Source organism: Notolabrus celidotus, chromosome 2 (genome assembly GCF_009762535.1).
Source record: "Notolabrus celidotus isolate fNotCel1 chromosome 2, fNotCel1.pri, whole genome shotgun sequence".
NCBI lineage: Eukaryota > Metazoa > Chordata > Actinopteri > Labriformes > Labridae > Notolabrus > Notolabrus celidotus.
This window is the reverse complement of record NC_048273.1, coordinates 7,503,179-7,629,550: the sequence shown is the minus strand read 5'-3', so window position 1 is coordinate 7,629,550 and position 126,372 is coordinate 7,503,179. Positions and strand designations below refer to the sequence as shown.

General features: G+C 42.6%; 1 protein-coding gene across 2 annotated transcripts; it reads left to right on the top strand.

Annotated features, from left to right (window-relative positions):
* The first annotated feature begins 17,417 nt into the window (after positions 1-17,417).
* On the top strand, positions 17,418-98,175 carry prdm5 (PR domain containing 5). Of its 2 annotated transcripts, none has more exons than XM_034701931.1 (16): positions 17,418-17,671; positions 19,787-19,870; positions 22,622-22,744; positions 35,196-35,334; positions 35,483-35,660; positions 37,281-37,373; positions 37,470-37,591; positions 38,270-38,349; positions 42,920-43,004; positions 43,094-43,251; positions 43,684-43,777; positions 53,544-53,704; positions 58,478-58,571; positions 77,163-77,248; positions 89,105-89,209; positions 94,966-98,175. In XM_034701931.1, exons 1-16 carry the CDS (start codon positions 17,573-17,575, stop codon positions 95,128-95,130), a joined length of 1,866 nt encoding a protein of 621 aa, XP_034557822.1. In that variant the 5' UTR covers positions 17,418-17,572; the 3' UTR covers positions 95,131-98,175. The 2 variants fall into 2 exon arrangements, with proteins under 2 accessions (XP_034557822.1, XP_034557814.1); XM_034701923.1 differs by having other exon boundaries at positions 17,427-17,671; positions 35,196-35,364.
* Positions 98,176-126,372: the final 28,197 nt, after the last annotated feature.

Below are 126,372 nucleotides of genomic sequence, written 5' to 3'. Positions count from 1 at the left end.
CCAGTTCAATTCATCATTTGTGGAAGAGAGAATGATTAATCTCTACATTAGGATGAAGTGAAGTGCTACTTTAAGGAGAATAATAAGATAATACGCTGATGAAAAAGAAGGATTGGAGGATTTTTGAAATCCCACCATTTCAAAGAGAAACCACAGGCGACACTAAACAGGCCGTCATCTCTTCAGCAATCTTCCTGTTCACCTACCTTCATTTAAACACATGCAATTAAGAAATCAGGCTCCAAATGTGGTAGATTGGATGGCTGGCAATACTATTTAACCACCAGACAGAGTTAACCACAAATAAGAGTAGAGAAAAGCCAGACACACATCAGTGCATGTATCCACACGTTCCAATTAACAGCCGTCTCAGGTGAATGGAAATGCTCTCTCTGTTGTGGCCAAGAAAAGCAGCTGTTTGCCATGTTTCCATCCCGACCCTGATTCTGGGTAGCTGCACTCCGATTCATCGCCACAACTCACTGTCAATCAAGCGCTCCTGGACAGAGGACATGCAGGGGGGTGGGGCTCCACCTGGCTTCCATTAACCTGCTGTTGCCCCTGAAATAATGTGGAGAAGCTTCCAGAGAGCTGTGGGAGCGTCATGGATATCCCTGTAAATGTCCACTCATAAAGCTGACCATGGCTCTGCTCACATGTTAGCTTGCATGTGTGAATAAGATCTGCTGTGAAGTGGCTTCTTTAAAGAATCCTGGTCAAACCCAAAGAGGTCCGGCGTTGGGAAAAGTGCACACACGCTTCTTTTTTTTGCCAACATGCTTCAGGGAATCTCCTCACAAACACTCAGCAAACATACACACAGAGAAACCTCTATCCCTGAGCTAACCATCTGCAGGGCTGTCCGTGTTTATCTTCTGCGTGGTAATGAGCGCAGGGCTTTGATGTATGAGGTTTGTATATATGTGCGTACACGGAGCAGGCTGAGGAGTGCAGACAGACGTGTAGTGCTCAGCGGCAGCAGCACACAGAAGACCTGGCTCTGATTCCTGGTTTGGTTGGTTTGTCTTGCCAACAGAATAGATTCAGACTGATGTGAGCCGTCAGTTAAAAGCAGATTAGGCTAAAGAAACAACCTCATAATAGTGGCGTTTTGGCATCTCAACTTAAGAAAGCAAAACTCAAAATCAGACCGGCTACAGGGCACAGACAGAGGAGCGTACAGGAGCAGAATCAAACCAATCATAAATGCTCAGGCTAAAATTAGCTTCAAACATTCTCACATTCAGTGTTGTGTCTAGTTAAAAAAAAAACATTCACCTTCTGCATAAAGTTGCCTGTCTTATCATATTAGCTCATTTGTATACACATCACCTGCTGCATAATTAGTTTAGTTAGTTTATTCCATGCACAACACAACTGCAGAGCCAGAGTTAGCTAAAGGTGCTAATTTACAGTAGTTATGTTCAATACCACCAATTTCCTTTCCGATCCGATACTGAGTAAAATTCAGGCTGGTATCAGCAATACCGATCTGATACCAATACTTTGTGCCAATACACCCAATGTGTCTGGTAAATCTAAAAAAAGTAGTGTATTGCTGAATAATTTATTTATTTATGTTTTTATTTAATTTAAACTCATAAGTATATCAAGGTAGCGCTCTCATTTACAATATAGTCAAGCTAATACAACAGAAAAACCAAACAGAGGATACACTCATGCAAAATATGTGAAAATTGTGTTTTAAACACACACAAAAAAAGAAAAGAAGTAAAACAATAAAACCAATAAAATTAATTATTGTTTAACTATTAAGAACTAGAACTAGTAGTTCTCACCAACCGCGTATCATTTAGACAAGATCTCAATGGTTTAGTTACTTTCCACTGTGTTCCTGTTAATGATATACATTGCCTCAAATGACTGAAGTATCAAAGGTATCAATATTCTGGGGCGCTGGTGGCCTAGCGGTCTAAGCGCCCCACATACAGAGGCTACAGTCCTCGTCGCTGGGGTCACCGGTTCGATTCCCGGCCGGTTGACCATTTCCAGCATGTCTTCCCCCACTCTCTACTCCCCATACTTCCTGTCTCTCTTCAGCTGTCGTATCAAATGAAGGCAAAAAGGCCAAAAATATAACTTAAAAAAAAAAAAAAGTATGAATATTTTGATTTGAGAATCGATTTCAGAGCATAAAGATCTGGTATCGATATTTCAGTATCGATCCGCACATCACTAATTTACAGTACAATCTAAAAAGACAAAATTCAAACAGCTAAAAAACAATACAAACTTCACAACAGTGAGTCACATTAACACATATATCTATAAGACTGATGTAATACAAAGGTTAAATCAGTGATCACATGACTGTTCTACCTTGAGCCCAAGCGGCAACCTCCAACCGCAAGAATTGAAGCCAATGCTGAAGTGCTAAAAACTGCAGTTCATCGAATGTCCACTTGAGGCAGGCTCCAGAAGTACCGGAAACCACTTAGACACATCAATTCAAAAAAGCCGATCTTTGCTGCAAAAATGTTTACAGCCTGGTACAAAAGACGAGTGTAGTCTGGATAGCTTATTCCTCGATCGGCACACACTGTACGTGGGGGGTGAATTTTTTCAAAACGCTGCAATTTCAAAGATATTAAGATTACAAGTTTTCCATTACGAGAGGCACAGCTGACTTGATTGACAGGCGGGAACACTGCAGCTGTTGCCAAGGAGGCTCAAAGCCCGCCTCTTTACGTCACACTAGCTCGACAGATGTTTGGTTGAGTTCAACATTTCCAATATGGCTGACGCCGACGATTGGCCTCAAAACAAGGCTTCAGAAACAGATGCGTGACGTCACGGATACTATGTCCATTATTCATACAGTCTATGCTTGAGCCATGATTTCTGTTCCGTTTTAAAAACACTGAGGCTTAAGCAGTCTCTGATAAAGATCACAATTGAGTTCCACCCATGAACTATATAAAATATGGACATAGTATCCGTGACGTCACCCATCTGTTTCTGAAGAGCTGTCTTGAGACCAATCGGCGGCGGCAGCCATATTGTTGCCGTGGAGCCAGTGTGACGTAAAGAGGCGGAGTTTGAGCCTCCTAGCCAACAGCTGCAGTGTACCTGCAGGCAGCTGTGCCTCTCATTGGAAGACTCGTAATCTCAATATCTTTGAAATTGCCACGTTAGAAAAAAATTCACCCCCCTCACAGTGAGAGCACATCGAGAAATGAGCTATCCAGACTACACTCGTCTTTTGTACCAGGCTGTAAACATGTTAATTTCTGCTATAAAGATCAGCTTTTTCCCATTCATGTGTATGTGACTTCCTGTACTTCCTGAGCCAGCCTCAAGCGGATTCTCAATGAACTGAAGTTTTTAACACTTCCACATTGGACTCATATTTTTAGGAGGTTGCCGCTTGGTTCCACCTTTCTTCAACTTGGACAATGCTTCCTAATAAAAACTAAATAAATACTTTTTTTTATGTAACACCTTTCATGCAAAGATGCACCCTAAAGTGCTTCACAAAACAAAAACACACAATAACAATTTAAACCAAATATAAATATGGATACAAGAGAGATTTAAAATGAACCAACTGAAAAAAAGCTAGCAATAAGTCAAGAGTTTTGATAAACAACAAACATTAGGATGAAATTTAGGATAAAACAAGGTAAACACCAATGCAAAGTTAAGGTTAACAGGCGTGTCTTTCATTTCCTGTCAAAATTTCCACAAGTCAGCTATTCTTAGATCCAAAGGAAGGCTTTTCCACAATTTAGGACCTTCACATCTAAGAGCCGCCCCAGCTGAATTCGTGTACGACACTCTGGGGACTTCCAAAAGAAGGGCAGTGGAAGATGCAAGGGTTTGAGTGGAGACATTAAATGACAGGCAGACATCGATATATGAAGTTCTAAAATGATGTGAGGCCTCGTAGATGAATAAAGAGACTTTAAAAACAATTCTAAAACAAACAGGTATTCGAATGTGAATAGTTCTGCAGCCTCTAACAGTGTAAAGTGTAAATGCAAGAAACCTAAGGGAGCATTTCTTTCCACCTTAACCTCCACTGTCATACAAATATTCTAGTCTTCAGACAGAGGAAGACAGGATAGAGTGAGATAAGAAAGAATGAAGTCCATGATCCTACACCGTGACCTCCAGGAGCAGGCAGATCTTTGTATTGGGTCTCTCCAGGATGCATGTTTTTGTTTTAAGCATGCAGAAGACCAAACATTTGACATCAGACTTGGTACCAAAAACTTGTCCCATCATCCATGATTCTCTTGGAGCTTTGACATCAGTGATAATGACAGTAAATACTGATTTAAGTTTAACTTGGGCCTTGCAGATTTTTGTCTTTCTTGCATAACAAGCATTCAGAGGTCCATCTTTTCCAAAACAGCTCTGCAAAATACTGTACTTGCTCAATTAACACATGCTCTAAGCGCTGTTTCCCTGAACCTCACTGCTCAGCATTAGAAAACAGTAACGTCACATATGTGAGGAAACTTTTAACATGAGCAGCATTCCCACCACCAGTGAGCCTTTTACAGTGTGAGGCTTCAGGATTTGGCATTTGTGTGCGTGTTGTGTGAATCCACTCTCCGCTCAGCTTAGAGCAGAGTGACACTTTTGGACAGAGACTGTGAAAAAGGAGGAGAGGCTCGAACAGAATCCAAACAGAGACAGACGGCAAACACACGGACACGCTGGGAGGGCTTTGAGAGGAACTGAGAGGGCAGAGAAAAGCAGAGAGGCAACAGTGTGAGTGAAAACCTTTAGGACTGAATGAAGTAATGAATGAAAGAGGGATCCTGCCATAAAGGGAACTAATACCATAGGGTCCTATATGTAGTATTTTATTTGTGAATGTCAGTCTGTTAATATATTGATTTCACTAAAATGTGAGGGACAAATGGTTCTTTGATCAGTAGACCCTTTCACACACACTGGAAAAAAAATGCCCCTCAAAATACAAGAAAAAAAAACTTATTTCAAGCTACTTTTACTTTGAAATAAGCAAAAAAATCTGCAAATAGAACAAGTGAAAATTTGCTTGGTAAGATGTCTTAAAATAAGACATAATATTTAGAAAACTGTGATCTTAAAATTGCAGGGAAAACTTATTTTAGGCAATATTTAACCAGTATTTTAAAGCTTAGTGTCTCAGAATAAGACAGGAATGATAACAATTTGTATTTTTTCACTCAAAAAAAGATTTTTGCACTAATACATTTCATGCTAACTTCTTCATTTGAGATATATTCACCTTAATTTGAGTTGTATTATAGCGGCACTTCTCTAGGTTTAAGACCATCTTGTACTTGAAATAAGATAAAGTTTAATTTGAGCATTTTGAGATATAATGTCTTCTCATAGTGAGCTGGATATACTAATATTCAGTCATGTTGTTTTTTAGGATAAGCCAGCTATGCTCTAAAGTAGGTGTTTCATTGTGTGCATGTAGTTTGAGGATGTATATTTGTATCTGATTTAGAAGAAACAGTGCCTGAAAACTGAAACCCACCCTTAAAAACAACAACTTTTCTTTCTTTCTTTCTTTCATCAATGGAGCTGTTTTCTGATAGATTCTCCAATAAAATGCATTTCCTTAAATCAAGTAAAGGGTTTGTCTTAAATCAAGATTATCTTCCGTCTTCTACAAATAAGATCTCAGCTTGAAAAATGTCTGAAATGTAAAATAAACCTTGTTTCTTCTAAATTACAACTCAAAACAAGATCAATTCAAGATTGTTTGACTTAACAAGATATTTAAGATGTCTTAAAACAAGTCCCTCTATCTTGCTCAAATGTTACTTGTTAAGTAAATGTATCTGAAATCAAGTGGGAGAAGACATTTTGACTAAAAATTTAGACAATTTCACTTGGTAAGATTTTGAGTTTTTGCAGTGCGCTAGTCACATACACATGAATGGGAAAAAGCTGATCTTTACAGCAGAAATAAACATGTTTACAGCCTGGTGCAAAAGACGAGTGTAGTCTGGATAGCTCATTTCTCGATGTGCTCTCGCTGTGAGGGGGGTGAATTTTTTTCCTAACGTAGCAATTTTGAAGATATTGAGATTACGAGTCTTCCAATGAGAGGCACAGCTGCCTGCGGGAATGCTGCAGCTGTTGGCTAGGAGGCTCAGACTCCGCCTCTTTACGTCACACTGGCTCGACAGCAGCAACATGGCTGCCGCCGATGTCGAAGAGGCATTGACCTCCACGCTGCTCCAAGTCAACCAACGACTCGTTTTGTTGGTTAGTTAGCAGGCTTAAGTTAGTTGCCGTCTTTGAGCTGGCTTCCCACAATGCATAGTGCGACCAGTATGCATGTGTTTGTTTTCCTATGCTGTAAGAAAAGGAGGACTTGCCGTCACAAAGTAAGGTCAGCTCTTTGATTGTGGAAAAATGCAACAATTCATCAACTGAGTTTTTGCAGTGTACATGCAGAAAATTTTGGAGTGATGAAATAACATCTTAAACCATCCAGCAGGAGCTTGCAGATGGGTGTTGGAGCTGTGGTGGGACTGAAAGTTTAAGCATAGCACTGATACTGGGAAGCAGTGGCAATGACAGAGCGAGGGAGTGACAGACTGTCAGATTGGAAGGATGTTTGTAAGGTGATAGTGAGTATGATGCATGTTCAATGAGAAAACAATGCAAGCTAACTTACATGATGCATGTTTTTGAGTGTGTTGGAGCCAGAGCACGCAGCAGAGGTAACATGTAGGATCCACATGTTACATATACTGTAGAGTCTTTAGAATAAATGATTCAGCCTCTCTCTGGTGCCACTGTCTTAGACTTCTCCAAAGTAAACAGAGCAAAATGAAATGATGACGCTTTGAAAAGCTCACATACGCAAGCAGAGAGGGAGCCCCCACTGTGAGGAAAAGAGGACAAGACCATGATGGAAATGATTCCACTTCATCTGCTCCAACATAGATCATTGTTGAGGCTCAGGTCCAAACCTACATAGCTGTGATTTAGCACAGGGCCAGGCAGGAATCAGAGGCTCGCTTCCAAACCCACCCTGACCAAAAACCCATTCCCAGGAAGGGTGGAGAGGGACCAGTGGCCCCCGGGCATTACCCGTCCCAGCCGATCTCCATTAGGATAACTCCTGTAAAGTGGAAAAAACAATGAGTGGCTCCTGAAAACGTTTTGTATTTAATCTCACTTTGTATTTAACTGCAAGGTCAGGAATATGAACAAAGCTGTGCACATGAAAAGCATTCAGGTAGCCTTGGATAAGGATCCTGAGTGCGTCTGCACTTGAATGTGATCCTCAGTGTCGTGTGCACATGTAAAGCTTTGTGTTTGTGCATTTGTGTACTCACTGCCATCTCGCTCTCTGCAGTGGGGGTGGTCCCCGAGCTCTCTTGTGCTCATGAAATCACTCCTAAGTGCCTGTAATTTCTCATGCTTCATCAGTACTGTAATTTCAAAAGGCTCCCTCTGAAGACCCTCCTTCAGCGGCGACCCGGGGTTGTCAAACGAAAACATCATTTATCCAGTGACCTCGGAGCTTCAGGAAATGGTTTGCTGGCTATTCAACGACAGCCTTGAAATAGGGAGCTGTGGTGAGGGACTGCGGGGGTTTGTGAAACATGAAACAAAAGGTGGTCTGGCCCCTAAATCTGCAGTATCAGGTTAGAGAGATTTCAGAAAAATGCACACATCCATTTGGAAAAATCTTGTATGGAACCATTTGTATGTTTGCCAAACCGAGGTTTTCCTCCAGTGAAAATATTTACTCAGAAAAAAAAGAAACCCTGAGAGTATTTATTTCAATGCACTCCATTCCTTCACCGTGTCCTCAATGTGGTTTCTGTAGTTTTTGGCCTTCAGAGACTGAACTGGCAGTTCAGCTGCTGAGTGGCTCCGTTCCATGGTGGGGTACTTTCAGGTTCAAAGTCTCGCTCCTCGGGGATCGAGGATCTAGATTTCTTTAGTTGGTTTAGAATCGTTTATCACAGTGGAGTTCTTGTTCCTCAGTGCTTCATTGTCTGCATGTACAGGTTTCTCCGTTTGTAGACCTTGTCACCACATAAGAGCCGCTTTCACTCAGAGTGGCATGTTTTAGTCAAACATGGTAAGACCTGGAAGCCTGTGAGATATCTTCAATAGCAGGGTACACACTACAAGATAATCTGATCAACAAATCCACCGGTTTGATGGTTTTTCCATCAGATTGTCTTGGATTGGAGGTTCGTGGAGAATGATTTTCCGCCCTCTGATCTGCTTGGAAAAAGATCCTGGCAGAACTGATTTTGAATTTAAAATATTAAACAATTAATCAATCAATTCAATATTCACAACCGGATATCTGTTGTGTGTGGTGGAACCTTGAGGTCAGCACTCTCTGAATTTTAACGGGGAGTGAAACAATAGCCCATCTGGAAGCAAGCTGACTGAGGAAAAGAAGCACAACCAACGAAGCCACGATGACACTTGTAAACACGAGGGGTGAAGTTAGAAGGACATCAAAAACGTATTGATTTAAAGCTGGGGTTGGTAATCAGATTTAGATACACTTTTTGTTATACTGGTTAAAATGATCTTTATGTCCTGATGGCAATCAATACATAATGTGTTCTTAAAAAAGAGATAAAAAAAGCTGCTATCTACAGCCGGAGTAAACCTGGGAAAACACCAACCAATCACTGTTTTTGGGTCCCAAAATTTTAAACCAATGCCGTTCTGCCCGCCTCCTGCGCGTACATTTCCCCGGCGTTCACTCTGAGTCCCCGTCTCCTGCCTCTACTTCCCCTGACTCTACTGACTGCCCCTCTCACTCGACCTCGGGCCTGTCCCCTCTGACCCGATGAGGTGCTTTGCTCAGGACTGTAGTCCGGATCAGAGTCTAAAAAGCTCTCACCATGGGGGCTCTGACAAGCAAAAGAATTAATGACATTTAGTAAGTCCTACAGAAAATGCATATGTCCTGTAGCATCTGTCCGGACGCTGTAGTGATGACGAGCTGATTCGTGAACACGTTGAGCTTTACTAACCAGTCACTGTCGGCCGTGATCACGCCAACCAACAAAACAACAATCAATGTTTGAATGAAGAACTTCTCCTCTTGTCTCTCCTCTCTTAAGAACATCTACACTGAACACGTTTAACAAACAGTAGAGTTGTTACAGTATTATATATGTGTTATAACTTTTCTCCTGATATCGTGTCACCAGTACAACTGGATAATGCTAGCATGACAGTTGTGAGTACTAACAGCAGCCATGTTTGTTTGTGTTTTTAACTTTCACTATGATAATGTTTTGGTGAGGACCGGTTTTGAATCACGATCATATGGTCGCAAATCAGCGGCGCTCGTGCATGTGAGCGGGGGGGCGTCGTTTTGGAGGAGCTCCGAGGGGAAGGGGGGAGGAGTTAGACGGAGTCCTGAAGACATGCTACATTCAAATTCATGCTTGTTTACCGAGACTACCAACCCCAGCTTGAAGGCATTAATATGAGTGCGAATTCAACGTGTCGGAGATACCACGATCAAAGTGACAAGGAAAGGCGTTGGAAGAGAAAATGCAACCACAATGGAAGCACCAGATAGCTAAGCAGCTAGCAATGTTTAGCATGACAACATCCCATCATCCACCATGTTTGTTTACTCTAAAGTCACGTCAGACTTTGAGAGATTTTGTGAGATTTCCAGTTCAGAGAGTGAGGACTCTGGTTGTTGGTGCACAGACTTTCAGATTGACCTCTCCATGACTATAATCATTTCTGTGATCCTCAGAGTAAACTCCTCTAACTATTTTTCATTAAAACAACAACTTCACAGTAATTTTGATGGTACACTGATTTTTAATTGGAAGAATAATGACTTTTTTTATTCCCAACACTCCCCAAACATCTACTCTTAAACTTTGTAAACCTGGATTGAGTCAGGTTGGGTTGATCCATCTCCTGGAAGAGGTTTCGAAATGGCTTTCTGGCAGAAATCCCTGAAGAGGAACACCTTTCGGTTCAGTTCAGTATTCCCAGAGCAGACATCATGAGTTATGAAAAGAGGTTTCAGAGGATGTTGAAAGAAAATAAATGAACTGATAGAGGGAGCATGAGAAGAAGCCTAGAAGAGAATGATTCTAGGACTGTATTTTTCTTGATTTTGAGGGTGGATCCTACTGTCTCATGTTTTTGATGTTTGAACTTTTAGCATGTCATCATGCTAAAGAGGATGTTAAATAATAACATTAAAGCAGCACCATTGACATGTTAGCATATTGGCATAATAATGTTATCTTTTGATTCATAGCATCACAGTGCTGCCTGAAACCCCATCTGGCTTCTGTCATGGCTTTTGGCTCTTTGATTTGTTTAGAATATGAAATGAAGATAATCTAGAAGTGCTTGAAACTGCAGTTCCTCAAGTGGCCACTTGAGGCTGGCTGCAGAAACACTGGAAACCACATACACACCCATTCAAAGAATGTGATCTTTACAGCAGAAATAAACATGTTTACAGCCTGGTTCAAAACCTGGTTTTGGTCTGAATAGCTGAAATCTTTTTCTGCTCACACTGTACGGGGACAAATCATTTTATAATTCATTATTTAAAAAAAAAAAAATAATAATAATAATTTTCCCCTGGGCGTGGCTTAATTCTGTCATGGCTTAAAGGTGACATATCATGCAAAATCAACTTTTTAATGGTTCTCTACCTGAAATATGTGTCCCTGGCATGTCTACAAACCCCCCGGAAATGAAAAAAAGTCCATTCTGCCCCTGTTCTGATTTCTCCACCTTTATGTGTTCTGAAACGAGCCGTTTGAGTTTTCAGTGTTTTTCATACGTCACAACAATATCCGGTCTGTAACGGAGGTCAGAGCTCTGAGCTTGTTCAGCCCATAGACTGTATAAAATACAACTCAACTCCTCCTCTGTTTTTCATTCCCTGCACACGTGTGCTAACAAGGATCTTAGGAGGGAGGCATGCTAGTTGTAGGCTGTCTTAATAAACACAAAGGTCGGTTTTACTCCCCACGTCTGCAGATTTGAAGATCTAGTGGATGATTTCTATTTTTCATGGAAAAGTGCTAGCGCTAGTTAGCATAGCCACATAGCTACATTTTCGTAGCTGTGTACCAAGACACACGTCGACATGCTGACAAATAAAACAACAAGAAACACAAAATCTGTGACCAATCGTTCAGAAAGGTCCTGCTGCAGGTGCCTCCCCATCAGGATCAGATTCTGGAACAAATTCAGAGGGTTGAAGTAACGCGGGTCTGTGAGCAGCCAACATGTAAACATTAGATCAACATGCTGGAGAGCCGAGGCCACATCCACTTCCTGAGGGGGCGTGGTCAGAGAGCTCATTCTCATTTAAAGGTACAGACACAGAAAACAGCCTGTTCTGAGCAGGGCTTAAAAAGAGGGGTTTACAGGCAGACCAAAATCTGATTTCAAAGTGTTTTTTTGAGCAATACACTTTAAAGACATGTTTTGGGGACCTATTAGACCAATATATTTTGATGAAAAAGAGCATAATATGTCACCTTTAAAGTTCCACACCATTTGGCGAGTGCTGCTTTAGGGGGCTACTAGCTATCACCTAGGTGTCACATTGGCGAATTCAGCTAATTTTGCTTAACATGCAAACTGTTGTCAGACACTCCCTGATTCTCTTAGAACTACGCTCACTGTGAGACTTACACTGTTTCGTTAAGATCGTTTCAATATGGCCCTTTTACTTTGATAACTTCTGGTTACTTGCTTATGTTTGCTTATTGCCAAATTTATTTTAATGCTGCTAATCTTACTGTTTTGTTTTTAACTATGTAAACCAATTTAAATTGCTCTCTGTATGAATGGTGCTTTATTAATAACCTTGCTTACCCCTCACTCCTCTCAAGCTTCGGCCTCTTTCCTAAACATCCTCTTCTTCTACCTTTGGCTTCGAACGAAGACAGAAATGGTCAACATGCAAAACTCAGCTGCACAGTGGAAGCTCCAAAACCATTCCTAACCATTTAACATTTTTCTCAACAGTCTGTGGTTTAAACTCATCCGGCTTCAAATGTTTTTTATCACACAGTGAACCAGATTACAGTCACAGCAGTCTTCTTCTGCAGATTCAGTGCATGAAATCCAGAACCTGGAGGTAAAACTCTTTTTTGGTCTGTTTCCGTTTGTAGTCCGAGTTTTATAATCCACTTCTATTTCCAGTCTACATGGAGAGTAAACAGGGGAAACACATGATGTAATCCTCCAAACTAGAAACTATCATCTGATGACAATTCAGCCTTTGATTAATCTCTATAAACAAACATTTGCACTTAGAGGAAGTTCAGTTTATAATTCGCCCTTAGACATTGTCTCTGAACTCCAGCTCCGGTCTAGTTTCTCAAATTACCAGTCAGACTGTAAACAATGACGAACTCATGGAAATGGGATTTCTGGTCCAGAATAACAGCTGCTTACATCAGAGGTCCAAATAAAACCTCAGTGTTCCCAGAGGCTGTAGGTTGTGATGTGACGTACAATGGGTGGTTTGTTCTGAGGTTGCATCACTATCAAAAACACTACAGATAATCAGCTCAGACTGCAGGGCTGTTAAGGTCCTAGATCAAACATGCCTTGTCCTCATTTGTTTCTTAGTGGGATTATCATCCTGCATGCTCACATCTTGTAATAGGGTCCTTGCATTAGCAGAGTACTTCTGTGTGTGTGTGTGTGTGTCTTTTGTGCAGGTGTTGGAGCTCAGAGCTGCCGGGGATAACCCTGGGATCTGAGTGAAAGCTGAGTGAAAGTTAATGGGATGGAGGGTCCTCAGAGGGCACGCAGGAAAAAAGGGGTCGTGACATTTAATCGTCCTGCCCTGACAGGCCGAGGCACTGACAGCGGGGTCAAGGGGGGCAGAAATGGACCAAGAAGGACAAGGGTGGGGCAGATGCACACAAAGGCCCTCTTCAGTGCATGTGATCAGAGCTGTCACCCAATAAGTCACTCTGTAACCCTCTCTGATGGCCTCACTCTCTGAAGTACACCTGGAACATGACCCCTGGACGCTGATGACACCATCTCAAACACAAAGTGATCTGGGGGGCGAAAAAAATCCCCATTGAAGGACGTGTTTGCCTCGGTTTTGAGGTTGAAATCCCTCAAAAAGAGCAGTCTGTGAAGTCTGACTAAGACACTCGAGCACGACAGCTCATTGACTCTGAAGTAAACACGAACATCATGATCCTGTCTCTGCTCTAATTGTCAACCAATGCTGGTTGTCTGCACCAATCGTGAAGCAGTTTGGTGCACAAAACAGGAAGCCGTTGGCATAAACATGAGCTGTAAACACAGTAAACAACACCGACATAACACTGACACTCTAACGCTGATTAAAGGGGAAAGACATTTGCTAAAGAGGTGTTCAAAAACAGAATATACACAAACAGTCAGTGATTAGAGGTGATGCTAATCTGTCTGTGCAGAGAGAAAGTTAACAAATGGAGGAGAGTGTGGATTGAACGACATAATGTAGTTTATGTCAGCTTGATAGTTTCAGCATTTCCTCTCATTATTTGTCTTCCAGTACGGATGAAACCACATCTTCTGCTGAGCAGTTCAGAAAAGAAAGGAGGCTTCACTTTTTCAACTTTTGTTTTGAATCATCAAGTCTTACAGCATCATCTCCTCTGCCTGAACATAAACCATGCAACTTTAATCTGAGAATAAATAAAGAAACCTTTTACCTTAAAGTGCCCACACAGTTTTGCTTTTTACACTTCTATGAAAAGGGAGTTGTTAAAGATTGAGAGGGACCACAGAGTCCGGATATATCATCTTATTTTGAGATAGTGAGATAGTGAGATAGTGAGCCTTGAGAAGAGGAAATGCAGCACACTGCTCTTACTCAGCATCCCCACAATGTTTTGGTGGCTCTGGCCTTTATTCAAATTTGGCCTCAAACTATTCCTGCAAATGTGATCTTAAGTCATCTAATCCTCACCTCCTGCATGTGCATATGTGAAAAAAGATGTCAAAAAAAATCCCTTGATCGTCTCAAAACTGTACAGAACTCAGCTGCCTGGGTTTTAACCAGAACCAAAAAATAAGACCACATCTCTCCGGTTTTAGCTTCCTTGAACTGGCTATATTTTAGAATTGATTTTAAGATTTAACTGATTACTTTTAAAGCTCTGCATGGACTTACTCTGTGCTTTATAGCAGACCTTTTAGTACCTTACAAGCTGACGCGTGCATTGAGATCCTCGGGCAGAGGTTTATTGTGCATTCAAAATACAAAAATGAAAACTAGAGGCGACAGGGTGTTTGGAGTGAGGGGTCCGACACTCTGGAACCATCTAACCGAGGAGATCAGGTCTGCTGAGTCAGTGAGCTCTTTTAAATCTCTTCTGAACACATACTTGTATTGAAGAGCCTTTTCTGATTTTATCTGAATTTAATTTAATTTAATTCAATTTACTTTTAACAGTCTTAAGCAATATATTTTAAAAGAATTGTATTCCTTTAGAGTTCTTTAGGGGATTTTTTTAATGTCTTTTAAAATATGTTTTATTTCTTTATCCTGACTTGTGTGTTTTCATGAACTACCTGTTTTATTTTGCTGCCCATGTGAAGCACTTTGTAACTTGGTTTTAGAACAGTGCTCTACAAATAAAATTATTATTATTATTACTATTATATTGTTGGGACATGAGATCTTGTTGGGAGTATGTCTAAGTCATCAACAGTGACTTCTGCAAAATCCTGAATCACAGTCCACATGCATGCAAAATAAAGTCTACAGGTACAAGAAAAGGGACCCTGCTACAGACATCCAGTCATACCTCGTGTGAACCTGCTTCATGACACAGCTGGATGTGTGAACACATTCTTTAAAAGATATTACCAAACTAAGAACTTTGTCTGCCACTGCTGCAAGGTATAAGTTAAACAAGATGTAATTCTTATTTCAAATATTACATGAATCACTTTTTAAGATTGGAGTTCTTGCAGCGCCCTGTTCTAATCCTCCCCCTGATTTATGTTTCAGCCTGGAGGGTCTGGGTCAGTTGGTTACTGAGCACCAGGCCTCAGACCAGACGATCCATCTGTCCCTGCAGCAGCGGCCTTTGATTGTTGGTAAATTGTGGTCTCTGTCCTGCTGAGCTGACTCTTTAAAGCATAAAGGGTCAGTCAGGCTGCTGGTCGGCTGCTTGTTGATACTGTGTGGTTTGTGCTTTATAGGACAGATAGAATTCAGCCAAAACACACAGCCCGGATGAATGTTTGAGGTTTGAGAGGTTGATGGTGGAGGAGGGAAACTATAGCAGGTCATGTGTGGTGCATGAATGATTTGTTTCTAATTCAGTTTCTGCAACTGTTTTCTGTTGAATGGCCGACAAGCATGAACAGTTGCACTTAATAGTCTAATTTTGCAAGACAACTTAGGAATGTAAAATTACAACAAAAGCATACAAAATATCTGCAAAGACACAAAGAGAGAGAAACAAGTTGCCAGCATGAACTTTTTCAGTTCATTTTCTGCTGCTTACCACTGGAACATAGAGCCTTCAGGTCTACAATGTCATATTGGTGTGCCGAATGTGGCTAAGGTTAGAATAAAAGCCGATCTTTACAGCAGAAATAAACATGTTTACAACCTGGTTAAAAAAAGTGTAGTCTGGATATCTCATTTCTTGATCAGCACACACTGTATGAAGGGTGAATTTTTTCATAACCCTGCAGTTTCGAAGATATTAAGAGTACTATTTTTCCATAATTAGACGCACACCTGACTTGATTGACAGACGGGAACACTGTAGCTGTTGCCTTGGAGGCTCAAAGCCCGCCTCTTTACCTCACACTAGCTCGACAGCAGTTATGTTGAGTTCAGCATTTCCAATATGGCTCCCACTGATGATTGGCTTCAAGACAGCGCCTCAGAAACAGATGGGAGACATCACATTATATGCTGGCATTACCAGACAAACTTAATCTCCAATTCTATATCAAAATACAGCAAAATCATGCCATCTGTCACCTGTGCGAGTTTGCATCTGGGTAGTAGTCATAGACTGTATAAAATATGGACGTAGTATCCGTGACGTCACCCATCTGTTCCTGAGCGCTGCTTTGAAGCCAATTGACGGCGGCAGCCATGTTGGAAATGAGGAACATAACCAGGCAGAGTGTGATGTAAAGGGGCGGAGTTTGAGGCTCCTAGCCAACAGCTATGTGTTCCCGACCGGGAGTCAAGTTGGTCATGTCCTTAGCTAGCCCTATGAAGCTAATCTCTCTATCGGCACACAGGGCCAAGCCGTTTTTTGAACCAGGCTGTAAACATGTTTATTAATGCTGCAAAGATCGTCTTTTTCCCATTCAAGTCTATGTGGTTTCCGGTGTTTCTGCAGCCAGCCTCAAGCAGATTCTCCATGTATTGCAGTTTATAACACTTCCACATGGGCTTCATCGTTTGAGACCGGAGGTTGCCGCTTGATAGTAGTGCATTAAAATATTATGGAAGTAGCTATAAGCCCAAGTGGCTGTGTTACAGCTTATACACACAACATTTTGAGCCTACAATTATAAAATATGAATAATTCGCTTAACCAACTACTTATTAGTGCGACTAGCAAGGGTGATGAGAATAATCATTTTGTTGACCCTGTATAATACTCTTATAAAGAGACACAAAGCCACTTTAAAAACATGCAAAGACACTGAATAGACTATAAATAGGCAGGCAACTAGACATACTGTAATACTGTAATGGAATTCAGAGTAAAAAATATGCACAATGAATTCAAACATCACCCATTATGGTCATTTTTGTCACTGTGCTTATGATATACGTCAGTGCTCCTATCTTAATCAGAAAATGCAGCGTGTGTGTAGAACTCATATACTAAGTGATGGTTTAACATACATTATAGCAGATGTATTGTCCTCACAGAGCTGTTTGCACCATGTTCACTCTGATGCAGCATGTGTGTAGAACTCATATACTAAGTGATGGTTTAACATGCATTATAACAGATGTATTGTCCTCATAGAGCTGTTTGCACCATGTTCACTCTGATACAGCGTGTGTGTAGAGCCCATATACTAAGTGATAGTTTAACATGCATTATAACAGATGTATTGTCCTCATAGAGCTGTTTGCACCGTGTTCACTCTGATGCAGCGTGTGTGTAGAGCCCATATACTAAGTGATAGTTTAACATGCATTATAACAGATGTATTGTCCTCACAGAGCTGTTTGCACCGTGTTCACTCTGATGCAGCGTGTGTGTGTGTGTAGAACTCATATACTAAGTGATAGTTTAACATGCATTATAACAGATGCATTGTCCTCACAGAGCTGTTTGCACCATGTTCCCTCTGTGTGTGCAGCCTCTGAATGAATCACAGTCTGCAGAGCTGCACGCAGCAAAGGTAGCCTCTGGTTACAAACTTTGGACCAATCAGAGCGCAGCGTTTCCTTCCTGCAGCAGGAGCAACAGGAGTTCAACCTGGAGCGTTTCAAGAGGAAACTTTCTGCTCCAAATTCAAACATGACATGATGATCCACTTCCTCTGACACTTCTGATATCCAACGTGTTGTCATTGGAGGAGACATTCCCCTGTAATGACAATGTTGGGTATGTACGTGCCAGACAGATTCTGCCTGAAGTCGTCAAAGGTCCAGGATGGGATCGGGCTGTACACGGCGAGGAGGGTGAAAAAGGTTTGTAGTTCCCGTCCGGGATACTTTGTAACCGACTGTACGCGTTTTCTGCTACTTTCTAGAAACTTCTGAGCGGTGTAGGAAAGTTTTTCTGTTCGCCTTATTCCTGATAGTCGCTGTCAAAGTCTCGCACTCCAACCAGGCTGCTCTGACGTGAAGTGCCACGTAGATACATGTCTCCAGTTGTTCTCCTGCACTACATTACACTGTTGGAAAGAGGGTCCAGAGCCTGTTTTAGAGCAGACACAGTCTGCAATGAATGCACAAACTCTCTGCTTGAATCGTCATTTTGTAAAAGTGCTAAAAGTTTCCCTCCACGGTCAGTGATAACAGAGGAAGTTATTCATGTAGCAGAGGATGAATGCCCTCATGTAACAGCAGAGATGCGTTCACGTTCAGGAGGATTATTTCAATCTGTGCAGCTGTAGTAAAACAGTATGAACATGAATACAACACACATGTTGACCACGCCCCCCCTGCAGTTTTTTGGCACTTTGAGATGGTCATAAAGGAAAAAAGAGTCCAACACTGAGTGATGCATTCACATGTCATACCATAAATGAAACCTCTGATGAACACTAAACCATAACAGTGTCATACCTGTCAGATAAATACTCTCTGTAAATATACATGTAGATATACAATGCAAGAATTCTCCAAGCAGAATTCCATATTTCTATTTTTTTGTATTATTTAAAGCTGGGGTTGGTAATCAGATTTAGATACACTTTTTGTCATACTGGTTAAAATGATCTTTATGTCCTGATGGCAATCAATACATGATGTGTTCCTAAAAAAGAGTGGAAAAAAACTGCTATCTACAGCCGGTGTAAACCTGGGAAAACACTAACCAATCACCGTTTTTTGGCTCCCCAAATTTTAAACCAATCAAATCCCGTCCAGCCGTTCTGCCCTCCTCCTGCGCGTACATTTCCCCGGCGTGCACTCCTCTGAGTCCCCGTCTCCTGCCTCTACTTCCCCTGACTCTATTTACTGCCCCTCTCGCTCGTCCTCGGGCCTGTCCCCTCTGACCTGATGAGGTGCTTTGCTTAGGACTGTAGTCCAGATCAGAATCTAAAAAGCTCTCACCAACAAGCAGAATAATTAATGATGTTCAGTAAGTCCTACAGAAAATATATATGTATTGTAGCGTCCGTCCGTCCGCTGTAGGGATGACGAGCCGATTCGTGAACACGTTGAGCTTTAATAACCGGTCACTGTCGGCCGTGATCACGCCAACCAACAAAGCAACAATCAATGTTTGAATGAATGAAAAACTTCTCTCCTCTCTCTCACTTGCACACTCTACACCTCTCCTGATGCCTTCACTGACCGTCAACACTGTAGGAATTAAGAACATCTACACTGAACACGTTTAACAAACAGTAGAGCTGTTACAGTGTTATATATGTGTTATAACTTTTCTCCTGATATCATGTCACAGATACAACTGGATAATGCTAGCATGATAGTTGTGAGTGCTAACAGCAGCCATGTTTGTTTGTGTTTTTAACTTTCACTATGATAATGTTTTGGTGAGGACCGGTTTTGAATCAGTCACGATCATATGGAGCGGCGCTCGTGCATGTGAGCGGGGGGGGGGGTGTCGTTTTGGAGGAGTTCCCGAAGGAGGAGGGGAGGGGTTAGACGGAGTCATGAGGAAAAGCTACATTCAAATTCATGCTGGTTTTCCGAGACTACCAACCCCAGCTTTAACTACTATTTTTTTTAATGTAAAAACTACCTCTGCTACTCACCACTGCACTATCATCATATTATTTTAGCCTGTACATATTAGTCATGCCTATTTGTTGTTCTTTTGTATTTATAGCTGATGTTATTATATTTTTATTTTTATTTGTAGGTCTTATTCTTATGCCTTGTACAAAGAGAGCACAGTTTACCAAAGTCAAATTCCTTGTGTGTTCAAGCATACCTGGCCAATAAAGCTGATTCTGATTCTGATAAAGTAGGCGTGCACCCTCACTTACACTGTGAGCATGATAGTTTAGGCAGCCCTGCTATGTTGTGTAAAGTTGTAATATTCTGCAGTAAATCCACGCTGTTGTAAAATGGCATCATGTTTGACCAATGATTCCTGTGTTTGTTTTCAAGGGAGAAAAGTTTGGCCCCTTCGCAGGAGAGAGGAAGCTGCCAAATGAGCTGGATGAAAGCTCGGACACCAGGCTCATGTGGGAGGTGAATTTCTCATATTTTACTACTTTTTTTTTTGCATCCAAGAATTTCAACAAACAACTGCTTTCCGTCACATCTTGACACAATCATTGAGGATTTTATGTGAGCAGGGAATGTAGTATCTTTGAACCTGAGATTTACATGTTTGTGCATGTTTAATTGCTCGTAGCTCGTAAAGTTAGATCACCTTAGCCGGCAATTAAAGAGCTGTAATGGCTGCATTCTTTAAAAGTGATTGTTTTTTGGCACATCTTCAGACTGAGAGCCGAACTGATCCTCACTGAGGTAGACCTTTTAGTAGAAGAGTAAGGTGGTTCTTTTGAAACCAGGAACATGCATCACTGTCCTCTTTCTCCAGATCCTTACAGAACACAGGAGTTGAATGTAGACATATATATTTTTATTATTTTTTTTTTCTTCAAAAAGTAGGTAGAAATCACAGTGTAGTTTAGTACAATGGTTTTTGTTTTTCTTAAAGCTGGGGTTGGTAGTCAGATTTAGATACACTTTTTGTTATACTGGTTAAAATGATCTTTATGTCCCGATGGCAATCAATACATAATGTGTTCTTAAAAAAGAGCCAAGAAAAGCTGCTATCTACAGCCGGAGTAAACCTGGGAAAACACCAACCAATCACCGTTTTTTGGGTCCCAAAATTTTAAACCAATCAAATCCCGTCCTGCCGTTCTGCCCGCCTCCTGCGCGTACATTTCCCCGGCGTTCACTCCCCGTCTCCTGCCTCTGCTTCCCCTGACTCTACTGACTGCCCCTCTCGCTCAACCTCAGGCCTGTCCCCTCTGACCCGATGAGGTGCTTTGCTCAGGACTGTAGTCCGGATCAGAGTCTAAAAAGCTCTCACCACGGGGGCTCTGACAAGCAAAAGAATTAATGACATTTAGTAAGTCCTACAGAAAATGTATATGTATTGTAACGTCTGTCCGGACGCTGTAGGGATGACGAGCCGATAGTAGGCTGACTTTGTAATTGTCTTAATGTGGCTGCTGAGATTAAGGTCTGAGTCTAAGACTACACCAAGGTTTCTGGCTTGTTTTGAACATTTCATCTTTGCAGATTGGAGCTGAGCAGTAACCTTTAACCTTTCCTCCTTGGTTCCAAAAACAACCATTTCAGTTTTTCCTTTGTTTAACTGAAGAAAGTTCTGACAAAACAAAAACATCAACATCATTGCCAGGCTTTGTAATATTCACAGTTTGAGACAAGTTCAACAGTCATAAGTTTTGTACAGCATGTTTTCAGACTTATGCTTCATTATCATAGAACAAAGTGAGATAGAGGCTGGTAATGTTTACAACAGTAAGAAGGGGAGCAGCCACCACAAACAATCCTCTAATCCAAAAAGTATAGTGTCCATTATTCCCACCTTGTAATGTACACATATTTTCTTAACTTAGCAGGAAAGTCATTTTTTCCATCTAATGAATTTATTTTATGATTTCAAACCAATTTTGTACTGTGGGTGAATCTGACTGTAACCATTTGCGGGTGATTGCTTTTTTAGCAGTGATACTTAATATTTCCAAGAGACATTTTTGTGTTTTAAATGGTTACTCAATGTTTGAGTAAAACACACAACCAAGTGAGACAGCAGCAGACCACTAACTCCCATGTTCTGTGACATTTTAAAGCCCTGTTTTTTGTCAATGAGCCTGGATGCTTTAAAGAGAGAAACGTACAAAAACATCTTACCCTTCAACAACACAGGTGTATTTCTGCAGCAGTCCTCTCTGCAATGTTGATGGACAGATTTAACAGCACTTTGAGGACGAAGGATGTTCTTTGAGAAGGTGCAGGGATTATTCTGCAGCAACTATGGTACAAATCTTGTGGAGCAATTTTAAACAGATGTGCACTGCAAGTCATTTTAATTTATTTAATTGCTAGGGTCAAAAAATACCTGAATTCCTGATTAAGATGCACATACAACAACATGATTACACCAGCCATACACCCGTCTTGCAGTAAGATACAACATGCATCCTTTATCACAGGCCAGCTGTAAAAGGAAGACAAAGCTGCTGCAGTTGAGTCCAAATATAGGTACGTTTAGACCAAGAGTTCCAGGGTCTTTTAGCCCCCAGAACTACTTTCCCCAGAACTAAAGGGTTCCTGTGCCCCCATTGTTGTCTGCGTTTCGGCAGTGGGCTGAAGTCCCGGGTAGATTGTGCAAATCAGGCCAGTGGCGTATGGAGAAAAAATAAATGTAAATACAATTTTGAAATCTTAATAAAAAGCTAAACTAGTATGCATTCCCAGGAACTCCCTCTGTGTTTCAACAATTGTGTAAACTCCACAAACACTGTAACGGTCAACCAGAAGTCCCAGGACCTTTGAAAAGTACTACCCCCCCAAGCAGGGGCTTTTCAGGGGGGAGATTATCTACCCCTGAGTTAAATTTAGACCCTGGTTCCTCCGGTCAAAACGCACGTAGTTCAGGGGTAAAGTCCCTAGTTCTGGGGTGAAGTCCCTGCGGTGGAAAAACGCCATCTGTTCCCATTCGTTCTGTTATTCAAAACATTGAATTAAATGGCAGATACATGCACAAAGATGGACTCAAATGGACCGTCATCTCAGGTTTGGAAACCATTGTAGAGTTATCTGCAGCTGTCACATTGTGAAGTATGCGCCTGTGCACATGATGAGGTGTTCATATGTAAGAACAACTCTCTTGGATGCACTGACAACAAACCACCTCTTCTTACGTCTCATGCAGCGTGTTGTATGTCTTTCTTCCAGGTGCGTGGCAGTAAAGGAGACGTGCTGTATATTCTGGATGCAAGTAACCCACGCCATGCCAACTGGCTGCGGTTCGTCCATCAGGCGCCGTCACAGGAGCAGAAGAACCTGGCAGCCATTCAGGTACATTTCCTCTCTGCGAACAATGAATCCCTCAGACGTACTTACAAGGACAGACGAGAAACACTCTTTAAGGCATTTTAAAGTCAAAACACATCCGTCAAGGCTAGCTTATAATCTCTTCTTTCAAAGCACGGCTGTAAAGTGACCACTAAGAGAGATTTTGTTTGAATTGGCTGCAGATAGAAGATGTTTGAGTCCAGTTACTCGGAGTAGACGGACTGTTTTCAGCTTGAAATCCTTCAAAGTAGATCTGAAGGTTTATTTTTGACAGGAGGTCAAAGGGGCAGCGTTTTATTGTGCTTGTTCTGAAAGACATCCCAGATGTCCACATGAATTGAGTTTTACATACGACAAAGATAAGTTTGAATATGATGAGAAAAGGCTGGGACATGGGGACAAATGTGGAGAGCTTTTAACTGAACTTTAGAGGGAATTTACATCAAGAATCATAAACACAATCATGTGCAATAACCTTTAAAATGTAAAACAAAGTCTTGTTCAAGGGAGCTTGATGCATGCTTAATAAGATCAGATAAGATAAGATACTCCTTTATTAGTCCCACAACGGGGAAATTCATGGAGTTACAGCAGCAAACAAGAAGGTGTACAGAACAAGAATTTCAACAAGAATATATATAGATTAGAAAAGTCCATCAGAGACGACAGCTTGGCCATAATTCTCCTGTCAGCCTCCACCTCCACAGGGTCCAGGACTGAGCTGGCCTTCTTCCCCAGTTAGTTCAGTCTTACTCTCCTGTATCCTGTCCGCCCACAGCAGGTGAAATCCTTCCAATGTGGCGTTCGTGTCTGGTGTTAGCTCTGTTAGCATGATGCTACTCTGCCAGTATTCCCTATGGTGCTGGGTTAGCTCGTCCACCTTATCGTAGATAGATCTTACATTCCCCATAACGGTGGGTGGAAGGACATGTCAATGTCATCTTTCTGAGCTTGCACCTCAATACCAGCACGTCGTACTTGCCTCCTTCTCCTCAGCTCACAGGGAACATCGGGCCTAGCATCGTTTAGCATCGACATGCTACGGGCTGCTAACAGCTGATCTCATATGTAAACAATGTTACCATGGTTACACTCAGGATCTCTGGACTCACACAGGAACAAAAATAGTGAAAACACCACTGCAAACGTAGCCAGTTTGGTGTCCATGGCCAACAAATGAGTCATTAAAAGTCATGACAGGCTCCAAATGGGGGTGGCAGTAGCTCAGTCCATAGGGACCTGGCTTGGGAACCGAAGGGTCGCCGGCTCGAGTCCCAGCATGGACGAAGTTTGGCAAGTGGACTGGTGGCTGGAGAGGTGCTGGTTCACCTGCCTGAGCACTGCCGATGTGCCCTTGAGCAAGGCACCGAACCCTTCTAAGTCTCTAGAGACAAAATTGAGATTCTCACTTCAGACTCATTCAAGTTTCAAATTGTTCTCATTCGTTTCTCATTAGTTTCTCTTAAAATTCACTAGGAGAAATAGTTGAGACCATAACATGAGTCTTATTTGAGAATGCTCGGGGTGCGCTGGTTGACGGCAGTATCCTCACTCTGACATCTCTCCCTAAACATGTTCACTGCATGTGTGTGCATTTGTATGTGTATACCAAAAAACTGTATGTGTAGCATGTCCAAAATAGCACGAGTGAAAAAATTGAATTTCCCCCCTGGGGATTAATAAAGTACCTTAATAAAGTACCTTTCTAAATAGAAAGATAACTAAACAGATATGAAAAAAGAGTCAAAAAAAGAACAACGAAAAGAGAGCTGCTGCAACAAGCAGCCACTCGAGCGGCGCTAAGCATGGGAACATCACAAAAAGCAAGAGACACAACTTTCTTTGTTGACAGAATCTGCAAAGTTTTGCAAAATGAAGTAGGTCTGCACGATGGGAGGGAAATCTGCAATCGGCATTAATATTCATCAGCATGCAAACACATTATTACAAGCAACACATAAACAAACATTGACATTTTTGTGCCTCTAAAATAAAACAGTCCTCTTAGTCTCTCTGCTGATCAGCATGTTTTATACCTGTGCCTGTTTTGAATGTCACCTCATGAATCCAACCCAACCCAAACAGCTGAAGGCTGTCTCTTTTTCACCACAAGATCTTTATCAAACACTTTTCTCCCACTCTTTCTGTCTTCCTCATTCTAGCTTACCTGCAGTTACAACCAAATTCACACCTAACCTGTTTCATGTCATTATGATGGTGCAGTGCAAAGCATGTAAAGACAAGGAGGAGACAGCATTTAAATAATCTAAAATAACGATGCCACTTTTCAGCAACAAAACAAAACAAATGTACAAAGTCAGCCGACAGGGTAAAAGCCATGTACGTTTTTTTTTTTCAGTTTACAAATAGTTCATAACGAGTACGGTCATGTTCAGAACATGATTTATTGATAAATGGAAGATTACAGCTCTGTGTCTGTTCTCCTGTTACCTGTTTGTTCTTGTAGGGGTCAGCAGCCTGTTGCACCAGCTGTGCGTAAGTTGTGTCCTAAGTTAGGGTGTAAACCCAGAGGAAAATTTTACTTCTCAAGGCTTTCTCTTCTAAGTCTCCGGAGACAAAATTGAGATTCTCACTTCAGCCTCATTCAAGTTTCAAATTGTTCTCATTCGTTTCTAAAATTCACTAGGAGAAATAGTTGAGACCATGACATGAGTCTTATTTGAGACTTAAATGAGAGATCTCATTAATGGCTCATTTTCTTCTCTTTTTTTAAAATATATTTTTGGCCTTTTTGCCTTTATTTGACAGGACAGCTGAAGAGAGACAGGAAATGTGGAGAGTAGTGAGCGGGGGCAGACATGCAGGAAATAGTCAACTGGTCGGGAATTGAACCGGCGACCCCTGCGACGAGGACTGTAGCCTCTGTATGTGGGGCGCTTAGACCGCTAGGCCACCAGTGCCCAAAAGAATCCACCCCTTTAATTGTAATAATCTGGCTAAATCTGGTCAGCCCTTTTGCGGCCCATATGTTAAATAAATGGTCTGTCATACCTGGTATGAAATCTCTATCTGTAATTTCTCTCAAATCCACTAAATCTTTGTGAAGTTGTTTTGTTCCAAACAGACTTGTAAAGGAAGGACCATATTGTGAAGTCAAAGAAGAGATCATTTGACATCCAAATAGCTGATCTTGCAAGTGGTTCAAATGTTTTAATGATAATTGTAAGTTTGTGGACAATTACATTGAAATCTTAATTTTGCAGGGCACTATAAATGTTCATGAAAAGATGAGCTCAGGCTCTTTCTTTGCTCCATCTGAGCTCAACTTGAGACACAAAAACTGAGTCTGACAAAAACAAATGGATGAGGTTAGATTGAGAGAGCTCCCTGATTTCTCCACCTGAGCTCAAAAGGAGTCACAACCAAGCGGCAACCTCCGGTCTAAAAATATGAGTCAATGCGGAAGTGTTAAAAACTGCAGTTCATCGATGATCCGCTTGAGGCTGGCTCCGGAAGTACCAGAAGTCACATACACATGAATGGGAAAAAGACGATCTTTGCAGCATTAATAAACATGTTTACAGCCTGGTACAAAAGATGAGTGTAGTCTGAATAACTCATGTCTCGATGTCCTCTCACTGTGAGGGGGGTGAATTCTTTTCCAATTCGGAAATTTCGAAGATATTGAGATTACTAGTCTTCCAATGAGAGGCTCAGCTGCCTGCAGGAACACTGCAGTTGTTGGCTAGGAGGCTCAAAGCCCGCCCCTTTACGTCACACTGGCTCGACAGAAGCAATATGGCTACCACTGCTGATTGGCTTTAAAAGATCTCCTTTGGAACTGAAAGGGAGACTAAGCTGAGACTTTTTGCAACTTTTTTCTGGAGGCAAGAATGAGAAACAGGAGACACAAGCTATAGTCTCATTTTGCTTTCAAACAGATCTCATTGTTGTCTAGGAGACATAAATGAAACACTTTTGAGATCTCCTATGGGAAGTCCTCACTATACCATACGTTGAAACTAGGGATGTAAATTTCATTTTATTTTTTTTTCGTGATCAATCTTTGGATCAAATTTGATTCCCCCTGAATCAAATTTTCCTTCTCGACACAGTGTATATAACTGACAGTATTGAATATCTACAGATCATATTGAGGTGCTCAAAACGTTATGATTAGGGTTAGGGTTAGGGTTAGGGTTGTGATTAGGGTTAGGGTTAGGGTTAAGGTTAGAGTTGTGATTAGGGTTAGGGTTGTGATTAGGTTTAGGGTTGTGATTAGGGTTAGGGTTAGGGTTGTGATTAGGGTTAGGGTTAGGGTTGTGATTAGGGTTAGGGTTAGGGTTAGGGTTATAATTAGGGTTAGGGTTATGATTAGGGTTACGGTTAAGGTTGAAATTAGGGTTAGGGTTAGGGTTAGGGTTAGGGTTGTGATTAGGGTTAGGGTTAGGGTTAGGGTTGTGATTAGGGTTAGGGTTAGGGTTGTGATTAGGGTTAGGGTTAGGGTTGTGATTAGGGTTAGGGTTAGGGTTAGGGTTGTGATTAGGGTTAGGGTTAGGGTTAGGGTTGTGATTAGGGTTAGGGTTAGGGTTGTGATTAGGGTTAGGGTTAGGGTTGTGATTAGGGTTAGGGTTAGGGTTGTGATTAGGGTTAGGGTTAGGGTTATGATTAGGGTTAGGGTTAGGGTTGTGATTAGGGTTAGGGTTAGGGTTAGGGTTGTGATTAGGGTTAGGGTTAGGGTTGTGATTAGGGTTAGGGTTAGGGTTGTGATTAGGGTTAGGGTTGTGATTAGGGTTAGGGTTAGGGTTAGGGTTGTGATTAGGGTTAGGGTTAGGATTAGGGTTAGGGTTAGGGTTAGGGTTTTTAGGGTTAGGGTTAGGGTTGTGATTAGGGTTAGGGTTAGGGTTAGGGTTGTGACTAGGGTTAGGGTTAGGGTTGTGATTAGGGTTAGGGTTAGGGTTAGGGTTGTGATTAGGGTTAGGGTTGTGATTAGGGTTAGGGTTATGATTAGGGTTAGGGTTAGGGTTGTGATTAGGGTTAGGGTTAGGGTTGTGATTAGGGTTAGGGTTAGGGTTGTGATTAGGGTTAGGGTTAGGGTTAGGGTTGTGATTAGGGTTAGGGTTAGGGTTGTGATTAGGGTTAGGGTTGTGATTAGGGTTAGGGTTAGGGTTAGGGTTGTGATTAGGGTTAGGGTTAGGGTTAGGGTCATTAGGGTTAGGGTTAGGGTCATTAGGGTTAGGGTTAGGGTTAGGGTTAGGGTTGTGATTAGGGTTAGGGTTAGGGTTGTGACTAGGGTTAGGGTTAGGGTTAGGGTTGTGATTAGGGTTAGGGTTGTGATTAGGGTTAGGGTTAGGGTTAGGGTTGTGATTAGGGTTAGGGTTAGGATTGTGATTAGGGTTAGGGTTAGGGTTGTGATTAGGGTTAGGGTTAGGGTTGTGATTAGGGTTAGGGTTAGGGTTAGGGTTGTGATTAGGGTTAGGGTTAGGGTTGTGATTAGGGTTAGGGTTGTGATTAGGGTTAGGGTTAGGGTTAGGGTTGTGATTAGGGTTAGGGTTAGGGTTAGGATTAGGGTTAGGGTTAGGGTCATTAGGGTTAGGGTTAGGGTTAGGGTTAGGGTTGTGATTAGGGTTAGGGTTAGGGTTGTGATTAGGGTTAGGGTTAGGGTTGTGATTAGGGTTAGGGTTAGGGTTAGGGTTGTGATTAGGGTTAGGGTTAGGGTTGTGATTAGGGTTAGGGTTGTGATTAGGGTTAGGGTTAGGGTTAGGGTTGTGATTAGGGTTAGGGTTAGGGTTAGGATTAGGGTTAGGGTTAGGGTCATTAGGGTTAGGGTTAGGGTTAGGGTTAGGGTTGTGATTAGGGTTAGGGTTAGGGTTGTGACTAGGGTTAGGGTTAGGGTTAGGGTTGTGATTAGGGTTAGGGTTGTGATTAGGGTTAGGGTTAGGGTTAGGGTTGTGATTAGGGTTAGGGTTAGGATTAGGGTTAGGGTTGTGATTAGGGTTAGGGTTAGGGTTATTCGGGTTAGGGTTAGGGTTGTGATTAGGGTTAGGGTTAGGGTTAGGGTTGTGATTAGGGTTAGGGTTAGGGTTGTGATTAGGGTTAGGGTTGTGATTAGGGTTAGGGTTAGGGTTAGGGTTGTGGTTAGGGTTAGGGTTATTAGGGTTAGGGTTAGGGTTATTAGGGTTAGGGTTGTGATTAGGGTTAGGGTTAGGGTTAGGGTTATTAGGGTTAGGGTTAGGGTTATTAGGGTTAGGGTTAGGGTTAGGGTTAGGGTTAGGGTTGTGATTAGGATTAGGGTTAGGGTTAGGGTTAGGGTTAGGGTTGTGATTAGGGTTAGGGTTAGGGTTGTGACTAGGGTTAGGGTTAGGGTTAGGGTTAGGGTTAGGGTTAAGGTTGTGATTAGGGTTAGGGTTAGGGTTGGGGTTAGGGTTGTGATTAGGGTTAGGGTTAGGGTTAGGGTTGTGACTAGGGTTAGGGTTAGGGTTAGGGTTGTGATTAGGGTTAGGGTTGTGATTAGGGTTAGGGTTAGGGTTAGGGTTGTGATTAGGGTTAGGGTTAGGGTTAGGGTTGTGATTAGGGTTAGGGTTAGGGTTAGGGTTAGGGTTGTGATTAGGGTTAGGGTTAGGGTTAGGGTTAGGGTTGTGACTAGGGTTAGGGTTAGGATTAGGGTTAAGTTTAGAACCAGAACTAAACTTAAGCATACAGAACCAGAACCGAACCAGAACCGAACCGGAACCCTACCAGAACTGAACCGAATGGAACCGGAACCGGATCAGAACTGAACCAGACCCGAATCAGAACCATAACAGAACCGAACCGGAACCGAACCGGACCAGAACCGAAACAGAACCGTACCAGAACCGAACCAGAACCGAACCAGACTTGAACCAGTACCGAACCAGAACCGAACCAGAACTGAACCGGAACCCTACCAGAACTTAACCGAATCGAACCGGAACCGGATCAGAACTGAACCAGACCCGAATCAGAACCATAACAGAACTGAACCAGAACCGAACCGGAACCGAACCGAAACAGAACCGTACCAGAACCGAACCAGAACCGAACCAGAACCGAACCAGAACCGAACTGGAACCGAACCAAAACAGAACCGTACCAGAACCGAACCAGACTTGAACCAGTACCGAACCAGAACCGAACCAGAACCATACCAGAACTGAACCAGAACCGAACCGAAACAGAACCGAAACAGAACCGAACCAGAACCGAACCAGACCCGAACCAGAACCGAACAGAACTGAACCAGAAACGAACCAGAATCAAACCAGAACCATATCGGAATGTAACAGAACCGAAATAGAACCGTACCAGACTTGAACCAGAATCGAACCAGAACAGAACCAGAACCATACCAGAACAGAACCAGAATCGAACCAGAACCGAACCAGAACCAAACTCAAGCAAACAGAACCAGAACCAACTCAGGTAAACAGAACCAGAACCAAACTGGAGCAAACATTATTAATGTCCTCAGGTTGGCATTGAGAAAAATCAGATGCCTCAGTTTGGATGGGCTGATCAGATTTCTCCTCTCAGTGAGTATTTGTCCTGTCTTCAAGAAGACTCTCTCTGAAGGAACAAATGAAGCCACGATACACAGCCTCCCCTCCATCACCTGTACCCTATATCCTCACATGTGATTGGCCGCATGGCCGCCATGCTGACCAATCAAAACAAAGTTCTGCTGTGAGCAGAGCTGGGGGACTGTGAGAGTTAAGCAGGGAAATGAAATAACTGGGAGCCGGCTCTCTCTCAATGCGAGCCGGCTCTTCTGATTCACTATAAAGCATCAGCTCTCAGAGCCGCAGCTTTTGATCATGACACATCACTAATGTGCTTAATCTGTGTTACAATTATGAGGGGGCCTTGGACATTTTTCTCACCTGTAAGGGGTCCCTGGCTCCAAAAAGTTTGAGAACCCCTGCTCTAGCTAGTAGGAGTGCAAACTCCCTATAGTGAAAACAAACGGAACAAAAAGAGCGACACAGCTGCACAGAAACTCAGAAACACAGAAATGATTTCATTGATAGCCATAGACTACATGTCTTTCAATGTAGACTTCCACTGAGAGGAACATATAAGACTATTTAGGAACTAAATTAGTAACTAAATTTAGACTGTCATACCAGCTTGATCATCAATGAAAATGTCCTGGAAATGTCCTGGAAAATGATCTCTGGAAAAGAGTGGGAACCTTGAACAAATAGGCATGACTAATATGTACAAGCTACTGGCGTGGCGTGGCATGACTTGACGTGAAGTGACGTGACGTGACGTGACGTGCTGATGGAATTGATCAATTGGACGTGACGTGGCGTGATGTGGCGTGGCGAGACGTGACGTGGCGTGGCGGGACGTGGCGTGGCATGGCGGGACGTGGCGTGGCGTGAAGTGACGTGGCGTGGCGGGACGTGGCGTGGCGTGGCAGGACGTGGCGTGGCGGGGCGGGACGTGGCGTGGCGGGACGTGGCGTGGCGTGACGTGGCTTGGCGTGGCGTGACGTGACGTGGCGTAGCGTGACGTGACGTGACATGGGGTGACGTGACGTGGCGTGGCGTGGCGTGGCGTGGCGTGGCGTGATGTGACGTGACGTGCTGTGCTGGGAAATTAATCATTAAGAAGAATCGATAACATTTGAGGTGTACAATTCTGATGGAATCGATCAATTGGAACCGGTTCTAAGTTGGATCCAGATTTTGATTCCCACCCCTACTATGCGGTCAGGTGTCAGCCGGGAGCGCAAACGGGTCATAACTAGTCCGCAGGCAGAGAAAAAGAGCGCACGGAGGTCTCAGTCTTGAGTCCTGTGGTTTTTGTTTTCTCTGGTCAACGTGTAATTTTGATCCTCTTCGTCAGTTTGTTGTTTCCAAAACCCTTAAAGTTCATGTTTTAAAGTCATGACAGCAAAATGAGCATCAACAACAGTAGCTGGGCCCACGAGTGTAGAGAAATGTGAAGAATTTCAAAACACTAACTCTTGCACACATTTCCTAAACACAACCTCAGCGGAGTGTATCTGGGTAACTTCACCTCCTGCCCTCCTGTTTAAAAGATAAAAGAGACTGATCTCATGATGGAAGAAAAATGAAGTTGGAGTGAAGAAGAGGAGATGAACAGTTCAGGTCTGAGGTCCAAGTTCCTGCCGTTAATACCCGAGTGCTCGCAGTGATTGGTCGTTCAGAGGTCGTCCATGTGTGTTAGAGCTCTGTGTTTCATCAGCAGTGACATTTATTGTGCAGCTTTCCTCTTCTTAATCATTATTTATGTATATTTAGAATCCCACAGTTAAAACAAAATGACGCTTTGATTTTATTAGCGTGACCTTTAAGGACGGGAGAGTTAATGACGACATTTTTTAGGGTTTGAGGTTTTGACCTGTGGCCTCAATCAGGCTGAACAGACTGTTGTCTGGGTGTAATGAGTTCAACAGTCAGGCAGGCTCGATGTACGCAGAGTGCAGCTCCATACATGGGCAAAACTGAATTCTGGGAAGGATGCTTTTCTCATTTACTTCATTACTCTCGAATGTTTCAGGTAGAGCGGTGCCAGTGTTTCATGGCATTGTTAATTGTGTGGTTACTGCTTTAAACCACGTTGTAGGCCTGTCCTGTCCTCGGTCTTGCAGTTATTTCACAGTATAACCATTAGGGATGGACATTTCAAACCAAAATACTATTCGATTATCATTGACATCTATTCGTCGATTATTCAAATAATCCCCCCCCCCACACACACACATACACACACACACACACACACACACACTAGGGCTATCAACGAATATTCTAAATTTGAATATATGTTACAATGTCATTTAGCAGACGCTTTTATCCAAAGTGACGTACATACGAGAACAAGAACAACACAAGCAAAGATCTAGACAAGAGGAAACAAGATCAGTACGAGTAACAAAGTGCTTCAAGTCAATTTGGGTGCAGGTACTGCCAAGCAGTGTAAAGGCACAAAATTAAATAAGGAAAAAAAAAAATCCCCTTAATAGAATAAGGAACATCTACAATGAAGCAACCAAACAATTTAAGACCTTCCATTATCATCATCAACAATTAACCTCACCACAATAATTACCAAAGTACCAAGTGCTGGGTCACTCCAGAGCTGAACACAGATTCCCAGAGTAGAGCAGGACAGTGTGAGTCTACTGTAGCTGGAGGACATGATCTGCCTCTGGGGACAACAGTGGAGAACAGTCTAGCTAAGTGCATAGTGCTTCCTAAAGAGCTGGGTCTTTAGCTGTCTAATATATATTTGAATATAAAAAAAAAAACGGAGATTCGATTGTAAAAATTTATATTCGACTGTGGAACAAAAACAGATCGGCGGCTGCTTTGCGAGTGGGCGCCCAGCATGACGATGGGACAGGTCAGGTCACAGGAGTCGCACATGCACAGCATGAAGCAGACGGCAGAGAGAAATCTTTCCATCCCCGGATCCTCAGTGCGCTCTGAACACGTCTTTTCCTCCGCTGGGAACATAGTGAATAAAAAGAGATCGGCACTGGCCTCTTCACATGTGGACTGTCTTGTGTTTTTGGCAAATAACCTGTCAGGCCTAAGACCCTACATTGACAGTGGACTAAAAGAGCCCAACAATCAGGGACACTGGGATAAAATGCAGTTTTTCCTCTTTTTTTTTATACAAGTGCCAAGAATGTAAGTGGACTACTTTTTCATTTTTAACTTTAAAGGTGACATATTACGCTCTTTTTCATCAAAATATATTGGTCTAAGTGGTCCCCAAAACATGTCTTTAAAGTTTATTGCTCAAAAAAACACTTTGAAATCAGATTTTGGTCTGCCTGTAAACCCCTCTTTTTCAGCCCTGCTCAGAACAGGCTGTTTTCTGTGTCTGTGCCTTTAAATGAGAATGAGCTCTCTGACCACGCCCCCTCAGGAAGTGGATGTTGCCTCGGCTCTCCATCACGTTGATCTAATGTTTACATGTTGGCTGCATAGACATGGCTGCTCACAGACCCGCGTTACTTCAACCCCCTGAATCTGATCCAGAATCTGATCCTGATGGAGAGGCGCCTGCAGCAGGACCTTTCTGAACGATTGGTCACAGATTTTGTGTTTCTTGTTGTTTTATTAATCAGTATGTCGACGTGTGTCTTGGTACACAGCTACAGCGACGAACATGTAGCTATGTATAGCTATATAGCTAGCACTTTTCCATGAAAAATAAAAATCATCCACTAGATCTTCAAATCTGCAGACGTGGGGAGTAAAACCAACCTTTGTGTTTATTAAGACAGCCTACAACTAGCATGCCTCCCTCCTAAGCTCCTTGTTAGCACACATGTGTGCAGGGAATGTAAAACGTATAATGATTTCTGGAAAAGAGTGGGAACCCTGTTTGTATTTGGAGCCTGTCATGACTTTTAATGACTCATTAAAACTGGCTACGTTTGCAGTGGTGTTTTTGCTGTTTTTGAGCCTGTGTGTGTCCGTAGATCCTACGTGCAACCATGGTCGCATTGTTTACATACCATCCAGCTGTTAGCAGCCCATAGCATGTCGATGCTAAACATTGCTAGGCCCGATGTTCCCTGCGAGCTGAGGAGAAGGAGGCAAGGACGACGTGCTGGTGCAAGCTCAGAAAAGACGACATCGACCTGTCCTTCCACCCACTGTTATTGGGAATGTAGAGTAGCATCATGCTAACAGAGCTAACACCGAACACAAACGCCACATTGGAAGGATTTCACCTGCTGTGGGCGGACAGGATACAGGAGAGCAAGACTGAACTAACTGGGGAAGAAGGCCACCTCAGTCCTGGACCCTGTGGAGGTGGTGGCTGACAGGAGGATTATGGCCAAGCTGTTGTCTCTGATGGACATTTTATATATATTCTTGTTGAAAATCTTTTTTTTTAATTTTAAACTTTGTTTATTGATTTTCACATAGCAAAACAGTCACATCCAAAATTAGAAATTGGTACATTTTCCTTTTTTTGGAACAAGGAAACACACAGATGACATACGAAATACAAAACAACAAATAACCCCCCACCCTGACACATACTCCCCCAGATTAGCTATATAGAAATCCAAAAATGGAAAACATATGTTGAAATTCTTGTACTGTACACCTTCTTGTTTGCTGCTGTAACTCCATGAATTCCCCCGTTGTGGGACGAATAAAGGAGCATCTTATCTTATCTTGCTGTCTGGCTGAATCCAAGTAAATGCAGAAGATAGACAGTAAGGAAATCTCTTAATGGATCCCGACGTAAATTCAGGCATCCGGTAGCTTACAGTGCACAAAACATGGCACATCTGGGAAATCTAAGTACAACAACGGTGCCAAAAATACTGCAGCATTTCTGTGAAACCTGTACAGATTTTCAACTCTTCTGCAATCTCTAAAATGTCTGCTGTCACCAGTAACGTCAGCGCTTACACAGGTTCATTGAAAGACAAATAACATGTCATCTCTACCATGTTCTTGTCTCGCAGGATGGAGAGAACATCTTTTACCTGGCTGTGGACGACATAGAGACGGACACAGAGCTCCTGATTGGCTACCTGGACAGTGATATGGAGGAAGAGGAGGAGGAGGAAGAGGAGGAAGACGACAAAGATGAAGATGAAAACAGTAAAGATGCCAAGCACCTTGTTAAGATGGGTACAGAGGCGTTAGATTTCCTTACATGTGATTATTTGTTAACTTGCGGACCACATGTTTAAACCCTGCTGATGTGTTCGTGTGTGTTCATGTGTGTGTGTGTGTCACATCTCCACAGAACTGGTAATAAAGAAGGAGGACCACCCCTGCTTGCTGTGTGAGAGCAGCTTTCCCAGCGAGGAAATCCTGGCGGCCCACCTTCAGAGTCTGCACCAGAGGCCCAGCACGGAGGAGAAGGAGTTCAAATGCAGGAACTGTGGCAAGAAGTTCCCCGTCAAACAGGCTCTGCAGCGGCAGTGAGTCTCTGCTCCTTCACTTAACTGAGCTTTTATTTCACGCTCCAGCGTTCTCACCGGCAGCCTGCAGGTCGCTAAGAGGTCTGACTTCAATATGCCAGACATTTAGGGGTTTGATTCATGTAACATACAGAGTGTTAGACAGAAAATGCATCGATGTATTCAGAGTGACGAGTAGGATGTTGTTTCCTCAAAGGTGAGGAGTTTTAACTGATTATGAAACAGTCTGAAAGCAATGGTGATGCCTTTTTATTGTTTGCAAAAGCAAGACAGACTTTTTTTGACTAATTCTTTAGTAGTGTTTATTAATGTTAATGTCTCAAACTACTGCTGGGGGAAGATTAAAGGAGGAATAATTTACAGCTCAGAAAAGAAACAACATTTTTTTTTTTTTTACAGATTCCACATCAAGTATCCCCCGAGTGATATCATTTAGTGTTTTGAATTATTCTTATTTTATTACCTTTAATGATCATTTTTTTAATTTGCTAAGTAAACTGTCATAGTCTCCTATCTCTTGCTGAAAACTGCTATAACAAAAATATTTCCCCTAATGAGGGATCAGTAAAGTCTATCTTATCTTAATCTGAGGGGAACTTAAAGCTGGGGTTGGTAGTCAGATTTAGATACACTTTTTGTTATACTGGTTAAAATGATCTTTATGTCCTGCCGATGGCAATCAATACATAATGTGTTCTTAAAAAAGAGCGAAGAAAAGCTGCTATCTACAGCCGGAGTAAACCTGGGAAAACACCAACCAATCACCGTTTTTGGGTCCCAAAATTTTAAACCAATCAAATCCTGTCCTGCTGTTCTGCCCGCCTCCTGCGCGTACATTTCCCCAGCGTGCACTCTGAGTCCCCGTCCCCTGCCTCTGCTTCCCCTTACTCTACTGACTGCCCCTCTCGCTCGACCTCAGGCCTGTCCCCTCTGACCCGATGAGGTGCTTTGCTCAGGACTGTAGTCCGGATCAGAGTCTGAAAAGCTCTCACCACGGGGGCTCTGACAAGCAAAAGAATTTATGACATTCAGTAACTCCTACAAAAAATGTAGATGTATTGTAGGGATGACGAGCCGATTCGTGAACACGTTGATCTTTAATAACCGGTCACTGTCGGCCGTGATCACGCCAACCAACAAAGCAACAATCAATGCTTGAATGAATGAAGAACTTCTCTTGTCTCTCCTCTCTCCTGCTCACACACTCTACACCTCTGCTGATGCCTTCACTGACTGTCAACACTGTAGGAATTAAGAACATCTACACTGAACACGTTTAACAAACAGTAGAGCTGTTACAGTATTATATATGTGTTATAACTTTTCTCCTGATATCGTGTCACCAGTACAACTGGATAATGCTAGCATGACAGTTGTGAGTACTAACAGCAGCCATGTTTGTTTGTGTTTTTAACTTTCACTATGATAATGTTTTGGTGAGGACCGGTTTTGAATCAGTCACGAGACTACCAACCCCAGCTTTAAGTCAGAACTCTTCAAATAGATTTATCCTGAGTACCTGACCTCCACAGTTTGATATTACTCTTCTTTGCTCTTCACTCTGTTGTGTTTTGTTTCCCATTTGGTGCTTATTTTGCTTTAATTTGAATTCTCTTTCAGTGTTTTGCATTGTTCTGAGTCACTGGATCCATCAGCTGACTCCAAGGCGCACCAGTGCTCGCTCTGCCACAACACATTCAGCTCTGAATCCAGGTACCCACTGAGAGAGTATAACCTGTATTAGATATAGTGCGATATACAATGCAGCACGTGTCATTTATTTCTTCTTGCCTCTTCATGTGTGTGCAGCTTTGAGCAGCATAAAGAGGCCTGCAAAGGAGACGCCAGGTTCATCTGTAAAGCAGAGAGCTGCGGCAAAAGATTCAAGAGCAAAGACGCTCTGAAGAAGCACAAAGGAAACGTCCACACAGGTACACACATCTGTCTCTCCCTGCAGCACTCCCACACTGACATGGGTAAAACTTTCCTCTTTTCAAGATGTCATATTATGAAGATGGTTGTCCATTAGCAGCATCAGCACTAAAGGAAGTGCGGGAACAGTACTTGACCTCGATCAGTTAAAATCTCTGCAATGTGGAGACACATCTCTAATTACTTGCGCTCCATAATTGCTGACCTGTGTGTTCTGGGGCGGCTCACTCCTTCAGATAATTGGACTTCCAAAGCTATTTATGATGGGATGTAGGGCAGCGGGGATCTGTGCAGCTGTACACGTGAATCAAGTATCAACCCGAGATTAAGACATTCATCTCAGAGGCTGACGGAGCCAAGAGCCTGGGTTTTATATTTTACAAATGTGGTCAGGACAAGAAGGGTGTGTGTGTGTGTGTGTGTGTGTGTGTGGGCGACGGGAAGTGGATCAGACTTTCAGATGTGGGGCATGGGATTGAGACAGGGATAAAGGGAGGGTCTTGAAATGGCAGGGTGGTGGGCCTGTAATGAGGAGAATTCATTTCCAGTTTCTCCTTTTAGGTTTTTTTTTTTAACTGTGTGAGGATTTTCTTCAAACTGTCGCCATGATTGCACACTTTTGTAATTCCCGTTGATCTGTTTGGTCATTCTTCATCCACTTTTCTTTGCTTTCCTAGGGAGTGCACGCCGGAAACTCACGTGCAACATATGTAACAGGAAATGCTCCTCCTCTCTGAATCTGCAGCAGCACAGGAAGGTGAGGTTCTGCAGCTCAAATTATCCCCAACCAGATACTTTGCATTGGATCTGAGAGGATTTACAAAAGCTTTAGCAGTTTTGCATGATCCATTTTTACAGTGATGTCTCTTTTTCCCTCCGTACAGTGGAATCCATCACAGTCTCAGAGTTTCTCACATCTTAATGTCGTGTTCGTCTCGTCTTCCTGAGCCTCTGAGTTCACTGTCTGTGGTGTTTCTGTCTCCATGCGAGGGTGTCTTTATGATGAAGTTGTTACAAATGTATTCTGAGTGACAAAGAGCAGAGGGTGGATTCTTTTTCACAAGCTCATCTCACTGGTCTTGTGAAACTTAAGAGGCTGCGTCGGCAGACAATTAGGTCTTAACCTTGGCGTCAGGAGCCTCCCTCTTACTGATGGCTCACAGATTGAAGTGGCTTCTTTAAACACTACATGAAAGTGTTTGTACATTAATAAATATTTGTTGTGGTACTGTGTAGTGCTATTATTAGCTGTTGACTACTTATAAAGAGTGGTTGTAGCCACCATGATGCCACCACATAGTATTTGACCACCGTTTTGAAGGCCCTTGGTTGGCATGTTGCCTTGTTTTGACCTCATTTAGACAAAAGTGTAGATTCAGAGAAGAGGGAGGGGTTTAAAAACATTGAGACATCAGCTCACAATAGCACTCATCCACCCATAATTAACAGTTACTGTGATATTAATGGGGAGACTAAGGGCCTGTGTCCATTAACACATTTTTTGACACATAGCTCCTATTTTCTATACGCGCATTCTGGCGTTTTCAGTGTCCTAACAGCAAAAAACGTTCGTCCCTGTGTTCGCTGCACTCACAGTTGATGATAGTTTAACTTTTAGAACCCTTTTGTACTCATGGTATCACTGTGACTGTTTTAGCTTCAGGTCAGGGCGGCACTCTGGATTACACAAGTTGTCTCAAACAAATTGTCTTGGTCATTAACGGATGTTAATGAACGTCATTCATCAACTTAAATTCTTCATTAGTTATCTCAGCTGGTAATTTTGGAATTTAATTTCCTCTTGTCAACATTTATCATCCAGATAAGTCAGAGGGCATTAATCCAACGAGCCACCTCGGCTCTGTCCAACGTCTAAAGTCACCTGGAAGTGGTGACATAGTTCTGCAGTGCATCATTTAACCCACTTCACCTGTCTGTGAGTCCGTGCTCTACAGTTTCAGTCCTCAGGGTGTTTTAAAATAGGCGTTCTTCCTATGTGGCCTCTTTATGCATGTACAGTATACGTGTGTGTGTGTGTGTGTGTGTGTGAGTGTACATGTGTGTGCTAGTTTTGCTTTATGCCGCTCATGATGGCAGACATTATTTCCAATCATGCACTATTGTCTGGATCATTGTCTGTTGAGAATCAGGGTTTGAAAGAAAGAATGTTTCTCTAAATGTAGGTCAGTGTTACATTAGAGTTTGACAAAAGACGTTTCCCCAGTGACACATTTAACAAAGTCAGAAACTGGTGTTATAAACACGTCTGCCCCAGAAATAAGTGCTGTATTCTTAAACCCTAACAATTGAAGGCTTTGTAAGTATTATTGTTGCAGAGCGCCCAATCAAACTTTCCACAATAACACACGAGCTCTAAAGCAGCTTAAATCTGCCATTATCATCATTTAGCTGAACAAGCAGCTGTGACAAGGCGAGCCGCTCTGCATTAGCATATGCTTTTGTAGCTGTACGCCAGGGAACTGTTCGATGTTCAATTATCAGCGCCGCGCTCTGAAGCAGAGAAAGGACTGAAACTTTGCATCACTTTAATTACTTTTCTGTCTGGACACATCACTATGATGAAAATGGACAAGATTTACTTTCACAGGCCGGGATCCCTTCAACTTTTACATGCTCCCAAGTCAAAGTTTTAAGACTCAGCAGCAAGACCAAAACTTAAAGCCTCTGGAAACGTAAATGGAATAGAATATCAAAATGTGATGTGCAATCAAGCTTCAACAAAATCTGAGTGAAAATAAACATCCACGACTCTGAAAAAAACAGCTTATTTTACAGATTGATTGACAGGTCAAGAGAGAGTTCACAGCCTGCATGTTTGAGCCGTCTGACTCTGAATCTAAAGACATAAAAAACTCCAGAATCTGAAAATTATTCATTTCAAATGTTCTCTGAGTGCTGAGTCACAAAATACTTCAGAATCAGGACTTCTATCATTTATTAGTTTTATCACTTCTTAGTCTCCGGGGCATCAGGACCATGGGACGCCCAGAGCAGCGGAGGCTGGAGTGTAGTATGTGCACGCAGAGGAGCTCGGCTCCGGGTGTTTGATGGAGCTGTTTGTCTAAACTTTGAGCTGTTTGGGGAAAGTTAATGAACCAGTCCTGGTGAAAGTTAGTGAACCGGTCCTGGTGAAAGTTAGTGAACTGGTCCTTGGGATAGTTAGTGAACTGGTCCTGGGGGTAGTTAGTGAACTGGTCCTGGGGATAGTTAGTGAACTGGTCCTGGGGATAGTTAGTGAACTGGTCCTGGGGGTAGTTAGTGAACTGGTCCTGGGGATAGTTAGTGAACTGGTCCTGGGGATAGTTAGTAAACTGGTCCTGGGGATAGTTAGTGAACTGGTCCTGGGGGTAGTTAGTGAACCATTCCTGGGGAAAGTTAGTGAACTGGTCCTGGGGACAGTTATTGGTCCGGTCCTAGTGAAAGTTGGTGAACCAGTCCTGGGGAAAGTTAGTGAACTGGTCCTGGGGATAGTTAGTGAACTGGTCCTGGGGATAGTTAGTGAACTGGTCCTTGGGATAGTTAGTGAACTGGTCCTGGGGATAGTTAGTGAACTGGTCCTGGGGGTAGTTAGTGAACTGGTCCTGGGGATAGTTAGTGAACTGGTCCTTGGGATAGTTAGTGAACTGGTCCTGGAGATAGTTAGTGAACTGGTTCTGGGGATAGTTAGTGAACTGGTCCTGGGGAAAGTTAGTGAACCGGTCCTAGGGAAAGTTAGTGAACCGGTCCTGGGGAAAGTTAGTGGACTGGTCCTGGGGGAAGTTAGTGAACCGGTCCGAGGGAAAGTTAGTGAACCATTCCTGGGGAAAGTTAGTGGACTGGTCCTGGGGGAAGTTAGTGAACCGGTCCGAGGGAAAGTTAGTGAACCATTCCTGGGTAAAGTTAGTGAACTGGTCCTGGGGAAAGTTAGTGAACTGGTCCTGGGGACAGTTATTGGTCTGGTCCTAGTGAAAGTTGGTGAACCAGTCCTGGGGAAAGTTAGTGAACCTGTCCTGGGGAAAGTTAGTGAACCTGTCCTGGGAAAGTTAGTGAACCAGTCCTGGGGAAAGTTAGTGAACCAGTCCTGGGGGTAGTTAGTGAACTTGTCCTGGAGAAATAAGCGAGACTGCTTTAGCCACTCGGTTGCGGCTCAACTCAACCGGGTGCCAAAGTTTCCCCAAATCCACCGCAGTTAGGTAAACAAAAGAATGACAACAAACTGTCATCTTCAGCAGTGGATGTGCAGACAGGGACACACAAGCACAGCGGTGCAAAGAGCAGAGAGACAGCTATACAGACAGATTACAGACAGGACGTGATTAGCAAACAAGCTAACAGCTAAGGCAACACTGAGGGGAGCTGGCTGAGACGTCAGGAGACGGTCTGAGCAGGAGCGGAGTAGTTTTGTTGAACATGTGTGCACGTGACTCAGTGTTTCATTTCTGATTGGTTGGATATTTATTACATAATAGATATCAGGTTAGACCAGCCCCCTTAAAACCCAGTGTGAAAACGTGTTAAATATTGTAATTGAACATATTTGAAAATGGATCAAAGTTGAGTTCTAATATTTTTGCATATTTTTTTGTATTTACATATGGTCTGAAATATCATAGGTAGAACGTTTTTGTTGATTTGGTTTACTAGAGGCTTTAAAGGGTGAGTCCAGACTTTTCAAATATGGTCCCTGGTTTGACACAGATGGAGGTGGAGCGGCTGAGGCTCAGTGGTCGAGTGACTCCTCCTGGGAGTTCGACCCCAGCTCCCATCGTCCTCATGTCCATGAGTCTTTGGGAAAGACACTGAGAGGGGAAGTGACTAAGAATGGATTGTGGCTGCTTTCTGTTCACACAGCCGACATGATAATCTGCAGGGAGAGGGGAAGTCCTCAAGATTTAATTGTGTAGTCAATTCATGACAGATGTGACTCAAATTTCACAGTTTATATCCAGCTCACTTCCTGGAGCGAGCCAGCATGCTCGTTTGGATAAAACAACAAACAATAAAACACTCTGTCGGGTTTCTGGTTTTAAAGAGCATCTGATACTGAAACAAAAAGACTCTGTCTGTGCAGTAATCCTTTCTATTTGTGCGTTCAGACACCTTAAACAAGAAGTTAGTGGGGTAAAACTTCAACTAGATGAACTTTGTTTGATGCATTTGCTTTCAAAAATTACGTTGCACCAATTTCAGCTGCTGGCTACAGTTTGTGGAAGCTTTTCAGAACGTCTGTGCTTCGTATTCTGAGACCTCAAAGTATTTTTGATAAATAAAGCCCAGATTTAAAATAAAGAAATCAAACGTTGTCTCTTTTACTGTGTTTTTTCCAGGTACATGAAATATTTGAATGCCACGCCTGTGATAAGAAGTTCATCTCCACGAATCAGCTGAAACGCCACATGATCACACACTCAGGTAAGATGAATTTCACATAAATACATCACTCCTTGACTTCACCCTTCTTCTTCTCCTTACCTGAGTGTGTTTTTCCTGTGATGATTCAGAGAAACGACCGTACACCTGTGAGATTTGCAGCCGCTCGTTCAAGCGTCTGGACCAGGTGACGGCTCATAAGATCATCCACAGCGAGGACAAACCGTACAAATGCAAACTGTGCGGAAAAGAGTTCGCTCACCGCAACGTCTACAAGAATCACAAGAAGGTGAGGAGACGTGAAGTCACACAGGATCATTGTTGAACTAAATGTGGAGGAGATTCTTTTCTGAGGGAGATGACTTCAAAGCTTGAATTTATTAGCACGGCGGTAATCAATCAGGGTCTCGTTGGTGGCTGTTATCTGTGGGGTCTCTGGCCTGCTCCACCCTGAGGTCCCCCGTGTTTACTTTTGGGATTGCCGTGTCACTCAGATAGATAGGCTGGGCGCGGGGAGGGGGGGGCAGAAAAACAGGAGCACTTTGAACTTAAAGCCCCTCAAGCTGCTTGTCTTCATCAAGTCAACAAACCAAATCAGCCACGGAGCCTCGGAGTGATCCTCTCACATCAATTTAAGAAGCTTCATCAGGGTCCACGCTGAGGCAGGCGGCGGCTCTGTTTACTCTTTCTAAACATGCTGCTCTGCTTTGTTTCTCTGCAGACCCACTCTGAGGAGAGACCCTTCCAGTGTGAGGAGTGCAAAGCTCTGTTCCGCACCCCCTTCTCTCTGCAGCGTCACCTACTCATCCACAACAGTGAGTATTAGAGCTGAGTGTTAGCAAAGACAAAGTGAGATGATACAATGACATGATGCATGGGTCATGAATGTGCAAACCTGCTGTTTAATTGAGTCAAAAGTATTTAAATCAATATTTCCATCATAGCTTATTATAATCTTAAACTTTAATATGATATTAGTCACAATATCAGAACCTGTTTCAGTATCAGGTGAACAAATATAGAAGTCCTGGGCATCAAAGTAAAGAAAACTGTCTTCATTTGAAAACCTTGTGCCTTCAGAGCCATAAATCTACACACTGTCTGTAATTTTGACTGACTTTTAAAGTGTCTATATAATTTGTTTTAACCCCTTCCTTTAATTTAAATTCTTAACAATATTGGGACTTAGAAAAAAGTCCCCAGAAAATCCTTTAACTTGTACTAATCCCAAATATATGAAGACCAAAACATGGAGATTGTGTTAATTAGAGAGGAAAAGTAGAAAACAGAAAATAATTCAAACAATGAACTCAAGTGTGGGCTTCTTTCCCCAAACTGCAGCTATGTGCCACACTGTATCATTTTATCCATGTACTCATTTATGTAGCATCATTTGTGTCCTGATCCTGCTTATTTGTCATAATTCACATTAAAGTGAACAACTCCATTGAAAGTAAAGTTAACTGAGGTGAGCTGGACTTATTCAGAAATATTGATGTTGACATTTCTGTCCTCATTTAGCTCTCCTTCTTCTCTTTGACGTTGACTCACCTTTAAAGGTGACATATTATGCTCTTTTCATCAAAATATAGTGGTCTAAGAGGTCCCCAAAACATGTCTTTAAAGTTTATTGCTCAAAAAAACACTTTGAAATCAGATTTTGGTCTGCCTGTAAACCCCTCTTTTTCAGCCCTGCTCAGAACAGGCTGTTTTCTGTGTCTGTGCCTTTAAATGAGAATGAGCTCTCTGACCACGCCCCCTCAGGAAGTGGATGTGCCCTCGGCTGTCCAGCACATTGATCTAATGTTTACATGTTGGCTGAATATACACGGCTGCTCACAGACCCGCGTTACTTCAACCCTCTGAATCTGATCCAGAATCTGATCCTGACGGAGAGGCGCCTGCAGCAGGACCTTTCTGAACGATTGGTCACAGATTTAGTGTTTCTTGTTGTTTTAGTTGTCAGCATGTCGACGTGTGTCTTGGTACACAGCTACAGCTACGACATGTAGCTATGTGGCTATGCTAACTAGCGCTAGCACTTTTCCATGGAAAATAAAAATCATCCACTAGATCTTCAAATCTGCAGACGTGGGGAGTAAAACGGACCTTTGTGTTTATTAAGACAGCCTACAACTAGCATGCCTCCCTCCTAAGCTCCTTGTTAGCACACATGTGTGCAGGGAATGAATGAACGGAGGAGGAGTTGAGGACTGAACAAGCTCCGAGCTCTGACTTCTGTTACAGGCCGGATGTCGTTGTGACGTATGAAAAACACTGAAAACTGAAACGGCTCGTTTCAGCACACATTTACAGAAAGGAGGAGAAATCAGAACAGGGGCAGAATGGATTTTTTTCATTTTCGGGGGGTTTGTAGAGACATGCCAGGGACACATATTTCAGGTAGAGAACCATTAAAAGGTCGATTTTGCATAATAAGTCACCTTAAAAACACTTCCCTGATAGCTAAACGAAATATGAGACCACATGATGTTTGTTCCATGTGATAGAGAATTGAAACAAAAAAATGTGTTTGAGTAAGTTCTTAACAATCCATTAAAACATCCCTAATAGGGACCAATTTTAATATACTCCATCTCATTTATCCTATGTGCGATGGTGTTTGCATCTTCACAGACTCTGGCCTATGTCAGTACTTTTCGATTTCTTCATCATGTTGCTGTGTTTGGGACATTTCTCTGCAGGGATAGACCGATATGGTTTTTTCAGGGCCAATACCCGATATTTGGAGCCGATATTCATTTGCAGTAAAAGGGAAAATATTGGTGTCAAAATTTTGAATGATACAAACTCCAACACTTAACTTCGTTTAAAAGCCTTTAAGCATATGTCTATTAAACAGCTTTTCAGATTTGCAACATGTTAAAGTTGTTTTTTAATCTTAGACTATAGACATCTTTGTTTTAAAATTCTAACACAAAGTGCAGGGAGCTCCCAGGCTCAGCAGCATGTCTTATAAAGTTCAATGAAAACTTAAACAAATAAACAGCTCCCTAAAGTTTTCCACAGTAAATAAAGTTTTCCAAAATTTCAATATAACTGAAATGTTAATCTTTCACTTATCTTTATTTAAAGGGATATTTCAGTGTTTTTGAAGAGGGGGTTGTATGAGTTTTTAATCACTAGTAATTGTAGGGGCCACAATGGATGCAGCTCAGCTCGTCCCCTGTAATGAGAAACTGCAGCCCGAGAAATGAGCCAAAATAATCTAGGTTTAAATTGACCTCTTATCGACCGTCGGATTTAAAAAAAATAGGCCGATGCTGATATGCGTCAAAATGCCGAATATCGGTCGATAATCGGTCTGTCCCTATTTCTCTGTCAGTCATTGCACAGAAGTGTAGAGCTCACATAGCAGGCCGAAAAGAAAGTAACCAGGTGACATCGATGTCTCTCCTCTGCAACAGACGCAAATGCAACCTGTGATCTTCATGAGTCGCTGAATGCTTTTAGGAAAATGTTGGCATTTGCTAATTTGTGAAATTGTAATGTCTGTCTTTGTTGTAGCTTTGTGAGAGCTGCATGTGTTGCAGAGAGCAGAGCAGAGACACACACATCAGGCGGTATGAAGAGCAGCTGCATACAAACAAAATATAGCTGCTTCTTGCACGTTTGTCCAGAGCTGTGGATGTGTTTATTAGGCTTACTGAGCCGTAAAAGTGTCATCCTTTCTGTGATTTACCACTTATTTTTTTCATGAACAGCTTTAGCTCTTTAACTTCCCTAAATACTCTATCTTTTGCTCGCAGCAGTTTGAGGCTCAAGAAGCAGCCTACTAACCGAACAGTAATATCAAAGGTTGATGTGATTACAGGAATTAAAGGGAAAGAAAAGGACATTTTTCATCCATTAAATCTATCAACATGAAGGGCAGGAAAATGTATATGTTATTGTGACAACAAATATTACATCACCCTGCTGTGTCTCTATTTGTGCACAGCCCAAGTAAGTACAAGACTCTCACCAGGGACACATTAGAGCGTGTTCAGGTTGTGTGGTAATGCCGGGTCTCTGTAGCACAGACAGTGGAGTCTCTGCAGGATGCAGCGCTGGTCCTCCCATTGAGACAGATAACAAAGAGATTGTAAAGCTCAAGGCATTTCCTGCCGCTGTCTCAGGAGGAAGGCTATATAACACCAGAACTCATGTAATGTATCAAGTTCTGGGGCGGAGGCTGAATGTGTGATTTCACTGTAGGTTGGAGAAAAGATGGGCAGTCTGTCTTTGTGAGTTCACACTGAAGCAGCATGTTATCTCTGTAGGGATTGGCTTACAGGGAGAAAGGCCGAGCATTTTCAGGTGACAGCTCATGGGTGCAACAGCAGTTTCACCTTTTTAGCCTGAGCCCCTGGTAGGTTTTTTAAAGCTTATTTTGGGGCTTTAAGTGCCTTTTATTAATCGTGGATAGGATAGTGGATGCTGCTTGTTATGTGAGATTTGCTTGAACATAGCAACATTTCCTCATCACTCATTTAAAGTGACCAAATATTTGAAAATTGCTTGTTTAGGCCAGATGAATCTTGAGGAGGTGCATTCATGACAGGTTCATGATATTAGTTGCACAATAAATGCACGAAATAATGTTATACAAGGCTGTATTGTTTAAGTTTAATCCACAAAATAGTGACCAGGACTTTAAAGGAGACTCTCCCTCTGCAGATTTGACTCCAGGCGTATGAAATAAGCAGACAGGGACACACACTGATGTAACAGTAGATCTTTTCACTTTGAGCTTCTAGCTCAGCTGTCACTCTGCCTTTCTTACCTTTTACATTTAACCCCACAGTCGCATAATATCAGTGTGCCAGATCATGAGACATGCAAACAAACTACTGGAGCCTCACATAAGCCTCCTTCACATTTGTATCGCTGAGCATTTTCAGAAATGTTCAGGAGCTCTACCCCTGAAATAGCTCACATGCTCCACACATGTCCCTCACAGTGTGAATTTTTCCTGTCGGATGAGGGGGGGTGGGTGGGGGGATGAGTCTCGAGAGGCCTGATTATTTAAAGCACGCTATGAAAGCCACAGTGTAATGTTTACAACGTGATTGAGGACGAGACGGCAGAGACCTACGCTGTGATGGCAGTTTTTGCATTTGCAGGTCGATCAATGCTACATGCAAACGTACAGACGTGCAGTCATCTTTGCTCTCTTCTTGAAAATTCAACCTCAGAGGTCTTCTTTTGTTTTTTCCTGCCCAGTTATGTGTTGCTCAACTCATCTTTTTGCAGTATTTTCTAGGGGATTGGTAGGAAAAAGACCAGACAGTGTGGGGGGTGAAGTGTTCTGCTGTTTGCATTCACACATAGAGCCCTCCTCACAAGTTTTCCAGAAGTTTTAAATGTGTGAATACAGCTATTTGTTTCACAGTGATGGTGCTTCACATCTGTACCTTAACACAGGACTTCCACCAGATACATGTCCGGTTCGTCTCTAATCCGCTGCGGTCCGGCTCTGTGATCCCTCGTCCGTCAACAACCACTGGTTGCATTGCAGAACACAGCACGGAGCAGGACCGCCGGACAGGTGAAGTCATGTGACCGAGGTTTCCCCGCCAGTAATTACTGAATCAAGGATTCTCCTCCTCCTCTCCTCATCCATGTTGTCTTTATCAGCCTCTGAAAACCTCTGACTTGTTGACTCCAGGCCTGCCTCCGCTCAAAATATATATATTTTTTCATAGTTAAGTGAAATACGATCTGGTGATAACACAGAGTGTTTTATTCTGAAAATTAACCAGATGTTTTTATTTTGTTTTGGTGCCTGACTTCCTGTCCCGCTCCATCTGCTCTGTTGAGATTGATGCGTCGTGCTCCGGCATCCTGCAAAAATAGAAGTCTTGTGTATCTGATCCTTGAGGTCTCCGACCTGCCGGATCAGAGACGCAGCCGGAACACAGTGTAGTGGATCCAGTGGAAGTTAACACATTGACTAGAATAGAAACCTATCAGATCCGGTGCTGTGACGGATCGGAGACGAGCCGGACTCGGAACTGGTGGAATTTGGTCGTAACACTCTGCCTCTTGACAGCAAGGCCTAAAAGAGCTGTAACAGTCCCGTCTTAAGCATGCAATGTAAAAGGAGTTTGTTTCTATAGTTAGTGTTTCCAACAAACTGGCTCAAGGATGGTAACAAGAAGGGAGGCCACACACTGTTAAAACTTTCAAAAGTAATATTTATTCAACCTAAAGGTCAGACAATCATGTGAAATGTCAGTATCTGAGTAATCAGTGATGTCTGTTATGTGTGGATGAATGAAGATGTTGTGTGATGGTGGTGATGCATGTTTCAAACCAATACAGACAGGATGAGGCAGGAGTAGCAGGCCCAGCTGAGAGAGTGAGAGCTCAGAGAGGAAGGCCTTTTATATCTCCTGAAGGTCCTGCCCAGCCGGGCAGGTAACTCAGACTACCCCTCCCAGCTCCATCCACATGCCATCTCCAGACACCTGAAAGCCTGAGGAAACACAGGGAGACTGAAACACAAAAAGACATGCAGGCAAAGGTGGTCGTCCCAAACGTGCACTGTAAATAAAAGCCAAACCACAGCGCCTGCTTACATGAACTCCTGACAATATCCAAACATTCAGGTGCTTAACTTTTCTGCACTTGTCTTTTTAAACATGCACCTCACAGCTGGAGAGTGTCTGTGTCGAGTATGCTCTCACCCTATAAGTCAGGGCGGCCTGGGTAGAGCATGCAGCGGAGGAGGAGTCTTCAGTAATGGTGTCTGATTCTGTGTTATTATCATCACAACATGCAGGAACAGATGTTTCCAAAATACAAATGCAAAAAACAACACACTGGCGGCTGAGTGCACTTACTTACACATCAGCCCACCTTAGCTTCATGTGGATTATGTCACCACATCATGTAGGACGCTGTGAGAAGAATCAGCTGTAAGCCGGGCTGAAAGGATTTTGTCATTTGTGTTCACACATGCAACCCAGCCTTTTATTGTTTAGAGATTCCTGGAGTGCAGTGCATGTGTGAATGGAGTTTGCAAGACATTTTGTCCCATGCAGTTCTTGTTTGAATCAGCTCAAGGTGCACCTATCCTTAAATCTCAACAGGATCATGCACGTACAAAATATAAAGCTAAATATAAAGTAACGCAGACGCAGATTCACCTGCTACTCAATTGGATTTACAGAACAGCAGAACTTAACTAATGGAAACAACATTTTGTCAAAATACATCAACTAAAAGTTCCTTTAACATTCTCAAAACATTTAAAGAGGATTATTTATCTCTCCTTGTTCTCATCCTCTCTGTCGGTCTATCCTAATAATGATATAATTTCCTCATAGATAGTAAAACTATCAATCAATCAATCAATCAAACTTTATTTATAAAGCGCTTTTCATACAATAACAATACAAAATATAGAATAAAAATACAAATAAAAAAGAACCCCCATCCTAATCCCAAATCCACCCCACAATCCTAGGGTTAAGAACATAATATACGCAACAATAATAATAATAATTATAATAATAATAATAATAACAAAATAAATAAATGAATAAATAAATAAATGAAAAATAGAAAAGAAGTTGCTGAACGAGCTGAGGAAACCATCTCATGATATCTTAATGAGGAAACACTGGAGGTAAAATAAGATGTTAAAACTCAACACAGGAAATTAAATTCACCAAAATAAAATACATTTCTAAGATGAAAAAATACTAAAATATTAAACCATTTAAATCAATAATAATTATATATATATATATATATATAATAATAAAATACATATCGCAGGTCTTTTCTTCCTGCAGTGGTCAGACTCTATAACCAATAATTGATATATATATGTTGTAAGATATGCTTATTTTTTACCTCTTTAATTTTAATTTTAATTGCTAATAACTTTTTAATAATTGATATTTTATAGGCTCTTGTTTGCTTTATATTTTTTTCACTGTCTACTTTGTTACTGTGACACTTACATTTCCCCATTGTGGGACGAGTAAAGGACTATCTTATCTTATCTTATCTTAACTTAAAATAAAATGAATAAATACATAAATTAAATTAAATTAAAAGTGACTAAAATTTGAACTAGTAAATAAATAAATAAATAAATAAATAAAGGAAGGTGAAATAAAACTGTTATAAGAATAAAACTCAGTTAAAAGAGAGACAAAATGTGTATGCTCTGTGCAGCCCTCAGATCTTCAGGTAGGGTGTTCCCCAGGCGTGGGCTGTGATGATAAAAGGCTGCCTCACCGTGAGTCTTTGTTCTAACTTTTGGTACAAACTAGCAGCGTTATATTTAGATTTAAGGGGTGCTTTAAGTTCATGCTGTTCATTCCCATTACATTCATTCCTGTAAGCAGTAATCAGATTGCCTGCTCTGACATTTAGTGGATTAGTAACAGTGTTGCTGGTGGTGGTGGCTAGGTGGACCGGCCCATCTGGCCTTTACCAGAATCACCAGATTGCCAGTCTGAGCCTGCTATCAGGTGTTAGGAGGGATAATTATCAGGGAATGATATTTAACCTAGATATGGATCCTCGGGGCAGCTGTCAGTCGGAGAGGATTTTCCAAACAGCTGCTCAGTTTTAACCATCAAATATCAAAAACAAAGATCTCACATCTGTCGGTGAAATGAAAAGCAAATAGTTATTTTGGAGAATGTTCATTTGTGGTTGATTTCTGTGACGTAATTAATCTGTTGAAGATCAAATCTAAACATTTGGTTTGGTTCCAATTTTTAAAAAAAAGAGCGTCAAACTGCACATCTGAACACGAGGGATCTGGACTAATAAACTAATGAGTGCATGAAGCTGTCCTTCACTTTAACTCTTAATAATCTACTACAATGAGGCGTAAACATCTCTGTTTTGGATTTTACTGGTATTAAAGTTCCCACAAAACCAGAAGCAGCATCAGGGGTGTGACTTTTCAGCTCTGGATTAACCTGCAGATTTAAAACAACTCAGTTGTTATTTAATTATATTTTATTTATTTTAAGTTATAGATTTTTGGGCTTTTATACCTTTATTGACAACTTTACCATTAGGCTAAGTCAGCGCCCATTAAGATTGTTTTTGGGGGGCTTTGTGCCTTTATTTTGATAGGACAACTTGAGAAAGACAGGAAATGCCATACAGTAGATCATGCTGGGACTAGGAATTAATCCAGCGTGATGCGGACTGCAGCCTCTATACATGGGGCACATGCTGTACTAAAATAACTAAACAGGCACTCCAAAATTATTGTAACTTAGAGTTATATTTTTGGGGCTTTTTGCCTTTATTCCATAGGACAGCTGAAGAGAGACAGGAAAGTATGGGGAACAGAGAGAGGGGGAAGACATGGAGGAAATGGTTAACTGGTCGGGAATCGAACCGGCGACCCCAGGAACGAGGACTTAAGCCTCTGTATGTGGGGCGCTTACACTGCTAGTCCACCAGCGCCCCAATTATCGTAATTTAAAGGCAAATTTCCAGAATCAAAAATCAAAGTCGGTACGTTTTGATTCCAGAAATGCACGCCCTTTTGCATGAAAGAGGAAGCTGGAAAGTGTAAGCTAGGGTGGATACTAATGAGGTACAAAGAAGATCCAAAAAGCACTTAATGCAAGAACAATAGACCACAAATTCAAACAAGCCAAAAGGTGCAGGATGACTGATTAATTTATTTATGTTTTTAATGATATGACAAATCTAAATCAGCTACAACACAACTTTTCTGTCACCATGGGTGCTTAGCTTTCAACCTGTAATCCTTTTCATCAAGTAAACATGTGTGTGTGTGTGTGTGTGTGTGTGTGTGTGTGTGTGTGTGTGTGTGTGTGTGTGTGTAGGCTCATGCATGGATTAATATCGTGGTAATGAAATCTTTATGTGAGGGTGTTGTTGACATTAATTATCGTCAAGTGAAAACGAAACATCACAAACTTCATCTTTCGCTGGTGTTCATTTTATTAAGCTGACCATCATCGTCCTTGGTAATACGAGAGCCAGCACAAGCTTGTAACCATTTGCTCCCACCAACCACACACACGCACACACGCACACACACACACACACACATACACTCAACACACTCGAAGCTCCTCTGTGGAAATTGAATGATCTCCATATAATGGAAACAACCACTCTCCAACAATAGAGGCTGTTGTGCGGAGCGGGGAGCAGAGGCGTGAAGGGAAACATCAGGCTGCTCTCTGTGAACAGCTGACACTGTCTGAGGACTGTCTGTCTGCACTTTTAGTGCTTTTCACTGAAGGATTAATAAAAAAGCCATGTTTTTCACTCTGACGTTTGGATGAAACATGTGGCAGAGCAGTTAGTTTTACTGCATCCCCTGGGATGGCAGCTCCAGATTCACAAAAAGACAACTTCTGCCCCAAAAAGACAGGAGCAGACTTTTTCTATAGACCATTGTTTGGGGTTGTCTGGTGCAGTGAAATACCCCTCTTTGTATTTTTCTGCCTGCACAATCGGCCCTGTCAAATTGGTTCCTCTCTTGCTGTGCGTGATGACTGAGTGTTTACAGGCTCCACAATAGATAACTGGAAATGGCTCTTCCAAATGTTCCCGCAGGTGAGAGGACATTCAAGTGTGACCAATGCGACGCCACCTTCAAGAGGAAGGACACGCTCAACGTACACATCCAGGTGGTGCATGATGGCCATAAGAAGTATAAGTGCGACCTGTGTGAGAAGGCCTTTGTCACTCCGTCCGTCCTCAAGAGCCACAAGAAGGTAAATCTGAAAACACACTCCAGCCAGACGACCTCAATCACGGTCTGTGATTGTACGTCTGCAGAGCTGTTATTTTGTACAGAATTGAGTTCAAGCTCTAGAATTGTTGTGTTTATTTAAATTTCAGACATAACAGTTGGAAAACAACTTCTCAAATGATGTTGATAGTTAGAATTATCTTTGAGTGCAGCAATTATGATGCACTGTTTCTAGCCTCTCTTGCATTTTAAGAAAACGTGAGGCTTTAAATTAACTCAAACTCAGTCCTTTCTGTGAGAGGATTTTTAACCTCTCAAGGGGATAATTATCCCTAATTGAAAATATTTGTTCCTATATCTCTCAGTGAGATAATGAAGACATTTAAGCCGTTAAAAAAGATTTCCAAAAGCCTATCATTGGATTTAGTTTTTTGAATATTGAGGGTTAAATTGGTCTAAAATAAATCGCATAATACCAAGAGTCAGAATCAGAATCAGAAGTACTTTATGTATCCCAGGGAGGGTTTTTTTTGAAGTGGGGTCATATGAGTTACAGTACACTATTGCTCCTGCTAGCCACAGTGCGTGCCGGTGAGCTCTTCCCCTTTAATGAGAAAATTCCCAGAGGACCAGAATGTAAGCTAGGCTATTTTCTTTGCCGACTGGGCCACCTATTTCGCGTAATTTCGCTAAAGTTGAGAAAATATGGTCCAGGGACTCATCATGGTGCAAATGCATGGTGTTCTTCCGCTGCATGAGCACGGATACACGCCGATCAGCTGTTTGGATCAACAAGCACGTAGCATTTTTAGCAGACACCTTTAGGAACAAAAACTACAAACTGCAGAAATGAGTGATTCTGACAGCGATGATGACATGCCGTTAACTGTGGACACAAGAGGATACCTCTATGAACCAGAGTTTACAGAGGAAGAACTCCAGATGCAGACCCAACGTACCAACGAAGAAGAGAGGGGAGAAAGTTCTGTGCTAACGAGTGAGCAGGAGAGATCCCACGTTACCTGGTGGTGCCGGTGTGTAAACTGGTCGCCCATGCCAACGAACCCAGAGAGCTTCTGCTGTCAGGAGAGGGACTTAGTGACAACAATACTTCAGTGGAAGAACACCGGTCTGCGAGGTGCGTCTGAAAATAGTGCCAAAACAAAGGGGGTTTCTGACGGCAAACTGAATAGCTCCAATTTTTTCTACTGGTTTATGCATTTGCACAGTGATGAGTTCCTGGACCATATTTTCTTAACTTTAGCAAAATAGGTCCTCTGGGAATTTTCTCATTAAAGGGGAAGAGCTCACCGGCACTCACTGTGGCTAGCAGGAGCAATAGTGTACTGTAACTCATACGACCCCACTTCAAAAAAACTGAAATATCCCTTTAAATTCTAACTCACATAACCTTTAAGTTGTACATATTTTTGGAATATAAAGGGCAGAGAAACTGAATGCTTGTTTTTCCTGTTTCAGTTCGAACACGAGGAGCAGAAAGATACAAAATGTCATTTGATCGTAGGGCAAGAAAAGTGCATAAATAAGTAGGAGCCAAGCCAAGAAGAGCCTTATAAACCAGAGTCATCCAGTGTGTATATCTCCTTACATTTGAGGAAGGCATGCCAGCTTTAGCGTACAGTTCGCAGTGGTGGGTGAGGCGGCTACAACCAGTGATAAACCTCAGAGCACAGTGGTAGACCGGAACAAAGGTCTGGTTCATCCCATAGACATTTGTTTTTTGTCTCCAGGATGGTTGGACAATGTTATTCTGCAGCCCTGCTTAAAACAACAGAAGCCACTTGTTGCACATTCTCAATCTTTAATCAGCTCCATCACTCTGAGTTTGAAATGCATGTAATAACAGCCTGACCATCATGCGTATCAAAAACCTTTCACACATTTAAAGTGACTCCTCCTCCCGACGAGAGCGTAGCAGCTAACAGTGCTAATATCTTTCCTGTCAAACCTGGCTGAGACAGCCGTCCCGACCGTTGCTGCCCGTGAAGGCTTGGAAATCCTTCCTTGTGTTGATTAGAAATGGCAGTTAGTCCATTAGCTCTGCAGGGTTTCAAAGCACCAAACAGATCTGGCTGCAGATTACGAGCCCTGAATCTGACAACGTCCGGTGTGGTTACGGATCCGGATTGAAACCAAACAGCTTCTTGGCACACGGAGAAAGAAAACGTCTCGGAGGTTGTCTCAGAACAGTAGGGCTGAAGACTCGGGCATGTCGAACTGTCTCTCTGCTCACGGGGAGCGGAGGCTGCCGGGAGATCTGGTATTGATCAAAGCCAGGTTGCCGAGGAGACGACATCTTGCAGGCTGTGTTTACATGCGCCGTAACCTCGCTTCAGGCCAAAGTGATGTTGACGTCTTATTTAATGTACACATAGATAATCTGAGACTGTTTGTCTGAGCAAACTGGAATAATCACGTATACTCCTCTCAGACATGTGCGGTTTGGATCAAAGTCCAACAGTAGCTCTGTGTACCTACATTACTTCACCTTATGATATAATACTCTAAAGTAAACAGGGTGAGATAAGAACTGGATGTTATGAAAGCTAAACCTCTGATCTGACTGTCTGATCAAAATCTGAATCAGCCTTCACATTTGGGACTAAATGAACACACGCTGGGATAGACGTGCAAAATACAAGTTTTATTATAGAGGAATCTGTCCTTTTTATTATTCATCAATGATTATTCATATAATCAATCAATAGTGTATATGCTTGTTTCCACAGCTGCCATTCAGATCTGTCCCTGGTGAATCTCTCAGGTCTTCTTTGCTAAAATTAAGCAACAATACGTTAATACCCTCATCTAAGAGTCAAGCTGAAGAGAGACGATCAACCTGAACGAGGAGTCAGACACAGGAACAGCATATCAAGTCAAGTCAAGCTTTATTTATAAAGCACATTTAAAACAACCTCAGTTGACCAAAGTGCTGCACAGTTATTAAAATACAATATAATCATACACAAATATAATGAGAAATAAGAACAATAGAAGAAAAGTAAGAGCTCAATTTCGGAAATAAAAAGAGTAAAAGTAAAAAGCTAAGGATTCTTTTTAGCTGGGACTGAACGCCAAGGAGAAAAGATGTGTTTTCAGCAGTGTTTTAAAGTGATCCACAGACTGTGCAGCTCTAACCTGGAAAGGTAGGCTGTTCCACAGCTTTGGGGCCGCCACTGAGAAGGCTCTGTCCCCACAAGTAGAGAGTCTGGACCGAGGCACTGCCAGGAGCAGCTGGTTTGATGACCTAAGTGCTCTGGAAGTACTGTGAGGCTGTACAAGGTCTGATAAATAAGACGGTGCCAGACCATTTAAAAACAATAAGACCTTGAACTGGATCCTAAAGTTTACAGGCAACCAGTGCAAAGATGCAAGGACAGGACTCTATGTGATCCCGCCGTTTCTTTCCAGTCAGCAGGCGGGCGGCTGCATTTTGGACGACCTGTAGACGGCGCTAAGCTGTCTTTTTTTGTTTCCCTGGACTTCAGTCGGTGTACCGCTGCAGCAACTACTCTTATAAATCTGCAGTAGCTCGGCCTATACCCAGCAGAAGAGTACGGTGTTATGTCCTGCTGTTGTTTTTTTAGAGCTGATGCTTTCTCCTCAGAGAGCCTTTGTGTGTCAGCATGTGTGTGCATGTATTGTGTGTGTTCTGTAGAAGATAGTGTTGCCTCCGTCAGTGCTCAGCTGGAAGAAGATTACATGTTAGAGTCTGAGACAAACAGATCTTCATACAAATCTGAAGAACAATGCATTTCCACTTTCTGGTTTGAAGTGTGAGATTTCAAAGTGGGGTTGTTGAAGTTAAATATCAGAGATGTTTTCTCTGTTGAATAAACAGCAGACTAAATAATGCAGCACAGCTCCACCTGGTCTCCATGTGTGTATACGTGCAGGTTTGTTTGTGCAGGATTGTATGTGAGAGAATTAGTGAGTGTGTCTGCATGTGTTTGCCACCAAGCATGTGTGCGTGTGTGTATGTGGTGTATGTGGTGTGTGTGTGTGTGTGTGTGTGGAGCCTTTGTAACGAAACACCCGAGGTGTCAGAAGGACACAGTGGGGTGATGGAGGAAAGGATGGGGGCCCAGAGAGGAGGTGTTCCTGTATTGTTGTCCTGCTGTTGAAACTGTCGCTCTGAGTTTGAGCTTTTCAATCTCTGGATTATTCTGTACGAGCATCCGGGGGGGGGAGAGACTTCAACGGAGACTCTTCAACAAGGAGAGAAAGGAGGGGAGGGAAAGGTAGAGGAGGCAGCACACTCTTTCCACACACTCCTCTTCCCTGTGTGCATGTGCAGACCGTATGAGCCTGCAGAGCTGGGAGGTAAACAGGAGTGGAGGAGGAGGGAGGAGGAGATGAATGCATACGTGCACCCTGGCCTTTAGTCCCCGGGGCTTTGGACCCTGGCAAATCTGCATCGTCTGTGTTCTTTGATCCTGCCTCCAGGGCAGCTCAGTGGATCCACTGTCATGCGAACATGTGCATCTCCATTTAGAGTCCATTACTTAGTTATCTCTGCATTTACAAATATGCTCTTAGGACTGCTTTAAAGTGCGACCTTGATTCTGAAGCTGCTTTTAAAGAACAGAGATCAGATCATGTTTGAAGATAAAGTTAGATTTTCTGTGTTTCTGATGAGAGAGAAAATGCCTGGTGTTGAGTTCCAGCTATCACAGCAGATCACATTTTACTTTCTAATGCAGGACGGATGAAGAGGATGAATGTTACAAATGTTTTTCCTAACATCAACCACATGTGTGTGTGTTATCGTCAGACTCACACGGGGGAGAAGGAGAAGATCTGCCCGTACTGCGGACAGAAGTTCGCCAGCAACGGCACGCTGAGGGTCCACATCCGCAGCCACACAGGTTAGTGCTCCAGCCGCCTCTAAAATCAACCTGTTTTATGTCACTTATCACCCTGAGATGATGAATCCTGTATTATTCAATCCTTGTTGTTATATGCTGCATCATCTCTGCCTAGAGGCGGTTTTTAAAAGTGCTTGTTCAGAACAGTAGATGGTATTCCTGATGACAGAGGAAGGCCACTTTGGTGTACACGTAGGCTGATAAGATCCCATCTGCAAAGCTCTGACCACCTTCTCCTCAAGAACACGAACACCACACCTTTATGCATGCGTGCACGTATCAAAGATGAGGCCGCTGACTAGAGCTGCTCCCCATGTACCGACTTTACACCACTGAACGAGTGAAGCAACAGCTCAGTGTGTCAGGATGAGAGTCCAGCCTGATGAAGCGCTCCTTGGTTTCTCCAGTCTGTGCACAGCCTCAGAGATAGAGCCCAGGATGTTCATTAAACTGCCTTAAACTGGAAAGATACACATTCCTAAGTGTTTCCTTACCAACAGACTGGTGCAGAGCCCTGGCACACAAGCACACACACACACACACACACACACACACACACACACACACACACACACACACACACACACACACACACACACACACACACACACTCTCTCACACACACACACTCTTCTTGGCGTCCAAACTCCTTCCCTCACTCTCTCTTTCATGTCCTCTTTCTCTCTGCCATCTCCTGGCTGCGTCCCTCTTCTCCTCACTCCCTCTGAACTCCTCTTCCCTCTCTCTTCTTATTGTCCCCTTGTTTTTTTTTTATTTGGAGGGGGATTGAATCGGCACTTCACTCTTCTTGCTCTCTGGCGTCAGGCACTAAAAGGCCCTTAAATGGAAATCTAGTGTTTTGAAACCTGGACCGTGTCATTTTTTAAAGATATTTCTGGTCTTTATGATCGGCCTTTTCACAAAGTTTTGGACTGTTCTTTGGCAGGAAATCTGTAGAGCTCAAATGTGTTCACTAAATTTCTCAAGTGTAACTTTAAGTGCCTGAAAACATGACAGAAAGGATGCCTACAGAGACAAAACTTGGAGAAGAGCAAGATGATTTTTATTACAATAAAGCAGCAGAGACATTGCGCTCTTTGAAGCCAACAGACTCATGGACACGAACAGAGAGTTAAGCAGATCTGAGGAGTTGCAGATTTGTTAGTTTCAGTCAGGAGTGCTCTCATCATACATTTTTACCATTCATCAGCAAGTAGAAATACCGTTATGCTTGGCAATAAAGTCCTTGCTTTTTAAAAGTGCTCCAAGCAGCTATGGCATTGCAAAATCCCCTGCAAGGGTACAAATCACTGTGACGTTCAGCTGAAGGTCTCCAGTTTACAGGGTCAATTTTAAAACCGTAACACCGGGAGAGACGCATTCACGGTGGGCTGAGAGAAGACTACTGTTACAAGCTGCTAAATCAAGAGAATCACAGCTTCTTCTTTTGAAAAGTACACACACATACAAAAAAGATAAAACAAATAAAAACTAATGAAAGAAAGAGAAATCAAGTGAATCAGACACGTTCAGCATTGCAGGCCCTGCCCCCTGAAAGTCCCTGGACCTTTGAAAAGTACTACCCCCCCTAGCAGGGGCTTTTTAGGGGGGGGGGGATTATCTACCCCTGAACTAAATTTAGACCCTGGGTCCACCGGTCGAATCGCACGTAGTTCCGGGGTTAAGTTCCTCTGGTTGAAAAACGCCTTAAGCACGTGCTGTGAAGAAGAGACTGTAGTCACAGCGACTCCTGGTCCCGACCATTTGCTGCATGTCTTCCCACACTCTTTTCACCCCCGTATTTCTTGTCTCTCTTCAGCTGTGGTATCCATAGATGCATTTCGACCAAGGGTTCCAGGGTCTTTCAGCCCCCAGAACTACTTTACCCTGAACTAAAAGGTTCTGTGCCCCCCATTGTTGTCTGCGTTTCGACCGCGGGGTCGAAGTCCCGGTAGATTGTGCAAATCAGGCCAGTGTCGTATGAAGGAAATTAAAAGTAAATGCACTACACCGCCAGACCAGTAGAGGGCAGTAAAACAAAGACAAAGGCCATTCATCACAGATGCCACCACAGAAGAAGGACCGGCAGGTATCACAACAGTTAGCCTGTTAGCATGAAGAGACTCAGCTGGCGCTGTTTTAGATGGTGTTATATTTCATCACAGATGGATTCACTGAATCAACACGTGAGAGGAGATAAGCGCGAGTAGCGAAGACGTTTCAACACGACTTTAAAATCCTTTTGAACTCAAAAAGCCGTGGCAGAGATCGCCGGTGTTTTGGTTTAAACTGCAACCCTGTTAACTGGAGACTTTCAGGCGGATGCATCCCTCATAAACGTCTTCAGACGATCATTAAATACTTATCTGATGAGGATATTGAATCTTAAAACTCCCTCTGTGTTTCAACAGCTGTGTAAACTCCACAAACACTGTTACATTCAGCTGAAGGTCTCCAGTTTACAGGGGAACTTTTAAAACCGTAACACCGGGAGAGACGCATTCACGGTGGGCTGAGAGAAGACTACTGTTACAAGCTGCTAAATCAAGAGAATCACAGCTTCCTCTTTTGAAAAGTACACACACATACAGTAAATATAGAACAAATGAAAGAAAGAGAAATCAAGTGAATCACAGATGTGTGTGATGTTATTGTGGACGATGGGCGGAATAAACACACTGCGGTTAATCTACCAATCAGACCCGTTCAGCATTGCAGGCCCTGCCCCCCAAAAGCCCCGGGACCTTTGAAAAGTACTACTCCCCTAGCAGGGGCTTTTTAGGGGGGAGATTATCTACCCCTGAACTAAATTTAGACCCTGGGTCCACCGGTCGAATCACACGTAGTTCAGGGGTAAAGTTCCTCCGGTCGAAAAAACGCCTCATACAGGTGAAAATAGACAAAGTTTCTCACTGCAGCTCTAACTGAAGATTAGTCCCTGTAGCAGTCTTTGTAATAACAATCTGAGCCTATCATTTCAAACACAAACACTTTAAATGGATATACTTTCATCATGTGGATCCACCTCAAATAATTACAGTGCAATCATTACAGCCTTTTTTTGGCTGCTAAATCAAACAATTACAGGATAAGATCCAAAATCTCTTGCAGATAAAAGTCGTACAAACTGCAAATATTTAAAAATTGAGCACGTACTGAAAACACATAAATTATCAGACCTACTCCTGAAGATTAGTTGTTTTTGAAAGACACCAATCATGCTTAATTGTTGTGTTTTTGTGACCTTTGTGTGAAACACAGTTGGAGCTCTGTCATCATTAGCAGCCTGCATGGATCCTGAATCAGTTACTTAAAGAACCAGAGTTTAACTCTCGCCTCAGTCAGCTTCCTATCAGCTGTTGATTTTATTTTTTCATACCTTAAATAAATGAAAGATATAAAGTGTCCGTCAGTAGTTGATCAGTTTAAATTGTGTCAAAATATGTGTGTGTGTGTTTGCATTGTGGTCGGACGGTGGTCCCTTTACAAGCCTACCACACTCTGTCAACAGCGTCCTTTGTGTCAGTGTGTGTGTGAGCTGTGTGTTTGTGTGTCTCCGTACATGTGTGTATGTGTGAAGGACAAACCAGCAGAAAGAGAGAATGTATGCCCGTGTGGGCCCGCTCTGATTGTATTTATGTAGAATAAACAAAAGAGAGGAATGCTGGGGGAGGGGTGGGAGCCGAGGGGACACCTCAAAGAAAGAAAGGAGGAAAGAGAGAAAAGACCACTCCAAGAAAGCATCCAGCCGGATGACCCTTGACCCTGACTGGCTGTAAATCTGTCCCCTCATTCTATAGAAAGAGCTTTTTTTTGTTTGTTGTGTTTTTGTGTGTGCGGGGCAAAAATAAGCTCCCTGGGCGACAGTCCTGACATCTTGTTCTCAAACTGTTAGGAGTTCATGGGTACACAATTTGTGGGTGTGAAGATTGTGTGATACATGTGGAATTTTTAGTCAGCATCGTAAAATGACACTGTTGATGTAAGTAACACTTTAAAGACGGCTGGTTTGTCTGTCAGAAGCCTCTTAAAGACGGCGACCAGCTGAGGTACAGACCTTTAAATCCACAGCTTGTCCTCAGCGTCGACAGGAAAGCTTCGTCTTGTTTGTCTTCCTGCTTCACAGGAAAAAGTCAGCATTGATTATTTACCTGCTAAACACAGAGGACTTTGTGAGAAGTCCTCTGAGACTTCTTTCCCTGTATCACTTTACCGTCAAACACAAGGGAGCGAGGTGCTGCATCTGAGCGTGAGAGAAAGATGAAGACCTTTAAACATCAACTTGAGAGTGTGAAGAAGCTGGCAGGACATGTAGTGTGTGTTTGGCTTTAATTTTCATACAGTGTTATTGAGTCAGAACATCATGCCACAGAGGCAGGCGTCTTCAGAGCGGCCTGCATGAGATCACCACAAAATGAGAGCTGTCAAAAAGTTGGACGTGGACGTCGAAGACGTTGGTGAACTCAGGAGGCATGATGGATGTTTCTGTCATCTTTAATTCTTCTTGGCCGTCTCGTGTTGTAAATGTGTGCGTCTCCACATCACAGCGCAGTGAGAGGAGATTTTCCCACCATGTGTGCCATGATGTGGTAAATAACGCGAGTGGGTTCATGAAGATTATTTGTGCCCGGGGAGATGTGACAGAGCGCAGAGCCTCGGTGTCACACTGACATCATACGACATGTCATGTTTGGGCACGGGGATTAGTGTGAAGCCATGAGCTGTGTTACAACGAATTGCTGTGGCGTTTTAACCCTTATAACATGACTCCAGCGGGCACAGCACGATGACGTCGTGTCTGAGATCTCATTCTGCGGCTTCAAACCGCACACAGGGTTTGAGAAGAGGAGCGTCTTGCCTTTCTTATTTAATTGCATTCCTCAAACTTTGTTAATTTGGTCATCTTACCTGTTAGTGTTGGTTTTAGGATCAGGATTTTTATTTAACTGATGTTTTATTTGCTATAATTTATAAAAGATGCTGTTCTTGAGTTTTATCCCTGTTTTAAAACAAGGTGACATTTTGATTGTGACCAGCCAAGGGACTGCCTTAAAGCTGGGGTTGGTAATCAGATTTAGATACACTTTTTGTTATACTGGTTAAAATGATCTTTATGTCCTGATGGCAATCAATACATAATGTGTTCTTAAAAAAGAGCGAAGAAAGGCTGCTATCTACAGCCGGAGTAAACCTGGGAAAACACCAACCAATCAGCCTTTTTTGGTTGCCAAAATTTTAAACCATTCAAATCCCATCCTGCTGTTCTGCCCGCCTCCTGCGCGTACATTTCCCCGGCGTGCACTCCGAGTCCCCGTCTCCTGCCTCTGCTTCCCCTGCCTCTACTGACTGCCCCTCTCGCTCGACCTCGGGCCCGTCCCCTCTGACCAGATGAGGTGCTTTGCTCAGGACTGTAGTCCGGATCAGAGTCTAAAAAGCTCTCACCACAGGGGCTCTGACAAGCAGAAGAATGAATGACGTTCAGTAAGTCCTACAGAAAATGTATATGTATTGTAGCGTCCGTCCAGACGCTGTAGGGATGACGAGCCGATTCGTGAACATGTTGATCTTTAATAACCGGTCACTGTCGGCTGTGATCACGCCAACCAACAAAGCGACAATCAATGTTTGAATGAATGAAGAACTTCTCCTCTTGTCTCTCCTCTCTCCAGCTCACACACTCTACACCTCTCCTGATGCCTTCACTGACCGTCAACACTGTAGGAATTAAGAACATCTACACTGAACACGTTTAACAAACAGTAGAGCTGTTACAGTATTATATATGTGTTATAACTTTTCTCCTGATATCGTGTCACCAGTACAACTGGATAATGCTAGCATGACAGTTGTGAGTACTAACAGCAGCCATGTTTGTTTGTGTTTTTAACTTTCACTATGATAATTTTATTGTGAGGACCGGTTTTGAATCTGTCACCATCATATGGTCGCAAGTCAGCGGCGCGCGTGCATGTGAGCGGGGGGGGGCTCGTTTTGGAGGAGCTCTGAGGGAGGAGGGGAGGGGTTAGACGGAGTCCTGAAGACATGCTACATTCAAATTCATGCTAGTTTTCCCAGACTGTGGCACAATAAGATAAGATAAGATAAGATAAGGTACTCCTTTATTCGTCCCACAACGGGGAAATTCATGGGGTTACAGCAGCAAACAAGAAGGTGTACAGTACAAGAATTTAACAAGAATATATATAGAAAAAAAATGTCCATCAGAGACGACAGCTTGGCCATAATTCCCCTGTCAGCCACCTCCTCCACAGGGTCCAGGACTGAGCTGGCCTTCTTCACCAGTTAGTTCAGTCTTGCTCTCCTGTATCCTGTCCGCCCACAGCAGGTGAAATCCTTCCAATGTGGCGTTCGTGTCCGGTGTTAGCTCTGTTAGCATGATGCTACTCTGGTGCTGGGTTAGCTCGTCCACCTTATCTTAGATAGATCTTACATTCCCCATAACGGTGGGTGGAAGGACAGGTCCATGTCGTCCCTTCTAGCTTGCACCTCAGTACCAGCACGTCGTCCCCGCCTCCTTCTCCTCAGCTCACAGGGAACATCGGGCCTAGCATCGTTTAGCATCGTTTGGCATCAACATGCTACGGGCTGCTAATAGCTGATCTTGTATCAATGCATCACATGGCAAAATGTATGTTTGATGTTGTTTAACATGGTCCCCTTAGGAATGAAAAATAAAATAAAGATAAACAGAAATCACTCTAAAAACTGACTTTTAAAAAAATAAACCAGGCTCTTATTTTTTAAGCAGAACAAAGAGCATCTTCTCAGTCTCTGAAACACTTTAAAAATCCTCTTTTGACACAGATCCGGAGGAGTCACATGCCTTCAGAGCCATAAATCTACACACTGTCTGTAATTTTGACTGACTTTTAAAGTGTCTATATAATTTGTTTTAACCCCTTCCTTTAATTTAAATTCTTAACAATATTGGGACTTAGACAAAAGTGCCCAGAAAATCCTTTAACTCGTACTAATCCCAAATATATGAAGACCAAAACATGGAGATTGTGTTAATTAGAGAGGAAAAGTAGAAAACAGAAAATAATTCAAACAATGAACTCAAGTGTGGGCTTCTTTCCCCAAACTGCAGCTATGTGCCACACTGTATCATTGTATCCATGTACTCATTTATGTGGCATCATTTGTGTCCTGATCCCTGCTTATTTGTCATAATTCACATTAAAGTGAACAACTCCATTGAAAGTAAAGTTAACCGAGGTGAGCTGGACTTCTGCAGGAATATTGATGTTGACATTTCTGTCCTCATTCAGCTCTCCTTCTTCTCTTTGACATTGACTCACCTTTAAAGGTGACATATTATGCTCTTTTTCTTCAAAATATATTGCTCTAAGAGGTCCCCAAAACATGTCTTTAAAGTTTATTGCTCAAAAAAACACTTCGAAGTCAGATTTTGGTCTGCCTGTAAACCCCTCTTTTTCAGCCCTGCTCAGAACAGGCTGTTTTCTGTGTCTGTGCCTTTAAATGAGAATGAGCTCTCTGACCACGCCCCCTCAGGAAGTGGATGTGGCCTCGGCTCTCCAGCACGTTGATCTAATGGATGAGTAATCCTGAGTTTTGCACTATGTTCATTGAAGTCAATGAAAGATTAAAGGTGCCATATGTGATTTGTAAGTCAAGTTTGTAAGTCCCCTTAAAAGTGTCTCAGGCAACAGTTTTGAGTATTTAAACATGCCTATTGTGACAAAGGGAACTTATTTAGGTTTTTTAGAGTTTATATTAACAGGACAAGGAAATGCACTGAATGTGAAATTTAAATAGGTTAAAGAAATTAAAGGACAGAATCTGGAGAAAGATACGAGTGCTTCTGTTCTTCTTGCTCTGAGACTTTGCTTTTATTCTATAGATCCGTTCTTTTTGTTATTATGGTCACCATGCCCGGGACCTGTAACACCTGTAAACCCCTCTTTTTCAGCCCTGCTCAGAACAGGCTGTTTTCTGTGTCTGTGCCTTTAAATGAGAATGAGCTCTCTGACCACGCCCCCTCAGGAAGTGGATGTGGCCTCGGCTCTCCAGCACGTTGATCTAATGTTTACATGTTGGCTGAATAGACATGGCTGCTCACAGACCCGCGTTACTTCAACCCTCTGAATCTGATCCAGAATCTGATCCTGACGGAGAGGCGCCTGCAGCAGGACCTTCTGAACCATTGGTCACAGATTTTGTGTTTCTTGTTGTTTTATTTGTCAGTATGTCGACGTGTGTCTTGGTACACAGCTACGAACATGTAGATATGTGGCTATGCTAACTAGCGCTAGCACTTTTCCATGATAAATAAAAATCACCCACTAGATCTTCAAATCTGCAGACGTGGGGAGTAAAACAGACCTTTGTGTTTATTAAGACAGCCTACAACTAGCATGGCTCCCTCCTAAGCTCCTTGTTAGCGCACATGGAGGCGGAGTTGAGGGCCGAACAAGCTCCGAGCTTTGACTTCCGTTACAGACCGGATGGCGTTGTGACGTAAAAAAAAAACACGGAAACACATTTACAGAAAGGTGGAGAAATCAAAACAGGGGCAGGATGGATTTTTTTCATTTTAGGGGGGTTTGTAGACATGCCAGGGACACATATTTCAGGTAGAGAACCATTAAAAAGTAGATTTTGCATAATATGTGACCTTTAAACATAAATAAGTCAAATGTCTCATTTTTGAACATTGTTGCTGTTATCTCTACCTCTTCTGGTTTCTGTGACTTTGTAGAGATCAGCAGCTCAGAGATGTTCTCACATCTGCGCCTGCTAACTGTCATTATGTTCCCACCCTCAAGACCAGCCTGAGACCACACTGACGTTTTTACCACAGTGTCAACAGGCAGAGAGGGGAATGAGACAGACTACTATGAGTGGATAGATTTATGTGACATGTATGATCAGGTTGTCCCTGGCATCACTTTGGCTGACAATAAATAATTGTTATTGGTGTGATGTCATTGTCAGGTTTTGTACAGGTGAGAAAACGCACCTTGAACTCTATCAGTAAGGAGTCGATCTCTGTGTTGAGACATGACAAGTAAAGGTAAAGCCATGACAGACATCTTTTCAGTTGTTTTACATAAAATTTCTGAGACGTACAAGAAGAGAGGCTCAGAGCTCTTGTGTTTGTATGGATTTAACAGGGGGACAACAGCTTATATGTAAAAGACATCACTAACAGTATTTTTCTGTCAGTGCATATAAAAGAGAAACACAGATTTTTAACCGGCTCTTACGTACACTCCTGGCAGTGTACGGAGGAAGCTTATTGTCTGCATGGGGGTGTCATTTGTTACCGTAATTATACACAGCCATATTTAGACGATTCAAAGAGCTGCACATTGCAACATTAGCTGATCTCACGACACGACAACTGCCCTCAGATGGACATCTGGAAGAACTCTGGAATCACTGAACCTATTTACGTACAGATGATTTGTTTGTTGTCGCTGTGGTCATGGATACGATCTTGTACATAAAAACATGGTGTAGTAACTGATCGCCTGTCTCTCTGATAAATACCTTCTCACTAATGCGTCTTAAGCTTGTATTCGATGCAGATTCTTTAAGAGGTCTTCCATTGTTCTCAAACCTGGGTCTTATTCTCTAAATATTTGGGGGTGTAAATGACGAATAGACCCAAACAGATTTGGAAACACTCCACTTGATTGCCTCAGCTGTCTGCTGTGAGACAGGCTGTGATGGCTGCATTGTAAGCCTTTGGATTAAATACCTTTGATAAAAGTACATTCATTAGAAGTGCTGTTTTTTTCCAATGTCAGGCTCAAATGCTTTGAGGGTGTCACTGGGGATTACTTGGTTTTAGGATTCAGTCTCAATAACGATAATAATTAAAGCCGCAAGCGGCGATGAACGGGCCCTGGCACACCTGCAGCCACCGCCTACGCAAGCCGCTGCGACATGTAAACTGCCGCCTGATATTTGCCACCACACGATGCGAAAGCAAGATCTGAGAGTATGTACTGGCTTAGGTGGCGCATATGTTCAAAGTTTTTGGCAGATTGGCAAGAAACCCTCCAAACTTGACAGTGTGCCATGCCCACAGTTTTAGTCTGAACAGAATTCCTTTAACAATAATTGAATCATCAATATGTCTGCTATAGAATGAGCCTTGTTTGGACTGAATCAGAGAAAAACTCTTGGAGGAGCTCTCAAAAGTATGCACCCTTATTTGGGCGTCATTCTTCACATTTAAAGCTGTATGTGCGTTTGATGACCCGCCTCGACGGCTGTCACACCCACAATTTTAGTCTGAACAAAATTCATTTTATAATTTTTAATTGTCAAGGTGTCTACTATAATTTGGTCTTGGTTTGGAATGGATCGGAAAAATGCCTTCGGAGAAGATAACGAAAGTATGCACCCTTATTTTGGCCCCGTTTTTCATGTTCAAAGCTAGGTGGCGCTCTTCCTGTTGAGTTTGGGATATGGGTGCAAGAGGCTTTTTTGTGCGTCCTGATGCCATGAATATGCGGAAAAATTTTTGAAGCATGTAGCTCAAAATAACCACTACGGGGAGGGGTTTTGGAAAACTGTAGGGGGCGCTAGTGAGCAAATTTTTTCGACTTTTTTTGCGAAACCCATAAAATTTCGCAATTTTCCCCAGGCCTGACGAGTGTGTTGGATGAGATGAGATTACGTGCATTTTAAAGTCACAAAAATCTATTTTCCGACGTTTTTTTTTGATGCCCCGCCCCAAAGTCTGACATGCCCACATCTTTCGTCTGAACGGAATGCCTTTACTTTGTATTAATCGTCAATGGGTTTACTATAGAATGTGCCTAGTTTGGACTGAATCGGAGAAAAGCTCTAGGAGAAATGAGCAAAAGTATGCACCCTTGCACGGACCCATTTTGGCCCATTTATTCATGTTCAAAGCTAATTGGCTCTCTTCCTGTTGAGTTTTGAATATGGGTGCCACTGACTTTTTGGTGCGTCCTGATGCCATAAATATGTGTAAGATTTTTCATGCATGTAGCTCAAAAAACTTGATGCGTAGGGTGTTATTTTTACCTCTAGGGGGCGCTACTGAGAATTTTTTTGCAAGACCTATAATAACTTGCAATTTTCACCAGACCCGATGAGTGTGCAAAAATACTTGCGCTTTCATTAACGTTCAGGGGTCCAAAACTGCAATCTCCTATAATAATAACCCTTAGGGTTACAATAGGGCCTTCGCCACCAGCGGTGCTCGGGCCCTAATAATAATTCATAAAATTTATATAGCGCTTTTCTTAGTACTCAAAGTCGCTTTACATAAGGTGAAAACTAAAGAAAAAAATAAAATAAAACACAATAATAATACAAAACAAAACAGGGACAGAGGTAGGTCTTGAGGTTGTTTTTGAATGAGAGGAGAGAGTCAGAGTTATGGATGTGTGGAGGGAGAGAGTTCCAGAGAGTGGGGGCGGCGATGGCAAAGGCTCTGTCCCCCAAGGTGCGGTGCTTGGACTTGGTGATAGGGGACAGGAGGTTGGCATCTGATGATCTGAGGCGGCAGGATGGGGAGTGGTGTTTGAGGAGGTCGGTCAGGTAAGAGGGGGCGAGGTTATTGAGGGCTTTGTAGGTGATGAGCAGGATCTTGAAGTGGATTCGGTGCTGAAAGGGGAGCCAGTGGAGGTGCTGAAGGATGGGTGTGATGTGGGCTCTGGAGCAGGGTGTGGGTGAGTAATCGACAGCCCTACTGCCTAATTCTTGTACCCATGGTCTCTGCCCAAATGATCTTCATTTGGAGAAATGGTCTGCTTCTTTGCTTTAACCGTGCACCCCCAGAGTCCTGCGGCACTTCCTTTGTCATGTCACCAATTGCATTGTTTTCTTTTCCTTGTGTCTTCTGTGTCTGTGTACGTTTAGATTTTCATAGTTTGTTTGCTGTTTATGCAGTTGTTTTGACTTCTGCAGTGTGATTTTCCACTGGCAGCACATTTACACAGTTGCATTTGTTCTGTATTTAAGCTTCTAATGAAGACCATTCAGGTCAGTTAGTCTATTCAGCCACTACATTCAGACCCCAAACTGCAGAAATGTAGGACCCAGGTTTTAAGATACAGGGGCTGGCCTTTAATCGAGATGGTATAGATGTTTGAGATAGGTGTTGAGAGTTTCGATCAGCAGCATGTGAGGTATCAGTGTGTCTGCTACAGTTTCCCTCATGAGGGCAAGTTCAAGAGAAATGTTTGCGGAAGTATAGGAGTCCTCAGAGACCTCGGCTATAATGGAAAGGTCAAGTGTAAAAGTTGTTGGCCGTTCAGACGGCTCATCAAAGGCGATCCCTTATCATCTCCAACACGCTGATATCACGTTACCTCTGCGGCCCCTGTCGGTATGTGACGCAGGGCAGAGAGGAGGACAGTACAGGGCCACTGTCTGGCTGAACCGGAGGAAGTGGTGAATTAATTTCTGACGGACAGAGCTAATGTCTTTCAGACCGGAGCCCCGAAGCTACAAAGCTTTCTCCATAACACGAACGCTGTGCAGCAGGCAGATATGACAAAGCCGGCCATCTGCTAACCAGACACACAGCCGTACGCACACACACACACACCTACGACACACACAAGGGGTGCCAAACGGATCGATTAGCAGACAAGGAGTGTGAGGGCCACAGCAGGGGCCGGGGGAGACACCCAGGGTCAAAGAGATGGTGTTCTGTTTCAGCACATGCTAAATCAGTTACCATCTCCTCACACATAAAGCCCCGGCTCAGAGCTGCAGCCACCCCTCATAATCCCCAAACAATCTGGCTCAATCTGGAGAATAAGTGGAGGGTTTCCAGTTACAGTAACACTCAGCAGAACAGACACCGAGCCCCTTCGCATGGATAACACGGAGCAATGCTGCCAGAAAGTTACTTCTTAACTCTCCAAGTAGCGTTTGTTTATTTCCTGTCCCACTAAAGGATTGAGTTTCTCTTATTTAACTCTGAGCAGGATGAGGATTTGCAAACGCCAAGAATTCCTGACTTAAATGTCGTTTTGAGTCGATAAGTGGCTGTATTTATGAACGGCCTCTCTTGGAATATCAAATACCATCGCTGTGTCTCTTTTCCAGCTGAGGCGCACATGTCCGGACCCAGAGAGCGCACAGGTTAAGTAGGTGAATTGGTGTGCACTTATGTGTTAGCAGGGCGTGGTGGTCTGTGCGGTGTATTACCCGACAATAGCCGGCTCCTGGGAGGGATGTGATCCAAGCCGCAGAAGTACACTGGCACTCTGTGCACCGGTGCTATTAGCACACTAATGCCTTCCCCAGGACTCCCCAAGGCCAGCGCGGGGCCTTAACCCGATACCACACATGCTACACAAGACATAGGATTTGCTCTCCTCTTTCTAAAAACACATCTGGGATTCAGATTTTCCTGTTTGTCAACAAAAGGCCTCCTACAGGCTGCGATCGCACAGACGTGGGGACAGAATGTCGAGCTGCCCTCTGCACATGTTTCACTTTGTGTAATCAGTCCACATATGTCACGTTAACCCTTTCTGCACCAATGTGAGGTTCAACGTTTTATGACTTTGTGTCTCCTCCTCGGGCTCCTCTGAACCCCTCTGGGGGGTTCTGGTGGGTTTAGACCCCGACGTGTACATCTGCTATATGACAGCTGTCCCAGCTTCTCAGTTAAAGACTCTGGATTTGTGGGATATGAATGCATTAAATATAACCATTGAATCCCTTTGACAATCAAAAGCTGGAATGAGAAGTATCTGGAAGGTCAGAGTCTCGGTGCATCAGCTTACTCTTGTTTTTTAACAGTTAATAAAACGGTTTTGAACTTCTTTAAGAGATGTGATGCTATCATTTAAAACTGAGACTGTATGTAGCCATGAAACTGTTGAGACTTTGGTCTCTAAAAAACCTCCTCATGGGACAAAAAATACAAAATGATCTCAGTTTATCCATGGCTGCCTTGACAAGTTCATGTTTTTGTTCATTGCTACTCATGTTGTGAACCAAACTCACCAATCAAGAGACACCAAGTCATCCAACAAACCGACCACTCAGGTAACAGTAGCATCAGTGTTAATTTTGGCAGCTATTTTAGATTTAGTCTTAGTCTTAGTCTTTAGACGAAAATACCTGTTAGTTTTAGTCACATTTTAGTCTCTTCAGCCCTTTTTAGTCTTAGTTTAGTTTTAGTCGGCGGAAACTCAAAACTAGGGGTGACCCCAAATAGTCGAATATTGGACGATTCGTTCTAACGAGCCTCAGTCGACTGCCAATCTCATAGTCGAATATTTGCATATGAAACATGGATCATTCCATTCAAACCATGGGGGTGCTCAATGTCTAATTTTACATTATTTTCCTGTTTCCCTTAAAAATAGTGTCTCATATATCCTATTTTTATAAAAATATAGACTTATTTAATGTAATTCTGAGAACAGCTCTTGAAGTGTTAAATCTCCTTAAAGTGGTAATTAAATCTCCCCTGGTAATTAAAGGTGGACTCTCCCATTTAGCGGGGACCTGTGGAGCAGACGTACCTCAGCTGGCCTTTAAATCTTTCTACGTTCATGGCAGCTCAAAATGTCAGAAAATAAAACATCAGTTGATCCTAAAAAATAGTAAAGAAGATGAGGAGCAGCTTCATGAAGAGGGCTGTGAGATCAAGGATTACCGGACCACACAAAAACTGTACGGGGCCAAAAGGACGAGCAGGAATACCCAAAGCTGTCCGAAGCCTCAAAAACAATCCATAGCATCCCATCCACCTCCACACCATCAGAGAGGATATTCACAAAGACAGGATTTACAGTCAACAAAGCAAGGAGTGCACTTCTGCCCGTACACAAGATGCTTTTCCTCGCGTACAGTTTGAAAAGACTCAAGCGGACAAAGACGTGATGAAAGACTTTTTTAAAAGGTTCTGTTAAGAGATTTAAAAACCCTTTAGCTGGTTCAGGTTTGATTTTGAACATTATAAAAATGTTTAGCCTTAAGTTGGACAAACTACCCTCTGCAGCGCTGCTCTCCGTGTGTGAACACTGTTTAAATATCTCCTGATTCCTTATTCTATAATGCCGCGTTGTTCCATGTTTAACGGATGGTGGCCTTATTTGAGTTTTCTCTCCTTCATCACCTCGTTGTTTTTGCGTGTTATATAGATTTAAAAAATCTAAGTTTTATATTTATAATATTCTGTTGTCCCTTTTACTTTAAGCTATGAGTCTCTTAATTGTAAATGGTTATGTGTAATATTGTCATGCGGTCACCATCATGCAGACTTTGGGTCAATAAGGAAAAACAACAAACATTCCACTATTCGTCGACTATGGGCAAAATCTGATGAATCAGTTTCAACTAAGCAAATCCTTAGGCGGGCTCACCCCTACTCAAAACATTTTAGTCTAGTTTTAGTCTTTGATTTTTGCCAAAACATTTCCTCTCTTTAAAATAATTCATGTAGTTGATTAGATATCAGTATCAGGGTTACCAAGTGTTCAAAAAGTCAATATTTCACTCTTTTAACACTTTTGTGTAATATTTGAAGTTAAATGATTTAGCCTGTAACTGCTAAAAAGTAAAAAGGAAACATTCTTGATGTGACCACTATGAAGATATTTGATTCTCTTGATTTAAATTAAAATGCCATAAACACAATATAAGGGCTGTATTGCACTTTTACGACGGTCCCTGAATGCACCTCGCAGCGACCGAGGCACTGGACAAACAGTCCGTTCACGGCACTCCGAAATGCATCTGCATCTTTCAACAAGGAGTTGATCAAAACTTACTAAATGTGTCTGGTGTATCACCAAACTGGATTAAATCAAGCTCTAGATGTGGAGCTTTTTACGGTAATGGCGGCAACAACGTCAAATAGTAAACAGATGTCCCCCGGTTGTGTCTTTGTTACTAACGCACACCGGGGGGTAAAAATCCTCAATGAAGATGAGACAGATGCATGGAGGTGAGGAGAGCTGGTTCATAAAGCACACCTGCTGCAGGTAGTGACCAAGGGAACACTGCGCCCCTCAGATAATAAACTGCCCTAAACTTCTTCCTTTGGGTTTCATTTATATTTTTCAGCTCGACTGCCATCCATCGAAACATTAGCGCTGCACATTTTCATTACTTTTGGACTGAAATGCTGGTAACTTGTTGTCTGAGTCACCACTAGCCGGGGCTGCAGCTCAGGTTTGTGCCTGCTGCCATAATGCTATAATGCTCTACTATCCGGATGTAAACAAGCACAGGTGACAGATGTCGTCTCACAGCACGCCGTGGTTTGTCAGTGTGTTGATCTAGTAAATGGAGATAAAGTTGTATGTAGGCTGCGTCTGGTTGAACTGACATATAAGCACTCCACCAGAGACATGAGGAACCAGCACAGGCATGAGGATGCTAACCTGCAAGGACGACTGAAGGCTGGTGGAGCTAGCTCTGCTAAGGGTAGCCACACTCTGCAAACCAATTTGATTCAGTCGTTTAGCCATGTTGAATACATTCTGCTCATTTTGAGTGTTTTCTTATCTTTAAAGTTTGAATTTGAAAACCGGGGGATTCACAGGTTTACATGGTTAGTCTGATCAAGTGTTAAAACTGCTGCAATCTTCAGATGAGATATGTTAATGTTTAATCCCCACACGTTCTGCAGATGTTCTTTTGTTCCTGCAGAGATAAACCGCCCTTCAACATTTGTGTTTGCGTGTTAACTCTTCATGAACTCGTACTCAGAGATGCCTTTTAATCACTGTAAGGACCAGAGGAGAACGCTTCCTTCTGCACAGCTGTGTTTATAGCAGTGGGATAATATTCCTCTCTCAGAGGTTCCCTAGATGGATTTTCTGATTTAATAAGCATCTTTGCGTTTTGAATCCCAGGGAAACACAGCTAATTAACCTTATTACTTAAAGGGACAGAGCATCTCCCCCATCAATAAAACTGCTCGTCTGCCTGTTCGACAATTAGTCACCAAAGACAGATTACGTTTATGTGAAGCAGATGAGAAATTAGATCGCTGAACTGGAGGAGTGAGCACACGTGTAGCTGTGGGTCCATATTTCCATTAATATTTGAAAGGGTACACATTTGAAATAAAAGATTAAACCCTCATCAGTTTTCTACTGTATTTCTCTCTCTGTAATTTCAGTGTGGTTCTTTAGGTTACCTCATATCCCGTCTTTAGATTAGTGCTCTTATCTGGCTCGTGGATCAGCAGGCGGTAAACAGATCCATGTGTCAGCAGCCTGTTTGACTGACAGCCCGTCACTTTCTCTTTGTCGTCATCGCAGGGAGCTCAGATAGGATCTGTTCGAGTTTGCTTGGACTCCTTTTGATCCAGTTTGGATAAGCCACATCGCCTCTGATGTGCTCCTAAACTGTTGGCCAGTCGGAGCTCAGATAGCGAGCCATGAAGTGAAGCCAACGTAAGCTTTTGCTGTGCAGTGGAAATTCAGCGTGCATACCGAATGAAAGGGGCTGAAAGGAGGATATCTGGTCGAGCAGTAGCTCGGTCAAAGCAGGTCAGGAAGAACACGGGACAGAGGCGGCAGCGCTTAAACTTTCTGTAAGACGAGACATCGCTCTCTGCAGCACAGCAGTGTTACGTTAATGTCGGTATTCCTCTGACTCTGAGGCTCTCTTTTCAAGTTGGTCTTGAAGTCAAACACGTAGTTTGATTAAAGGTGACATATTCTGCTCTTTTTCATCAACATATATTGGTCTAAGAGGTCCCCAAAACATGTCTTTAAAGTTTATGCTCAAAAAAACACTTTGAAATCAGATTTTTGGTCTGCCTGTAAACCCCTCTTTTTCAACCCTGCTCAGAACAGGCTGTTTTCTGTGTCTGTGCCTTTAAATGAGAATGAGCTCTCTGACCACGCCCCCTCAGGAAGTGGATGTGGCCTCGGCTCTCCAGCACGTTGATCTAATGTTTACATGTTGGCTGAATATACACGGCTGCTCACAGACCCTCGTTACTTCAACCCTCTGAATCTGATCCAGAATCTGATCCTGACGGAGAGTCAAACCAGAAGAGAACCAAAAAATAAGACTCCGGTTTTAGCTTCCTTGAACTGGCTCCCTGTATGTTTTAGAATTGATTTTAAGATTTCACTGATTACTTTTAAAGCTCTACAGAGACTTACTCTATAGTTATATAGCAGACCTTTTAGTGCCTTACGAACCAACGTGTTCATTGAGGTCCTCGGGCAGAGGTTTATTGTGCATCCCAAAAACAAAAATGAAAACAAGAGGGGACAGGGTGTTCGCAGTGAGGGGTCCGACACTCTGGAACCATCTGCCCGAGGAGATCAGGTCTGCTGAGTCAGTGAGCTCTTTTAAATCTCTTCTGAACACATACTTTTATCGCAGAGCCTTCTTTTATCTGAATTTAATTTAATTTACTTTTAACCGTCTTAAGAAATATATTTTAAAATATGTTTTATTTCTTTATCTTGATTTCTGTGTTTTTATGAATTGCCTGTTTTATTTTGCTGCCCATGTGAAGCACTTTGTAACTTGGTTTTTGAAAAGTGCTCTACATATAAAATTATTATTGTTAATATATCCTAAAATATGTTTTCTGACACACACTCTGCTTTCGTTCCCCAGGTGAGCGCCCGTACCAGTGCCCCTACTGTGACAAAGCCTTCAGCAAGAACGACGGCCTGAAGATGCACATCCGCACACACACTCGAGTAAGTTTCCCTCTTTTCTTGTGTCCTCATTTTGAAGTTCTTTCTCTCGAATCTGTCTCAGTTTTAAATGAATTGCTTAATTTGCACAACCCTGATTTTACAGAAGAATCCAAACTGATTAGGATTGTAACGATTCGTTTTTAACAATGATTCGATTCCTATCATGATTCGTGGTTGCAGATATGATTAAAGGTGACATATCATGCAAAATCGACTTTTTAATGGTTCTCTACCTGAAATATGTGTCCCTGGTATGTCTACAAACCCCCCGAACATGAAAAACATCCATTCTGCCCCTGTTCTGATTTCTCTACCTTTCTGTAAATGTGTGATGAAACGAGCCGTTTCAGTTTTCAGTGTTTTTCATACGTCACAACGCCATCCGGTCTGTAAGGGAAGTCAGAGCTCGGAGCTTGTTCAGCCCATAGACTGTATAAAATACAACTCAACTCCTCCTCCGTTTTTCATTCCCTGCACACATGTGTGCTAACAAGGAGCTTAGGAGGGAGGCATGCTAGTTGTAGGCTGTCTTAATAAACACAAAGGTCGGTTTTACTCCCCACGTCTGCAGATTTGAAGATCTAGTGGATGATTTTTATTTTTCATGGAAAAGTGCTAGCGCTAGTTAGCATAGCCACATAGCTACATGTTCATCGCTGTGTACCAAGACACACGTCGACATGCTGACAGATAAAACAACAAGAAACACTAAATCTGTGACCAATCGTTCAGAAAGGTCCTGCTGCAGGCGCCTCTCCATCAGGATCAGATTCTGTATCAGATTCAGAGGGTTGAAGTGACGTGGGTCTGTGAGCAGCCGTGTCTATGCAGCCAACATGTAAACATTAGATCAACGTGCTGGAGAGCCGAGGCCACACCCACTTCCTGAGGGTGCGTGGTCAGAGGGAAAACAGACCGTTCTGCGGAGGGCTGAAGAAGAGAGTTTTTCAGGCATGCCAAAATCTGATTTCAAAGTGTTTTTTTGAGCATAAACTTTAAAGACATGTTTTGGGGACCTCTCAGACCAATACATGTTGATGAAAAAAGCGTAATATGTCACCTTTAAATATATACTGAGGTTATGAAAGCAGTGATAACCAAATCAACCGATGCACTTGAGTCTTTTTGCACAGAGACTCCCGTGACACATTGAGGAGAACACAGGTGTTTCTTCTAACAGTCATGTTGGCTGAAGTCCAGTAAACTGCTTCGTTTCAGGGTCTTGGTTTTGTGCTGACTGCTCCGTCCTTGCTCACTCAGACACCTGAATGAAAAAAAAAAAAGAACTATTGTTGAGGTTATTATTAACACCTGTGCCTCCCTCCTGTGCGTGTCAAAATGTATACTGTAAGAAAGCCCTGTTATAAAAGAATAGGAGAACTCTATTAGTCCCTCATTGTGAGCATGTAATTGCATTTTTCAGTGGTATGAAATGAGCGCAGTGAATAGGAGTAGGTCCAGAGAAAGGGATGCTGACCCCGTGCCAGGTGTCTCACTGTCGTTATGATTCAATCTGGAGCTTTCTGCTTTTCTGTTTAACCTCCACGTGAACCGCACGCGTCGTCCACAGAGAACGGTCCCGTCTCCTCCATGTGTCTCATAGTTGTGACACTCCCTACCCATTTAAAATGAGGTAATTCCCACATTTGCAGGTTATTTCATGATTCATAATGCCTGAATAAAAAAATATAAATCACTGTGCTGCAACGAGAACATTCAAGGGAACGTTGTTTTAATTGCTTAAACATGGAAATGTTAAAGGAGAGTCTTGTTTCTTCTAATTTAGTGCTTTTTTAAAAAAAATGTATGGGCTCTAAATGACAAACAGGTTTATACAATTTGGAGCTCATCCAGAAGCTTGCTTCAGCCAGCACTGGACTCAACCAAATCCTTGGTGGCCAATCAGAGTTGCCCTCTGAATGTGCATGTTGTTGCTACTGACGGATTACACTGTCATGACAACTCTCCCACAACATTACAGACTGGAGCCCTACAGAGATAGAGTTTTTCTGTTGAAGAGAAGATGCTTTATTTGAAACCAGAAAAAGCACTCATGCCAGTTTCCATCAGGGCACCAGACACCGCTTTGCAGACCACAGCAGCTGCAGGTAGTTTTTTGTGTCATTGCGCGTTACACAAATATTGTCTTAGAACCAAACTTACCAATGGAGGCAGCTTTCGACCATCAAGTCCTGAGACCTGTGAGGTAAAAGTGGCATTTTTGTCAGTGGAGTGTGGCTCTTTGTTGCTGCAAAGAATGCTGTGTGATTGCTAAGACAAATGATGATTCATACATCAGAAAGTTTTTTTCTGTGGGATTATTTCTTTAATGTTGTCACACACACTGAAGAGAAATCTGAGCCTCTTAGATTAGATTAGACCAGGGGTTCTCAAACTTTTCAGCCCGCTCCATCTGTACTCTCTCCTCCTCCTCTCTATGCGGGTGTCAGAGAGAAGTCAGGGGGCTGGACACAGTGTTGTAGAAGAAGAGAGGGGGGCTTGATTTAAAGGCAGAAAGTGGACTTAAAGATTCATCCATCCATCCATTATCTTGGGGGCTGGAGCCTATCCCAGCTGGCTTCGGGCGGAAGGCAGGCAGGGTACACCCTGGACAGGTCGCCAACCTATCACAGGGCTAACACAGAGAGACAGACAACCATTCACATCCACACTCACACCTACGGGCAATTTAGAGTGACCAGTCAACCTGGTGAGCATGTTTTTGGACTGTGGGAGGAAGCCGGAGTACCCGGAGAGAACCCACGCATGCACAAGAAGAAAATGCAAACTCCACACAGAAAGGCACCTGCCCGGCCGGGGATTTGAACCAGGAACCTTCTAGCTGTGAGGCAGCTAATTGTTTTTTTGATTTATTTATTTGCTTATAAGTTCATAAAAACAAACCACATTCATCTGGTATTAAATCAAGTATTTTTATTTAATCTAGAATAAAGTATTTTATTTTATTCTAATCAGTGGCGGTTCTGGGGAGGGGCCAACAGGGGCCAGTGCCCCTGTAGAACTGAACCTGAACCCCCCTGTGGCCCCCCCTCCACACCAAACAAATATTTTACAATAAAAAAAAGCTTTGGTATGGCACCGATGTTACAGGTGGAACACATGCATGTGGCACTTGGTTCCAGTCCCTTAGAGCGCTAAGGGACTCATGTTGAGTGTAAACAGCCAAACAGCTGCTGTCAGTCTGCATTTTGATCTAGTACACAGTAGTATATATGTCTAGTATAAAGGGATGCACTGATGTTTTGCCAGTTTGTTCTCAGCCGGTTGAATGTGTCCCTCTGACAACATCCTTGGCCCCAGCCTGGCCCCCTTAGTAAATTGGTCTAGAACCGCCACTGGCTCTAATAGAAACATTGCGGTAGCTAATAAAACGTGTCTGCAGCTGACAGAGAACTTGTGATTGTTGAACGTCCTGATAGTCAAAACAGTAAAAAAAAAAAAGTCTACAGACATCAAAAGTCAGAGGAGCGAAGGAGAAGGAGAGTGAAATCTGGTGCACAGCCTCCTCACTCGATACATGCACACACACGTCTTGATCAGATCACTTTATTTAACGTTCATGTAAACACTGAATCAGCAGTCTCTGATCAAAGTGGTTTTAATCGTGTAGCTACTGGCTTAAAAAATACACTTTTAACTGATACTTTGATCACATGGCAGCCATTACCGCCTCCCCTCTCTGCTGCAGGCGGAAGTGAGCGACTGGAGCCGTTTGAAAAAATCTTTGGGCGCCTTTTAGTGATTTACAGCCTAAATATGTCAGAATACAGTCCAGGTTTAAGGCTACAGAGACTCCTGTTAAAGTGAGTCGGGGCTCAGGGTGGAGAAGGAGAAGGTAGGTCTCTCTGGGCATCATGAGGTCACTCCCTGGGCTGGGACTGCATTTATTTCTGCATTACTTTTGGACTTGTTGAAGTTCTGCATCGACCCTCTCTGTGAACATCTGGATGTGTGTGTGTGTGTGTGTGTGCGTGTTGTGATGAATGAGACTGAATGAGTGTTTCATCATCCCCTTCCATCATTGGTTCTTACAGCTCTGCTGTGACAGTGGCGGCCTGTCAGCACCGCTCATTTCAAAGATCGTTCTCTAACGCTGTCCAGAGCTCGGCGCTCTGTTTTTCGGCGTGCTGATAATGGAGCGCTCCGCCTGCCCAGGACGACGTCTCTCTGTACACACAGGCAGGTATAATTATGTTGTGTGCTGCTGATTAAACCCACTGATGTTTGGATCTTAATGGCCTCAGATCTGTCTTTGCTCACAGCGCTCTGAAGAATGGGCTGAACAGTTACAAACAGCAGAGCCAGATGAAGTCACTGTCGAGCAGAACAAATGTCATTGGGCTGAAAGAGCAGCGGCGCACTGTTAATGTACGCGATTAAAGATGGATGCTTTTGGAGTTTGTGCGTTTGGACCACAGACCACATGACAGGGAGGCTGAAATGGAACACGTTGCATGGTGATAGGAACTGATGACATTTTGGATATTAAGACATTTTTTAACCTTGTTTTTATCTCTAATGAGGATGGATGTGACGGCATGCTTTTTAAACATGTTGATGAAAGGCTGTTTTAGCCTCACAGTGGTGGTCAGAGAAAAACTTTCTCTGCTTTGATTGGAAAAAGTCTTACTTTTAACTGTTAGTGTTGCAACTTCTACAAGAAAAAACATCAAATCAGAAGAAATAGGAACTATGCTGAGGTGTAAAGTCTTGTAGAGTTTTTGCACATCCACTTTTCTTCCTGATTCTAATGACTGTGCAGATCTGCTTAGTTGAATTCTCTTCATTCCTCTTTCTTTAACGTCATTTTCAGCTTCACTGCAGAAGCTGTAACAGTAGATGCTTAGGGGAGTAGTCTATGTTTTGGTTGTGAACGACTCTTGTTAGAGCAAACCGTACTATGAGGAGCCATTGGAGCCGAAAGTGCTGGTTCCCGCTGAGCCAAATGATCTGGGTCACTAATAAAGGGCCTAAACTTGCATCACAAGGAGCATTTACTCTGAGGTTGTTGACCTTAGAATGAAAGATGCAAACTCTGCTCATACATGGCACGATAGATCACAGACAGATTGAACAAGAGCATTATAGAGGTCTTTATAGATTTGAAGCAAGCTGTGCATCTTTAAGGATGTAATGCGTTTGGATTCAATCTTTTACTGGACTTGGATCTTTAAGACCTTTTCTGTTGCAGGAGCATGAAAGAAGGATGGATCATCAGACTTCAACAGGTTTTAGCCTTAATGTTAACTTCTGTTCATTTCAAACTGGATTAACAATTCAATGAATTCTAAAACAGCTAAAGACCAAGCTCTTTAGGAAACACTATGCACTTATCTAGACTGTTCTCCACTGTTGTCCCCAGGGGCAGATCATGTCTACAGTTGACTCACACTGTCCTGCTCTACTCTGGAATCTGTGTTCAGCTCTGGAGTGACCCAGCACTTGGTACTTTGGTCATTATTGTGGTGGTGTTAATTGTTGATGATGATAATGGAAGGTCTTAAATGGTTTGGTTGCTTCACTGTAGATGTTCCTTATTTTACCAAAAATAAATAAATCCTTATGTACTTTTGTGCATTGCCTTTACACTGCTTGGCAGTACCTGCACCCAAATGGACTTGGAGCACTTTGTTACTCCTACTGATCTTGTTTCCTCATGTCTAGATCTTTGCTTGTGTTGTTCTTGTTCTCATATGTACGTCGCTTTGGATACAAGAGGGACAGTCGTCTTGGTAAGCTAATTGGCTAGTTAGCTGCTAACATTAACGTCAACAGTGAGCTGTTTACTTAGTATTCATAGTGCAACTATACATAGGGCATATTTTTTGGTTCCATTTTACATTGCACTAAACATTTAGAGCTAAAAAGGTTAAAGGCCAGAGTTGTGCCTTCATTTTATTTTGCACTATCACATTAAAAAATGTCAGAAATGCTGCTACAAGCTGCAAAGTTCATCAAAAGTTGAATGAACTATCATCTTAATTGTCTTTATTTTTAGTTAACATACCTTAAACACTTCAAGCTGGAAACGAATGATGGTTATATAAGAGCAGCTTCATGCTGGTGCGACAAGCTACAATTTACGTATGATCCGATTAGGCGACTGATCACAAAAATAATCGGTGACTAGTCGATTATCAAAATAATCGTTTGTGGCAGCGCAAATTGTAACATTGTAAAACATTATTTGTCCCAATTTATTGCAATTTAGTATTATTCTTTTCCATCACACAGTGCAGAAGAAACAATACATTGGGATACAGAACATTCTGTGAATCCCCTGAATTTAGAAAATGTTCACTCTGATACACTCTGATAGAGCCGTGGTGTAAAGAAGAAAAAAGCTGACTCAATAACTTCACAACAGCAATACTGATTAATAAAGTAGTCACACTGCATGTAGAATCAAAGTAGACAGTGAATAAGTATGTAACAGATATATGAGGTAACGGTTGTAGTGCATGATAACAAATTACACTAACAAAAGGAAGTTAAAGTGCAAGACATTTTTTACCTTAATGTATCATGCACTTAACTTTGTTATCAAAATAAATGTCTTTGTTACCAGATTACGGGTTAACATTATTTTTGATTAACTGTACCCACTTAAATTAAAACTAACACCATCTTACCTGTTCACAAAATGTATTTAGATACTGAAAATGAAAAACCACAACCATCCACAAAGAAGAAACAATGGACATGTGTCAGTCAGGACGAAAAAATGAAAGACATTTCTTTATGATTTGACTTAGTTTATAATAATAAAAATAATGATTGAAAATAATAATAATAATAATAAGAAGAAGAAGAAGAAGAAGAAGAATAATACTAATGATAATAATAATAACAATAACAATAACAATAATAATAATAATAATAAAAATAAAAAATATATAATAATAATAATAATGATAATAATAATGATGATGATAATAATAATAATAATAATAATGATGATGATGATGATGATGATGATGATGATGATGATGATGATAATAATAATAATAATGATAATAATACTACTACTACTACTACTAATAATAATAATAATGATAAAAATAATAACAATGATAATAATAATGATAATAATAATAATAATGATAATAATAATAATAATAATAATAATAATAATAAAACACTATTCAGATAGCACTTTTCAAAACAGGGTTACAAAGTGCTTTAAAATAAAAAAGGAGAGAAGATTAAACAAAAAATAAAACAAAACAAATAAAGGAGAAAAGTGAGGAATACAGTGATTAACATTTTTTAAAATAAATACAATTAAATCAGAACAGAAGAGTTAAAAAGCATAAGAGCTGCAAAATGAAAGAAAATTAGAAGTTTGAAAAAAAGTTCAACCAACAGGGATGAAATGGAATGAAACAAGTAAAAAAAAAAAAAAAGCTAAAACCAACAACAATACAATAAGAATAAATACAACTGTTTAGTTTTGCTAACACACTTCATTTATTTGTCTTTGTTTGTGTTTAAGTTCATAAACATTTCTAGTTTTCATTGATGATAAAAAAACTCATGAAGCACTTTGTTATCCAGCTGGAGGAAAACAAACCAAAAGTATAACCTCAATGAGGATGTAATAAAAGCGGCGGCCATTGTTGATATTGACTTGCATGATTCACGTCTTCATAATAAATCCATTGTGCCCACGAGCCGTTTGTTGATTTGTAGCTGCACCTTAAAGCCCTGACGGGGCACAATGACTTCCTGTTGGTGCGCTGCTTTACAAACACGCACACATTAAACCCGACACATGAGACGAGAGGCCGGTCTGGAGTAAATAAACCCAAGTCCATCTCGTCATTAATAGACGTGCTCTCTGCTCGGAGTGGTCAGATTCAGACGAAAGGCCGGGTCAAAGGTCGCACAATGAACAGCTGCTGGAGAGTGAAGGGCACAGGTACAGATGTTCGATGTTACCGGGGTCACACTGATGCATTCTGGGTATACCCAGTCACCTAAGTCCATCCATGTGTTTCCTGACCTTTGACCTTCAACCTTGTGTAGTTTTTTCTTTGTCATACAGGAACCATTCATGCCTTATGGAATAAGAAGGGGTTCTTAAAAATTTGCATCACACAGATCATGACGGAGTGTTTCCTCGAGGTGGCTTTCTCACACACACACACACTCGCTGCTTTATTTCCACACACACACCCCTTCATTCAGTCACACAAACAGTTGCATACTTAAACACACACACACACGCAGTGAACCTGATCTTTACCTCCTTTTGTATCCTGTGTCATTGGGCGCTCCTTGCCCCGCCCACATGATAGCGCCTTTCCCAGGACCCTTACTTCCTGCATTCACCCCGCTCCCATGACAACTAAGCTTCAAATGGGGAGAGCCTTTTCGCTATCAGCCAGACTTGTCAAAAACAGCTTCCCAAAGAGTGACACTGGGAACAAACTCCTGCTATCTGCACACTTCTCACTTCTCCTCCAGTCTTTTAGGTGGCACCGCTGTTTCCCCTGACACACCCACACACACATTTACACACACACGCACACACACTCTGAGTTTTTGGTACAAACACACCCACAGTGAGATAGCTGCTTTGACTGACAGTGAGGCGGACCTCCAAACGGCACAGAGGAAATGTTCTTTGGTAAACTGATGAGGTGTGGAGACAGAGGAGTGATACCCTACAGCCGCAGAGAGCTTTCGCTCTGATATATGTTCAAAGAGGTTTTCTGCGCCCTGTTTTCCTTTCTCCTTTCAGGAATCCATGTGGTTTTGATGGCCCCTACGCCGGTCATTTCCTCCTTACTGCAGGGGCCGTACAGTCTTTCATTTCATATCTTCATGAGCTCCCAGGGAGAACACCGGGTGTGAAGTGAGAGAGGGGATCAGTCTCTGAGAATGAGTTAGAGCGCGGCAGAAAAATACGACCGAGACAAGTGTTTATGTAGCAGAAAGAAAAACATGTCACGGTGTAAACGCAGCTTAAAGAATTAAAGAACTTAGTTTTAAAATCCTAAACCTGGTCTACCATTAAATCCACATGATGTAAAGTCAGCTCATGTTCTCTCTATGGACTCTGATCACTGTACGTTTATTATCTTATGTTGAATAAATACAGACATGCTCTGTGCTCGTTTGGCCCCTGAAATATTAATCCAACACAATTTGAATCTTATATTCTCCTTCAATTTTTTAAAGTTTTGTACAGGGATGTAATTCTTCTGAATAAATAGGACATTTCATATTGTCCAGCCCAGTAAGGTGAACCACATCAGTTATTAAAATACATAAATGTACATCATAACTATGTAAACATGTTATTTTGCTCTTGATGTCTTGCTATGCGTTCTAGTACTTTGGAGTTCCTTTATTTATTTATTTATTTAATATTTATTATTATTATTATTATTATTATTATTATTATTATTATTATTATTATTATTATTATTATTATTTTACAGATATGTTTTTTTTACATATTTATATAGATTCTTTTATTTAATATTTATTATCATTATTATTATTATTATTATTATTATTATTATTATTATTATTATTATTATTATAAAATAAAAAAATATGTAATGTGAATTTCAGGACATCTACGAGCTAAAATTTGAGCTAATGCTACGTTCCCATGTTTCCATATTTATTTTTCCATTATTCTTTATTTATTTATATATTTTTTAAAATTCTATTTAATCTTTATTTAAGCAGAAACTTATTGGGATTAAAAATCTCTTTTCCTAGCAGCAGCTAGGAAAAGAGACAAATGTTTCCATCAAACAAAGAGCAGCATTCATACAGAATAATGTAAAGACTTAATTATATATATAATTATAATGATAAAATTTATGTTTCTGTTGAGCTTGAGCTCATCCTGTTGTCTTAAATTGTCATCGGTGAGCCATGTTAGCTGTCTGTATCTGTAGAGCCTTCCTCAAAGACTGGCATGCCGTTGGTAGCCAGCTAACTGAACAAATAACAACGTTAATGAAATATGATACATTTCTAATAAGCTCTTGTTTCTGTGTCTTTGTAATGAAGGCTGTAACCAGCTTGATGTCACAGAGGCCCAGAACTTCGTAGGACTTAGTAAACCTGTGCCCTCTCTCTCAAATTCAATTAAAAAAATTCAATTTGCTTTATTGGCATGAACAAAGACATGTTGTTGCCAAAGCACATACGATTTATACACATACATTACATATATATTCATTACATATTATATATATTACATATTTTTATACGCATTAAAACAATGGTGTCACCCATACAGCATATCTCAATGTCCTCACTTGATGCGGTATGCTCATAAAACCTTCACCTAAAATCAAACACCATGGGATGGTGCGTCCCTCAGGCTGTGACAGGCAGACACATATTTAGCAGCCAGAGGAGCTGCTGACCCTTCCCCCAGGAGAACTGACAGTTTCTCTTCTGGGGTTAATGTTGGGAAGTTTGGTACCATTTTAGTAATTTCCCTGTAGTGGGAATCTCTTAATAAAGAGAACTTGCTACAGTGGAGGAGGAAGTGCATCTCTGTCTCTATGTCCCCTGTAGAGCAGTGAGCACATAGACGCTCCTCTCTGGGCAGCCATGTCTGCCTGTGTCTCCCTGTCTCTACAGCTAGCTGGTGGTCACTCAGCCTGTATTTGGTCAGGATACGTCTTTGTTTTGTATCTCTGACACTGTACAGATATTCAGATCATTTATAATCACGGTTTAGGGTCAAATAACAATTCATTCTACTTTGAGTCTTTGAAGGTTTCTCCAGTGTTCTAAATAGAGATCTTTGGAGTGCTTCATGATGAGTTGTGTTTTGGATCAGTGCTGATGGGAGTCTGGCTGATTAGCTTCCTCACCAGCTGACTAAGGGGACAGTTTTCAGGGTTCAGCTCTTGGGTTTTTAGTGCTTTAAATTGAAGTGAGTCTTTCTCTCTATTTGGCATGTGCAGGTGCGAGTAAATTGCTTTGGTGACAGGGATGCTCTGTCACTTAAACTCTCTTTCAACCCCTCTTAGTTTTTCAAAACCAATATTCAGTCAAAACTTACAGAAACAAACAAGTCCATTCCTTCAATTTAGCATGCGCTGAATTATTCTGACACACATTTTAAAGGTTGCTTTTAAATTGGTCGTTAAGGGGGCTTCAAGCTGAGGAATCTTTAAGTGCTGCTGTAAGAAATGTTCAACCTTTATTCAAAGCGGTGTGCTGCTTTAAAAAACAAACTGTGATTCAGTTATTAGAATTTAAAAAACAACAAACAGAAGACGTTCAGGTTCAATTTAGTGTCTCACTGATACTCCTCAGTAAGACCTCAGAGGCTGCCAGCTGAGCTGCCACTTCCTTTAGCTCGACTGTTTTCTCTCATATCTCAGATGTTTGTTGAAAGATGTTGTTAATAAAAGCTGACGTGACTTTGAACAGTAAGAAAGTTATGACTTTAGGCTGTCAGGCAGGTTTTCAGATTATTTCCACTTTGATTTTTCTGTATTCATAAAAAGTTTAATGATATAAAACTTATCACAGTCACAATGAAGGTCGTTTTAACGCCAAGCTGTGGCGTGAATGTTTGTGTGTGTTTCTCTGATATTTCCACATCATGTGTTTTCCACTGTGCTGTTTGTTTTCCCTTCGTGCACATGTGTGCGTTATTACTCTGCTGTTAGCCATAATGGACACAAATGGACAGGTTTGGTCCATATGTGATCAAACTGGGGACACATTGTGTTATGTATTGTTGTTGACCTCTGTGTGTGTGTGTGTGTGTGTGTGTGTGTGTGTGTGTGTGTGTGTGTGTGTGTGTGTGTGTGTGTGTGTGTGTGTGTCTTTGTGTTTTTGCAGGAGAAGCCGTATAAATGCAGCGAGTGCAACAAAGCCTTCAGCCAGAAACGGGGGCTGGACGAGCACATGAGGACCCACACAGGAGAGAAACCTTTCCAATGTGACGTGAGTGATCCCTGCATGTGTGTGTGGGTGTGTGTGTGTGTGTGTGTGATGGCACGAGGCCAGATGTGGAGAGTTAAAGAGGGGTTTGGGGGGCTCAGTTAGAGGCAGATAGTGATCTTGCTTCTCTTGAGGGGCCAGGCGGGCTGATCTCACGTAAACACATTGAGAGGATCAGAGGCAGAAATTACCGTCTGCTTATAATGCTGCAGGAGAATAATTACTCTCAGAGACTGGGTGTGTGTGTGTGTGTGTGGGTGTGTGTGTGACAGAAGATGTTGTCCATGCGAGGAGCAAACTCTTTGAAATCTGTGTTTTATCACCGCTTAAAGTTGGAAACGTACATGAAGGGCGATTAACACAGCTTTTTCTGCTTTTTGTTTTAAAAGCCTCGACTGCTTTTAGAAATCTCCTCAGTTCAAAATCAACTTTTCAATCTGAAGGTTTAATTATTCATCCAAAAGGATTGCAATGTTTTTATTCTAGATCAAAGGTGCTCAAACTTTGAGGCACACCTCCCCACACACGCAGAGGGATTGTAGGCACAGACATGTGACATATCTGTTCTTTGACATCAGGGGTGGAGAGAGGGACAGGTGCAGACAGCTGTTACAAAAACAACAGGTATTCAGTAATTGCAGTTTAAGATACTCATCATCATGTTCAGACAATTACAGTACTTTTATCATTCCTGAGTCATGATTTAAACAAGTCACAACTTTTACACAGTGTGACTTCCACTTTCTTATTGTGTGCTTATTGGTGATGTTCAGGGTCATTAGACAAGAAGAGGTTACAACTTGTTGCAGCCGTAGACATAATTTGTCTTTCATTGATGCCTTCAACTTAATTTCATGTGCATAAAAAAATAATTATATGACGCATCGTGAGAAGCAGTTTGATCGACAACCAAGAACACGAGGAAGTAATCATGACAGTCCAAACCGCTCTTAAATTTGAAGACAGTTTGAGTCCAAACATCTCGTAGCTTTATGACACAATCAAAGCAAGACATATATTCCACACCAAATGTTCAACACCCAAACAAACATGACCTCGCCTTGAGTTGTAAACGTGCACGAACCTCCGTGAACATTCTGTCGTCCATCCATCCATCCATCTTCTTCCGCTTATCCGGGTCCAGGTCTGGGGGCAGCAGCCTCAGCAGGGACGCCCAGACACTCCTCTCCCCGGCCACTTCCACCAGCTCTTCTGGGAGGATACCGAGGCGCTCCCAGGCCAGCTGAGAGACATAGTCTCGCCGGCGTGTCCTGGGCCTTCCCCGTGGCCTCCTCACAGTCGGACATGCCCGAAACACCTCCCCAGGGAGACGCCCAGGAGGCATCCTGACCAGATGCCCGAACCACCTCATCTGGCTCCTCTCGATCCGGAGGAGCAGAGGCTCTACTTTGAGCCTCTCCAGGATGTCTGAGCTCCTGACCCTCTCTCTAAAGGCTGATTTATACTTCTGCGTCTCCCCTACGCAGCAGGGGCTGACGCGGACATGAGCACCACATACTTGTGCGTCGGTGTGTCCGTGTCGCGCAGCAATTCTCCGCCGAAACGCCTGAGGGCAGTGCGGTCTCTCTGAGAGCCGGCCGCCTGCTTCCGGTCCCGCTACGATCTCTGTTTACTTTTCCACAGAGATTCAGAGCGTGTTATGTTAATCTACAGCTGATACATGTTGCTGTTTATCATACAGATATGATTACATGAAGAATAGAGAGGAGGAGATGAAATACACGGCCGATGTGCGGCCGATGTCCGGGATCCCGGAAGTGCTGTAAATGCGGGAAAGACAAAGCCGCCGAGCGGACCAATCACAGAGCTTGTGGTCCGCGTCGGCTCTACGGGGAGTTACATTTTGGAGGAGGTGCACGTCAGCTACGTGCGTAGGCCACGGCGTAGGTACGGGAGCTATGCGGACCCCCGGCGTAGGGTACGCCGTTGATTCAACGCAGAAGTATAAATCAGCCTTAAGGCTGAGCCCAGACACCCTGCGGAGAAAGCTCATTTCGCCCGCTTGTATTCGCGGCATTCTGTCGTCGTTGTACAAAACCACAGAATCAGCCTCCTAATCATCGTCACTGAAGCTTCACCGGAAAGCCTCTCCCTGTGACATCCAGCCTTCATGTGGATGCTTCCTCCAGCTGTGGGGGAGAGAGGTCTTCATGTAAATAACTCTGCGCTCATCAATTGAAGATAATAGAAATAACATGTGGATTTTATTTGGGGTTTGGATTTTGAGGCAGACGAAATCATCACATAGTTCCAGGAACATTTTCCAGACAGGCCAGAGGGTCTGTTTGAGCAGCGTCAGTCACACAGACATTAGAAACGTTGTAGAAGCATCCAGAAACATCTGTGCCGCGATGAGATGAGGAAGCCTGCCTCTCATCGGCTCCTGTCTTTGTTTCACTTTATCCGATATCGAACATTGTGCTAACTCTGGATCAGATTTGTAGATTGTTTGAAGAATATTTAACGCCCGTTTGATGCCGAAGCTCCGCAGTTATCAGCCCAGAACCATCGAGACAAAACAAATCCTGGAAAAACAGATATTTTCTAGTCAGAGTATGAAATAATGTCACAGGAATCTTCTTATTTTAGCAGTGATTTCATTCGCTCCAAAAGTCTTTTATTTCTGGCCACAGATGCAGACTGTCTGTGAGATTTTTATTTCATGGCGCTGCAGCTCTTCACAGATGGAGTGAGGGGGACACATGCTGTGATCTTCAAGCCGTGTGTTAAACTGCAGCTGAACAGCAGCCAGAGGCGGATTACGGTGATTGATAGAGGACGATGGAGTCATTTGTACAGTGTAAAATGGCTCATTTATGATGGATGTTAAGTTGCGTACATTCCCTCCCGCTGGTGAGGAAAAAAAAGATTCCTGTCTCAGAGGTCCACAGCGTGTGATTTACATATCACCCAGAACTCTGGCTGTGCCTGGGTAAACTTAATGGAGAGGAAAACTTGGGTAAAGAATCTTTTCTGCTCGGGCTGTCCCGTCTGAATCAGCGGATCAGATCACAGCAGAGAAGATCCAGAGTTGACTTTATTTTTTATTGGCTACATAATTTATCTCACAAAAAGGATGCCAGAGCAATGGCAGAGCAGGCTTTCTACTGAACATGTCCTAAAAAAAACCTACGTTTTCTCAAGGTTTTATCATCAGCTGAATCCTCTGACTCCAACTCATTCATGAAAAACTAAAATCAATGAATTAAAGCTCCAGTGAGGGACTTTTAGTTTGTGTTGATTTTGGCGCCCCCTGTGGACAAAGTGATGCAGCTTATCTCTTTGCTCCGAGGGGAGGGAGGGGGAGATTAGATGGGCTGTTTTCGAAACGGCGTGCTACATACTACTTACTAATGTAGTAGGCAGTAGGTATTGCCTACTACATATTGCGTTTGAATTTAGTATGTAGTATGACTGCTCTGTACGATCTGTGTTGCAGTATGCTGGGTCAGACGTCACTGGATTTCCGGTTTCAGAAAGCGGAAGTAAACAACGGCGAAGCTGATAGAGAAACTGCTTCTTTAGCATCCACTTATGATTTAAAAAGTTAGGAAGTGGTTTATATTTAATTTAATAACTTTCACAGCACCCAAAAATGGATTTCCTTTCGTTAAAAAAAGAAGGAAAAAGAAAAAGCGGAACGAGCGCTGTGCATTGTGGGAAACAGTACGTGAGGCAGACCAGTGTTCATTTCGTCAACGAAATTATGACGATAAATGTTCGTCAACGACTAATTTTTTCATGACGAAAACGAGACTAAGACGAGCTCAAGTGCATCACTGATAATAAAAACTGACGAAAATATGTTTAGATTTCGTTGAAAGACGCAGATCAGTCCCTCCAGGATTTCGCGGGATTTTTTTGTGATTGTTGCGGCCCAAAAAGCCTGATTTTGCGACAGCTTTTTGAAAAAATTGCGGTGAAAGTTGCGATTTTTTTATTTATTTTTGCTTTTTCCCCCCAATAACATCTCAGGGGCAAGTAAATACGCTAAATTACAGTTGTTTTTAGAAAACATTCTTGATGTGACCACTGACTGTATTTTGATTCTCTTGATTCACAGAAAAATGCCATGAAAGGTCTTTATTGCACATTTACGACGGTCCCTAAATGCACCTCGCAGTGACAGAGGCACTTGACAGGCAGTTCACGCACTCTGAAATGAATCTGCATCTTTGATGACTAGGAGTTGATCAAAACTTACTAAATGTGTCTGATGTATCACCAAACTGGAATAAATCAAGCTGTAGACGCAGAGCTTTTTACGGCGAGAGCGGCAACAACGTCAAACGTCAAATAGTAAACAGACGTCCCCCGGTTGTGTCTTTGTCACTAACACACACCGGGGGTAGAAATCATCAATGAAGATGAGACAGATGCATGGAGGCAGGGAGAGCTGGTTCATAAAGCACACCTGCTGCAGGTAGAGACCAAGCTAACACTGAGCCCCTCAATCTATAAATAACAACGTTGTCATCATCACTTGTCCTGCTGTCCATTCTCTTCACCCGTTCTCCATGCATGTTTTGCTGTTGAAAAGTGCCGATCAAGTGAGGACTTATGGTCATGTTCCAAGGAAGTGAATTGATGACAAAACCGATGACGTACAGGGGCTGAGATTGAGGTAATTGGTCAAAGTTGCGATGATTTTATAAAATTGCAAGGCCGCGAAAAAATCACGCTGATTGGTTGAATTTGCGTTGATAGTTGCGATCGCGAAATCGCAACTTCCTGGAGGGACTGGCAGATGCATTTCAGAGTGCCGTGAACTGACTGTTTCTCATGTGCGCCTGTCACTGCAGGTGCATTCAGGGACCGTCGTAAATGTGCAATACAGTCCTTTCATGGCATTTTTCTGAGTCTAGAGAATCTAAATACAGTCACAGTGGTCACATCAAGAATGTTTTCTTTTGACTTTTTAGCAGGGCCAGGCTGAATTATTTAACTTAAGATATTACACAAGCAAAAGTGTTAAAGGAGTGAAATGTTGACGATTTTAACACTTGGTATAACCCTGATACCAATATCTGATCAACTACATGAATTATTTAAAGAGTGAAGATGTTTCTGCAAAAATCAAAGACTAAAATGTTTTGAGTTTTCGTCGACTAAAACTAAATTAAGACTAAAAAGGGCTGAAAAGACTAAAATGTGACTAAAACTAACAGGCATTTTCATCTAAAGACTAAGACTAAGACTAAATCTAGAATAGCCGCCAAAATTAACACTGAGGCAGACTGGTCTGATGCATACTGAGTCAGTAGAAATCCGGGTAGTTTTGGCATACTGCAGATCTTGCTCTTGTTCACATACTACTACAAATCAGTACGTAGTGCTGGTATAGTGGGCGGTTTCGAAAACAGCCATGGAGTCCTGAGGAAATGCTACATTCAAATTCATGCTAGTTTTGCATGACTACCAAACCTAGCTTTAACTATAATTTGATGCTTACTCATAAAAACATCCTGACATTTCTTGAATTGAAAGAAAAGCATTTAGCGATGCATGTTTTACAGTCAGGTTGTCATCCGGCTCTTTGATAAACTTTGCTAAACATGTGTCATTAATATAAAACCTGAGGCTCATGGCGCTGAAGTGTGAATTAACGAAAGCTAACAGTTGTCCTCTTTTGTTGTTGTTGAAAAGCCGGACGTAATTCAGCCTGACAGCCGGGGCACGGCCCTGTTATTTGCTGTAATCGCCGCTCCTTAACTCCTGTGTTTGTTTGTGCTTCTTAGGTGTGTGACCTTTCATTCAGCTTGAAGAAGATGCTCAGCAGGCACAAGCTCACACACAACCCTAACCGGCCCATGGCGGAGTGCCAGCTGTGCCACAAGAAGTTCACCAGGAACGACTACCTCAAAGTGCACATGGAGAACGTGCACGGGGAAACAGAGAGCTAAGAAGCCGGGTCTGAAGAGAGTTATCTGATGCTTCAGATAAAGCTCCGTCTCTGCCTTTACATACTGTATATGCAGATGGCTAGATAGCAGAGACTCTGTTATTAAAGATACATACATGTAGAATATGGGAAACATTTGGGCGAGTGTTTCATGATGGAAACATGGCTGTACATTTGTAATGTTTTTGTCATACTGTTGAGATATTGTTGGAGATATGTTGGAGCAGAGCCTCTCAGTCTGCTCACAGAAACGTCTGACCTTTTTTATAAACTTCAAACCGGTGTTACTGTTCAAACTGTTCCAGACAGACCTCTTCCTCTGTGACACTCTCTGACCAAACATACTGTACACGAGTCCAGGGTCCCTAACTGAGAACACCTCAGACCATGGATTCACAGTCAGTACCTCCCAGTCCTATCTGAGACAGTCTCTGTGTGCTGTCCTTCATTTCTTTGAAGTATTTATGTGTCTCTTTGTGGTTGTGTTTGTCCTCTTGTGGTGTCTCTGCATCACTTCATCAGTGCTCTAAATCTCTTAAAATCTCCTTTTTCCTCTTTAAAACTCCTTGTAGTCTCTTAATGTCATCATGTTTATCTTTGTGGGTGTTTTGTGTCTATTTGTCATCATTCAGGCTTTGTTTTTAATTGTGTTCCATCACTTTTTAATTGTGTTGCTTTATTCCACATTTTTTCCAACTCTCTCTTTGAACTTTTGGTTTCTCTTTGTGCATTCCTTTGTGTTCTTTCTGGTCATTTCATCATTTATGTCACATAAAGGTGCAGTGTGTAATATTTAGCAGCAGCAGAACAGACTGTAGAAGTGGAAATGAAGTATGTCTAAATCGCTTTTATCTGCCTTGTATATTGACAAAAGAAGAGGTTCCCCCTTCCACGGTGGCAGCCATCTTATACCGCCATCTTTCAGACAAACTACCACAGGTGCTAGCAGGTACACGTGATCGTATTCATGCACAGGTTGGAAGATGATGAAGAGGAAGAAGAGAGTGGTTGTCGTGCACAAATGTATGCTGTAGACGTTTTTGATGGTGAAAATACTTGACATACGGAGGATCATACTCGCAGGAGCTTCTTGTCCTTTAAGGCTGAAAGGAGGGGTGCTCATCACCTGGAGGGGTGAGCAAGGGAGCGTTTCAATCAAGTGTCTGACTGTTAGCTGTCACTTAATGCACACATTTCTGGACACTGTACCTTTAAAGCTGGGGTTGGTAGTCAGATTTAGATACACTTTTTGTTATACTGGTTAAAATGATCTTTATGTCCCGATGGCGATCAATACATAATGTGTTCTTAAAAAAGAGGGGAAAAAAAGCTGCTATCTACAGCCGGAGTAAACCTGGGAAAACACCAACCTATCACCGTTTTTGGGGTCCAAAATTATAAACCAATCAAATCTCATCCTGCTGTTCTGCCCGCCTCCTGCGTGTACATTTCCTCAGCGTGCACTTCCTGTCCCCTGCCTTTATTTACTGCCCCTCTCGCTCGACCTCGGGCCTGTCCCCTTTGACCCAATGAGGTGCTTTGCTCAGGACTGTAGTCCGGATCAGAGTCCAAAAAGCTCTCACCACGGGTCCGTCCGGACGCTGTAGGGATGACGAGCCGATTCGTGAACACGTTGATCTTTTGCCGTGATCACGCCAACTAACAAAGCAACAATCAATGTTTGAATGAATGAAAAACTTCTCCTCTTGTCTCTCCTCTCTCCCGCTCACACACTCTCCACCTCTCCTGATGCCTTCACTGACCGTCAACACTGTAGGAATTAAGAACATCTACACTGAACACGTTTAACAAACAGTAGAGCTGTTACAGTATTATATATGTGTTATAACTTTTCCCCTGATATCGTGTCACCAGTACAACTGGATAATGCTAGCATGACAGTTGTGAGTACTAACAGCAGCCATGTTTGTTTGTGTTTTTAACTTTCACTATGATAATGTTTTGGTGAGGACCAGTTTTGAATCAGTCACCATCATATGGTCACGGGGGCGTCGTTTTGGAGGAGCTCGGAGGGGAGGGAGGAGGGGTTAGACGGAGTCCTGAGAACTCATGTATCTTCAAATTCATGCTAGTTTTCCAAGACTACCAACCCCAGCTTTAATTCTTTGTTTTACTTTAGACTCTGTTCCCTTATGATCCTCTCTTTGTGTTTGCTTCATGTCATCTGGTGCTCACATATTTTTCTCATGATGTGGTTGTTAATGTGTGTTTGTGTTGATTATATGTCCTCACTCTGACTTTGCATCAACAAAAACTAACAGTTACTGTACACAGATGCTGGTGTAGAACCCCCCTGAGCCCTTCAGTCCTCTCGGCCTGTGCCACAGAAACACGCTCTGTCACCCATCCACACCTGAGACCAAAGACCTTTCAGCACACTTTCCTACTTTAACCTCTACCTGATTCTTCCATGTGTACACCTTACTGTTCCATTTTACACCTGCTCTGTTTCCAGACATGCTCAATATTTAGATTATGAGTCTTAAAGCGTGTTATTTCACAAGAGAAGGATTGATACAGGAAGAAATATCCAACTAGAAATTATGAAAGAGCCCATCAAGGCATGGTTTTATTCCAAAGTGGCTAAAAAGTCACTCTGTCCAAAGAAACTTTGCAAACCTGTGCCCATGTTGTTCTGTAGAGCTGATTTAAACAAATGTAAAATATGCCTGTGTCAGCTTTTACCATGTATTTAAAAAACCTGTACCCATAGAACCATGTTTTTGTTTTAAGTTGTAATCTGGTAAACAGATTTGAAATGTTTTGATGTTTGTATTTAAGTCGTGATGAAAGAGTTCCTTCATTTCGCCCTGTCGGGTTGTAAAGTCTTACTGTGTCTGCGTCCCAAACTGTATCAGGGACGGACAGAAAATCCAAAGTACTGTGTGTTTACTTCAGTGATGAGCTGTTGAGTCTGTTTTCATATGAATGGCCCAGGGTTATTGTGCCTTACAGTGTGTGTTTACATTCGTCTTAATCTTTGTTCACTTGTATCTGAATAGAAGTGCAATCCTGTCCCGTTAAACCTGTTTGCTGCCTCATTTCCTCGCCTCTGACTGATGCTCATTTAGCTGCTGTTTATTCTGCATGTGTCGACTGTGAACCGTCGCTTCACACGTTTATATTTTGAAAAGTAGAAAACCTCATCACCTACCAAACATCCACTTCCTCCGCTCGCTCTAATTACGTGTTTGTGATCTGTTGACGTTGGGGGGGGGCGGGGAGGAGGGGGGGTTGAAAGGAAAGCTTGGAGAGTTGATTAAAAGTGTTGGGTCGGTCTCTGTTAATCTAACCTCTATTCTTGGGTTGGCAGTCTGCTGGGAGCGAAGGCTAATTAAGGCTCTCTTTTACAGAGGCCACAGTCACCACCCGCCTGATCTGTAGAGCCACACACCAAAGAGCCTCTGATGGTTTCTCTCTGGGACTCGTTCTCACGTCCGTCCCCCTGCAGAGACTCTCAGGGTTTGAACTCTGTGAGAATCTGATGAGCTGTGAGTCATTCAAAGTCCCCAGAAAGGCCGCAGTTTAGATCTCGCCATGTGTGGGTTTGGCTTCCTGATAAAAACATCACCAGCCCAGTGTTTATGCGAACATTTTGACCATGTGCCGTTTGTTTAACAATCAACAAACTACTGCTCTTCATGTTTGAAGACATATCTGCTCCTTTCTTTGTTGCATGATGTCTCTGTCTCATAGATCAGGAGTGTTAACCAGAAACTGTAAAACTAGGACGTAGCCGCCATTATGTCACTGTTTGGTTGTCATCTCTCCTGAAGAAATCTCAAGTTCAGCCTTTTGTCAGCTGCCATGTTGGTTTTCTGGAGCCAAAAGTGACCATATTTGGACAGGAAGTTGGCGCTCTGGAGTAGTGAGGTTAGGAAACGGCAAGTTATCAAAGCTTCACAGTCCGTGCCCGTGGCTAATTCATTAGCCGGAGAATGAGCAAATCATTTTTCCCCACACAGAAAGATTCTTTTTGTGGCGGTGGCTGACCAGAATTGTTTTATTTATAAGACCGACGTATCTAAGAGAGCATGAGGAGCGTGGACAAGTGAGGGAGAAAATCTGGTAAGTTAAAAGAACTAATTCTTACAACTATGGATAGATTTTTTCTCTGCAAGGAAATCTAAGATTCTTGACCCCATGCACAAATCACAGCAAAGAAATCACTGCATGAAAAACACTGAAAGAGCCAACAGGGGGAGAATAGACTCAAGTACCAGCTGCTCAATCAAAAATCCACAAAAGGCACCGACCATACAAACATGGTCAAGAGGGCAAAGCTGTCACTCAAAACCACTTTCTTTAAAGGGGCTATGAGGACTATCCGTCTGGCGTTGTTTACAGTGACTAGTGATGGGAATTCCAGCTCTTTTTAGAGAGCTGGTTCTTTTGGCTCGGCTCACTACAAAGAGCCGGCTCTTTCGGCTCCTGAGTGGCTCCTCAGATTTTTTCTTGTTTAAATTAATGTATGACCTAAAATTATGTAAAATTAGTAACTAATGTAAAAAACATTCATTATATCAAATGTTTATTATTCATAAGGCTTTATTTATATACTCAACACGGAGCAGTGTTCTAAAAAAAATAATTATAAAGTACAAAAACAAGACCCATCTCAATTAGACAAAAAGGTCCAATCTCTGATTGCATGTATATTATTCATAAACTTTTAAACACCTTTATTAACAGCAGGTTCCCTTCACTGTCTTTATTCTTCCAATTGCACTGATGGATAAACAGTTCTAATGTCCATGACCTGGATGACTGAGATCCTTCACAGACAGTTCTAATGCCTTTGCAGGTTTTTTGTGGACCCTGATTGATCACATTTTCACTTTGCACAGTCTACACTCTGTCTTTAAAAGTGACATATTATGCTCTTTTTCATCAATATATATTGGTCTAAGAGGTCCCCAAAACAAGTCTTTAAAGTTTATTTCTCATAAAAAACACTTCAGATTTTGGTCTGCCTGTAAACCCCTCTTTTTCAGCCCTGCTCAGAACATGCTGTTTTCTGTGTCTGTGCCTTTAAATGAGAATGAGCTCTCTGACCACGCCCCCTCAGGAAGTGGATGTGCCCTCAGCTGTCCAGCACATTGATCTAATGTTTACATGTTGGCTGCATAGACATGGCTGCTCACAGACCCGCATTACTTCAACCCTCTGAATCTGATCCAGAATCTGATCCTGACGGAGAGGCACCTGCAGCAGGACCTTTCTGAAGGATTGGTCACAGATTTAGTGTTTCTTGTTGTTTTATTTGTCAGTATGTCGACGTGTGTCTTGGTACACAGCTACAGCGACAAACATGTAGCTATGTGGCTATGCTAACTAGCGCTAGCACTTTTCCATGAAAAATAAAAATCATCCACTAGATCTTCAAATCTGCAGACGTGGGGAGTAAAACCGACCTTTGTGTTTATTAAGACAGCCTACAACTAGCATGCCTCCCTCCTAAGCTCCTTGTTAGCACACGTGTGTGCAGGGAATGAAAAACGGAGGAGGGGTTGAGTTGTATTTTATACAGTCTATGGGCTGAACAAGCTCCGAGCTCTGACTTCTGTTACAGACAGGATATTGTTGTGACGTATGAAAAACACTGAAAACTGAAACGGCTCGTTTCAGCACACATTTACAGAAAGGTGGAGAAATCAGAACAGGGGCAGAATGGATTTCTTTCATTTTCGGGGGGGTTTGTAGACATGCCAGGGAAACATATTTCAGGTAGAGAACCATTAAAAAGTCGATTTTGCATGATATGTCACCTTTAACAGCAGGTTCCCTTCACTGTCTTTATTCTTCACTTATTGCACTGATGGATAAACAGTTCTAATGTCCATGACCTGGATGACTGATATCCTTCACAGACACTTCTAATGTGCCTTTGCAGGTTTTTTGTGCAGGACATTTTCACTTTGCACAGTCTACACTCTGTCTTTAAACAGTCTATGCTTTTTAAATGTGTCCAAAGTTTACTGTGTTTCCTGCAGTCACTCGTTTTCTCACTTTTCCAGCATGTATCTGTCACGCACATCCTCCTTCTCGTCTTCCCCCCACCTGTTGGTGTGCTCACTGTGCTGTGTGTCTGTGACCCCTCCCCTCCCTATTCTGCTCAATGAAGACACCTGATTGGTCAAGACGCCACCACATGTCTTGAGCAATCACATGAGGCTTTAACAGAAGAAGATGAGGAAAAAAAAACCGGCTCTCATCAGGAGCCGGTTCCCCCCATTATGCATGAGCACCCTCACCCACTGTCCCAAAGACGTGCCTCTTGCCAAGGCGTGCATTTTTTTTCGGAAGATCATCATCAAGTGTATCTAAATCTGACTACCAACCCCAGCTTTTATATAGAGTTTAAAAAAGGTCACCCCTTGGGGCGCTGGTGGCCTAGTGGTCTAAGCGCCCCACATACAGAGGCTACAGTCCTCGTCGCAGGGGTCACCGGTTCCATTCCCGGCCGGTCGACTATCTCCATCTCTCCCCCCACTCTCTACTCCCCACATTTCCTGTCTCTCTTCAGCTGTCCTAAGAAATAAAGGCAAAAAGGCCAAAAATATAACTTAAAAAAAAAAAAAAAAGGTCACCCCTTTGCATTTTTCATGTACAAAGAGAGGAACTCACGGACACTGTTTGTGTGCCGGGCTGAGAACATGTTTACTTGTGGAAGTGAACAGCTTTCTGCAGTTTAGTATTTACTTCACTGGGATCGATTTGCTTTATGAGCCATCCCCAGGTGGCTGATTTAGGTACTGCAGTGTTGCTCCTTGCGGTTAACCTGTCCTCCCTCTGCAGCTCGGTTCACCACACTGCCCTACAGGGCGTGGCTGGAGTCTCCCGGGCCCCGCCGAGCCCACGCTGCCCACCGAGCTCGTGCTGCCCACATTCAGCTTGTTAGTGGTGAAGCCCTCAGGACAAAGTGACGCACTCTCAGAAACAGAGGCATTTAAACTGCATCTTGTAAACAGTAGTAAAGAGAGAGAGATTTCCAGCAGCGGGATATCATTGTCTGCCACAAGTCTGTCCTAAACTAACTGACAGGTCAGATTAGGTGTTGAGCTGTCTGTTTTGGATTAGCACTCTGCTCTCTCTGTCTCTTTCTGGCTCTGTGTAACGATGTGTCTTGGCTGTCCCCGTCCATGTCTCTGCTTTTCCATTTTTATCTCACAACATTTGCTTTTCTCATGGGACTTTCCCACCGAAGTGACCCACTGATCTCTTCCTCCGCTTCTTCTGCTGCGTGCAGACCCGTCCTGCCGGGTGTATCAGGCCCAGAAGCTCCCAGTCAATGTGTTTCTAATTACATGTTTTTACTGGAAGCCCTGGTTTCCTGTGTTGCCTCCACGTTTGTGAGTGTGACCAGACCGGCCCCGACCAGCGTCCACAGAGCCCAACGCCAGCCCCTCCCACTGCCCTGAGCATCATTGCCACGCTGTGTCGGTTTGCGGCGCACCGCTGTCACGTTAGGAATGACACGGACACGCTTGTCTGACCTCTGTGTTTGCCAGTGTTTCCACAGCAACAGGTAGCTTCCCCTCAACTTCCCTTGACCGGAGTAACGTGGAATGTGCCCGGCGCAGAGTGCCACACGGAGGAATTTTAACGGGAGTGGGCAGGGCGCGTTCGGGTAGTCTGGATCACCCTTTCAGCTGTGATGGATGTTCCCTTAAAGCCACATTTCCATGGAAACAGACTGTGGTACTCAGGCACCTAAAACGCCTCGACACTGAAACCAGTTAAAGGTCAAATGCTTGACACAAGGCCATTGGGCTTGAGCTGGAAAACTTTCTGTCTGTGGAAGACACACACACACACACACACACACACACACACACACACACACACTTCTGTTTGGCTGCTGAAACACAAGGTGGTTCTAATTTAATGTCCAGACTTCACTCCAGGCGAGACAGCGGAGCATCAGGTCAGGTAGGCAGGGATTATTTCATTAGGAGGAAATTGGTAAAGGAACCATTATTGTCATGCAACTTATCCCCTCCCCCAACCGGCCTACAGACAAAAACATACACACATTTTTTAACCCTCTTGTTATGTTGCGGGTCAAATTGACCCTTTTTAAAGTCTATTTTAGGCAATATATGCCTTCCAAACCAGCTAAATGCAGCATAAAAATCTGGGCAGCATGTTACAGAAGAGGTGTCATGTTAATTTATCAACATCACTTCATAAAAAAAAAAAAATTCAAAGTGTAAACAAAAATCTGTCATGTAAAACTATTGTATTTATATTTAGGGCTTTCCAATGTACATTAAAAAAAAGTTTTAACATTAATTTGAATGAAAAAGGAGTGAGTTCTCCTCATTTAACCATGATCTGAGAGAACTAAAGAACACCAATGGACTAATTTTGATTTAAATGTTTAGTAATGGAGTTAAAAATTAGATTAAAAAAATGTTTTGGATTTTTTGGGTTCTGACACTTTTGGATAACTGAATATTTCCTGGGTATAATTGACCCAGGAACATTATTGCTGTTCCAGAGAAAAGAACAGAACAGGAGGGTTAAAAGAAACAACTCTGAAACTTGTAATGAAAAGTGCTCGGTTAGGAAACCCTTCATCACAGTTACGCACCGACACCCTTTTGATAAGTTATATAACCATTAAAGACATCAACAGCCCACAAAAGACCAAAGTTTAGACAAGCACCATAAATCAAAATGTAATTAAATGCATACAAGTAACTCATTTTAAAGACCTATCATCCAGGCGTTTTTTAACACTTGAGAAAATGCCTATCTGCAAGGGCCTGTGTCCACTGATGACATTTACAGCACCTATTTTCTGTGCAAAACCAATGCACCAATGCATAATTGGAAGAGCCCACACAAACCAGAGTTTAAAGAGTGGTTAACATCATGTATTTGAAAGCATGATTGCCAGATTAGATATTGCACAAAGCAAAACTAGCCAATTATGGAAAGCTTTTCTGACTTCAATGGGGGATGAAACATCCTCGAGAGGACACAATGTATTAAGGGGGCGGGGCTTATCTATCCAAGGTTTGTATATAATGTCAGAGAATGTGTGTGCAGGTGTGTAGATGAACTTAAAAATATATAAGTTATTGATCAGTGTTACTTATTGACACTTAATGTCTTAATGTGGGGCTGCCTTTTAGTGTTGTTTCTTGTTTGTTTGTTTGTTTCTGTCTCTTTTGTTGTAAATAACAAAACCAATGCACTTCAGTGTTGCTAAAGCAAAGTCAGCTGTTTTCAGTGGATGCACTCACAGCGCTCTCAGTTGAAAATAGTCAAGCTTTGAGCACACCACCAACAGCTCATCAATTCTACTTCTCCCTAAATATCAAAATCAAGAAGGGGCGGGACTTCTGATATCAGTCCGATGTTCCTTAACCGCTTTCCTGATGGAAGCGGTACAAACAGTTTGTTGCCTGGATGGGTGGGATCGGCTACAATGCGTCCGTCCCCTCTTCTAGACTCGGGCAGTGTAAACCGAGTCCAGATCTGGTAGACGGCAGCCCACAATCCCCTGTGCTGTTCTCACCACCCGGGGTAAGTCCTTCCTGTTCTGTTGCATGCAGCTACCGTACCAAACCGTCACACTGAGACACAGGATGCTCTCAATAGTGGCTCTGTAGAAGTTTTTAAGCAACTGAGAAGAGAGTCCAGTCCGCTTCAGCTTCCTGAGAAAGAAGAGTCGTGGTTGGGCCTTCTTAACCAAGTGTGAAGTGTTCACAGTCCAGGAGAGGTCAGAGGAAATGTGGATGCCCAGGAACTTTATGCTGTTTACACGTTCCACTGCCTCTCCGTACACACAGAGAGGAGCAGGTCTTGAACTTGCGTGGGAAAAACAGAAAACAAATGCATGAATCTATTTTTTGGTTCCTTGAAAAGCAGCTGTTCCAACTATTTGGAGGTGGAATCATCTTCGGATCACCCTTGACACTTTCATGGTGTTTCCAGACACAGGAGGCCTCTGTTGTCAGCAGTTTAAGCTCCTAGAAAACCCACTGTGCCTAACCCTCAGTACCAAACAGAGCAGATTAACATCAGCAGGCTTGCATAACCGAAGCATTTAGCACCTAGAAAGCAGCACAATTCCCACAGGAGAGGGAGAAGATCTAAAACCAGAGGAGTTATATGACTCGTGTTCAAAAGGTAACCAGAAATACATCTTTACACAAGTGTTGCTAAAGAATATCATCAATGAGCTGTTGTGAAATGATAACTTCTCTCTGTTGTGTTGACAGTTTGTTTCTGCCGCCTGCAAATAGCCAAAGTCATCAGTTAATGCTTCTTTTCAACAGCTTCTTCACGCCAAACCAACAAATGTTTCCTTCTGGGAAATAAAAATTAGGAACACATTTGACCAAATGCCGTTTTCCATGTGGAGAGAGCTGCGAAATCCAAATGGATGTGTAGCGATGGGGAAACAGCATGGCCTGGTTGTTTATGTTTAAGTGCCTGCAGGAAATGGAACCACATTTAAAGCACTGGAGCACAATGGATCCTTGGACACAGACTCGTGAGAAAGACGAGAACTCGACAGTGTGCAGAGGTGAAAAGCTGGCCAGGAAACGCTCCAGAAGAATGATGGAGAATTGTCCTCTTTTCCCAGTTTTGTCCTCTTTGGGAGGTTGAGGCTGGGAGAATGACTCAGCCTGAGCCAAGTATAGCTGCTAACTCCAATAAACAAGACTGTTGACTTTTTCTGACTGTGAGGGGGGACAGGAGATGAAAGGCCCCTCACACAGAGGCTCACTCTGAGAGACATCAGTCAGTGTGGCGGTGCACCTCTGCAGCGTTGGTGTTGGTCACTTCTGTCAGCACGTTGTAGCTGTGGGACATCACTCCTCGGCCTCATTAGAACAACAGCGCTGTCCTCACTTTATCCTCTCCGGGTCCATGTCTCGTGTCTCTTTTCATGAGCATGTGCTGTAACAACAGAGCAGAGAGAAGAAACTGGACAAAGTGCTCATTTACAATCTGAGATCCTAGAGGATGCAGACAAACAGCAGCAGCCTGAGAAGTGACGAAGGAGCTGCTTTGAAATCTTTGCAAAACATGGAAACACCTCACACCTGAAAATAACAAAATACACCAAGGCAGGGAGACTCAAACTTATCTGTGCAGAGAAGAGATCTTGTTGTGAATGGGCATGGGATGACATGTTCCAACCATATCTATAAATGTTTCATCCATGCAAAATATGCCGTCCATTAAGGTTTATCCCAAAAAGTGCCCACATGTCTACACCTTAAACAAAAGCTCCCTTCTTGGAAAGTGGAAAGAGTAAACCCATTCAAGTTTAGTTGATCAAATTCAGCTCCCTGAAGAACACCTGAGACATAATTCTGTCCTACAACCAGTGCTTTAAGTTGGCCTGTACACTTCAGTACGTCGTTCCACCTCTCCTGAAATTAACTCTTGATCGTACCGGGATGTTTTCAGGCTGCCAGCATCTTTTCCTGTCCTCTCCATATCTTAGTTTCTTTATGATATTCATAATAGCACCTAAACTACATTACCCATGGTGCAATATGTGACACTTATCTGTTGGTACTGGAGAGTAACGTCAAATTGACTTTAAACTGTTGGATAAAAAAGGATTAGGATTCGATATGAGCATGGTGATACAGAGATGCAGAGGTTCTTTGTTTCTGTGACACACTGGTCAGCGTGGTGCAGTCTGTGGCCTCCGTTACTGTTCAACAGTCTGATGGCGGTGGGCACAAAGGAGCGCCTGAAGCGTTCAGTCTTGCACCGTGGTGGGATGATGCCCTGACTGAACGAGCTCCCCATCAGCCACAGCTCATCATGGAGAGGGTGAGAGAGGTTGTCCAGGATTGCTCGCAGTTTGTCCATCAACCTCCTCTCAACCACTGACTCCAGACTGTCCAGTTCTAGGCCAACCACAGAGCGGGCCTTCTTTACCAGCTTGTTGAGCTTGCTGGCCTCACCCGTCTTGATGCCTCCACCCCAGCACGCCACAGCAAAGAAGAGAGCACTGGCCACCACAGACTGGTAGAATGTCTTGTAGCTGGAAGACATGATCTGCCACTGGGGACTACAGTGGAGAACAGTCTAGTTAAGTGCATAGTACTTCCTAAAGAGCTGGGTCTTTGGCTGTCTTTTGAAAGTAGAGAGGGACTCTGCAGATCGAATGGAGTTGGCCAATTCATTCCACCATTTAGGGGCAACAGAAGAGAAGAGTCCAGCTCTTGATTTTGAGGCCTTGTGTGCTGGAAGCACTAGGCGCTTTTCAGAGGCTGAGTGTAGCGGGCGAGAAGGGGTGTAGACCTGGATGAGGGGTTCCAGGTAAACTGGAGCGGTTTTGGTTACTGCTTTGTAAGTCATGATTAGAGTTTTGTATCTGATGCGAGCTGCAACTGGAAGCCAGTGTAGTGAGATGAGCAGGGGAGTGACATGAGCTGTCTTAGGCTGGTTGAAGACCAGACGTGCTGCTGCGTTCTGGATCATTTGCAGAGGTTTAACTGTGAATGCAGGGAGGCCTACCAGTAGAGAGTTGCAGTAGTCAATGTGTGACATTACAAGAGCTTGAACCAGGAGCTGTGTTGCGTGTTCTGTCAGGTAGGGTCTGATCCTCTTGATGTTATAGAGGGAAAAACGACAGGACCGAGCAATCGAGGCAACAGGAACCTTGAAGGTTAGCTGGTCATCGATCATGACACCCAGATTTCCGGCAGACTTATTGGGCATGAGGTTTTGTGATCCAAACTGGATATTGATCTGTGGGTCCATAGTGGGACTGGCTGGAATGATAATAAGCTCAGTCTTGGACAGGTTGAGCTGTAGGTGACGTTCCCTCATCCATTTACAAATGTCAGCAAGGCAGGATGAGATCCGGGCTGAGACAGTTGTGTCGTCAACAAGTGATTAAGGGAATTACCAGCACTTATGTTTTCCCACTTAAAGCCTTGCCTACAGCTTAAAAGCAAAACAGTCCCATGATTGCTACACAGGGACAAAACTGCAACAGTATAGAAACTTTTTTAGATTTAACCTTTGCAGCTTTTTATGGCCCAAAATTCAGCTGTTTCTAGTTTCAGAAATTAGCTACAGAAAAAATTAGGCCAAAAAAAATGTGAACTCCTATGAGGAACTTTTGCTTTGTGTTGAGTTTGGCGCCCCCTGTGGACAAAGTGGTTCCTACAACCGATCCGTAAATGTTCCTGTATTTGTGTAAGTAGTGTTTTGAAACAAAAAATCTCATCTTGTTTTGTCTTGACCGTCAAATATCACTCATCAAGAATCTTTATCACCACATCTACTCTGAGGCAGAGGTTGCAGACATGAAAAAATATCTATAAATAAATATAAAACTTTTATGCACAGTCTTTGTTGCTTTTGTGGGGCTTAAAAATATATTTCTGTTCATTTCAGTCTGTTTCATTCGCAACAGGAGCTTCAACTGCTTGAGCTGTGATGCAACAGTAAACATAACTGAACAACCTGCAAGTTTCAACACAATGTACTGAGTTCAACTACAAGTGTGCTCACATGTAGTTCACTACACGAGCCTGCAGAGGTAACAGAGACTAAGCTGACGCTGACCTCAGCTTCAGAAACTCAACTTGGCAGAAAGTACACAACAAAACAGAAAATCCAATAAGAGATCGAAGTTTGCCAAGGTTCAGTTTTACCCACAAAGCAGAAAACGTCTCTGAGGATCTGCCAGAAACCAAATCAAACCCATTCCTTTTATTAGTCTGTGAATATTCGAGCGTGCCGTGTTAAAAGCTGCAGCCAGACTCGTCTTTCTGGTTGTGTCCTTCCCACCGAGAGCCGCTCAGGGATTTATTGTTGGGTGATTAGTGATGACAGAGAAGACTCAGCCAGTCTAGCCAAAACATTTGTGCAAATGTGATGATAGATGCACCATAATTCCTCTCTTTTCTCTGGCTCATCCTCCCCTCCTCCCCTCTGCTCCCTCTGCTGTTATTGTGTCAGCCCTCATAATGTTGGCGGTTTGTGGAGACCTGCGTTACACACACTTCACACGGCCCAACACAAATAACACCAAACTCCTGCTGGGCTAAAGAAACAAGAGTAATGACTGCAAGAACACACACAGAGGGGGATTCACTCTGTTTAGACTGTCACCAAGAGAAATTAAGGTTTGAGTCTTTGCTTTAAATCCTCTGTGAAGTAAATATGAAACAGCAGATTCTCACATAAAAGAAAAGTGCATTCACATAGATGAGACAGAAATCTTCATTTCTTTGTGTTTGGAACAGCAGTGAGCAATCTGAGGAATTAAATGGAACTGGTGACATAACATTGGCCTTATTATCCCCTCTCATGCTACAGCTCTGTTTTGAATTTGGCCCCATGTTTGAAATGGAGTCCTGTGTGAGTGTGGAGAAACCAAATACCACAGCGAGGGTCTGTTTCCTGTCAGAGAGGCGGGAGAAGCAGCACAGAGATACACACCTTTCATGTGCTGATTTAGGTTTTGGTCCAACGAGCAGCCAAACACACACACACATGCACACACAGATGAACATGCATCAGGATGCTAACTTGCTGCAGAAAGGCCTCCAGTGTCTGCAGCCCTGCTGAAAGTGCGAGGTGGGACCGGGATCTGTCTGAGCTCACTGAATTAGCCACGCTGAACCTGTTAACCTAGACCACACACACGCACACAGGCCAATGCTCACACATATGAGCGTGCGCTGAATGATAATTCCCTCGCCGCGCAGGGACATCATGCGAGGGGAGTGACTGTTGTCAGACGGAACAGCTGCTGGAGCCAAAACCCATCTATCTTCAACAGGAAGTTATTGGTCAAAGAAACAGAAAGAGTGTGTTGTTCCTGTCATGTTGACCGTGAGCATATCTGCCTCCCACTCACACACACTCACACACACTCACTCCACCCTGCCTGCACACACACACACTCTGTAAAACAAGCGTGCACGTTTGTGTGCTCACTTTCTCTTCCTCACTCCTGTTAACAGAATCCATCGAGAGGAGAGACAATCAAGGCCGTGGAGCTGTGGAATAAAAGATGACCCGCTCACTCACACATCCGTTTGGTTTCAGCTGTCTGCTGGATGTTGTGTTGATTCTGGCGCCCTCTCTGGATGAAGTCGGTAGTGGGGTTTTTTTCTGGGATGAAAACAGCACTCTACATGAGCAGTGGCAGCTCTAGACCAATTTTACTGGGGGGGCCAGGCTGGGGCCAAGGGTGTTGTCAGAGGGACACATTCAACCCTGACAAAAGAGACTGAGAAGGGCGAGGAATGGCTGAGAACAAACTGGAAAAACATCAGTGCATCCCTATAAACTAGACATATAGACTACTGTGTACTAGATCAAAATGCAGACTGACAGCAGCTGTTTGGCTGTTTACACTCAACATGAGTCCCTTAGCGCTCTAAGAGACTGGAACCAAGTGCCACATGCATGTGTGCCGCCTGTAACATCGACGCGATACCGAAGCTTTTTTTATTGCATAATATTTGTTTGGTGTAGAGGGGGGGGCCACAGGGGGGTCCAGGTTCAGTTTTACAGGGGCACTGGCCCCTGTTGGCCTCTCCCCAGAACCTCCACTGGTCTTTAGCACCATCACCCACTGTGTCGAAGGTGTGTCTCATTTGTTGTGATGCAAATGAATGAACAAAGATCTTCTTTTTAATCCAACTTTTCTTTTTCAGACACTTTTATCAGGGTGATGATGTCATGTGTTGATGTGTAGCTCCATCAAACCATGAACTGTAACGTAACAACAACTAAACTTTGTAAACTCTGATTTATTACTGTTAGCTAGCTTATAAAAGGTAAGCAGAGGTGTCATCAATCAATCAATCTTTATTTGTATAGCGCCAAATCACAATAAACGTTATCTCAAGATGCTTTTCCAAACAGAGCAGGTCTAGACTGTACTCTATGTCAAATTATGAACAGAGACTCAACACCATTCTTGTTCACAGCCTCGTCACCTCCTGTTTGGACTATTGCAACTCCCTTCTGTTTGGTCTCCCCCACAAAAACCTCCATAAACTTCAACTGGTTCAAAACTCAGCGGCCCGTATCATCACACGCACCGCCTCCTTCCACCACATCACACCCATCCTGCAACAGCTCCACTGGCTCCCCATCACACACCGGATCAACTACAAAATACTTCTCCTCACCTTCAAATCCATACACAACCTCACCCCTCCATCTCTCTCTGACCTCCTCCATACTGCCACACCCGTCCGCACCCTCAGATCCTCCTCCATCCACCTCACTGCCCCCCCTGCTCACCTTGTTACCATGGGGAGCAGAGCCTTCAGCCGCTCTGCTCCCCAGCTCTGGAACTCTCTCCCACCTGACCTCCGTAATACTGACTCACTCCCACATTTTAAATCCAAACTCAAAACCCATCTGTTTAAACTGGCTTACTCCATCTGACCACAACTCCTCTGTCCATTCACTTCAAACTTTTTAAATTGTGTTTTATTGACTGTTTGCTATTTAAACTCTGTTTGTTTTTAATGTTGTAAGGTGACCTTGAGTGCCAAGAAAGGCGCCTATAAATAAAATGCATTATTATTATTATTATTATTATTATTATTACCAAGACAGGGTAAGACTCAGTCTGACCCCACCATAATCCACCATGAGCATTGCACCTTGCAGTATTTAGCTAGTTACAGAGGTGAGGAAAAACTTCCTTTTAACAGGCAGAAACCTCGAGCAGAACCAGACTCATGTTAGACAGCCATCTGCCTCGACCGAATGTACAGGTTTAACGTTACCCGTCACAGCCCCAGTGTCATGATGTGAGCTCTGGTGTCCCAACAAATGTCCACCAGGGTCTGATCATACATATCTAATGGGCTTAATATTTACTCTTTCAAATTACTGCAGCCATGATGTTCTTCCAAGCAGATCAGGGAAGAGAAATCACTCTTAACACGCCTCTCTTCAAAGGAGAATCTAGATAAACATGACAACCATAAAAAAGTCAGGACTTTTCTGACTTTTGTACGGAGGAGGGAATGGGACGGAAAATCAGCCTGATTATTTTGTAGTGTGTAGCTTCTTAAATGAAGAGCGCCCCATTTAGTTGGGAGAGACATCAAACATGCGATATGGAAAATAAGGAGTGGATGGAGTGAAAGTGAGGAGTGTTCAGTTTCAGAAAGTCAGTGGTTCCCAAGTGATGCACTGATGACAAAAATAAGCATCACTTTTAATGTTCCTACCAGAAGAAGTGACATTTTTTTGACACTGTTGTTTCCACGGACTGTTGTATAATCCATCCAGCAAGTGTGTTGTCATGATTTTAGTTACTATGTGTAAATGTGTAGGCAGATGTGTGTCTAACATGAGTCTGGTCCTGCTGGAGGTTTCTGCCTGTTAGAGGAAGTTTGTCCTTGCCACTGTAACTTGCTAAATGCTGCAAAGTGCTCTGCTCATGGTGGATTAAGACGAGATCAGACTGAGTCCTGTCTGTAAAATGGGACTGGATCTGATCCTGTCTTGATGTTGGGTCTTTGTTAATAATAGAACATAGAGTACGGTCTAGACCTGCTCTGTTTGGAGTCTGAGGAGAACATTTGTTGGGATTTGGTGCTTTATAAATAAAGATTGATTGATCTCATTCTGACAGCCTCACAGTAGGAAACTGTTTCTATGTTTTTTTTAAGGGGACTGAGACTCAACTTTCTGAGACTGTAAATTCATCCTGTAGTGAAGTCTATGCTTGGTGTGTGCAGCAGGTCGCTTAGATCGGAGGCAGAAGCTAGAGGTCTGAAGTGACAAGAGGAGGAGCAAGAAGCATCTTTGAGTCCTGTGTCTGGTTCTTATGTTTCATGTAGACCCTACGACCTTGAGTTACTCAGATTACAGTGAGAATCATTTGGCAGTGAGACATTCAAGGAATTCAGAAATTCATACAGCTCATTGAGAATACAAAAAATGGACCCACATCCTCTTTACATCTGAAAGTGAGGAGGGTTCAGTTTCAGAAAGTCAGTGGTTCCCAAGTGATGCACTGATGACAAAAATAAGCATCACTTTTAATGTTCCTACCAGAAGAAGTGACATTTTTTTACACTGTTGTTTCCACGGACAGTTGTATAATCCATCCAGCAAGTGTGTTGTCATGATTTTAGTTACTATGTGTAAATGTGTAGGCAGATGTGTGTCTAACATGAGTCTGGTCCTGCTGGAGGTTTCTGCCTGTTAAAGGAAGTTTGTCCTTGCCACTGTAACTTGCTAAATGCGGCAAAGTGCTCTGCTCATGGTGGATTAAAATGAGATCAGACTGAGTCCTGTCTGTAAGATGGGACTGGATCTGATCCTGTCTTGATGTTGGACATAGAGTACAGTCTAGACCTGCTCAGTTTGGAAAGAGTCTGAGGAGAACATTTGTTGGGATTTGGCGATATATAAATAAAGATTGATTGATCTCATTCTGACAGCCTCACAGTAGAAACTGTTTTTATGTTTTTTTTAAGGGGACTGAGACTCAACTTTCTGAGACTGTAAATTCATCCTGTAGTGAAGTCTATGCTTGGTGTGTGCAGCAGGTTGCTTAGATCGGAGGCAGAAGCTAGAGGTCTGAAGTGACAAGAAGAGGAGCAAGAAGCATCTTTGGTTCTTATGTTTCATGTAGACCCTATGACTTCGAGTTACTGAAAATACAGTGAGAATCGTTTGGCATTGAGACATTCAAGGAAATCAGAAATTCATACAGCTCATTGAGAATACAAAAAATGGACCCACATCCTCTTTACATCCTGTAAAGGCTCTGAAACTAAAATAAGCACTACCTATAAAAAGCTTCTGTCCCGTCCTGTAGCCGAGGCTCTCTGCAGGTGATCTTCATCCTCACAGAGGTAAGAGGCGAGCTCGCTCTGTCTCGCTACATTTCTTCTCAGGATTTAAAAAAAAAGAAGCAAAGATGGCACACATGTACGACATCAGACGGCGCTCCGCCTTGCTGCCTCCGGGCTGTCATCAGGAGAAGATGATTTATAGCGGCCGTGTTCATGTTCACTTGTTGGAGAGCTGATAAAATAAGGAAGTGCAGATACCTGCTCCCCCGAGCTGCTCTGTTAGACATCAGCCTTGATCCCATAACTCCAGGAGCCCGGCCCTGTCACGCTGAAGAATGAGTGAGTCGGGCCGGGTTATGGATCAGTCAGGGCCTTCAGATTCTCATAAATTACAGCCTTGTTATAAATAAAGTCCTGACTGAAGAGTGGAACGAGGAAGAGAGTGTTGAAATCCAGCAGCTCACGAAGCAGAGCAGAGAAAATACAGAGACAATGTTTCTGTCTGCTGTTTGATCAACTTCTCAAACCCAAATCAAGCTTTTCTGTCTCACAAATGAAAACAAACCCGGCATTTCTATTCTCCTGTTTCAGCTTGTGTTTGCTTTGAGACAGTTTACCTCCATGTCCATGAAGAAGCCTTTGATGCCCTCACCCTCAGTCTTTGTGCTCAGTTACACACAATGATGTTTGCGTTGGACTTTCCGCTTGTTTCTCCTTCAAAATGTGGGCAGCCCGTATATTTAACCTCTGCACCAAACCTCTACAGTCCTCCCTCTCTTTCTTTTTCATGCAGCACCGATTCAAGCTGATACCATCACTGAGTTACTCGTGCATGCCGCTCACACCAAAACACTCTATCTGAGACTTATCACGCTGGAAGTCACTTCAAACCTTTTGATCTTCACGGCGAGTGAGCGAGGCGGCTCTTCAGCTCCATTTAGCAGAGGAGCAGTTATTTATTTACCAAGTTTGTTTTTCTTTCCTCCAGCTCGGGACTCGGCCGGCCACAGGTGCAGGCTGAGCTCAGAGACCACCGAACACAGAGTCTCTGTGAGGAGAGTAATGAACCTTCATACTGGTCAGACTGGGAGAATGGACTTCACCTCTGGGACGAGGATACGGTCCATTTAAGAGAGATTTGTGCTGAGTGTGTGTAGTCTCATGTGCTGAGCTCAGGATTAAGTCATTTATCAGAAACATTTATGATGTCAGTAAATGCAGCATGCATGAAGATGGAGAAGTGTTATGTTGGCTAAAGCAGGAACATCTTACTGTCGTATTTTGGAACACTTTTTGAGACATGCTCATGTTTGCCGTCTTGTCAACAATACAAAGAGAAGATCTTTACGACTCTCGTCCATCTGGAAGATCCCAAACTTCAGTGCCTGCACTGGAAAAAATGCCCCTCCAAAAACAACAACAAAAAAACGTATTCAAGGTACTTTTACCTGGAAATAAGCAAAACAGTCTGCCAATAGAACAAGTGAAAATTTGCTTTGTAAGATTTCTTAAAATAAGACGTAATATTTAGAAAACTGTGATCTTAAAATTAGCAGGGAAAACTTATTTTAAGCAATATTTTACCAGTATTTTAAAGCTTAGTGTCTCAGAATAAGACAGGAATGATAACAATTAGTATTTTTTCACTCAAAAAAAGATTTTTCCACTAATACATTTCATGTTAACTTCTTCATTTGAGATATATTCACTTTAATTTGAGTTGTATTATAGAAGCACTTCTCTAGGTTTAAGACCATCTTGTACTTGAAATAAGATTACAAAGTTTAATTTGATCATTTTGAGATATAATGTCTTCTCATAGTGAGCTGGATATACTAATATTCAGTCATGTTGTTTTTTAGGATAAGCCAGCTATGCTCTAAAGTAGGTGTTTCATTGTGTGCATGTAGTTTGAGGATGTGTATTTTTATCTGATTTAGAAGAAACAGTGTCTGAAAACTGAAACCCACCCTTAAAAACAACAACTTCTCTTTCTTTCTTTCTTTCTTTCTTTCTTTCTTTCTTTCTTTCTTTCTTTCTTTCTTTCTTTCTTTCTTTCTTTCTTTCTTTCTTTTATCAATGGAGCTGTTTTCTGATAGATTCTCCAATAAAATGCATTTACTAAAATCAAGTAAAGGGTTTGTCTTAAATCAAGATTATCCGTCTTCTACAAATAAAATCCCAGCTTGAAAAATGTCTGAAATGTAAAATAAACCTTGTTTCTTCTAAATTACAACTCAAAACAAGATCAAGATATTTAAGATGTCTTAAAACAAGTCCCTCTATCTTGCTCAAATGTTACTTGTTCAGTAAATGTATCTTAAATCAAGTGGGAGAAGACATTTGTACTAAAAATGAGACAATTTCACTTCAAGATTTTGAGTTTTTGCAGTGTGGTCTGAGAGCCTGATTTATACTTCTGAGTTGAATCTATGCTGCAGGTCTGGTTAGGTTAGGTTAGCCATAGAAGCTTATGTAAGTAGCCTGAATTGCACCTCATTAAAAAAGTAACAAGGTGTTGGAACTATGCAGACCACAAGCCCTGTGACTGGTCTGCTGGGTAGAATCATAATGTCCTGCAAACCTTTCCCATATCTCCGCCTTCACGGATTCAGCAACCGTGAATTCTATCTCCTCTTCATTCTCCTCTCTTTTCCTCTTTGCAATAATTGTAGTGTGCTCATCTGCTGCTCAACATTTATCAGCTACAGCTCTGACATAATGTGCTCAAATTCAGTCGCCATCATAGACTGTATAAAATATGCACGTAGTATCTGTAACGTCACCCATCTGTTCCTGAGAGCTGTTTTGAAGCCAATTGACGGCGGTGTTTAGGTGGAGTACTGCAGAGGGATGCCGATACTCCATCGTTTTGTTTGGACGTAGACAATTAGGATGTAGCTAGAAAATATGTTCCTTAGATCTTCAATCAAGCAAGCAACCTTTATTTGTATAGCGCCAAATCACAACAAACGTTACCTCAAGACACTTTTACAAACAGAGCAGGTCTAGACCACTCTATGTCAAATTATGAACAGAGACCCAACTTCAAGACAGGGTAAGACTCAGTCTGACCCCACCTTAATCCATCATGAGCATTGCACATTGCAGTATTTAGCTAGTTACAGTGGCGAGGAAAAACTTCCTTTTAACAGGCAGAAACCTCAAGCAGAGCCAGACTCATGTTAGACAGCCATCATGCCTCGACCGAGTTGGGTCTTGAAAGAGGGATAGAGGAGAGTAAGAGAGAGAGGTGATAGTGATGAGACAAGTAGTAGAAGCTGTTGCTGCTGGAGTCCATAACGTCCGTATCAGGAGGATGCCTACGGCAGCTCAGAGGGACCTACGAGACAAGGGAGCTCAGGGACTCCAGAAAGGTCTATGGTTAGTAACTTTAATGGGACAGGTAGAGTTAAAGTAAGAGATGGGGGGAAGGCGGTGAGCTAGGATCCCAGTGTGTCAGTGCGCCAGTCCCCCGGCAGTCTAAGCCTATAGCAGCATAACTAAGACCTGGTCCAAGCCTGATCCAGCTCTAACTATAAGCTTTATTAAAAAGGAAAGTTTGAAGCCTACTCTTAAAAGTGGAGAGGGTGTCTGCCTCCCGGACCCTGACTGGTAGATGATTCCAAAGGAGAGGGGCCTGATAACTGAAGGTTCTACCTCCCATATGTACTTAGGTACGACCAGCAGGCCTGCATGTTGGGAGCATAGTGTTCTAGAGAGCTAATAGGGTACTATGAGCTCTTTAAGATGCAAGGGTGCCTGGTTTTTAAGGGCTTTGAAGGTTAGAAGAAGGATTTTAAATTCTATTCTAGATTTTATGGGGAGCCAGTGCAGGGAAGCTAACACTGGAGAGATGTGATCTCTCTTCCTAGTTCTAGTCAGTACTGGAGCTGTGGCGTTTTGAACTAGCTGAAGAGTCTTTAGAGACTTATTGTGGGAGCCTGATAAGAGGGAGTTACAGTAATCTAACCTGGGGGTAACAAATGCATGGATCTTAACAGTAAGCTCCTTTGAATAAAGCCAAAAACAAGTCGTGTTCTGGTTATTTTTTGCAACTTAAAAATTAGGAACTTAAATGTTGAAAAGGTGCGAGCATGCAGATTTTTGCTGGCAAAAAAAAAAAAGGTCTGAATTTTTTGTCATACGTGAAAATAAGACTTTTTTTCTCATCCAAGAAACTTGAGGTAATTTAGCTTACTAAAAGATGCAAATATATTCCCTCTTTACAAGCAATTCCCATCATTTCTGCAAAGTTAGCATGAAATAATATCATTGCTAGACCTTGCAGGCAAAATTTGCTGATATTAAGTGTAAAGAGAGATTTTTGACAAGAAATAAGACGAATATGTTGCGTAAGATTTGAGTTTTTGCAGTGAAACTATAGCTTTAGACAAAGCATACTAATATTCAAAACTAACACAGAAGTTGATGCACAGATTAAGCCTTTATCTGCTCCTTTTCTTGATCATTTCTCCTGTATTCCAGATTTTCTCTGGACAATTTGAGACTTCTTCTTCTTCTTCCACTTGCTGGATTTCGAAAATGTTTCTGGTCCTCAGAGTTTCCAGCGTCTTCAGTAGTCTGAGCTTTTGGCCTTTACATCTCTGGAAGTCATAAGCAACCCTAAGCTTTAGTTTATCTGACTGTCAGAGAGTTTTCAAAACAAAATGTAATGTGAGATAGCCGAGGTCTAAACTCTGGTTACGTCTGTCAGCCTGCTTTGGAACAGGATGCTTCAGAGGGGTCTTTGTTTGGAGTTGGTGTTCTGTGCGGAGCCGGTGTTTGGAGCAGTGAGCACGCTCTCTCCCAGGTCACCTCTGCAACGGCTTTTGATTCTCCGTCTTTGTTCTCCAATCACAAACGTGTTTCAGTTTGAGTTTCATTAAAAGCATGTCCTGAAATCTGATCCATCTCTTTGTACAGCCGCCCAACAGGAACAGCGTGCGACCTAACTGGAAGCAGATCATCCTGCCCTTCATCAATGCACTGAGCTGCATGTGTGTGTGTGTGTGTGTGTGTGAGTGGTGTTCTGTAACACACCTATGTTGTTGTGTGCAGGGTAAGTTACAGTATGTAACATATCTGTTCTTGAGAAACACTAGAGTCCAAAGAGTCACTCTCTCTGCAGACGTCTCATCTGACCTGACAGCTACGTTTGTACTCTGAGCATGACATCATTCACCCTTCAGACGTATTAATGATTATTTCACTCTCTCCTCATGCCAAGGTAACACCCTCGCCTCTCTAAAGAGCACAGCGGCACACTTACAAAACTTTTTCCACAGGAAACAGGCGCTTTAGGTGGCTGTGTTACCGCCTGTTCAGTCGACACGCGCCAAGTGACCAACAAACACGTTCGAGAGCTGATGATCTGCTAACAAGCTGCGTCATTATTTTCCACATCCAGGATGCCGTTCTAACATCAAGTTCATAATATTACGTGTTTTACATGTGCACTCGTTTTCTTTTACTACTGTGAACATGAACAACTTTCAGTCTTTATTGAAGAGTGAAACTTTAAAGCACTGCACCTTTAAAATCACAAATCTCTCTACATTTTCTATCTAATTAAGGTACCAGCATCCAAAGTGTAAAGAGAACAACAACAACAACCCCCCCCCCTCCCAGTAAATCATGAACACTTATCACCTTCAAAAACTGCTTTGGAAACATTCAAAAAAAAAAGGAAGAAAGTGAATCACAAGCTTTTAAATGTTTACTGGCATCAGTCCAAATCAAATTAGATAAAGCAATATTGTTTTTACTACCCTAGCATTTTCCTATATTGCCTATGCCACAGGCCAGCCTGACCTCACTGGAAAAAAATGCCCCTCCAAAAACAAGAAAAAAACCTTATTTAAGGTACTTTTACCTTGAAATAAGCAAAAACAATCTGCCAATAGAACAAGTGAAAATTTGCTTGGTAAGATATCTTAAAATAAGACGTAACATTTAGAAAACTGTGATCTTAAAATTAGCAGGGAAAACTTATTTTAAGTAATATTTTACCAGTATTTTAAAGCTTAGTGTCTCAGAATAAGACAGGAATGATAATAATTAGTATTTTTTCACTCAAAAAACGTTTTTTGCACTAATACATTTCATGTCAACTTCTTCATTTGAGATATATTCACCTTAATTTGAGTTGTATTATAGCAGCACTTCTCTAAGTTTAAGACCATCTTGTACTTGAAATAAGATAAGATAAGATATTACTTTATTGATCCCCCGGGGGGGAAATTCAGTTGTTACAGCAACCCAGACATAAGTACAATCAAGAAGAAGTTACAATAAGTAAAAAATAGATAAATAAAGATAAAAATACAATTTAGATATATACAATGTTACAAATGGAATTTAGATTAAATAGCAGTAATTACAGGCAGTATTAAAAATGTTTTAGTAGTGACAGGTTGACATGGTGTGATTATAGTTGGTAATGACAGATTGACAAATAAGATGACAAAGTTCAATTTAAGCATTTTGAGATATAATGTCTTCTCATAGTGAGCTGGATATACTAATATTCAGTCATGTTGTTTTTTAGGATAAGCCAGCTATGCTCTAAAGTAGGTGTTTCATTGTGTGCATGTAGTTTGAGGATGTTTATTTTTATCTGATTTAGAAGAAACAGTGCCTGAAAACTGAAACCCACCCTTAAAAACAACAACTTTTCTTTCTTTCTTTCTTTCTTTCTTTCTTTCTTTCTTTCTTTCTTTTATCAATGGAGCTGTTTTCTGATAGATTCTCCCATAAAATGCATTTACTTAAATCAAGTAAAGGGTTTGCCTTAAATCAAGATTATCTGTCTTCTACAAATAAGATCTCAGCTTGAAAAAATGTATGAAATATAAAATAAACCTTGTTTCTTCTAAATTACAACTCAAAACAAGATCATTTTAAGATTGTTTGACTTAACAAGATATTTAAGATGTCTTAAAACAAGTCCCTCTATCTTGCTCAAATGTTACATGTTAAGTAAATTTATCTTAAATCAAGTGGGAGAAGACATTTTGACTAAAAATGAGACAATTTCACTTGGTAAGATTTTGAGTTTTTTCAGTGCTGCGAAAAGAGCAGAAGAGATATTATCAATGAAAACTGATCAAAGTCATTTCTGAAAGTAAAAAGGTGTGGCTGTAGTAAGCCCTCAAATATGCATGTATCACCATGAATCAGTGAGTGGTCTGTGATCTGATTCAGACTCTACATGTGTGATGATTTCCCTGTCCTAAATACATCTATATGATCATATTTATTTCAACATTTGAAGATAAATCCATAATCAACCAGTTTTCAGACAATCATTTAAATCATGCCTACATTTTTTATAGATTATTGCTATCCGAACGCCACAAAGCCTCTCATCCTTGGCGTCTGAAAATAGGTTCCACTTCTCTGACCTCACACGGAGCCTGAGAACAAACTAGGTGTTAAAGACTTCGTCAAATTGCCTCCATTTTGATCTCCTTTTATTCTCCGCCTATTAAGGAAAGTGATCCCGTAACATGGGGGCGAGGAATGTGTCCAGAGTGCATTCATCAGCTCAGAGCCGTGGAGCAGAACTCTCTCTTTTCACATGGTTACAGGAGCTTCACATCAGGCCTCCTGGGAACGGAAAGTGAGCAGAGAAATGTCTAAGCAGCACATGTCGGGAAGAGCTTCCAGATGTGACATGTCAGCATCAACGACACTCAATGACGAGCTGGAGATGTGGGGAGGAGGGTGTGGGGGGTTGATTGACTGACTGACAGGCTCTCAGTGTGAATGAGAAAATCACTCAAGGAGGAGAGAGACAACAAACAATCATGTCTTCAGAGGTAACCTGTGTTTGTATCTCCAGACTGAGGGAAGGTGATGTTTACACGAGGAGGCCTGTGCTCAGGTCTGTGGGAATGTTTTGGTGTCAACATGAACATGAGAGCTGGTGTGTTTGGAAGAAAGTGAGAGAGAGACACACACACACAAACATAAATATTGTATGTTTGCATCCTTTAATCACAGACCTGCTTCACATTTATGAGTTTGTCAATATGTGCCAAGACAACAACACCAGTTATGTGATTCTGTGCCAACGTTTCAGTCCCGTGTGTTTGTTAAGGTTGGAAAAAGTTAAAACCTCCAGATATTCATGTTTTCATAACCTTTGGTCCCATTAAGAGTTATTTAGATGATAAGCAAAGCAACTGTGTGAGTTCTTCGTTTTCAGACAATGATTAGATACTTTTATTTTGAAAATCCATTTAGAAAATGTTGTAATTTTTGCCTCCTTTTTACCCTTTGTTTACAGTAATGTCATTAGCTTTGTCCCAGTTCAAGGAAGAACACAACCTCCAAAGGATCCAGCCTTGGTACCCTGGATTTCCTGTTTGCATGTCCAGCTGTTACAATTGCATCACATAAAGCACCTCCATTGCAAAACAACAGGTAGCTAAGTGGCTAACAAGCTTACAAAGCCAGCATCACATAACTTATCATAATTTTGAACATAATTTCAACTTTGAAGGAGTCAAAAAGGATGATAGATCAGTATTATTTGCCAGATTATCTTACTAACTTTACCTTGAAGCTTGAGACAGGATGCAGACTCCACCCTCCTCCACTTTCAAACCCTCACTTTCTACCTAGCTTCATCCGGTCTGCACAAAACGTTGTCCATGTTTGTAAACTGTGAAGTGCATTCATCAAACTCATCCCAGGATTCTATCCAGTGTTAGTGCATGCTGAATCTGTGTGTACGTTTCTGCATGCATTCACTGCAGTGCAGTATGTGTGCCCGTGAATACCATCACTGGGTCTGGGGGCCACATGTTGTGTACGACACAAGAGAGGGGAAGCCCAGCTGGAGGAGTGGAGGCTGCTGGATTCCTAAAGAGAACATTTTCCAGCCAATCCAGACGATGACACACCTTCAGAGCGGATCAAACACATGTGGAAGAAGTGCCGGGGTACCTCGTCCAGCTCCTTCACCAGGCTGGCTTCATTACCTTTAAAAGGCACGGCTTGGATTCAGGCTCATTCAGGCTAAATGGACGCTGGAGAGCCGATCAGGCCCTCGGTTTCCTGCTGCGCACAAAGTCACTCACACATGCATCGCTCCATATGTCAGCCAGATGCTGCCGGCCTCGGTCCCCTTCAAAGAAACAATTAGGCACAATTATCGCAACATATAAATGAATTTCATCCATGATTAAAATGTTTGGGGTGGAGGGCGAGCTGGACGCTCAGCCAGGTGGTTGTAATCTGGATGGCGGTCGCAGTGGGGCTTCATTCAAAGGAAACCTGCAGAGCTGTTTATTCAGGCACTTGTACGTCTGGTCAAGTGCTCACCCCCTCCTCCTCCTCGCTGCATGTTCACCCCACCAGCGAAGGCATCTGTCCCTTAATACCACTTTAATGAAGGTCATTCATTTTAATGGAGCCTCATTTCAAACTCCAGTAATTAACGTGAGCACTGCACTTGACTGGGAGGTTGTTGAGACAGTTTGAGTGCCAGTTCTGCAAATAAACATCCCCCCCCCTGCAAGCCAACGGGCATCCGTACAGCTCAATCCGGCTCACACAGGGCCGGCCTGAGTGCGGTTCAGCTCTGAGGAGAAATGGAAACCATGTTCGAGAGATGAAAACCACATTTAGCTGAGTGGCAAGAAGGATGACAGGTGGCCCGAGCATGTTCAGAGGATAACAGAACAATCAGGTCTAATCGGGTCTGAAGGGCTGAGAACATGAGGAGGAACTGAGGAGTGATACGGTGAGACTCTGATGTCAAGTGTTTGTCAGACTGCAGCTGAAAACTGCTCGGCTCAGTTAGGGATCAAGCTGCATTACGCTCAGTGTAACAGTGTGTGTGTGTGTGTGTGTGTGAGCCTGTGAATGTGTGTGCGTGTGTGTGTGTGTCATTCTGAAGAGATGAAGAGAGTGCCTGGATTGATACAGAATCTATTGTGTAAGAAAAATGGTGTCCAAAGCTGAAGTAAAAGTTACAGCTTTTAGTGTAATTCTTCCATCTCCTTTACGATGGTGTGGGGAGTTACAATCAGATTAAGATCACTCTGCAGTTAAAGGGATATTTCAGTTTTTTTTGAAGTGGGGTCGTATGAGTTACAGTACACTATTGCTCCTGCTAGCCACAATGCGTGCCGGTGAGCTCTTCCCCTTTAATGAGAAAATTTCCAGAGGACCGGCCGGCAAGCTAGGCTACAATTCTCTGCGGATGGGGCCGCCTATTTCACGTAATTTCACTGAAGTTGAGAAAATATGGTCCAGGAACTCATCACGGTGCAAATGCATGCACCAGTAGAAAAAATATCTTTGGACGCACCTCGCAGACCGGTGTTCTTCCGCTGCATGAGCACGGATACACGCTGATCAGCTGTTTGGATCAACAAGCACGTAGCATTTTTAGCAGACACTTTAAGGAACAAAAACTGCAAACTGCAGAAATGAGTGATTCTGACAGCGGCGATGACACTCCGTTTACTGTGGACACAAGAGGATACCTCTATGAACCAGAGTTCACAGAGGAAGAACTCCAGATGCAGACCCAACGTACCAACGAAGAAGAGAGGGGAGAAAGTTCTGTGCTAACGAGTGAGCAGGAGAGATCCCACGTTACCTGGTGGTGCCGGTGTGTAAACTGTGAGCCCATGCCAACGAACCCAGAGAGCTTCTGCTGTCAGGAGAGGGACTTAGTGACAACAATACTTCAGGACCTTTCTGAATCAGAGGATACCAGCGGCTCACATACGGCTCCAGTCTGCATCACTCATCATCCAGAGTTCCCTGCCTTACAGGAGGTTTGCTTGTGAGTTTAATTCACTCTAAAAACCGATACCGCTACTTGATCCTGCTACGTGCTTGTTGATCCAAACAGCTGATCGGTGTGTATCCGTGCTCATGCAGCGGAAGAACACCGGTCTGCGAGGTGCGTCTGAAAATAGTGCCAAAACAAAACAAAGGGGGTTTCTGACGGCAAACTGAATAGCTCCAAATTTTTCTACTGGTGCATGCATTTGCACCGTGATGAGTTCCTGAACCATATTTTCTTAACTTTGACAAAATTACATGAAATAGGAGGCCCTGTCTGCAGAGAATTGTAGCCTAGCTTACCTGCACGTCCTCTGGGAATGTTCTCATTAAAGGGGAAGAGCTCACCGGCACGCATTGTGGCTAGCAGGAGCAATAGTGTACTGTTTTTAAGATTATTTTTGGGGCTTTTCATGCCTTTATATTGAAGAGAGGACTGTGGATAGTGTAGGAAAGCGGAAAGAAAGACTTGGGAATGACATGCAGCTACAGGCTTTGGGTCAGACTCGAACAAGGCTATGACTCTGTAAATGTGGCTCGTGATTCAACAGCTGAGCTAAACTGGTGCCCCATTAAATGCAGTTTAACTTTATCATTTCCCAAGATAAATGATTTAGTCATCAGATATCTGGAAGTCGAGTAAGAAGAAATTGAGTAAAAGTTAAAGGCAGCTCAGCTCAGCCCCAGAAGCTCTTCTGAAACAATAATACTGCATGAAAATGGGATTAACTCCATGTTTTTATTGGCTATAATGACCTAGTCTGACTCTTTACAAAGAAACATTGTGTTACATGATCACAGAAAGGCTAAATATGTTCTTTTTTTTCATACTGGTCTGTCTGTGTACAGTCAGTCTTATAAAGATGCGCCTCAGCTGTACCCTGCAGCACTCAGGGAAGACGTGAAGATGATGTTTGAATTCCCAGGTGAGAGTGAGAGGAGGTTAGCCGCTGTAGCTGGTGCATGAAGCGCTGCGGTCCCAGCAGGATTGTGAGGTATAGTGACATGTCCCTGTCAAACACACACACACGCAGTAATTTATTACACCCAGGTTAAAGGATTCTCTGACATATATTGTTTTAAATTTCTCTGCGCCTGCTGCTGTCGTGTGAGATAAATCCAAATAAATATGTAAATGTTGGGAATCTCATGTGCTACATCTCAGCAAAATTGAAACCAACTTCCCGTGCACATGCTCGAATATTTCCCCGGATAATTTATGAGCTCAGATTGGAGAGATCCATCTTTCTAGGTGTGTCATCTACCCAGCATGCTTTGCTGCTTCCTGGCGTCAGATGGTATAATGTTGATGTATGATCTGTGAAAGAGCAGCCTTGTTTTATCTCCTGCGTGGTGACATGGGACGGTTGTTTTATCTCCCGCACAGACTCATGGGACGCTCACCCTGCTCCTCTCGGCCTATCAGCCGGCCCGCTGAGGGTCTGATGAAAGCGCACGGCCACCTTGTCCAGATGGCAAACATCCATCAGAGGAGCAGCACGTCAAACTCCGAGGGCAGGGCAGAGTCATCCTCAGGGCGAACAAAGGGTACCTGCTCGGTCAAGCAGGGTTTAAGTCTGACAAACACCTCAGTGGTGCTGGAGATGTTTGGATCGGAGCTGTCTGCTCTT

Coding starts and splice junctions, on each gene's coding strand:
- prdm5 (XM_034701923.1), top strand. CDS start 17,573: ATGACAATGTTGGGTATGTACGTGCCAGACAGATTCTGCCTGAAGTCG. Junction 17,672..19,786: donor CGGCGAGGAGGGTGAAAAAG/GTTTGTAGTTCC, acceptor TTTGTTTTCAAG/GGAGAAAAGTTTGGCCCCTT. Junction 37,592..38,269: donor CAAAGGAAACGTCCACACAG/GTACACACATCT, acceptor TTGCTTTCCTAG/GGAGTGCACGCCGGAAACTC.